Genomic DNA, 144,179 nt, shown 5'->3' on the forward strand with positions numbered 1-144,179 from the left:
ATCCCTGCTTAGCCATTTTGCACTTCATGTCGATCTCATTTTTGAGACATTTGTATTCCTTTTTGCCTGCTTCATTTACTGCATTTTTATATTTTTTCTTTGAATGAGTTAAATTCAATATCCCTTCTGTTAGCCAAGGATTTCTACCAAACCTCGTCTTTTTACCTACTTGATCCTCTGCTGCCTTCAGTATTTCATTGTGTTCTGAGACCACATCTGTCCCTGGAAATGTCTTACAATTTAGAACCTGGTTCCTAAATCTCTGTCTTGCCACAATATAATCTGTCTGAAACCTTCCAATGTCTCCAGGCCTCTTCCAAGTATACAACCCTCTTTCATGATTCTTAAACCAAGTGCTAGTTATGATTAAGTTATGCTCTGTGTAGAAGTCTACCAGATGGCTTCCTCTTTCATTCATTCCCCCATTCCATATTCACCTACTACATTTCCTTCTCTTGCTTTTCCTATTATCGAATTCCAGTCCCTCATGGCTTTTAAATTTTCGTCTCTCCTCACTATATGAAAGATTTCATTCATGTCATCATACAGTACTATAATCTCCCCTTATCATCTGCGGAGATAGTTGGCATATAAACTTGTACTACTGCGATAGGCGTAGGCTTCGTGTCTATCTTGGCTACAATATTGAGTTTGCTTTGCTGTTCGTAGTAGCTTACCCATGCTCCTATTTTTTTTACTCATTATTAAACCTACTCTTGCGTTACCCCTATTTGATTTTGTATTTATAACCCTTTATTCACCTGACCAAAAGTTTTGTTCCTCCTGCCACTGAACTTTACTAATTCCCACTATATCTAACTTTAACCTATCCGTTTCCCATATTAAATTTTCTAACCTACTTGTCCGATTAAGGGATCTGACATTCCACGCTCCGATCTGTAGAACGCCAGATTTCTTTCTCCTGATAACGACGTCCTCTTGAGTAGTCCCCGCCCGGAGATCCGAATGGGGGACTATTTTAACTCCAGAATATTTTACCCAAGAGGACGCCATCGTCATTTAACTATACAGTAAAGCAGCAAACCCCTGGGAAAAATTAGGGGTGTCGTTTCCCCTGCTTTCAGTTATTCGCAGTACCAGGCCGAACAATGATAAGAGGGTTGTGATATAAAAGGGAAACAGGAATTAAGAACACCATGTGCAAGATGGGCGGTTGGGAAGGTGGTGGGCGTAATTAAATCATCAGGATAATATTTAGACAAAGGCCATTTTTTGGCAAAATCATGTTAAAAAGGGGTCAAGTAGCCTGGCCTAGGGAGGCCAGAGTGTAGAGTTTGGCGATACATAAATGGTTCAAATGGTTCTGAGCACTATGGGACTTAACACCTGAGGTCATCAGTCCCCAAGAACTCAGAACTACTTAAACCTAACTAACCTAAGGACATCACACACATCTATGCCTGAGGCAGGATTCGAACCTGCGACCTTAGCGGTCGCGCGGTTCCAGACTGAAGCACCTAGATCCGCTTGGCTACACCGGCCGGTGGCGATACGTAGTTCGCGAGGCTAACGAAAGTTTGTGTGTGCCAATCGGGTAAGTTCGAGCAGCATGCCGGCTGCCACAGCACCAGGAAAAGTGGAAGATCTTCCCTGCTCCAGGGCACACGTCCAAGAGAGAGAGCCGTGGTGGCGAGCGGCCGGGTACATCCTTACGCAGACACGCGGCTTTCTCAATCCTGATTGGTCAGAAGTCGAGGAATCCGTGGGGGCAGCACGGAAATTTCCATAGCATGGCCTGGTCAGCGTCGCATAGACAGCATTACTTTGTCATCTCACGAGGGAGGCGCGTGATCGAGGTAGCTTTCCTTGGTGCTGACTTCCTGTTGCCAGACCACGGGGCGAGAAAATTTACAGGCAGCCGACACTGCCGGCAGAGACTTGGCCGTAACAGGAAAAATAAAGTTATCTTTTGAAAGCTAATAAAATAAGGTAAAATCCCTTACTGTCTGGCTCATCCTTACAAACACAACAACTCGAAAAAAACACCACATTACTAGACCAATACTACCATAATGTCCAGTGCCTATTCAGCAGAGAATGTGTTTACTAGAGATGTAATACAGAACGTGCTGTGACCAAGAAGTGGTTATGCATGTCACAATAGATTCAAAGAAATGGTTCAAATGGCTCTGAGCACTATAGGACTTAACTTCTGAGGTCATCAGTCCCCTAGAACTTTCAACTACTTAAACCTAACTACCCTAAGGACATCACACACATCCATGTCCGAGGCAGAATTCGAACCTGCAACCATAGCGGTCGCACGGTTCCAGACTTAAGCGCCTAGAACCGCTCGGCCACTCCGGCCGGCCGCCAGATACAAAGAATAAAAGCCACCGCTACAGCTTCGATAAAACGTACAGCAATGTAGTAACGTTCACAAATTTTCAAAACAGCCGAACGCGTAAGTACATTTAGGAAACAACGAAGAGACGAGCTACATTTGATCGAGTTCCACAAACCGCCAAAGTCCACTAAGTTATACAATTATTGAACTATAAAAATAATATGAATTGGCAAATTCTCATTTCAGCTACAGATTTACATCTGACCACTGACTGTTAGGGAATTGGCAGATACTTTATTTGAGCACACGTGTTTGAGAAGCTCAGGTGTACACAGTGGAGAAAATATCAGTTTACGAAAGAAAAATTCAGCAGTAATTTTGAAAATGTTTCGGACAAGACTCAGGCACTGGAGGGGCACGCGTATTCCGCAGAATAACAAGGAATAGGCTTAAATTCTACCATTGTTCACGTGGTAGTGCTAGTGCACAAAGCCACCGACTTCCAGTTCAGAAATATCGTGAACTACACTGCTGGCCACCGTAAATGCAACACCAAGAAAGACAAGAGGTAGCACAACAAAATTTATTTTGTAGATAACATGTTGACCAAGTATCAAATGATTACGTTTACAGACGTCTGTGACATGTGGTTCCTGTCAGAATCAGTAGCAAGAGTAGCCTCCAGTGTTGGAGATCACCGCTGCCACACGTCTCGGCATTGAGACAAAGAGACGTTGGATGTGTTCCTGGGGTACAGCAGCCCAAGCAGCTTCCACACGTTGCCAAAGATCATCTGGTGTGGCAGCTGGGGATGTAATCTGGGTCACTCGTTGAGCAACCAAGGACCACATGTTTTCTATCGGCGAAAGATCCGGAGAGCGAGCCGGCCAGGGAAGCAGTTCAATGTGGTTATTGACGAAGAACCTTTGGACAATGCGTGCCACGTGTGGTCGCGCATTATCCTGTTGAAATATGGCTGTGGCCGAGCCCTGAAGGTAAGGAAGGACAACTGGCTCCAGCACCTCGGATATGTAGCGCCGGCTATTTAAAGTACCGGCAATGCGTACTAGAGGCGTGCGAGAGTAATATCCAATACCGCCCCATACCATAATACCCGGTGCAAGACCAGTGTGGCGGTGCATAATGCAGCTGTCCAGCATCCTCTCTCCACGGTGTCTCCACGCTCGAATCCGACCATCGTGGTGCTGCAGACATAAGCGTGCCTCGTCAGTAAAGACAACGTCATTCCATTCTGCCGTCCACATCCGTCTGTCATCACACCATTGGCGACGGAGACGTCTGTGGTTCTGCGTCAATGCTAGACGAAGCAATGGACGTCTTGCGGACAGACCACTCTGCTGTAAACGGCGTCGAACGGTACGCGCAGACACTGAATGATGCATTACAGACGCAATGTATTGTGCTATGGTTCGGGATGTCACTGAGCGATCCGTCACTGCCATGCGCACAATTTGCCTATCAGCACGTGCAGTGGTGCAAGGAGGTGAATGCGATCGACCACGTCGGTCCGTCGTACCCTCCTGCATCCAACGGTCACATATCCGCATTACAGTTGTTTGGTTTCGTCCAACACGACTAGCGATTTCTCTGTATGGTAATCCACAATCTCGGTAAGCCACTATCCTTCCTCTGTCGAACTCGGATACTTGATCAAAAGATGTTCGCTGTTGTCTACGAGGCATAACTGATCGTCTTGTGAAACAACCACAAGGTAAACACACGTGTGGAACGTACACTCGTCGAAATCGCCAAGCCTTAAATGGCGCTATGAGGTGGCGCCACAGGCGCGCGTGATGTGCGTCTGCGCTGAAATTCTAATCACTTGCATATCTCATCGCTGCAAACTCATGGTGTAAATTTCACTTGATTCGGATGCTTCCTTCAGGGTGTTGCATTTACGGTGGCCAGCAGTGTATATAAAATTCGACTTTGTGGTTATCGTAATTACTCCTAATAAACTCATCCTACACATTGATAAAGATTCCACCACACTAGAGGTCTGGGAAAGTGAAGTCACTTTGAGCTACTTCACACGTGGAGTCTAACTCACCCACAAAGTATATATTACTTAAAATGCAAGAATAATGTCAAATTCTCTTACGGAGTTACTTTTATGGTACCTAGGACGATTAACCCTGATTATCAAAAAAACTGATTTACAGACGATTAAAATTCACACACCAAATTATTAAAATACCTCCATCCATGAGCTATCCACACAAATAATTGTACTGACCAGGCTGCAGCGGAACAAAGCTTTTACCTCAGCACAAAGCCGTACCGCTTCTGCTGCCACGTGGTGGAGTTAGCCACCAAAGATGTGACTGGAGGTTACGTGTCTACCTAACTCTTTATTATATATTACGTACCTGCTTCAAGGAAGGTGGTTCAAGTTAATTATTTTCATTAGTAGCCAAAAGTCTCCTGTAAATTTCTCTTATTTGCATGTTTCACTCGAGAGATGCAACCATGTTCAGAAGCGTCGAAACACAGCGTGTTACAGCATTACTTACAACGTAGAATGGCTACACATGAAATGTACCTGTCTGTTGAAAGCACGTGCCTTCATACGTAAAACAGAATAAGTCAACAAAAACATTCTGGCCAGGAACAGTCTTTGATGAAACAACAAGTCATATCATTTCTTGTTGAACGAGTCAGAGCCTCATCGATATACGCTTTGGCGGAAACTACCTCGCTGAGCTCGATGTAATACAAAGAATACATTAAATTGTATCAAATATCCGTCGTTTTACGGCCGTTTAAGATTCATAACTACTTATTATGAAACGTCCCCTTAGAACAATTATAGAAGACTGTCCTTAAACTGACACACAATATTTTTTTGCGCAACGCAATCTGACTTTCAAAAATCCCTACAAAAGAATGGCCCTGACTAACATTAACCTAAACGTTTCACAAATCACTTACCTAACAAAAATCTTGGTTCCTCGAACTACTGCAACACAGCGAGCGCCACTACTGCCAGCTAAATAGAAGATTGAAACTACTAGGCATAGTTAGCAAATGAAAGATTTTAATAGAGAACAAACAATGTATTTACCTTAATAGTGTTGAAAAATCATAATATACACAGCAGTTCATGACATCCAGTCATACAAATTTCAAAACTCCGCCGTTTCTCTCCCCACATCCACCACTGCTGGCGGCTCACCCCAACTGCGCAACGTTACGCGCTGTTCACATCCAGCTGCCGCTGCCCAACACTACAATGGCAGACAACAATGCAAACTAGCCACAGACTGCACACAGCACAGTCAGTGATTTTCATACAGAGCGCTACGTAACGTTGCCAATAAGAAAATATAAACAGCCTACTTACATAGCCCCCATGCTCCCCACAAAAAATTTTACTAATAGTTTTGGGCAGTGGCCAATAATGATTTGATAAAATTTTCATAATTACAATAACAAAGATAGCAAATGCACACACTTATTGATACAATGTTGGTCAAAAGCTAAAATTTTCTCACACTCCATAAAGACAGTCCTGATCATTCATCACAGTAAAATTGCATTTTTTTTTCTCAAAGTCTGAGCAGTAAAAGAAAATGCACACGGAAGTAGTGGATTTCCATGCTGCCTTGAAGAAGTAGTGTTGTCCTTCCAACGGAAAGACAGTGCTGACTCTTGAAGAATATTGGTAGGTAGGTCATCACAGAGCAGACCCACTGTAGTCCTGGTAGAGATTACGGTATTGGTGGGCCAGCAGAGGTGCAGACCCACTGCAGTACTTGTAGAAATAATGGTATTGGTAGGCCATCAAAGATGCAGACCCACTGCAGTCCTTGTAGAAATTGGTGGGCCATGAAAGATGCAGACCCACTGTAGACCTTGTAGAGACGGCCAACAGCCATCTGTTGCGACTGTGCAGGTGCACAATCACCATCGAAGAGTTTTGCGGACAATATAGCAAGTTTATAAACCACCATTTGTGTACTCACAAAACTTTTTGGAATGTCCTTAGAACTAGCAATGCTGTTATCCAGTCCCTTGCTGAATTATTAACACACGTGCAAACACTAACAGTCCATACTTCTCACATGTTGTCCATATACTATGACCAACAGAAACGTGTGCAGTGAAATTTAACTCACATGTTACTTAATTTGATGAACTGGTGTCAATTACAATTTTATAACATGAGAATACAATAACAAAGATACAGAAAACATCATTAAAACACAATAATACAGATAAATTTGTAGTAACACAGGCTTTACAAAAGATTAGAAGTAAACATATACATCAGTGTTACAAGAATTATGACATAAGTACATACATAAAGATCAGAATAACTTTTGAAACATCAACTTCACATATGAGCCACAAAACAGAACAGATAAATAATGTCTAAACATCTTTACAAAGTAAATAACATAGTATTAGAAAAGTTCTACAACATAACTCTCATCAGCTGAACACATAAAGACATGAAATACACAGGGGTACACAAACACATAGCAGAATAACACAAGAGGAAAGGGCAGGGTTTGTTTTCAGTGTAACATTTCGTACTGCAGTCGAACCCAAAACTTCATTCTGTAAATCTTTCTTCTTATTTCAACATTTTTTTCCACCAAAAAAATCCTATCCAAGCATGCTTTCTGTATTCTGTTCACATATTTCTTACCTCATTATTTATTTTCCATTATCTTACCTTTTTTTTTGGCCAAACCATTTTCTTATAGCTTCTCAATGCATTTCTTCCAATTCATCACAACTCGTTCTCTTATATAGCCTACCCCATCTTCAGCTAACTTGAAGCTACAGAGCTCATATGCTAAACTAAGGGACGAGGCAATGCAGCTGCACAAAACATTTAACACAAACAGCAATGACAAACAATTCAAATTGGCAAAGCAAGCAGCAATATTACAACTAATATAAGGCAATGTGCAGCAACAAGAAAAATAAATCAGTGGTAATACTGGTTTAACAGAGTAATACAAAGTGAAATTCAGTAACACTATGCCTGGCAAACAGCAGCAGCAAATGCTAAAACTTATACCTAAACATGACAAAGCTTGAGCAGAAAAATATTACAGTAAAATGGCCATGTTTAATACCTATGTCACATCTTAATACTAGAGTGATGTAGATCATACATTTCTTATTGACTGGATCTGTAGGCATAAAATAACTATATTACTACATCTATTAAATTTTATCTTAACCAATGCTGCAGTGCAGCTAGAAACTAAGTACTAAACAAATTGAGTAAATAAATAAATAAAGCAAGATATATGGCGTTTCTCTCAACTAGCAAGACAATAGCCATGAAATGTTTCTCATCGTTTCTTTAGGCATTTTAGTAAATATTATAAATCAAGAGCTCCACAGTATAATCATATGTTTTCAAGTTTGAGTATGCCATAATTGCGATGCTTTCTACAAAGGAATGTCAATAGCGAGGATAATGGCCTCCCTTTTTTTTCTCCACCTGTGCCTCTGAAAGGGACACACTAATGGTCTTTTTTCCAGGCGACTGTCACGCAGCTGGGTGTCCACGACGCATTACGTGCAGGTGGTCACTTAACTTTCTTACCAAAATATTTATGACAGCAGTTTGCGCTACAGTGACAGTATCATATAAAAATTTCACAGGTTAAGAATTTGCGTTACAGATGTGTAGAAACAAAATCCTATTAATATAACAGTGTCCAAAAAATTTTCGTTGGCATTGTAATACATTCACGCATTTACATACATTTCATAACTCTTAAAGTACGATTCTTGGTTTCCAACAACCTTTTCACAAACCAGAGTCCCTAACCACTACTCATTATTCCTTGCTTTATTACATGTATACATATGCGTAGACACTTCTTCAATATTTCATCATAATAAATACCTAGCATAATCAAATTCCTCATATAGCATCAGCTTATTGATCATAAACATACTGCAACAGCATAATACACATCGTCGTCGTAATAATAACATCATAACACCTCAGTCAAATCTCAAAAACGTGGTAGCTCCCTCCAATAATTTCAAAACCTAAAAAAATTCTCTGCTCATTTCAATAGTGTCATCTACCTCAAACGTACTTTAAAATCATGCTCCCTTACCAAATACATCATTCAAACCTCTCATAGTATCACAATGGTTCCAAAAAAATATAAACAGTTCACAAAGTACAGAGAAAATACAATTTCATAAGTGTGAAGTTACCCAACTGTGTAATTACGTAAACATGTGTCACTGATGTAGTAAAAAAAATGTTTATCTCTCCGTTAAATGATCAGATAGCTGTGTAATTTGTGTGTTAGAGAAATATGGTACCGATGTGTAAAGTTGTATAAGCAAATACCATATTAGCTAAGGCTCCTTGTGCTTGCCAAACACATGGTACACAAAGTAAGCGTATACCCCCCTGAGGATTAATGTATTTATACCCTCAGGTGTTACAGATTATTGCAATGGAATGAAATGTATCACAGAAAAACTTTGTATCATTGTACTTCAAATATCTTTAAAAATAAATGTTTTAAGTACAAAATTAATCACACAAATACGTGTACTGTAGCGCTAAACTGTGCGTCTTGTTGTAAGGTAATCTCTGTCGAAGTGTCGTAGTTATCGTCCTCCGAAAGCTAAGTTCTGCAGAAGTCAATGTACTTACCTCATCATAAACGAAAGTGAAATTCTTTGCGTATAGATGTCGTAGTTATTACGTACCTTACCGTGATCAAGAAAGTACTATAATGTAACGTATTGTTGTGCTACGGAAAAGGCTGTCTCATTGTAGCTATACCAGAAAATTTACTACTAAAACATGTTTTACTTTCCAGAATAATACAGAAAAACTGAGCAGATATAGAACAGAAACATTGAAAAAGCAACATTGTAAATTGTCACTCATTAGTAGCATCGTGATAAAATCGTGTAGCTGTCACATAAACTAACCACTGTGTCATCTGGTATCTCACAGAAAGTACTTTAAATCCAGAATGTATTTTCAAGTAAACCAAAATGTTGCATTAAAATCTCATTAGCAGTTCTGGTAAATGTTCTAAGTATGTGAGCCTTATAGTCATTATGTAATCGTGCAACTAACAAGCAAGAATGTACACACACAATAACACTGTGTCGTCTGTTCACAATAACAATGCATTCGTAATTTCTGTTTAAATAAGTTCTCTTGGTTCTTGACTGGATATTTAACTTCAAACATTGTTGCATATTAACAGATTCTAGGTCTGACATAGCATACTAGTATTGTAAAGTGAAAAGTTATATGGCAAAGACAAAGTTAAAAAGCAGATTATCTTTCAATAAACGTTTTACATGTGAAATGTGGTGTAAACCTTTACTCTTCCTAGTACGCAGAGTTTCAACTTCAACGCAATTATCGTGTGGTATACGTCGGATTCTGTAAGGTCCATTGTAAACTAGAAAGAATTTGTGACTCATGTGTTTCTTCTTCTGTGACAATGAATGAGCTTTAATGAGAACTTTCTGACCAATATATAATTTCTTTGCATTTACTTTACCGTGTAGTTTTCTCCTTTTGTCTGCTGCAGATTTTATATTTTTAATAGCCAAATCAATTATGTCTTTGTGTCGAAGTTTACGTGTATTCGGGAAAGGTACAAGCTCTCTGATTCTGTTCGGTGGTTCTTCATTCTTCAGTACAAGAGTAGGTGGTAAATCAGTGGAGTCATGAGGCATTTCATTCAGCACGTTTTGAAATAAGTGTAAATATCTGTCCCAATGCTGATGCTTTCTGTGACAATAAAGTCTGCAAAGCTTATTGATTTCTTTCATAATCCGTTCGGAGGGGTTACAATGTGGTGAGTACAATGAAACAAAAACAGGTTTGATTTTATGATTCCGAAGCATGCGTGACCAAACAGCAGATGTGTACTGCGGTCCGTTATCTGAAATGACTTTACTAACGTGTCCAACTTCACGTAACTGTGTGAAAGAAACAAATTTTGAAGTAAGTTCAACAGCGACTAGAACGTACGAAAATCCATTAGATGTTCTGACAAGCGGTCCCAAGAGATCAACAGCAGCAAATTCTTTTAATTTAGAAGGAATGATAGGAAACAGCGGAGCACGATGGGAGATAGTAGATGGTTTCGCCTTTTGACAAAGTTTACAAATAGACAAGACTCTTCGAATTCTCTGTTCCATATTGTTAAAATAGCATGTCGTTCGAAGAATATGATAACATTTTCGTGGGCCAAAATGTGCATAGCTGAAATCAATGTACCAAATGAGCTTATTAACAAAATCGTCAGGAATGCAAAGTACCCATAGCTTGTCATCAACAGTGCAGTGTTTGAAGAGTATATTGTTTCTAACCAGATAATAATGCCGAATCTGTGTGTGTGTCTTTTCATGCCATTTGCTTTTGATGTCTTTCCAAATCGGATCTTTATCTTGTTCATGAGCAATGCCCTTTAAAGATGTGGTGATGAACTTTTCAAAGGCAACTTGCTGAATGTAAAGAATAATGAAATTTTTTTCGAGGTTACCTTCTGTGTTACTTTTCTCAAGCGCAGCCGGTGCGCGTGACAGTGCGTACGCAACAATGTTCTCTTTGCCGAGAATGTAGACTATTGTGAAGTGGAATTCTTGAAGAAACAATGCCCAACGTTTTAACCTGTCATAATTTAATTTTGAAGACATAAGAAATCGTAATGCACGATGATCACTGTATACTTTTACGTGCTTACCAGAAAGAAGGAAACGGAATTTGTTAAATGCCCAAACGATAGCTAAAGCTTCTAATTCAGTAACGGAATAATTTTTTTCAGAGTTTGTTAGCACTCGGCTAGCAAAAGCAATGGTTTTCTGAACGGTAGTGTCATTTTCTATGGCTTCTTGAAATAAATGGGCACCAAGACAGACGTTAGAAGAATCAGTGCTAAGGCAGAAATCTTGTGGCAGATCTGGATGAGCTAGTATTGGCGCGTTAAGTATCGATTCTTTCAAAGTTTGGAATTCCAACTGTGCTTGTTCGTCCCAGTTCCCAATAGTATTTTTTCCAGTGAGAGAACAAAGTTTTGGTGTAACAAGAATTTGCATATTCAGAAAACGACGGTAAAAATTTACGAGACCTAGAAAACTGCGGACTCGTTTTTTTGTGGATGGAACTGGAATGGCTCTGATTGCTTCTAACTTTTCAGGATCCGGCTGAATGCCTTCAGAAGAAATAATATGTCCCAAAAACCTCACCTTTGACCTACCGAATTCAGACTTTTCGAAGTTAACTGTAATTCCAGATTCTGCAAAAATACGTAACAATATGTTGAGGATGCGATTATGTTGTTCCCATGAAGCTTCTACTATTAGAATATCGTCCACATATGAGGTGATGTGACGTTTTAAGAACTCAGGTAATATGGAATTTAGCCCGCGAATGAATGCTGCCGAAGAAATGTTCAAACCAAAAGGAAGTTTCCGAAACTAATAACAAACGCCGAAACAAAGGAAAGCTGTGTATTTTCTACATTCTGGATGAAGTCCGATCTCATAAAAGCTGGATCTGAGATCAATGGAAGACAACACTTTTACACCATTAAAATTTTGAAGAATTTCTTCCAACGTTTGCGGCCTGTCTGTTTCAGGAATAATGATAGTATTGATTTGTCTCGAATCTAACAGAAGCCTGATCGATCCATTTTTCTTCTCAACAACTCTTAATGGATTGTTGTATGAGCTTACTGCAGGCTCAATAATGCTCTCGTCAAGCATAGATTGTATTTCTGTACTAACATGGTCTCTATAATGTGCTGGAATTACGTATGGTCTAACACAAAATTTAGTATGCTCACGAACACGAAATTGGTATTGAAATCCCTTGATTGTTCCTGTTTTGTGACTAAAAACTGTAGAATGTACTTGTAAAATCTCAAAAAGGTCCTGCCTATCACTGTCATTACAATTACAATTACAATTACAATTGTTAGAATTTTATTCTGAATTAACTCATTAGTTACAAATATGCCGTCGATATCATCCCTGTCAGTACTTGCAGAGTGATTGTTAGTGTCTAGTTCCGTAGAAAATTCCGAACTGTTGTCTAACAGAAGGTAAAGCCGATTAATTTCCTCGTCATGGTTTGAGAGCCAATCTTCAAATTTCAAAACTATTGACTTACCATCTTTCTCTAAACTTATTTCAGCATCGTGAAAGTTTAAGATTGCTTTGTATTCATTCAAAACGTCTACGCCCAGTATAATTTCCGTCGACAATAATGGAACAATAAGAAAGTTCATAGAGAAGCTGTGGCTTTGACAAAAGGATTCTAAGTTGGTTTGTTGGCGTACATCTACACTTTTTCCAAAGATTGCACCTTGTAATTTAATCTTACGTAACGGAAGTGTGGGGAACCGATTTGTTACATTTGCTAAAGGCTGTTTCACTAATTACTGAAATGGGACTGCCAGAGTCAAGTACTGCCGTAAATTTTACGTCATTTACTGTAATGTGAATCATGTCCCTAATGTCTTCCATTTTTACGTAATTACTGGCTACGGCAGCTGCGTCGTGAGTTTCATACGTACGTTTCGTTGCTGCCAGCGGTATGAGTCATTGCCTATTGTCTCTTTGTTAGCGCGCGTCGTTATTGGGATTTGGAGACCTAACTTCTACAAATTCACCTTGTCGAGAGGGCCCTACTCTGTTTGAATCCCGTCAGTTCTGATGCAATTCAGGTCTGTCATTACGAACATATCGTCTGTCGTCATGTCGGTAGATTCCATAGTTACTTTCTTGTCGGTCACGTGGTGGAGAACTCCTCCCTGAATCGTAACTGCGCGCTGGTCCGTTGCATCTAAAGTTATTCTGTCTCCCTTGATAATATTTATTTTGGTTCCCATATTGTCTGTTTCTCTGTTTGTCTCTGTGATAGTCATTACCACGGAGAGGTGATCTTTCCCTGTAGTTATTACTACTCTGCCAATGGTTGTCATACGGGTGGTGTCTGTTTTGGTCACGATTTGTGTTGTGAGAATAGCCTTGTCGTGTCCAGTTATTATTTCTTTCATCGCGGAATTGCGACGGATGTGACCTGTAATTGTTGTGTTCCTGTTTTCGTGTTCCGCGATTATCAGTGTCAATTTCTAATTCTTGTAAGAGTTCCTGAAAAGCTTCAATGTTGTCTTTGCAACGTCCTGCCAAAATAATATGTCGTAAATGTTCAGATAATTTGATTAAGCAAATGCGGATGAGTTCTGAGGGGCTGTATGGGTTTGACAGGTACTGATTCTTGTGCAACATGTCTTCAAAATATTTCACAAGACTGGAGAATTCAGATTGTTCGAAATGTTTCATCATTATGGTGCTATGTTTTACTCGGTCTTGTGTAGTTTGAGACCAATATGCTGAGAGGAAGGCATGATAAAATTCTGCTTCACTGTGACAATCGTGAATGACCGATCGCATTCTTACAGCTGGTTCATTCTCTAAGTAGCCACACATAAATTCTAATCTATGCTCCAATGACCAGTTGGGAGGAAAACAATGAGAGAATTGATGAAGCCATGGTCGTGGATGAATGTCGTTGCCAGAATTCTTAAATGTTTTGAATTTACGTGTAGTAATGAACAGCTTATAGTCAAAATCATTGTGTCGGCGAGTCGCACATCGCTCATTGTTACTTCATTTCGGCGGTTCCATCTCAAAATTCAATGCGCCTTGCCAATTTCTTTCATAATTTCCGAAGTGTCCTGTGTTATTATTTTGTGGTTGCTCCGTATTTCTATGTGCCTCTTCCTGTACTGGAGCGCGAGTGTCCTCTGAAATATGTAATTCTTGTATTACTTGTGCCAACTGATCTTGTACTTGCCGGATTTCTCTTTTGTACTGTGTATTGATTTGATTTGGATTTTGTTTGAATTTTCTAATTAGTTCATACTCTTCAGTGTCAGTGAAAACTACAGGTCTTGTGTCATTCTGATCATCATCTACCTTTGTAGATAAGTTAGTGAACTGATTTGAAAGTTCGGCTACTTTATCTGATAGTGAAATTATTTCCTCTGTGTGTTTTTCTGAACCAAGTTTCAGAGTGTCCATTTGTGTTGAAATCGTATCTACTGTGCCCTTTAAGTTTTCCTGAGTTTTTGCAAGTTGCGTAACCGAATCGGTAGATGCAACTGAGTCAATTTTAGCTTGCAAGGTCTCATGATTTCATGAACAATGCTTTGCAGTTCTTTTATGGCTGCTTCGTGATTCTGTAATGCATTTTCATGCCGCGAAAAAATAGGTTGAAAATGCTCACAAATTTGTGTTTTTACGTCATTACAGGCTTTTTGACATTTCGATTCAATGTTATGTAACTCAGTAGTTAAATCTTCACGTGTTTGTTCAAGTCTGATGTCTAACTTTTGAAGCTTTTGTTACATTGTGTCTAACTTTTGAAGCTTTTGCTGTGTTTGTCTCTGATTTTGTTCCACTGTGTCTAACGTTTGAAGATTTTGTTCCATTATGTCTAACTTTTGAAACTTTTGCTGTGTTTGTCTCTGATTTTGTTCCATTTGTTGCATTAATTGCAATAATAATGTATTAGTGTCTGGAATGTGTTTCTCTATGCTTTTTGGCAGTGCATTTTCACCGGCAACATTCACGTTTTGACAAGCAGAAAATGTGTCTTGACTCATTTGAGAAAACGGTGAGGACCCAAAACCGGAGTCTACAGTATTTGCAATATTGTGTTCTGTCATTTCGGATTCCTGAGGCGAGCTGTTGCCGACCGATCAATCGATAATGCTTCCCTGTTCACTAATTGTTTCACTGCCTACACCATTGTTTGCAGCCCGCTCCATTTCCCTATGCACAATTACCAAATTACTACTTTGAACATTAGTTAATTCATTACTCAGCGGCGCTAACACACTGCTTTCGTCTTCACTGTCATTTCTCAGTTTACTTTGGAGCCTAGTATTACGTTTTTCACACGCCATTATTGTCACAATATTTCACACGACAACACAGAAAGGCACAGTTTGAAGAGAAAAATAACAAAACACATTAACATAGCATTGAAAATAATATCTAGTTAATTGCAAGAGCAGCTGCGAAATACTTGGTGCAAATTTACATGCATGCCACAACTGTTTTACTGTACAAGAATGAAAAACTACAACTACAAAGGAAATTCTCTCTACAATTACGCGCTAGCAATAAACTAAAGCTACACTAATTACACAAACTACAAGAACAAAATCAGAAGATTCCAGTGAGGTATCCTTGGCTAAGGGTCGACATATGGAACGTCCGCTTAGAAAAATTATACATGACTGTCCTTAAACTGACACAATATTTTTTGGCGCAACGCAACCTGACTTTCAAAAATCCCTACAAAAGAATGGCCCTGACCAACATTAACCTAAACGTTTCACAAATCACTTACCTCACAAAAATCTTGGTTACTCGAACTACTGCAATACAGCGAGCGCCACTACTGCCAGCTAAATAAAAGATTCAAACTACGGAAGGCACTAACTACTGATAGGCATAGATAGCAAATGAAAGATTTTAATAGAGAACAAACAATGTATTTACCTTAATAGTGTTGAAAAATCATAATATACATAGCAGTTCATGACATCCAGTCATACAAATTTCAAAACTCCGCCATTTCTCTCCCCACATCCACCACTGCTGGCGGCTCACCCCAACTGCGCAACGCTACGCGCTGTTCACATCCAGCTGCCGCTGCCCAACACTACAATGGCAGACAACAATGCAAACTAGCTACAGACTGCACACAGCACAGCCAGTGATTTTCATACAGAGCGCTACGTAACGTTGCCAATAAGAAAACATAAACAGCCTACTTACAATTAAAATAAATTTAATATTACACAGTAAAAATTAGACATTGAAGTTGTAATCGCCGCTTTCGCACATGTGCCATGTGTGTAACAGGTTAACAAATCCGTTAACAGCAAGCTATACTGTAAATAATCATGGGTTAAACGTACCAAACAGACACAGTGAAGTGATCTTTCTTACGTCTACGGTTCATAGAATACAACTATGGAAATGAAGATATTTACAATCTACATATATGGTACAAACTCATATTTTCGTATGTTTATTTTCGTAATAAATATCAAATTCCACAGACGTTTCATATTTAAGCAATACGACAGAACTGAATACCATTGGCGTTCGCAATGCTAACGTCATGAACAGGATACAGCGTCGCTGCTTTACGGTCATGAACATATATTCCTGAATTTTATAACCGATTTGAAATATCATTGTTAAAAAGTACAACTGCAATTGCCGTTTTTATAGGCGTCAAGAGGGCAAGTACTAAAAGAACCTATGGTAGTACTGACAAAGTCGTAACCGCCATTCTCTTTAGAAATGATCGGATGTGATTCAATATGATTATTGTGAGGTAATGGTTACACACACAGAATAATTACTTACCATTGGGTTACTGTGCGGCACAATGATTATGGAACATCAAATACTGTAACCCAGTAAACAACAATGACATGCTACAAGTATCGTTCTTAACGACTAGTTATCAGTAAACGCAAATGCCAAAAACAGTGGTGGGACAGACAGAGTAATAATCATCGCATTTCCACCATAAAACTGTTAAGGTGAAATGAATGGGAATAATTACTCAACTTAAACCGAGACTGCCATGAAACTATTATTGTTTAAGTACATAATGAAAAGGTACCACAGAACCGAACAGGTATTTTAAAGATGTCGTACACAGTACGTTGTTTAGACATCTTGTAACAATAGTTGCGTATAAACTTCAACCTTGAAAGATCAGACATACTTCAGATTAAGATCGTATAAATCATACATGTTCATGGATAGCAGGGCAGGCAGATGAAAGCTATCCATTGTGGAATGGTGCTACCTTTCATTCCTACAGACATTGTGTAACTACTTAAAGCTCTGTTTGATAATTGTTTAGCTAATAAATAGATGAGATCGGCTGTCTACAATATGTCATCGATGAACATGATGAATCGATTCATTCTGAAATCTTATGTTCGTCTGTTAACGCACGTAAAAAATGATTCAAATGGCTCTGAGCACTATGGGACTTAACATCTGAGGTCATCAGTCCCCTAGAACTTAGGACTACTTAAACCTAACTAACATAAGGACAACACACACAGTCATGCCAGAGGCAGTATTCGAACCTGCGACCGTAGCAATCGCGTGGTTCTTGACTGAAGACGGCTAGAACCGCTCGGCCACCGCGGCCGGCCTGCTCTTAGGAACCCTGACAGCAACGCCACCATGTTGAGTAATGCTGTTCGTGCAGCCACAGGACGTCGTGTTACGACTCAAACTGTGCGCAATAGGCTGCATGATGCGCTACTTCACTCCCGACGTCCATGGCGAGTTCCATCTTTGGAACCACGACACCACGAAACGCGGTACAGATGTGCCCAACAACATGAAGATTGAACCGCTCAGGATTGGAATCACGTTCTATTCACCGATGAGTGTCGCATATGCCTTCAACTAGACAATCGTCGGTGACGTTTTTGGAGGCAACCCGGTCAGTCCGAATGCCTTAAACACACTGCCCAGCGATTGCAGCAAGGTGGAGGTGGAGGTTCCCTGCTGTTTTGGGGTGGAATTATGTGGGGCCGACGTACGCCGCTGGCGGTCATGGAAGGCGCAGTAGCAGCTGTACGATACGTGAATGCCATCCTCCGACCGATAGTGCAACCATATCGGCAGCATATTGGCGAGGTATTCGTCTTCAGCGACGACAATTCACGCCCTCGTCGTGCACATCTTGTGGATGACTTCCTTCAGGCCGGCCGCTATGGCCGAGCTGTTGTAGGCTCTTCAGTCCGGAACCGCCGTGCTGCTACGGTCGCAGGTTAGAATCCTGCCTCGGGTATGGATGTGTGTGATGTCCTTAGATGAGTTAGGTTTAAGCAGTTCTAAGTTCTAGGGGACTGATGACCTCAGATGTTAAGTCCCATTGTGCTTAGAGGCATTTGAACCATTTGAACACCCTGCAGGATAACGACATCGCTCGACTAGAGTGGCGTGCATGTTTTCCAGACATGAACCCTATCAGACATTGCTGGGATAGATTGAAAAGGGCTGTTTATGGACGACGTGACACACCAACGACCCTGAGGGATCTACGCTCAATCGCCGTTAAGGAGTGAGAGAATCTGGACCAGTAGTGCCTTCATGAACTTGTGGATACTATGCTACGACGAATACAGGAATGCATCGATGCAAGAGCACGTGCTACTGAGTATTAGAGGTACTGGTGTGTACAAAAATCTAGACCACCACCTCTGAAGGTCTCGCTGTATGGTGGTACAACATGGAAAGTCTGGTTTTCATGAGCTATAAAAAGGGCGGAAATGATGTTTATGTTGATCTCTATTTCAGTTTTCTGTACAGGTTCCAGAACTCTCGGAATCGAGGTACTGCAATACTTTTCTTCATGCGTGTACTACTTAAGGTTTTGTATGACAATCGTCGAAAACGGAATCCTTGTAGGATCACTATTTTATGCGTATTTCTTTCTGTCTGTCACTCTGTCCGACAGATATAAACCCTTTTTATCACGAGCGGGTGGACTTATCAGGTCTAAATTGATGCCACACACTAAGGTCTACAGTCCCTTGGCGGTGTAAAAAGTTAAAGAATCCAAGCCAAAGCAATCAAAATGCTCTCAGTCGCATTGTAGCTAGAAGAAAGTACTTCTCTGGTCACTGTATCACTAACCCGGTGTCTTACTGCTTCGGTAGTCCCTCGTAGCACAGTAGTAGCGCTCAGACGCCAGGTTCATTGTAGGTTGTGATCCTGCTGAAGTGGAGTGTTTCAGGATGTCAGTTGTTAAATGTCAAAACGTTTTGTACTGTACTCGTTTTAATAAAGAAAATACTTTGAAACAAACTTCACAGAATTTCCAATACGGGGGCTCTTAGCTACGCCGTTATTCAACCCTTTACAACGCCTTAACACATTTCTCACTTTCCGTACTCGTGATATACATTGCCCACGACACGTGGCGTTCACTGATAACTAACCTTCAATTTATGGCTCATGTTTAACAGCTGGAATATTTGCTCGCGACCGTCCTCATGGAGCCTCCCCCGGTTACTCGACCGTTCGTTTTGAGTGGCGCCTCCCTACTAACTCCCCTTGTCTTCCCGAAGGAGATGAGAGACCCCACCATTCTCTCTCAGTCAATAAGGACACTTACTCGTCTGCTACACACACACACACACACACACACACACACACACACACACACATATATATATATATATATATATATATATATATATACTCCTGGAAATGGAAAAAAGAACACATTGACACCGGTGTGTCAGACCCACCATACTTGCTCCGGACACTGCGAGAGGGCTGTACAAGCAATGATCACACGCAAGGCACAGCGGACACACCAGGAACCACGGTTTTGGCCGTCGAATGGCTCTAGCTGCGCAGCATTTGTGCACCGCCGCCGTCAGTGTCAGCCAGTTTGCCGTGGCATACGGAGCTCCATCGCAGTCTTTAACACTGGTAGCATTCCGCGACAGCGTGGACGTGAACCGTATGTGCAGTTGACGGACTTTGAGCGAGGGCGTATAGTGGGCATGCGGGAGGCCGGGTGGACGTACCGCCGAATTGCTCAACACGTGGGGCGTGAGGTCTCCACAGTACATCGATGTTGTCGCCAGTGGTCGGCGGAAGGTGCACGTGCCCGTCGACCTGGGACCGGACCGCAGCGACGCACGGATGCACGCCAAGACCGTAGGATCCTACGCAGTGCCGTAGGGGACCGCAACGCCACTTCCCAGCAAATTAGGGGCACTGTTGCTCCTGGGGTATCGGCGAGGACCATTCGCAACCGTCTCCATGAAGCTGGGCTACGGTCCCGCACACCGTTAGGCCGTCTTCCGCTCACGCCCCAACATCGTGCAGCCCGCCTCCAGTGGTGTCGCGACAGGCGTGAATGGAGGGACGAATGGAGACGTGTCGTCTTCAGCGATGAGAGTCGCTTCTGCCTTGGTGCCAATGATGGTCGTATGCGTGTTTGGCGCCGTGCAGGTGAGCGCCACAATCAGGACTGCATACGACCGAGGCACACAGGGCCAACACCCGGCATCATGGTGTGGGGAGCGATCTCCTACACTGGCCGTACACCACTGGTGATCGTCGAGGGGACACTGAATAGTGCACGGTACATCCAAACCGTCATCGAACCGATCGTTCTACCATTCCTAGACCGGTAAGGGAACTTGCTGTTCCAACAGGACAATGCACGTCCGCATGTATCCCGTGCCACCCAACGTGCTCTAGAATGTGTAAGTCAACTACCCTGGCCAGCAAGATCTCCGGATCTGTCCCCCATTGAGCATGTTTGGGACTGGATGAAGCGTCGTCTCACGCGGTCTGCACGTCCAGCACGAACGCTGGTCCAACTGAGGCGCCAGGTGGAAATGGCATGGCAAGCCGTTCCACAGGACTACATCCAGCATCTCTACGATCGTCTCCATGGGAGAATAGCAGCCTGCATTGCTGCGAAAGGTGGATATACACTGTACTAGTGCCGACATTGTGCATGCTCTGTTGCCTGTGTCTATGTGCCTGTGGTTCTGTCAGTGTGATCATGTGATGTATCTGACCCCAGGAATGTGTCAATAAAGTTTCCCCTTCCTGGGACAATGAATTCACGGTGTTCTTATTTCAATTTCCAGGAGTGTATATATGGTGAGTCACCTAACGTTACCGCTGGATATATTTCGTAAACCACATCAAATACTGACGAACCTATTCCACAGACCGAACGTGAGGAGAGGGGCTAGTGTAATTGGTTAATACAAACCATAAAAAAATGCACGGAAGTATGTTTTTTAACACAAACCTACGTTTTTTTAAATGGAACCACGTTAGTTTTGTTAGCACATCTGAACATATAAACAAATACGTGATCAGTGCTGTTTGTTGCATTGTAAAATGGTAATTACATCCGGAGATATTGTAACCTAAAGTTGACGCTTGAGTACCACTCCTCCGCTGTTCGATCGTGTGTATCGGAGAGCACTGCAACACACATCGCGTTTCTACAGAATGATCTGCCAACGTTGCTCGAAAATGTCCCACTGGAAACGCGTCGACGTATGTGGTATCAGCATGATGGTGCATCTGCACATTTCGCAATTAACACTAGGCTGACCCTTGACAGGATGTACGACTGGCGTTTCATAGAACGTGGAGGACGCATGAATTGGCCAGCCCGTTCTCCTGATCTTACACCTATGGACTTTTTTCTGTGGGGTACGTTAAAGAAGAATGTGTACCGTGATGTGCCTACAACCCCAGAGGATATGAAACAACATATTGTGGCAGCCTGCGGTGACATTACACCAGATGTACTGCGGCGTGTACGATATTCATTACGCCAGAGATTGCAATTGTGTACAGCAAATGATGGCCACCACATTGAACATCTATTGACCTGACATGTCGGGACACACTCTATTCCACTCCGTAATTGAAAACGGAAACCACGTGTGTACGTGTACCTCACCCCTCATGGTAATGTACATGCGCGTCAGTGAAAAAGACCAATAAAAAGTGTTAGCATGTGGACGTAATGTGCTGTTCCAATCTCTTCTGTACCTAAGGTCCATCACCGTTCCCTTTGGATCCCTACGTAATTCGGTGCTCTCCGATACACAAGATCGAACAGCGAAGGAGTGGTACTCAAGCGTCAACTTTAGGTTACAATATCTCCGGATGTAATCAACATTTTACAATGCAACAAACGGCGCTGATTACGTATTTGTTTATATGTTCAGATGTGCTAACAAAACTAACGGGGTTCCATGTAATAAAACGTAAGTTTGTGTTAAAAAACTTACTTCCGTGCATTTTTTATGGTTTGTATTAACCAATTACACTAGCCCCTCTCCTCAAGTTCGGTCTGTGGAGTCGGTTCGTCAGTATTTGACGTGGTTTACGAAATATATCCAGCGGTAACGTTAGGTGACTCACCCTGTATATATCTCCAAACTTTCAGCTAATGGGCGTTCAGATCGCTGTTGCTAGGAGGATCTGACGTCACGTTTGCGGAAATTGTGACGGAAGTTTGTCCGAAAACACTGGCTCAGACGGTAAGATCCTATTCCCGAATAGTCTGATCTTGTCCCTACTAAGGTTGTACAACATTGCCTCCCATGATTTCATCACTAATGCTCCTTGTTGACGCTTGATTGTCAAAGGTAAATTTAGCCTTGCTGCTACTGAGCATTCCCGATCGCATAAATGTGCTACTTGGCTTAAACACGTATGCACGTATGTATTACATTATTTTGATACTCGCAAACTCACTCACGAATACTTACAGGATACTTCCTGTTGACCTAGGATAATGGAAGTTTCGAAGAAGCAAAGTTTCTCATTACAACCAAGGGAAAATTTCCGAAAATTGTGAATTAGTAATTCTAACACACGAGATTAATGTTTTGTCATTTGTTATCAATCTGTCTCTCTGTCCGTCTGTTAAGATCTTTTTTATCAGGAACGGTTAGATGTGTCGAGTTTAAATATATGCCACATACTGAGGTCTATAGTTCCGTGGTGGTGTAAAAATTTAAAGGCAGTGCAATTAAAAGATACAGCCATTTCTGTCCCATATTTTGATACACGCAAACTCATTCATTGAAAGCTCGTCTTAGGGACAGTGTATACAGGGGCTTGTGTATGTGTACTACTGAGGCTCTAACATGTACAGTACAGAGGCCTGTTCCTTGCTACAATAAAGTCGTAAAGTTATTAACTCAAACCGTTAGCCGCATGAAAACGCATTCTCTGTAACTTTCCCTAAATTGGCGTATATGATGTGCTAGATTCGGCTTGTAGAAGCACAGCTCTTCCAAAACCAGAACAGCATATGAGGCTCTGATTTCGTTTCCATAAAACGTTAGTGCCAAAGTATCCACCCGATCATCGTTAAGTTGCAGAAAATCAGTTCATAAAATTTCTGCGTGGTTTCTGATGTGGTCCCAGTTGGAATTACTTCAGGTAACAAAACACGATTATGTGCTTGTAGTAAGTTCAACACGCCCAAATATGTAGCCGCAGTTAGGGAGGGAAGACTGTGGCATTTTGGAAGTGTTAGCAGTGTACAGAATGTTTAACCCTTAAAGACTAGAGAAACCGTTTTATTACGTATTACCAATAGTAATTGTGATCGTATTCGTAATTGCATCGAAAGTTTATTTACTTTGAAAGTTAGGTTGCTTCGTTGGGTTTCATGTGCGTCGGAACTTGAATACACCTATCCTTTCCTTGTTGCTACTTGGAACAGAATACGTGTCATTGGAAAGTGGTGGGAAGCATTTCGTGTAAAAAACAGATCTATTCTGGTTGGCCGAAGAAAACTTTAAAGTGATATCATGCGCCCAAGGAGGTAAGGAAAAAGCAGTTGTATCTCTCTGGAGATATAAATATTTGCCAATGTAGTTTGATCGATTGGGGTATCACATCAGAAAAGACTGTTCCTGGGTAATTTGACTCATATTTCCCCTTGACGCGCAATAGTGAAGTTTGGCGAGGCTAATGATTTCACAGTAGAGGTACTTCAGACTTGAAATTAATATATATATATATATATATATATATATATATATATATATATATATATATATATATATATATATAAAATAATCAATTCAGTACAGAACACACAGAGTGCGAGTGCTACTCGCACTTGACCAGTTTTCTGTCTTACATTGGACTTAATGAGGTAGTTTCCCCCCACAGCGTGTATCGACAAGACTCTGACTCGCTCAAAATGAAATGATCCATCTCCCTATTTAATCTTAGACTGTATCTAACCAGAAACATAACGTAGACTGAACACAATCAACTTACTTCATATTATGTAAGAGGACGGTGCCATCCATAGCCAGGCATATTTAACACGTGTCCCTTGTACGTTGTAAGTTGAATCTGTCTGCGATTTTATTGCACTTTATGGTGGTGTAAGACATTGTATTTCCACATTTCGTAGAGTGAAACATGTCAATAAAGAAATTTATACAACGAAATTTTCACTCTGCAGCGGAGTGTGCGCTGATGTGAAACTTCCCTGCGGGTTAAAACTGTGTTCCTGGACTGAGTCGCGAACTTGAGACCTTTGGCACACCCCTCTACAGAGTGAAAACTTCGATCTGGGAACATCCCCATGCTGTGGCTGAGCCATGTCTCCGCAATATGTTTTCTTCCAGGAGTGCTAATTCTGCAAGGTTCGCAGGAGAGCTTCTGTGAAGTTTTGAAGGTAGTAGACGAGGTAGTGACACAATTAAGGCAGGGAGGAGAGATCGTGCGTCGCGCTTGGTTAGCTTCGTTGGCAGAGCACTTACTCTTGAAAGACAAAAGTGTCGAGTTCGAGTCTCGGTCCGACATATAGTTTTAACGAGCCAGAAAGTTTCAAAAGAAATTTGTGTGGGACTTGTGGCCCCTCTGCAGTTTTAATTTCTGTACAATTCTTGTTTACCGTATAATTTACTGTTTGAAATAGACGAACACTGATGAAAGATTGCCAGCCACGATGGCCGAGCGGTTCTAGGCTCTTCAGTCCGGAACCGCGCGACTGCTACGGTCGCAGGTTCGAATCCTGCCTCGGGCATGGATGTGTGTCATGTCTGTAGGTTAGTTAGGTTTAAGTACTTCTAAGTTCTAGGGAACTGATGACCTCAGTGCTCAGAGCCATTTGAACCATTTTGATGAAAGATTACCGTCAAACCTCCTTACCTAGGGACGCCAGATGAAAGTCGATGTCGTCAAGCCCTGAATGAAAATTGCGCAACGGATAACTGGGGAGGGGAGCTTAAGAGCGCTACCTAGAGAGAGTGTCCTTTCTGTGCGATACTAGGCAAGGGGCTGGAGGGCTCACATGCTGATGTGTGGGTCCCCGCATTCTGTATCTTTTATTTTAAATGAATTCCTTTAACTTGACTCCTATGTGATTTTTAGGGTCTGTTAAAGATTGATGACAATTTACTTTAAATATTATCACTCGACTTTACAGAGATTGCAGCAAATGTTCCAGTTTACAGATATTACAATTTTACAGCTTATAGCTCGGGCATATTATATACCAATCTTTCCCGCACATTTCTATGGGCAAGACGGAATTGCGTTGTCCAAATGTATACCACCAAAGGCTCCCAATATTTTACATGGGACATCCACTATGTAGGGGGGTAACGGGCAAACTGGGGACCAGATACATTAACACAGGAGGTCAAATTTCCGAAACTAAACGAGAACATTCTTTTCCTTACACAATCCGAAGCTGGAAAGAAAAGAATTAGTGCAAATATTCAAATACCTCATTTCCACGCGTGAACTTCGAGACAGACGCACTGAGGGCATGTCTGCTCACTTATCCGTCTTCTGTAACACTTCCAGAATATCGCGGGCACCCGGAGGTCTTCCTGGGCTCCGGTGGAGGGGATGGTCGAACCAATTGGCGGTGACTAACCTCTCCACCCCAGATCTTGTGACACTGGAACGTCTTTGACTTTGACCTGCCTGTGCTGTCTCTCTGATCCCCTATCCAGGAGTAAGGTTGGCACTACTATACTACAGAACTACTTCCCAAGTAAGATTTGGCACGTTTTATGGAAAGGTGTGAGGAGGATTAGGAAAGTTCATGTGCACATTCACATTCACGTACAACAAATGCATAAAATACGACACATATAAATATGTATTATGAAGCCTGACACATTTCTTTCCACCCGTCCACATGGGTTCTGTTGCACCCGCGGCCGGCCTCGTCGTGCAACAAAACTGGTGGCGGAGCCGCCTCCGCTTTTATTTCCTGGTGCGAGCGAGCAGCGAAACCTGCTGCTTATGGAGCGAAAATTACTGTACCGTTTGAGTCAGTATGTAATAAATTGCTGATAATGATTTCTTATATTATCTTTCAGCCAGTTTTTTAAATCGGGTGCACGAGTAGGTCACACTCAGTCAACAGGCATGATATTTCTGTACCATCAAGATACATTCTGTTCACTCGTCAACGATACAGTTGTGTAAGAAGAGCTATTAATAATTTTTCCCCCACAGTACAAGTAATGCTATCGAAAGTAAGGACGTGAATGGTATGAAAAGTATTTTAGTTAAAGATTCACCTCCTCAGGTATCTCGCACTTCTTCGTGAACTAACAGCAGTTTACTCACTCACTCGTGTGAAGAGTTACCGGTACCAGTTTCCATTGCGCCTTATGTGTACTTTGGCGATGTGCGCACGCGTTTTATCGTTACACCATAATAATTAGGTGTAGTTTGGTCGTATTCTAGGGAACAGCGGAGTTGCTACATCGGACCTCACATCAATGCTTGCCTTGCGCACGCTTCGCAGAAATCGACCCGTAAATAGAGACGACGGCGGCTGCCCTGTGTGAGCAGGTAGCAGCAGCAGCTGCAGCAGCAGCCTCCCCTAATTGCTGTGACACCGGCAGACTCGCCGTAAGGCGTTTGACAGTCGCGTCGCAGCGTGCATTTGGCTCTAGCCTCAGTACTAATTCCCCGTCTCACCTGCCGTTTCCCTAGAAGCCCGCGCTGTCACGGACATAACTGGCTGAAATTAACGCGGCTGTGAATTCAGGCCTGAAACTGGATGCGATCTATATCGAACCGCCGTCAGTGTTAGTTGCAAGGTGTCGGACAACTGAACGTATTGGAGGTTTCAGTTTCAAGATCTTTTTTTCAGTGCTTCCTTTCCCGATGCAGAAAGGGCGCTGAAGTAGCTGTCGGATACTGAGTAAACGGTGGTAAACGTTGAAGTTTCTTAGTAAACGCTGAAGTTTTCTGTCAGTACTTTGTCAAAAACTGACAACAGTGATACCATCTGGCGAGTAGCTTCCCTCCACAGAATCCTTTTCATTGTTGTGTGATTCAATAACGGAGGTACTTCCCTGTTTTCGAACTATGGAGTTTGAAATTGGAAGTTTGGTGACTTCTCGTAGAAACAGCGAACTAAAAGTTCCTGTCTTGAAGCTTTTCCTACTTAAAGTACCCTATTGCTTTATTGGTGTATTCAAAGAGGAACGGGCTAAGGCCTAAACAAAGGGGATTTGGTCAGGTGGTAGGAGGACGTAGGGAGATTAACTCGAAATTTGCCTGCATGCCATTCTACCTACTTATGCCTTGCAGTCACTATTAAGCTTTTTTAAATATAATCTTTTTTCGTTGTTAAAACTCATATGAAGCTGTTGTTCTCTTCCATGATGTAATGGCCGAACGGTTCTAGGCGCTACAGTCTGTAACCGGGCGACCGCTCCGGTCGCAGGTTCGAATCCTGCCACGGGCATGGATGTGTCTGATGTCCTTAGGTTAGTTAGGTTTAAGTAGTTCTAAGTTCTAGGGGACTAATGACCTCAGAAGTTAAGTCCCATAGTGCTCATAGCCATTTGAACCATGATGTAATCCTCTGAGCCATAGATTGTGTACCGAATTATTGCTTAACCACTCAAAGTTTCTTATCACCTTCCTTCTTTATTTTGTAATTCAATTCAATAAAATTAAACAGTATGGAAATTCTACTGAAAGTAGGAACTTTGAATACATACTGATATCTACGTGGTCACTGTGCGTTTCACACTTATCTGTTTGGCAGATCAGTTAGAAACTATTTCGCTGCGGCCCCAATTTCTAACAGCAGGTGGCATAAAAAAAAACACCCAAATCTTTCTGGTGACGTCTGATATCAATTTTTTTGTCGTGGAAGTAAATCCTGTTTATGTTATTGGAAGGCTTAAAATATTTTTACTTTAGAATAGAAAGCGTACAGAAATCGTAGGGAAGCTGTTTAAGAATTTTTGCAGATTTGCAGTTGTCTATAAGAAAATAACAACAACAGAAGGCCATATAGATCTGCAGAATGACCTAAAGAGGATTTATGAATTGTACATGTTCTTGTTGCTGACCTTGAATGTAAACAAATGCAACGTGCTGCGCAGACATAGGAAAAGAAATCTGCTACAGTACAATTACACTATTGATGACAAACTGCCCGAAACAGTGTCTGCCACAAAATGTTGAATTTCTACAAATATTGCAATATTGTTCGCTATCCTTTAAGAGAACCTGGCAACTATTTCGGTGGTCAGCCAGAAAGCGATGGAGGACGTACTGACCAAGTCTGAAAGTCCACATTCTTGTCCAGTCCACCGAAAGAAATGTTTCTATTCACTTTTTTGCTCAGCGGGATCAGGACTATGATTATAAATGAAGATTTTCAGTTCTAATTGATAGATATATTTGGTAAAGTTTCACACACTCTGCATTGTAATATTCATTATGTTAACACTGACAACAAATCTCTGTATCGTAAACAGCACTGTGAGTAGTTCAGGGGTGACCTCTACGGTAAGTTCCTACGAAATTGTCCCTGACTTCTGATAATCAAAATAATAGCTCGGTACAAAAGTAGAAAAATTTTGTCACCACTTGCCACGTGGATTTGTTCACATTACGGGCGACACACTACTTCTGCGAAATGTAAGAGCTCCAGAACGGTATACAGTCCTCGCGTGTACACTTTCCATTATTACTGAAAATATGACGTCATCCGAGGCAGCGCGCACTCCGACGTTTGACTGACGTGGACCGTACAGTGGCTGGGTGCGAAGTGATGCGTAGTCTTGCCTCTCGGGCTTTCTCGGACACAGTATTTTATAACACTGTTGTGTATTAATTTAGAATTTTCGTAATTTTGTATGCATGTAGGTAAGTTGGTTAAAATGACAGAAATAGTTTTAGCTCGCCTGCATTTAAACTTTCCTGTCTAGAATTTTCAGAATTTAACTGGCAGTAGAACCTGACCTCTGAACTGCAACTTTAAGAGACCTCATATCCAGGCCTTTAAACGTGTTATAGCTCTATTATTTAAGAGGTTTCATCATGACCTGTAACCAAAACTTTCTAGCATTAGTATAACAGATACTTAATCTACTTCAAACAAGGTTTTAGTTCGAAATTTAGGTTTCTGAAAATTGCTCGAAAACTATTAGAGGCGGCTCAATGGGGTTACATAATAAATGTTTTTACGTTGAACTGAAGCTTCATACAAATTTTCATATTTCCCAGTCTAATATTTAGCGCCTTCAGTTTTTCTTAAAAATGCAGATTCTAACGAAAATATTTTTTAAGCACCTTGAGACTTGTGCCAGTTAATTTTGACATACATCTGCAAATTATGACCAATTTTTGGGTTTCTAGCTTTATTATTTAGTGGCACTTATTTTTTTTGACGATTTATTTAGGGAAGATTATTGACCTGAACATTCTGAGATTTGACAGTTTACAAATTATTCTACTAAAGCACATGCTAACAAAGTTTGGAAAAGCTACTTTAACTTTTTATTCCATTCTTAAATTATGATGCAATGCTTGTGTGCTAGGCACAGATCCATTGTGGTGACGTGGCGCTACTAGCTGGGAAGTGGGGTAAATCCCGGCACACCCGCTCGCTTCTGTATCTCTCCATTGATAGAGCGCTTGTTTCACCACAAAAGCAGGTATCAGACTAAGATCCATAGGAATAACCTCAAAGAAATGTAATTCATCCACGAAACAAGTGGCTTGTAAGAATAGTTTTCGTCATTGTGGGACCCTTAACAAGTACGACTAAGAGCGGCGTGTTTCGTCACGGAATGGATTGGTCAGGGTGAGAAGATTGGAGAGATGCACAACAAAGTCCAGTGCACCGATAGCTGAGTGGTCAGCGTGGCGGATTGCCGTCGTACGGTTCCGGGTTCGATTACCGGCTGGGTCGGGGATTTTATTTTCTCCGCTCAGGGAATGCGTGTTGTGCTGACTTAATCATCATTTCATTCCCATCCGGCGCGTAGGTCGCCCAATGTGGTGTCGAATGTAATAAGACCTGCACCAAGGCGGCCGGATCTGCCCCGCAAGAGGCCTCCCGGCCAATGACGCCAAGCCGGCCAGAGTGGCCAAGCGGTTCTAGGCGCTACAGTCTGGAACCGCGCGACCGCTACGGTCGCAGGTTCGAATCCTGCCTCGGGCATGGATGTGTGTGATGTCCTTAGGTTAGTTAGGTTTAAGTAGTTCTAAGTTCTAGAGGACTTATGACCTCAGCAGCTGAGTCCCATAGTGCTCAGAGCCATTTGAACCACTTTGAACCAATGACGCCAAACGCTCATTTCCATTTCCATTGCCAGACTGCATAAGATAGGCCTTGTACCTCACGGAGAGGATTACAACTGAAATATCGAGAGTGTACTTTCCTGCGAGAGTCGGACAACATATTACATCGTCCCACATACATCTCGTGAAATGACAATGACGGGGAAATTGAATTAGTGCAAATACAGAGGCTTACGGATAGTCATTATTCTTACGCGCCATTCGTGAGTGCAACAGGGAAGAGGAACTTGTTAATGATACCAGAAGTACAATCCGCCACACACCGTCAGGTGGCTTGTGGAGTACTGACGTAGACGTAGATATAGACAGCAGTTGATTGAACTACTGTGAAAATATTTCACGGTAATGAAAAGCGGGTTTAGTCATTGCCATCCCATGTAGCTCTTCATACCGTGACACACTTTATCGTATTTTGTGATAAGACGCTGCAACGTAACAGATCCGTGTGTTCTATAAGAGGTACTCGAAATATTCCTACTCAAGTTACTGAACTAGAATACTTCTTCAGTTTCGTTTTAAGCAGGTGATGGTTTGTTTGTTATTGCTGTTGTAGTCTCTAGGCCGAAATCTACAGCCATTTGCCCTCTCCGCCCTACAATATCCCTCCAATAATAGACTGATGATCCCACGAAGTCTCCGAATGTGTTGTATCAACAGATCTTCTATCAACAGTTCTCTTCTTTTAGTCAAGCTCTTGCCAGAAACATTCGGTCTCTCAGATTCTATTCAGTAGGTCTACTTCGTCATTATTTACGCGATGTAGCAACCTACTCTTCCGCACACTTCTATAGCACCACATTTCGAAGGCTTCTGTTCTCTTATTGTCTAACAGTCTTACCTTCAGGAAAGACCTCCCAACACTTAAGTTTATATTCGATGTTAACAAATCCAACTTCATAAGAGACACTTTTCTTGTCATTGTCAGTCGACATTTGATATCCGCTCTACTCCGGCCATCATCAGTTGCTTCATGGCCTAAAATAGCAAAACTCGTCTACTACTTTTGGTGTCTCAATTCCTAATCTAATTCCATCAGCATCACCATATTAAATTCTACTAAATTCCATTATGCTTGTTTCGCCTCTATTGACGTATCTTTTCAAGATACTGTCTGTGTCTTTCCATGCTCTTCCAAGTCGTTTAAGTCTCTGACGAGATACTAGTGTCATATTCAAACCTGAAAGCTTTTGTTTTTCTCCGCGAACCTTAATTCCAACTTGTTCCCCTTTAGTGCTTGCTCAATGTAGTGATTGAATAGCATCTGGGATAGGCTACAATCCAGTCTCACTTCTTTCTCAACCACTGGCAACCATCCACATCCTTCGACTTTTATAACTGCCAGCCAGTTTCTGTACAAGTAGTCTGTAGCTTTTCGCTACTTCCTTTTACCCCTCCTAAAGTCAGAATGTCAAAGAGTGCATTGCCGTTATCACTGGTAAAAGCTTTCTCTGGCTATAGAAGCTGTAACCTAACTTCTAACGGAAGTCGTAGCGTCAATATTGCCTTACATGTTCCTACATTTCCGCAGAACTTTAAACTGATCTTTCCCGAGGCTATCTTCCAAAAGTTTTTGCATTATTTTGTAAATAACTCGGGTCAATATTTTGCAGCCAAGAGTTATTAAAATGATAGTTCGACCATTGTGACAAGCGTCGAAACCTTCCGCAAAGTTTTGATGTTTTTCGACTTCGTGCCTCTGTGGTGGAATCGCTGGTTGTATTAAACCTCTTTGCCAGAGAGGCTCGTGGTGCGAACGTGATCCGCGAGGCGGCGTATGGCGGTTTTTTCGTTTTTTTCTTCTTTTTACTGCGTAGTGTGGGCTGAAGAGATCATCCTTGATGACTTATTCTTCTAGGATGGGATGTAAGGATAAAAGGAAAACACTTTATTTATTACACATTCAGTTAGGCTTGGGCACTCAATGGGTCCTTTAGCCTGCTGTCATTGGTGATGTCTATCTGCTGTGGAGGGTGAAATGTGTCTAGGCTGTTATGTGTGACTGCTTCCTCGTGTTATCACAGATTGCCTATGGGGGGTTAGTGCCATGGTAGTGCCATCTTGCAGGGTTTACCGTTCCTACCGATTGTCGAACTTCGTCCCTAAGGGCATCGATTTTGTCAAAAACTCGTAGAGCCTTGCCATTGACATTCTCTTGCATAGTGGTCTCGTGGAGTGCGGTGCGGATGTCGACGTTTCTTGTCCACCATGGAGCTCCTGTGATCCTTCAATAGCAAATGTTTTGCAGCGCTTGGAGTTTGTTGTAGTTGGAGACGTACGTAGTTCCCCACGAGGTGGAGCGATATAACATTGTGGGTTCCACCGTTGTCTTATACAATTGGAGTTTAGTCTTAGCGTTAGTCTTAGCGTCGAGATCCTTACTCTTCTGGAACGGAATCAGTGACCTGGCCATCTTCTGGGCTGCCGTCTTCTTGTCGTCAATATGCTGCGTAAAGAGTAATTTTTTGTCAAGGTAGACAAAGAGGTACTTCACTCCCGGCGACCATGGGATAAATTTATCAGCTATTTGGAGTCTGTCGTTCAGAACTGGTTTCCTCCGTGTGAACAGAACGGCTGCCGTTTTCGTCGGGTTGATCGTTATCTTATTTCGCAGCGCCCAGCGTTCCATTACAGCAAGTTGCCGTTGTATCCTACCGATTAGCTGGTCCAAGTGTCGTCCAGATGTCAGAAAGGCCGTATCGTCCGCATAAAAACTCGCCGTAACAAGGGGGACTGTTGGGATGTCATTTATATATATGTTGAAAAGCAGAGGCGAAATGACAGAGCCCTGCGGAATTCCTGCGGAGATCAGTTTCATTTCGGAGTTCTTATCGTCGACTCGGACATACAGTTTCCTGTCCTGCAGAAAGCTGTCTATGAGTCCAATGTAACAATCCGCAATAGGGGTAGTGCGATGCAGTTTGACGATAAGGTTGGGCCGCCACACCTTATCGTAAGCTTTTACGATGTCAAGGAATACACCAATCGTGAAGTGCTGCTTGTTGTATCCTTCTTGTATCCGTTCGGTGATCCGTAGAAGTTGAAGTTCGGCAGATAAGTTGTCCTTGCCACCGAATTGTTCGGGTCGTATAACATCATGCGCTGTAAGCGTGTCATGGAGCCTCTTCAACAGCACTCTCTCGAGCACCTTACCAAGGGTCGGCAGTAGGCTAATTGGCCGGTAACTGTTGAGTTCTGCCGTGTCTTTACCTGGCTTGGGTATTGGAACTACTCGAGCCGTCTTCCATGCCGTAGGAAAATATCCCTGCAGATGACAGCTGTTGAGAATTCGGGTAAAGAGCACAGTTGGCTTCCTGGGCAACTGTTTCAAATCGGTGTTGCTTATGGAGTCGTTGCCTGGCACGTTATTCCGAGTCTTCCGGATAATTTTACGGATCTCTGCTGGTGTGGTGAGTTGTGGGTCGCTCTGCACAGGCGCAGTACGAAAAGCAGTCCATTCTGCTTTAACGACGGCTTCCTGTTCTTGCAGGCGGACGTCGTTCACGGGGGCCGCTAGTGTAGACATCTGCTCTTGGTAAGTCGTAGCATACAGCTCCGCCTGGGCGAGTTCGTCATAGATGAGGCCATCTGGTCCTCAGATGGCTCGTTTAGGTGGCCGCCATTCGTTCTTGGTTCGAAGTAAGAACTCATCCATCTTATCTTCCCAGACCTGCTGTCGCCACTCGGCCACTCTCCTGTGCAGTTCTCGTGTTAAGACGTGTGTGCGCAGCCAATGTCACCTGCTCCTGTTTCTCTGTGTCTTCAGTTCTTGGAGTAGAGGCGGGAACTCGTCGAAAGCTACTACAGGGTAGACCGTGTGAGTAGTTGCCCTCCGTTTGGCTACTTTTATCTTATGCGTCAAAGATGTACCGCGATGTCGATGGCTTCCGGTGTTGAAACGTCCTGCGTCGGGCAGATATTGTTGTCAAGATATGTCCGAAATTGACCCCAGTTCAGAGTTTGTGAGGTGGGGGGCGGAAGGTTGGCCGTTGCGTTTTCCACTATGCTGATAACCGGCGTGGTCAGATGAAAGATCGTCGACGGTGCGCAGCTGGAGGTTCGTCTCAATATTTTTGATGAGAACAATATCTAGGACGTCCGCTTCTTGCCGATCGACGTAAGGAATCCGTGTGGGCTCTCGTGGGCCATGGACTGTGATGCCCAGTTCTTCTACCATGGCAATCAAAGTTCGTCCACGAGGGTTCGTACGCCGGGAATTCCACGCGACGTGCTTGCTGTTAAGGTCACCTCCTAGGAAGATTTTGTCAAAATTGGTGGAATATTTTGTCAAAATTAATGGAGATACTCCGTAGGTCGTCTGGCACCAGGTTTTTACCGGGGCTGTTGTACGCCGCGATGAAAGTGATGTTGCCTGCCGCCGATCGAACCGTTACTGCTGTTGCCTCCAGATGTTGGAGGTGTGGTAGTGTTTCATAATGGTGCCGCAGTTCCCTTTTAAGCAGAACTGCGGTCCCTCCACCTCGTTGGCCTTGTCTGTCCGTTCTATAGACGTACATGTTACGAAATCTGAGCTCAGTTGTTGGACGAAGCCCGCATCTCGTGGTCGTGCGGTAGCGTTCTCGCTTCCCACGCCCGGGTTCCCGGGTTCGATTCCCGGCGGGGTCAGGGATTTTCTCTGCCTCGTGATGGCTGGGTGTTGTGTGATGTCCTTAGGTTAGTTAGGTTTAAGTAGTTCTAAGTTCTAGGGGACTGATGACCATCGATGTTAAGTCCCATAGTGCTCAGAGCCATTTGAACCATTTTTTTTGTTGGACGAAGGTCCGTCTAAGATACAAGTGCAATGTCGATTTTGTGACGTTGTAAAAATTCAGTGAATTCTGTTTGCTTGTGTTTCATTCCGTTAGCGTTCAATATACAGATTTTCAGGTTTCTCGTTGTCCCAGGGCGATCCATCTTAAGGTGTTCCAAAGGCCATCAACACACTTTCGATTAAAGAAAGTATCCCCACTAGTTCTTCCTGCACGGCGGTGAGAAGTTTGGCGACATCAGAGAGCGCTGGAGTTATGGATTCCATCAAATGAGCTGGTAAGACGTAGTTTCCGGTTCCGGTCGTCCTGGTGATGCTGCGTGGGCGTATGAATAATGCTGGCGGTGCTGTCGAGGTGGGCGTGCTTCAGGAGGAGGCTGTGTTACTGGCTGCCGTGTCGCCGTCGCCGCCGGCTGTTCTTGTGGTGTTTGCTGACGGTGTGGCGGCAGGTGTGTCGTCAGGTTGGAGTTGCGTATTACACGAGTCCTCCGTTGAGAGGGCTGCGGGGAAGACCGTTGTCTGTATTTCCTGAGAAGTTCCTGGTACTTCTGGCAGCCACGCCATGTGGCAGGATGGTCCTTTTCACAGTTAGCACATTTCGGAGGAGCCCCTCTGGTATGACTACATGCTGAAGATCTGTGTTGCCCACCACATCGAACACAGCGAGCAGGCAAGTTGCAAGAATTAGCCGTATGTTCGAGTCGCTGGCAGTGGCGACATTGAACAGGTCCTTCTTGTCTGTTGTAGGTTTCAATAACGACTTTAGTATATAGAAGTTATTTGATGTCGTAAATCTTGTAGTTTTCCTTTTGGGCCGGCAACGTGACAGAGTAAACAGCTTGAGGTCGTAGTTCCTTGGTGTTGAGTCTCGATTTTTAAACTGGTGGACGTTGATGGCAGGGAAACCCTTCTCTATCAGTGCGTCTTTCAATTCTTCCTCCGTAACGTCTGCAGGTTGACGTTTGACAACCACTTTGAGGTCCTTGTGTGTAAAAAAGTGGATGTCATCCGACACAAAGAAATTGGTGGCCCGTCGTTGATCTTCATTGGAGTCAAAGTCATATTTGATCCTGTCTCGTTGGTAGATGGCCTTAAGACTACCGTCAATACTCGCTTTCAGCGCCTTGTTGAGTTCCATGTAGTTCTTGGTATGGTAAACAGTCACGGGCGGGACTTTAGGTAGTAAGTTCCGGCCAGAGCCATATGTCCCCTCTTTATCTGCTTCGAGATTGACTTCATTCGTCTGGTCCATACGTTCCGGAGCATCCGTAGTATCTTCCGTCGCAATAGCCGCATAACGGTTGGAAGTTTTCAGTTCTTCTGGACGTTGTCGCTTCCGAGAGTTGTTCTGCTTAGGAGAAGCGTTGAGTCGTTTTCTTTGGCGAACTAGTGTAAAATCGCCCTCTTCGTCGGTGGGCTCCATGGTCCAAACTGCTTCAGAAGAGACTCCCTCCATTTCGTCGTCATCTTCACGTATGACGGGCAGCGACACGACTATTGAGTTAGCAGCAGCACGAGGAAGATGGCACGCGGGTTCCTGTGTTGGGAGTAGCCCCTGTATGTGCTGGATAACGTCTTGGTCGCGCCTGGGACTGATAGCGCGGCCTAGTTCTAGTTGAGAGCCATTGTTTGGAAAACTGTAATTAGGAAAGGCGCTCCCATTTTGCAAGCGAGAACACTTTATTAGCATTACTGGTGTTGACCGAAGGACATCGACAGTTAAAGCAACGGTTGGAGGTCTGTAAAGCTATTACTGAACTGTCGCTGCGCCGTGGTTGCATTTACACACGAGCACTGGTAAGTCCACGCTAAGCTGAGTAACTTTGTTATTGAGTACCTGCCCATCTGTGCGTTTCAGTTGTTCGTCTTGCAAACTTTTAATTGAGTCTGCCAATGTGGGGTCCAATTAGTTTCACAGTTTCGTGACTGGTCATTTGTTTGTTTTCACAGTTCACGTTACAAGGTTGTCATTACGTTTGCTCTGGTGGGTGGCCATGATATTGTATGTATCTGTGGGACCAGTGGTAAGTAACTAATTTATGTTTCAGATTTTATCACGACAATTTAGTGATGTGTGTAATGTATTGCCGGTATATGTGGGCAAGACTGATGTGTTAAATATAATAAGACTGGAAGATTACTACTCCGTAAACCCACTGAGGTAGCAGCGGATGAATTCTAATGCTGCATATTCGTTCTTCGATAAGTAATTACCGTGAGCAATTCATGTCCGTGAACCAACCGGTATAAAATCACAACTTGTCATAGTAGTAGCTTGTAACTTTATTAGAACTACTTGCTACAATCAAACAACAAGCAATCTGTAGGTAACTATATGATGTTTAAAGAAAATACGAGTTGTCTTGTCGATTTCACGCATCTCTTCCACGGTTACAGTTTCTAAAAATAACATGAGGTTATGCCATTTATTGCGATTGTATAAAGTCTTATTGAGATCAAACATATTGCACCTTATTTAAATTCATCACAATGGGCAAGAGTGGTTTACTTTTTGCACTCACATTTAACTTCTCACGTTATTCTACTCCCGTGTTACAATATATTATTTGCCCTCTTTTCCACGGTCTAAAACAAGGGAATAGAAAACATGTGCACAGAAACAGTCGGACACACAAAAATACACAGTTGAATAAGAGACCCGATAAAAGCCGTGATTCCACAGCTACAAAAACTTAACGCAAGATTTTTGCAATAATGATCTAAATAAACATATAGAGCCCATAACCATATATATATATATATATATATATATATATATATATATATATATATATATATATATATATTTCTACATTACATTTTTTGGTAAACAATGCGAAGGAGAGAAACCTATGGCTAGTCTAGTGTAGTATCTTACAAATCAGCCATGGAATAATGTAATGAGAATAAATTGCGATAACTGAAGTATAAGTTTAAACCTGGCAACAGTTTGTGATCTCGACAAAGTAACGTGTGTAGAAAACCAAAATAGTTACTATGGCTAGTAACGGTGCTATAATATATAACCAGAAGTATCTGATCTAAATAAAATATTATACAGTCACAGAACATGGCATAACATCTACTTTCTTTATAAAAAAGACAGTAATTAGATACATTTCTCACAAACTTCATACATTTTTCCTGAACAAACAATTTTTGGCAAAAATACGTGCCCCAGACTTCATTTTGAGGCACAGCTACAGACGATGATAAATCATTCTGAACACAACAATGTGCATTATTTGTATATTTTATTAAACATAACAAAAATTAAAGTGTCATCTTCAGTGTTAGTTGATGATATTAATTAAATTCTAGTTATATTGTTTCCTAAAATTAGTTCTCTGCAGCTAACTGCAGGACGCCACACCACCTCTTTTTATGTTCCCACCCGCTGTCTCTCCCGTAGAAGCGTCACAAAGCGAGAACTGCCAGTACGGTGTGTACCGAGATTGCCGTCGGGATTAAGTTGCAGCTGCGCGCGGTGAGCGCGTATTGCGGGCGAGTCGCTTATTAAGGCGCGTTCCTGCTCTCAGCCGGCCACCGCGCCGGTGGCACATAGGAGAGCAGCCGCTCTGGAGAGGCAATCCGGCCCACAATGGCCGCCGCCACTGCCGTCGCAGAAGTGGCAATCGCGCCGCCGGTGACCCCTGTCAGGCGACCGCAGCGCCCCCTCCACATCTCCAGCCTCTGGCCACTGCAGTCTCTCTGCCGATGCCTGACGTGCTCCTCGAATTTCTGGGTCCTTTCTTCAACACACCTACGACCTTTTAACTAGAGGAGAGAACTATCTTGACATGGTTGAATCTAAATGTGCTGCTATAATTGGGAATACCTCAAGGATCCATACTTGGTCCGTTTCTTTCTTGTGCGATTAAAACACTGGACGATTGTAAACGCACTGGGAGAAACTAGGATAATGTCGAAACAGGTGGAGTGTCGTACACTTCAGCATTAGTTGTAAAATGAAACAGGAAAATTATATTTGCCTTGAATTCTCTGAAGAGTCCTAAAAGTAAATATTTAAAACTTGCAGGCCGTTGTGACAGAGCGGTTCTAGGGGCTTCAGTCGGGAACCGCGCTGCGGCTACGGTCGCAGGTTCAAATCCTGCCTCAAGCATGGATGTTGTTGATGTCCTTAGGTTAGTTAGGTTCAAGTAGTTTCTACTGTATTACCATCTTTACGACGTTTCTCATCGAGCCATATACGTTATCTCGCATTTCTACCTGCTTCTCTCACACCAATAATGATAAAAATCCAGAAATTCTGGGTCGCCACCAGCCCAAGCCCTTCCTAACTATTTAAAAGAAACGGAGCTGGAAAATTATTAGTTTAATAATTTTAATAATTTAATTATAAGTGTGCAAATTTCTGTAAGTAGCCAGATAAATAGCACTCCATGTCGTGCATGAAGCAACTTGATTAATTCAGGATTGGAAATCGGAGTAAGTGGGTAAGATCAACACCACAGAATTTATTTTTCACTTAGATTATTTATTGTATCCAAGTATTTGGTTGCACATCCTAACTACACATAACTGGTGCCTGACTAGAAATATTTAAGTAAGAATTACGTGGGAATGTAACAGAGCACAATTTAACTACAGCAAGAAGAAACACAGAAAACGGGGGTGGGAGAGAATGACGCTATCATCTCCTTTGCATTCGTACCATAAAAATATCTCATTGAGATTCGCATTTCGATTCTACGCATGGGCTATTCTGGACAGAGATTTAACCAATGTACGAGGTTGTGCGATAATTATTCAACATACTAACTGCGTCTGGCGTTTGCAAACGGCCGAACTAGGGCACGTGGCGCATTCCGAATCAAACTGTTGTGCTGCTCTGTAGAAAGCGCACGAAAGAACAGATATTCTTACAGAAATTATAGCTTATTAAACAAGCAAACTGTTAAAATAAAGCCTATTGCGGTGCCGTCGTGGACCAGAAGGATCATTGATTACCAAACACGTGGCACAAAATCGACATACAAAAACAAAAGCAACTTCCACAAATATAAGATTAAAAATCATTAATAATCATCACACAGTATTACACTCACGTATGGTTGATGTGATCCTAACCAGCTTTTGATAATCAGATTTTCCGTTTGAAATTCTACTTCATCATTGTTTAAAATGAACAAAGTAAATTCCACACTTTTAACTCAAACACCCAAAAATCGCCTATTTAAATCAATATAATTATGGCATATTCGGAAAAATAACTTGCTTCACACGCTACAGTTAAGCTGAATTTCTTAAACCTGGTTCCTATAACCTGAAACCCCCCTTTAGAGCTACGATCCGTACTCAACAAGCGTTCACCGAAGAGTGCCGCTTTCTCTTTCTAGATTACCTACCTCCCCGTGCAGCGGAAGCTACCGGGGGGGTAGCCCTCCATCACCAACCTCACACACAAAAACAGCCTTCGACCAAGATGGATAAACCTCTCTGTTCAAGTATTGGAAACCTAAGTTGGTCATCCTGTGCTCTCCTTCGAACGAGAAGCAACATCGTCTGCTCCCAACAGAGACGTTTCAAGTTCTACGTCTAGGGTGATAGATGACCTAAGATGTTAAGTCCCATAGTGCTTAGAGCCATTTGAACCATTTAAAGCTCCTTGCTTTGGACAACAGAGGAACAACATGCAAGGCATTGAAACCATAAGACCGTAACAAGACTTTATGAAAGAATCGTATGCTGTTTGCAACAATACATATGTGTTTTTATTTTTTTCATTAAATGTATTTTGTGGAGGGTGACATTAGTTCCAGGTCTTAAATTAACTCAGACTGCGGTGCTGTGGAACACCCTTCTTGAGAACGCCTTACATTTTGGACGTTCTATGACTGTGTTGCCTCGCCATTGGAGTCAGTGGCAGAGGCAATGAGCAGAAGTTTACGGCAAGCCTGTAAGGTTCTCAGTGTATTGATATTTTGTCAAATTCCAGAGAGTGTTTCAAGTCTGAAACATCTATGACGTGCAAACTGAAGCGACGAATGAAAATGTGTAACAAGGCTGAGATTCGAATTTGGTTCTTTTTATTGGAAGAGCGCCTCATTATCGATCGAAAGGGGGGATCTTGCCCCAAACCCAAGCATAGATGCTTTAATCAAATGAAACCAAGTGATTACAATAGAACTGGAGAGCCTATTCTTTCTGAGTTTAGAAGAAATAGCAAGTGGTTTGGAATGTGACTCGGAATTTGTAATGAAGAGGGAAGCGTGCTAGCACAGTTCATGCAAATGTGGAAAGCCACTGCATCAGAGTTGCTTAGTGGTTAGCACATCTGCCTAGTGAACTGGAGACCCAAGTTTGAATCCTAGGTCTGGTACAAATTTTCATTCGCTGCTTCACTTTGCCTATAAACATTATTTATGCTGTGTTTGCTTTGAATGAGATAATACTCATTACCATATGCTGTAGAGTTCTGCAGCTGTTATGTTCTGCTGTACATAACTTTCGACTTGTGCTAATACAGCTGAAGTTTTACTGTCGATTATTGAGCATTTATGTACTTTATTTGCAGCCACTGTACTTGCTCCTATGTCTGTCATTTCGACTTCTGTTATTGCCTTTTTTTAAGGTGTCCATTCCTCTTCAATTGACCTGCCTCTTGTGGTATTAATGTGGGTTCAAACGCACACCATCGTATCTGAGTACTTTCGTATTCCACTTCTTCCCGCATTGACTCTGCCTCACATTTCTCTTAAACTTCAATCCACTCTTCATCACTAGTAAATTGTGGTCTGAGTCTATATCTGTTCATGTGTTCGTCCTTAGCACTGCGATGCAATGTCCAATGATTATATTTGATTATCATGTCCCTGAACGTACCCGGTTGCTGGTGCAGTACGAAAAAAATGGTTCAAATGGCTCTGAGCACTATGGGACTCAACTGTTGTGGTCATTAGTCCCCTAGAACTTAGAACTACTTAAACCTAACTAACCTAAGGACATCACAAACATCCATGCCCGAGGCAGGATTCGAACCTGCGACCGTAGCGGTCGCACGGTTCCGGACTGCGCGCCTAGAACCGCGAGACCACCGCGGCCGGCGCTGGTGCAGTACGCTCATATACTTTCTGTATCTCCTCTTTATCTGATTGTGACTTCGAAATGAATACCTGAATTACTTTTTTCGGTGTTAGTTTGATCCCAGTTCTGATGAGAACAACCCTGTCGCTGATTTGTTGAAAGAAAGTTGGTCTCTCACCTACAATGCTATTCATAACGAATCCTACTCACGTTATACCATTTTCTGTTGATATTATTTTTATTTCACTTTACTGCCTCTCACCCTCTCTATATTGAGCCTTTGCATTTCACTTTTCAGGTGTCCAGTCTTTGCAACCGCTATCCAACTTCCGACGTTTTACAAAACAACTCGGAGAATGTTACATTTTTGGTAGATATTCAATCTTTTTCTCACGGTCAACTTCCCCTTAGAAGCCCCTTCTCTGAAATACAAATTGGGGACTAATTCGAAATCTTTTCGCGACTGAGTGATCATCATGACGCTTTTTCTACTGCAGGTAACACGTCATGTGGAACTCATTTTGCGTCTTCAATTCAGTCGCTTCCATTGCCTTCTGCATCCTCATGTCTTTGATAATTGATGATTCTTCCGCCTTTGACGGGTAGTTTTACACCGCAAGGCCAAGAGGGTTCGCCAAATCTGTTTCCGCTCCTCCTCCGTCTTTGACATTCCTGTTAGATCTCTGTCACTGGAAGGCTTCGGCTGCGATTGCTGACACTTTTTTCTCAGAATTCAAGCACTGTCTTGGATCGAACCTGGGATCTATGTCATTTGATTACCTGTCATGGATGCTACCCTGTCTGACAGTGACACGCATATTTAGGTGATTTCTTGAGGAATTGTTCTTGTACATATTTATAATAATTGTTACACTCTAGTCAACCTTTTGGTGCTGTTTTTATTCAGCCGCCGACCGGAGTGGCCAAGCGGTTCTAGGCGCTACAGTCTGGAACCTCGGGAGCGCTACGGTCGCAGGTTCTAATCCTGCCTCGGGCTGGATGTGTGTGATGTCCTTGGGTTAGTTAGGTTTAAGTAGTTCTAAGTTCTAGGGGACTCATGACCTCAGCAGTTAAGTCCCATAGTGCTCAGAGCCATTTGAAACATTTTTTATTCAGCCAGTGTACTCTAGTTATCTGTAAATTAAAAAACGATAACAACTGTCTTTTCGCGAGGGTCAGTATGACGGACCTGTGTAGGGCACTTTAATTGTGTCAGATCTGACTGAACATGAATTCCTTTTTGAATAAAACCGTCTACATTACTTATTGAATCTTCCCTATTTATTTCGACGTTTTGAGTACTGACGTCATCAGATATCAGAAAGCTTAGAGTTTATAAAAGAAGGTTCTGTGTTGGTACTAAATAGTACACCTACTTGGGGTGTCAACTAACCTGCTAACGCCCCGACTAGACGCAAGTTTTACTACTGACACAGAACCTTATTTTATAAGTTTTAAGCTGTTTGGATAAGTGATGAAGGCAGTAACCAAAGGATGTTAGTATGTAAAGAAGTTTTAAAAAGCGATCTAGACGTTTTTATTCTCGGAAATATTGAGAGTTATCGCAGACTCTTAAAGAAAATTCATTTCTTTTGTTAATAAGATGGGCAAGAATTCACTTGCCAATTTGTCTCTGATTACTTTATGTACTATGCTGTCTGAACAAGCACTACATATTTAAAAATTCATTGAGTTACCTTGTTATGAAATATTGGCTTTTTGAATGGTCTGATGATTCCGTCGAATAGAAAAAATTCGGCCAGTGTGCTGTTTTGATACACGCTGAAAAAGAAAACAGGGAGCAGAAACAGACAGACAGAGAGAGAGAGAGAGAGAGAGAGCGAAAGAAAGAAACAGACAGAGAGAGAACTAGACATTAAATTGGATATTTCACTATATGCGACTTGCAGTGTAACAGAGCTGAGACGCAAATAATAGGATAACCCGTACCTAGAGCGAACAGTTGTATATTACCTTGGTACATGATCATATTCCTTTGTTCTTTAATCGCGTCAGGATTGCAGGAATAATATTAAGAGACAAGTTGCCAACGACTGCGGTAAGTGCTGTTTATGTGGTGATTATGTGGAGCGCAATTTATGTCGATGCAGTAACGATCGTTTCGGTTACTGCTCACATTACGCTTCCCACCAAACACAGCGGGTACGCCTACGTGGTATATGACGTAATAAACTTTTTTAGCTAGCAGCACGAGAGCAATAATCGTATGCATTTATTAGCTGGACAAAAAGCAACTAAAATAATTTATCGGTGACGATTATTTTCAATAAAATGCAAGCGATTCACCAGCGATGATTCATTTTTTTCCGCTTTTATAGGAGGACAATGAAATTCTGTTCAACGTTGCAACATGAATGGGTATGTACGCGATTGCGTGAACTCCTTGGTTTAGGTGCCAGTCACTGCAGTATGTTCTAGTTTTTTCCTTAATCACAGACTTTTCAATTATAAGGATGTGTTGTTTTTGTGGTGGTGGTGGTCTTCACTACGAAGACTGGCGTGATCCAGCTCTCCTGCCCAGTCTACGTTTTGCAAGTTGTGTAATCTATTGAAACCTACACCATGGACTCTGTGTTCCAGTCTTTGTACCGTCTGTACAATTTTTACCGTCACACTTCCCTCCACTACCAAACTGACTGTTCCTTACTGCCTCAGGAAGTGTCCTGTCAACAAATTTCTTCTTTTACGCCTGTTCCATAGCTTATTCTTTTCCCCAGTAAAATTCAGTGCCTCCCCTTTAGTTACTCGGTCTAGCCATGTAACGTTTTCTGTAACGATACACTCCTTCTATTTTTGTCGCCTATCTGAACTCTGTCTCGCCCACATTTCAGTTTGATTCAGCGCTGCAACACCAGGTAATAATGTTAAGCAACACTTCAATTTAAGCTTGTTTGCATTTTATAGCTTTCTACATCGCCCATCATCAGTTACTTTGCTGCACGTATGTCAGTACCATCGGAGTCTCATTTCCTAAGCCAATCCACTCAGCATTGTCTGATTTAATCTGACTACAATCCAATACTGTTGTTTAACTTTTGTTTATGTTCATTTATTAACCTCTTTTCAAGACATTATCAATACCATTAAACTTTTGTTCCAAGTCGTTTCCATCTCTGACAGAATTACAATTGGTTGGTTGATATGGTGGGAGGGGACCAAACAGCGAGGTAGTCGGTCCCATCGAATTATGGACGGGTGGGGAAGGACGTCGGCCGCTCTCTTTCAAAGGAACCATCCCGGAATTTGCCTGAAGTGATTTAGGAAAATCACGGAAAACCTAAATGAAGGTGACCGGACGTGGAACTGAACCGTCGCCCTCACGAATACGAGTCCGGTGTGCTAACCACTGCGCCACTTTGCTCGGTAGGATGACAGTGTCATGGGCAAAACTTAGAGCTTCTGTTACTTCTTCCTCAACTTCAATTCTCTTTTTCCAAACATATCCTTGATATTCATCGCTACTGATTCCCTTACACGTCGAATAACATCTGCAATAGCCTTTAAACTTGTCTCACTCCTTTATCTAGTACTGCTTCCGTTTCATATCCTTCGACTTTTAGTTTGGTTTCTGTACAATTTTTAAGGATCTTTTCCCTTTTTATATTTTACGCGGGCTAACTTAAGAATTTGAAAGAATATATTCCAATAAATGCTTCGAAAAGCATTTTAAGTGGACAATTCGTGTATTAGTAGATCTGTCTCTCTTAAAACTAAGATAAGGCCCAGGTCCAGCATTAACTCGCGTAAGCCAACATATCTCCAGAATCCTAGATGATTTTCTCCGAACTTGAACTTTATCAATTTCTTTTTCATTTTTCCTTAAAGAATCCGTGACAGTATTTTGCAACCGTAACTGATTACGCTGATGGTCAGGTAAAACCCGTCTCATATATCTTGAGAGGCACCCACATGCCTTGCTCATACTGTGGCATCAAGCAGTCAGGCCTGCAAGATGAGTGGTCTGCCAAGCGAGTGGATTCATTCTGATTTATCGAGTAACATGAACTCTAGTACTCACACTTAAGTTACAAGTTATCCTCCTATATGATTAATACGCAACGGAAACACGCATCTGACTATCAGTAATTTACAGAACTCTGACTGTACACTACACACTGGCAATACCACATTTACTTTTTCTTTTTTTATTTAACGGCTTTTGTCAACACGTGGCCACCGCACTGAATATGAATGGTGCACACATTATAAATTCGGGACATTATGACAACATACAATTCGAAGGAGAAGTCCACCAATCTTTTTCTTTTCACTATCTTATTTATTCCGATAAATTCTCTAACCTAAACACACAAATTCTATAACCTACAACAATAACACATGAGAAATTCGGCCCAGTGGGCATGGCTTTACAATGGTGAATATATTATGGTCTCGTAATTATTTAACGCTACAGTGCACTTTCTGGATAGGATGGTGGATCTTTTATTATTTCTCACACTTCGACTCTCACAATCATCATCACGAAACTATCCTCCAGACCGAGCAATACAGAAGGAACAAGCATAACCCAGTAATCTTTTGCAACTACCTTGCTACTCTCCCATGCAAACCACACATACCCAAATTACATGACATACACCACACTACAATATGAAATACTACACAGAGAATAGTCACAACATTATCACTTTCAGCTTTCCCACTTCAATTAATATTTATCCCAGTTTCACACGACACTGCCCCACTTCGTAATTCAACTTTCCTACTATGAACTCTGGAGATATATGCACGTCTTCCTGTGCAATGCAAGCCAAGTGGCGTTGCTGGATAGACGGCCGACTCACCTTGCGTCTCTCTCAGAGTTTGAATCTAGCGTCACACGAAATCATATCACGCAAAGTAATATTAAGAACGTATTCATCACACACGCGTGTCCTCAACTGATACCATGGACGAGTACTTCTCTTTATCTTTTGTCTCATACACAGTTTGAGACTCACACAGTACTCACCACGTGGAAGTACTCGTCTCTAATTTCAAGTCCTGCACACACCATTTCTTAAATATTTCAACTTATGTTACACACGCTATTTCTTAAATATTTCAACTTATTGTACACACGCTAATAATTCAGCTTAACTTAAGCACACAGAAGTATTTCGACTTATTGCTACACGTGGTTTCATTGTGACCGTTGGTCACTTCCAAAGATTACTACAATACCATTAATATTACCTGCCTGACACTTAATTCTCCCCACAAAAGTTCCTGAAATAGAGAAATTATTATTTCAAACTACTCTTAAATATTCCACATGCATACCATGTCTCCACTCTTTTGTCATTACGGAGCACAACTAAAAAAGGTCTTAACAGCACAAGATCCAGCGGCAGAGTGCTGAAACATGGCTGTTCTCCAGGTCCTCTCACACCTCTGTCGAAGTGGGGGAGCACCTTGCTACCGTATTGGTCAGCCACATTTCAGGCGCTCAAAGCTCTGGTAAATTTCATCTCTTTGGTCCCATCAAAGGTGGCCAAAGGATCGTCTCAAAGATGATCATATATTCACATTCACTATCTGCAGTTAGCAGACGACCATACATTCATTCATTTCACAGATCTCACCAAACTGGATGTAGGGATTTACTTTGTGGGAGTGCACATGTTTTCAATTAAATAAATAAATTGTCATTCTTTCCCACACTGGTATCCAGCTTCGCTGTATTAATTGAAATTGAGTTATTTTACAAAAAAATGTGTTGTTCTGACAAAAATAATTAAGTATGTTGTACCTATTTTCAATGTCGGGCAGTACTGTACCCTTTCAATCTCACACTCAATGTGGGATAGTTCTCACATTTATGGTTGATCCGAGGATCTAAAAAAGTGTGAGGTAGTATTCTCAACTTCAGGGACCCTGATTCGCATTAGGTCTTTCAGAGCACTGTTAAATTATTTTCGCACTGTCATATCGTCAATCTACTCCTCATTTACTTCCTGTTCCCCATCTGTAGCGTTGTCATACTGCTCGAAGCGGTGCAATGGTAGAACGATGAATTCGCTTCACGCATTATGGGCATTCAGATCTGTTTCTGGTTCTCCTTGCTGCTAAAGGAAAATGTAGGAATGATTCTACCTGAAATGACCTCGTCGCCCGCGGGGTGTTGTTCTGAAGTTCTCCAATAGAAAAATATCTGAAGAGTGGATGTGACTATATACTATGACAGCCGTAAACCTGCCTAAATGGCGTATGCTAAAGAGATACTCGAAGTGGGAACGTTCAGAGTAAGAGCATATAATATTGTCTACAATGAAAGTGTCTATCATAAATCTACCCTCTTTTCCAGTATAACTGTTTTTTGTATACACTAAGGCCTGAAGTCATGGGATGACGTTGGTTATGATGTCTACCTGTGCGGCGATTTACATGTGTGAAAATACTGCGATAATGCGTATCTAACCAAGACACTGGTTACCTATGAAAGGTGAATTCCTGTGTAATCTCCAATACACTATTATTAATATGCCTTTCATACTTATCACCACATTTACTACGTTCACCGCACACCAGTCGTAATAGAGAGCTTGAAAACTGTTAGTTGAAACCTGTATTCGAAATTATTTACTTTTACATCACTAAAGTAGTGAGCCGTTCTAGGCTCTAGTCTGGAGCCGCGCGACCGCTGCGGTCGCAGGTTCGAATCCTGCCTCGGGCATGGATGTGTGTGATGTCCTTAGGTTAGTTAGGTTTAAGTAGTTCTAAGTTCTAGGGGACTGATGACCTCAGAAGTTATGTCCCATAGTGCTCAGAACCATTTGAACCAACTAAAGTAGTGCAAATATATTGTGTACGCTGTGCTCGACTGTTATGCGTGGTACAGTCACCGGCTGCCTAGTAGAGACGTGTTTATACCCGATACCTTCGAAGGATCAGCATACTAATTGCGTATAAGCGAGTCAGAATTGGGAGGCAACGTGCCCACGTAAGCAGTTAGGCAAAAACATTGTTCCCTGCTTTCCAAGGTGAAGGTTCTTGTTTTTGGAGGAATTGGTGCCACATGTATCATGGGTACTCTACCTATACTAAGTCGATGTCCCATTCCGAAAGTGAACTCTATGCTTCGACATGTAAGAATTTACGGTGTGATTACTGCTATGAAAGTGCAGCTCGATGAAACAGTTTTTCGGCCAAGCTTTCAGCGTTACAGTTGTATAGAGATTGTAGATGTGTAGATGATATACATGAAGGGTTAAGGATGTAATTGTTATCCTGGCTTATTGTGCATTGTTAAAAGGTATCGATATTGTTCCATGTTCACGGAAAAACATCAGGTATTCTGTTTATCAGTAACATTAGAGTACGGAATTCATTACCTTCCCAGTATTCAGTGCTCGCTGGTGTGCCCGGCGTCGCTCAGGGAATTGATATGAGATTGTGTGGTAGTTGGAATAAAAGGATAAACTTTAAAGTAAGTACAAGCGGTAAAAAATATTGAAAACATATTCTACTTTCAATGCTTGTTAATGTATAATACGAAAAAAATTATGTTGAAAATATATTGTAACTATTTACTGTACTTGTTCATAAACAACATTTTTCATTTTGTTATCTGGGTACATATGTACAAATTTTTCAAATTTCCTACACGAGAGCAAGCTACATACAGTTGACTGTGAGTAAAGCAGCAGTCTTTGAGGTTGATGCCACCATGTTAATTGTAAATGTGTAGGCAAGTTTGATTCGAAATTGCAATCTCTTAAACTGGAATGGCAGTTCAGTAGAGATCAGGGGTATTCTATCAATAAATAGTGAGCGCGTTTGTACTTTCCAGTCATAAGTTCGGCTTCGATGATGTCATTCGATAGCTGTATGACGCACATCCTTGCTCTATTACATAGTTCTGTTGAGTTCAGATTTATGAGTAGTATGATCGGTAATCGAATTTTAAGTCGAAGGCAGCGTAATGGCATCCCTGCAAAGACTTTATAAATCCTGTAGGGAAGTTTCTTCAACGTTTACCATCGTGACTAACGATTTGTAGATTCTCTTTCACAGGGAATTTTCTTTTGAATATTAAACTGATATCGGTGACAATTTTATTTCTAGTTGCCAAAATTGCCTTTTTAAATAGTCAGTCCCATTGGTATAGCTGTGGACAATGTCTGGATAAATTTTCTGGATAAGTTCGTTTCCTGCTGTGGGTACGTGGGAGAAATCACTGTTGAGTTTAATGAGGCTGGATGTCTTGTCATTAGAATTTATATTCAGTCAATGTATCAGTTTGACTATTCACACTTTACTGTTTCTTTTTGTTCATTCACTGCATTACTTTTTCTCAATTCTTGATCTTTAAATCCTCTAATTTCGTCGTTGTTCGATTTCTCCGCTTTTCATGGTGCTTATTCTCGTTCGTTTGGAACTCAAACGTACTTCTTGCTCTTCGTTTGTTTCGAGTTTTCGCTGTTCTTTTTGTTTTCGCTGTTTTACTTCAGAACCTGGAAGATATGGTCCTGTTTTACCTTTGGGCATTGTCTAAAATATAAATCACATCAACTTGTTATTAACAACTACACTAAGTACATTTCACACACTTTTCATACTTGATTTTCGATTTATATTCAGCCACTGTATCACTTTGACTACTCACACTTCACTGTTTGTATTTATTCACTCAAAGCACTACGTTTTCGGTTCCTGCCTTCGTCACTGATAAGAAACTGACTTTCAAACCCATGATGGCTCCTGCTTTATCCGCAGTCCCACCAGTGGCGAAGTACAGAACATAACAAAAAGGCTTAGAATGGTCCACAATGTTCCAGAACTTCCACAATATTCGAGAGTGTTCTGGAATGTTTCAGAATGATCTGGAATGCTCCAGGATGTTCCCAAACATTCTGGAATCTTCTCGAAGTTCCAGACTGTTTCTGAACGTTACGGCTCATTGTGGAATATTCCCGAATATTCTGCAATGTTGTGGAATGCCCTCCAGTACTCTTGAATGTTCTGGAATGTTCTCGAATCCTGTCGAATGTTCTGGGATGTTCTTTAAATTTCTAGAGGGCGAAATTTCCTACCAGTTACATCTTGGAAAGCACATCCATTAGGTAGAAACAGGATAGATGGACGGTGGTAGGGGGCTACCACACCTTATAACTCCCTTGATCGGACCGGGTCTAGTTTCTGAGTTTTAGCGGCACGCACATTCTTTATATATTATGGAATTCTACACCACATGGTCCTTTATAGGGCAAATGTAATTTTGTTATTGCAACTATTCATTGGATTAATGAATAATCTCACGCACTTCCCCTAAATTGCTTTAGGTTTTTTTCTCGTCCGACAGTCATCTATGAAACATGCAACGATTTTGAGGATGTTTCCACGTGCTGTAGTTGAAATTCGTTCTGCCTACTATGAAATCAGTATTCAAAACAAGCTGTCATCCGCTGAATGAGTTCTTTGCACGCATATAACACCCAGTAAGGTAGCTTTACGTTGGTGGGAACTTTCGGCCTTTTTGGTAATCTTAAATACTTTCGACGTGACTTCTGTACTTTTGGACATTTGTAAATAGGCCCCAGGCTTACACAATGAAGTCTTACATCCTCATTTCACATGATCTGCGTACAAGGGAAATTTTGCGGATAATGTTGAATTTTTTTCAAACTTTCTTTCAAATTCCAGTTGCATTGTTCGTTGCGCGACTAAATACGCAGTTAACTATTTATCCAGGCTTGCCAGAGTGTGATAATAAATTATAGCTTAATACTGTGACAAATACTACGACGTGAGGGAATAGAATGATGGAAACAAAGTGTAAAACCAGTGAAGGTAACTACAACAACGCTGAAAGAATATATATGCTGAGAGATGTGTGCAACAGCATTAGAATATTTCGAATGCAGTTCATATTTCTTAATTATATTTGTATGTAACGACGATATTAACAGGAAATTAGTACATTTTATGTTTATCTGTGAAACTGAGAGCGAATTACTAACTGCAGAAGATTAAGGCTGAAAAAAGCGAGAGTTCTACACTCCTTGAAACCCAATTACAGAACCTCTTGACTATTACACAATTACAGTTATTCGTTTAACCATACAATAGGCAGTTTGTCAATATAACATTAAGGGGAGCCGCAGGTGCCTATGCTGCCCATGTTAAAATCACTAAGTTTGAGGAACATTTATGAATGAACTACCAAACAGAAAAATTTGATTTTTTTTTTACATATAGAGTGGTGTAGTATTGCAGTTATGACAGAGGGATTTTGGAGTATCTTTTCTAATTTCCTTCCAATAATTTTTTTTATTAATGACCCAAATTTTTTTACAAATAATTGCTTTATAATTAAACTGAAATGAAACTACTGAACATATTGCCAAATGGCTGTGTTACAATGTACGTTTGACCACTAGTAGCGCTGTATAAAAATTTCATTTCTCTAGCTTGAGTGGATTTTGAGAAAATGTTCCTTATATTCGAAAAATTCTAATTTACGGGAAATGGCTATCAAAGTTTCTCAATACATTCCTGCACTTTAGGATGGATTATCAGGGTCTTCTTCTTCATCCTCCAAAGGCTTCCTCTTCTGACGTCTTTTCTGGCCTGTTGTTCCATCATACTTCATATGCCTTTCTCTTCTTTCTGCTCCTCTTATCCTTTCTCTGTCAATATTTCTTAGTGCTCGTACAGTGTTCACCCCAGCTGCAAATCCTAATGCCTTCAGAACTTCACACTTCACACTGTTCCCTTGGTTGTAGGTTGCTATTGTATCATAAATGTCAAAGTGCAGTGTTTTTAGGCTTACAAACACCATTTTAGGAATCACTTTCCAAATCAAATTGTTTACGCTCTCATTAGGATTCTGCGTCTTTCCGTGTAGACATTTGTGTAACAATTCTGGCTGTGCTAAGTCATGAAAAATTGGTTTTATTGTTCCCTCCTGATTCTTGTACATACTGCATATTACCCGCTTTACACAAGAAGTATAATACTACCAACAACAGGCGCAACACTGAACTAATTCGAAACGGTAAACACCAAAGAGAAGATGTTCCGCGCTCTTATTCATTGTAGTATCGCAACTTGGTATTAGTGTTAATTTTCTTTTCCCTACGTCCTTCCTCTTCTTATATACACGGTTACTAAAACGTGGCATCGTAACCAGAACAAAAGTGTACGACAATATTAAATGGAGCAAGATGTTCGAAATTCTGAGGAAAATACGAGTAAGCTGTAAGGAAATACGGGTAATATTTGTCACAGAAAACAATGTAGCCAACCCTTGCACACTCGCTGTATGCGTAACATAAGGCGCTGTATGCGTAACAGGCCGAGAAAATCCCAAGCAGTTCGCCAGGAAGTCACGAGAGGGTGTTAGATGCATTCAGCGGCCCCCCATTTCCTCTGCAGGCGTGGGGGAAAATGGTAATAACTCCACTTCTAGGGCGAGTAGAACAATAATTCAAAGTTTAAATTAAAGAGGAATGTTCCAATTAATTTTCGGTAGCAAAAAAAATTCGTAATTTTTTGGATTTGACCACCTTCGGCTCCCCTTAAATCTTTTTTAGTATAATGACGCTGCAGAGTGCTAGTCAAAAGTGGTAAACAAACCTACATTAAATAACACATGCGACATTAGTAACGGCACAGACATAAATAAAAAAGATAATACTTCTGCATACATTTAGAATGCTACTGCTACTGTTTATGGCGGTGCTAAGCTGTCTTGAAAAGGAGATCATTGGTTTCGTTGCCCATACTACCTTACTACCAGTATCACATAACGGCCTTGATTAGAGGAAGCAATTTTTGAGAATATAGTTTTGGAGCACAGCACGTTGATGATTCGTGGACAGCTAAAAAGCCGGGAAAAGAAGAGAACCTTAGCGTCTGATACCAGGTACTGCGAAGGAATGTTGAAAATTAGGTGGCATAATAAGACAAAAAATCGGGAGGTTTTTAGCCGAATAGAAAAGAAATAAAACAAATGAGAACACTGCCAAGAAAAGTAACTGGAAGGAGATGTAAAGGGTAAAATCTGTGGTTGAAGTCGGAGACTGGAATACATCTGAAAAAGAATTTGAGGTTAATGGCCATGTTAATCAGCAGATATTTACTACTGAGGTGACAAAACTCTAAAATTGTCATTTCTTTAATGTACCTAATTCGGAAAGTTCGGGAACTTGTCATGCCACAGGCACTAATACTGACTGGATGTATTCAAAAATTATTCTATCTCTAGCTATTGACAGCTATACACTTTCTACATTTCAGGTAAATTACATTGATAACCAAACGGTACTTGAACAGCCCACTCGCGGCATCTCTTTTCATATTATTGGTACTCTGAAACTATAGTCTTATTTGATTTAACTCGGGATATGCAAGTTATTAAATGTAGTTAGAAAATTAATTCTTGTTCCGACAATATAAGTTTGAAACTGAAAATTAAGAAAGCTAAAATCTGGAACATAATCATTGAGATAATCTTGTTGAATGTCAACGAACGTACACAAAAAAGTACCACATTAATGATCCTGAAAGTAGGTACTGAGTAGACTTTAAAAGACGCTTATTCAAGGTAGATTATCTTTTTTCGATACAGATGTTCAGAGATGATTGTGTTAGTGAATTTATTGCGTTAGTTTCAAGATTTATATTTTAATGTACATCGGCAGAAGTTAAATTAAACAACATGTGTCTTGTGAGATACTTTTTTTGGGTTGATTGGGTAAAATGAAAATTAGTGGCATTATACAATTACGTAAATATCTTTACAGTTTGTCACATTACAGGGCAGGTATGCCATCTGAATTGCAGAATTTGTAGCGCTATGACTACATGCAGCTGCGTTTAACAGAGTTCAAGAAGCTCAAAATTGCTGAAGAGGATATCTTGTAGACCTTGATGTTTGACGGATTCTTTCTCTTCCCCCAGCGTATAAAATCGTATTTTCCTTTGTCTGCTGACGTATTGTCCAGAGACTAAGTATAGATGAACACACCGACAGCGTAGAACGGACATTTTCTTCATAGGCCACAATAACTCTATCTTCTGAAACAATGTAGAATCAGCAATCCAACAAGTATCTTGTATATCCGCAAAGAAACAGTAAGCTCCTGTCGTGATACTATTGTGCATCAAACGATTGAGGAGGGGAGGGGGGCGATGCACAGTATTGGGAATCGTAGACGGATAAGAAGCCTTTATGCTGCTTGAATTTCGAAGTTGCGCTGGGAGCTGGCGTTGATATCCCCATTCCAGTGTCTTGGCTGAGATGGTCTCTTTCTGCAACTCGACAAGGGCTATGCGTGGAAAGGACAGCGGAAAAGATTGAGAACACTGTTTTTCTACTGTTGTGTAAAGATCCGCATCCATCGTGATTACAGAGGAGCTCCGCAACGCCTGCGGCATCAACTAATCAGCAAAATTTCACGTGCCCTTTAGGAAAACAGTGGTTGCTAAAATCTCAGTTCCTCCTTCCCAATTGGCAGTGTTAAATCTGTAGCTTATTAGATTCACAGACAATCACAGCTACAAATGCATGAGAACTCTGTTATGAACAAAAAATCTATGCCCTAATATCAGCCCCCCCCCCCTCAATCCTCCTCCTTCCCTCTCACCACGTCTCCCTTCTTACGACGTCGGGACGCCTATGACTTTCGGTATAGATGCTGCTTAGACAATGAGACGCCTCGCTAAAGAATGACCGCTATTGGTTGATACTGAATGACGTTTTACTAATTCTTAGTTCTGTTCTGATGATGGCAGTAGCAGGGAAGTGTTTTACCTTGGAACACTTTCCAAACTTTTGCCTCTACCCAGATCTGTAATAAAAGTTTAATATACTTCTCGTTTTATTTTTAAACGATGGCATTCACTTTCTATCTGGTGCAGTCTTTTTCTACAATTACAAAAATTACTCCGTAAAAATAAGTTTTTTTTCCAAATATTAAACCATATCGCTAGGTACAACATGGTCATGTACCTAGGAAAAAATATTTTACCCAATTTTAAAAGTGTTGCAGTCAAGAGAACTCTTATTAATACACTATTTAATCAGATAGCTTTTACATTACTACTCTACCACACGCCAATAATCAGCAAGCGATATCCAACAAAGCAGAAGTTATATCAAAAACCAGTTGCACGTTAAACACACGTTGAAACAGAAACGGTTGGAAACCAAAACAAATTTCAGTTTTCAATACTGGTAAGACTGCTTGGGCATTAACGAAACCCACTTAATTTGGAAATATGATACAGTCTATGGTAAAGGACCTTCTTCTATACCGAGGTAGAGGACGGATAACAGTCCAAGCGTTATATAACAAATGATAAAAATGTATAGAATTGTATTCGCCATAAGAGTCTGTAGCTGAAGTGTTAACAGTAATATTCCAAATAATCTATATTTTACTGCAATTAAATGTGTAAAGCTCAAAATATTTACAAATTCTGCACAAAATACAACCTTATGTCTAATAACAGTAAATGAAGAAAATGGCGGAAATGTGTACGGCGGTTTCTAGAGTGCATTCCTTCCAGCGATACTAAAATCTGTCCATAGAATGCGGCATAAAGAAATCAGGCTTTAAAGGTACATTATTCTCTACGTACACCACTATCTGCTATATTAAGCGACCTGCACGGCTTTATTGATAAAACAGGAGAATAAATCGAGACAGGTCGTATCAGACCGGTTAGACGAGTGATGCCCAACACAATGGGTTATCGAAAAGGTCTAAATCAAGTTACCTATCCCTCAAATTCAGAACTAAAACACTATCCAACTGATTGGGAGCTGGAAAGCGCAGAGATTCATAAAGGATTATTAGAAGATAGAAAAGTTTGTAAGACAAGAAGGAATTAGGAGCTGTACCGTAGAACATACAAAATATCTTTTATGCTCGGTTGCGAAATACTGCGATCTAGTCTGGTTAAACAGTCACCACGTTATCATTCGTATGGCATATACATGCAGTACGTTTATGATTCTTCAAAAGACAACTTTTTTTTATGTAAGTTTACAAGGTTGATGACTGAACAACAAAAGAAAGATAACAATAACGGTGCCAGTAAAAGTCTCCTAATTGAGTCAAACAAAAGTCCACTTCAAATTTTGCACAAAGTTTCGTGGTAACAAACACACACTAGTAAAAGTCCAATTCAGAGACGAAGACGTAATCTTCAGCGGTCGAAGACCACGAGGTCGGCATCTGGAGTGAACTGAACTTTGGGGCTGGTCCTAGCCCCTAAATAGCTGTCTTCAGCAAATCAGGTTTTGGCGTGGAGACACTTCCTGCAGGCCGTGGTTCGAGCTCCTCCTGCAGGAACATAACCAGAACATAGCCCACAGGAAATAGCCAGTGTTTACCATGGTGCTTTTGGTACGCTTTAGACATATACAACCCTATCCTCTGGGGTGTAATATGGGTTGCCGGCCCTCAGGGGCTACCTTGGCTCCGGCATAACAATATGTATTGAATGTCGTTGTGTAAAATACAAATAAATCGATTAAATATTAATATCTAAGTCTCCAATCCATTTCACCACTGTGGTATTTGCATTCATAAAGGCACACTGTTGCCTTATATGTCTGATAGATTGCTCCAGTGCACCACGGTCACCATTAGGAGACTCTAAATTACCCTATTTATAGATTGAGACAGAGCACCGACCACATCCACTGCAGAATCTTCTTAATTTGACAAATAGTCTCCTGTCAAATTCGGCATCAGCAGTATCATAGCTATATTTCCACAACCGTTCCTGTTCTTGGTAATTCCGATGGGTTTGCAGCTCTTGTTTCAGCGATCTCTAAGTTTCGTCTTAGTTTTAGCTATCTGTTCAGCGTACAGTGGTACGTCGTGATGAATGGGTATTTCCTTATTCTCTTATATCTTGTGATAATGTCCAAGCAGGGCGTATATAAACCTAACTCAAGTCTACAGAAAAATACTGTACGGGCACCGTGAGTAACGCTAAATGAGCTAGAGCGGCTCGGCAACCAGACCTTTTTTGGATTTCCTGGCTAGAAGCATGAAGTCTTGGGCACCACATGAGGAAAAGTGACATCAAACTCAGTGAGACCACGAGAATGATAAGTCACTGTATAAAAAGCGCTCCCCTTCCTCAACTACCTGTTTTGAGATGTATTGCCCCTTCTCATATTCGCAGAGTTGAAAGGTTAGTTAGGAATACAACAAAAATTTAGCCAATCTGCGCCTTCCGTTGACACAGCACAGTGGCCTGGCTAAAGTTACTCCGCAGAGGTGAAGAAGTACAACCCATCCGAAAATTGTTGCAGATTTCAGTGCTGAGCCATCAAAAAGTATCGGCGTGCGAAACTTTCAACGAAACATCATCGATATGGGCATTTCTGTGCCGAAGGTCCAGTCATGTAACCTTGATGACTGCAGGACATAAAGCTTTACGCCTCGCCTGGGGTCGTCAACACCGGACTGTTGATGACTGAAAACATGCTGCCTACTCTGTCGAGTCTCGTTTCAAATTGTATCGAGGATGGACGTGTACAGTTATGAAGACAACCTCATAAATCCATGGACCCTGCATGTCATTAGCGGACTATTCAAGTTGGTGGAGGTCTGTAATGGTGTGGAACGTGTGTACGTCTAGATATGACTCTGATCGGTGACACGTATGTAAGCATCCTGGGTGATGATCTGCATCCATTTATGTGCCTTGTGACTAGAAATTCCAGCAAGACAATGCGACACCCAACACGTCCATAATTGCCACAGAATGGCTCTAGGAACACTCATCTGGGTTTGAAAACCGACCACCAAACTCCCCAGATGAGAAAATTATTGAGCATATCTAGGATGCTGTGCAACGTGCTGTTCAGAAGAGAGCTCCAGCCCCTCGTACTCTTACAGGTTTATGGACAGGCCTGCAGGATTCATGATGTCAACTCCCTCCAGCACTACTTCAGATATTAGTCGAATCCATACCACGGTAGAGCCAACAAGAAATCAGGAATAACCTGGACAGGACGAAGAAAATATCGGTAGAAGGTGAAGGAGTGTAAGAAAAATAAAAAAAACCTGAAAGAGAGAAGGATTATTAAGTTTAAATACACCGAGAAACCATATAGCACAATGGGCTAGAGACGATGAGCATGAGAGTAAAATGGGGCATATTATACGGAGGAACTGTTTGAGTCTGAAGTAGTGCTACAGATTCCTGTTTATTATTTGTCAGGGCTTCGATTAATATCTTTTGTTTTGCCTGTCACAGGCTGCCGTTGTTGCCATAGTGACAGCCCTCCGCAGTCGTATTTCGAAGCGCGTCCTCCAGTTTGACGGCGTCCATACGTCACTCAGCGGCCGGTCATCAATACACCGCGGACGAGCACGTCACGGGCGCAGGGTCACTTCCCACTGTCACTACCTGTGACGCCACTCTGGCGACTCCACACACACACACACACACACACACACACACACGTGCACGCAGGTCCAGGTGTAGCGGATGCTATCAGTCTCTCGAGTATATTGCGCCCTGTAGAAGGGGGAATTCAATCAGGATAAATACTCGCCGATACGGCGGAGTCCATTAAGTGCCACTCGCCGGTGTTCCGACGGCGGCTACATATTAAAAGTTAACGAGAAGCCGGGGCGGAATCGCTTTTATCCGGAAGTGAGAGATCACCGGCCGTGGACTGTATGCCCAGAACATTGCACTCAGAGGTGAACGCTGACAGTCAAGAGAAACGTGGTTCCTATTCCGGGTTTCCTCCGGCTCCCCGTGCACTGCGAAACATATTCTGCGATACGCATCCCTTTCCTCTTCACAGGGAAAAAGTTGACCAGAGCAAAAATTTTAATGGAAAACAAAACTGTAGAATAGGCGAGCAGCGTTAACTGTGCTTTGTAGACAATTCCTAACCAAGAATGCGATAGCATGTCAACATATTTGGTTTAAAAAGCAGTACCTAAATTACGAAATAACGCCAAGATAAGCAACCATTAAGTTCAAACAAATCTCAGCTTCCACAAGACATGTGAAGAAGGCAAAGACGAACTACAGATCAAACAAGAAATGTGGTATTGGTAGTGAGTTCCTGATAATGTGAGCATGCAACTGAAATTAGTATATATGCAGCTTACTCGCTTGCTGCATCCATATGAATTTATGTGGCTGGACACTATTGTTAGGGAGACAGCTTCAGACATCATTTACAATAACTTTCTGTGTCAAAAGAAGAACAGTTATCAGTGAAGGAGAGAACCTTAACCTCAAAAATGCCGATCCACGTTACAGATACAATTGGAAATTTATCAACATTAACCCTCTCAGAATCAGAAGAAAAGTTATTATCAAAAGGTCAGAAATATGCTCCAGACATGACAACAAAACCTCAAGTGTTATATCATCTTAAGGTAGATCTGGAACTAGCCCTACAGAAAGACAGAGTAACGAAAGTGGAGTGCCTAGAAGAAATCAAGCAGGCACAGAAACAACAACAACAATCACAATATCGAAAGAACGAGTTAGTGGTCATAAAGGGACTGAAAGCAGTAATGTGATTGTGAATAGAGCAGATAAAGGAGGGACTGTTGTACTGTTAAATAAAACAGATTGTACAAGTGAAGTAGATTTTTTCCAGTCAGTGCAGCTACAAATACTACTGAAGATCCAACAGCTAATTACAAAGATCAGACTAAGCACCTAGTAAACAGGTGCTCCGCCATCTTTTCTGAATATGCCTATAAGAGCATTCTGCAAATGAATCGTACGGCACCACAACTGTATGGTTTCCTGAAGCTTCAAAAATCAGAAGTTCCAATCCGGAGAGTGGTTTCTGCAATACAAGCTCCAGTACCCAAGATTGCCAGTGGGATCAACACCATCTTGAAGAAGAAACTGAACTTCAAAGGGAAATACAGCATTAGGAACAGTTTAGATTTATTAACAAGTTAACAGATGTTAAGGTTCCAACAAATGCAAAATTAGTCTCTTTTGATACGCATAGCTTGTTCGCAAGTATTCCGGTGAAAGACTGTGTGGATACCGTGTCACAATATTTGTGGCCACACAACATTAATCCAGAAGAGCAGCTAAGAATTGTTAGTACAGTGGAATGTTGTTTAAATCAAAATTATTTGTGTTTTCGATGGAGCTATTATCAGCAAGCAGATGGTCTAGCAATGCGCTTTCCTTTATCCCCCTTACTAACACAAATGTTCATGGGCAACTGAGAGGCTGGTTTTCTTAAGAGGGAACCACTGACAATTGGTACAGATGTGTTGTTGATATTCTTTGTGTATGGAAAGGTTCCAACAGACAGCTCCACAAATCTGTGGAAAACATGAACCAGTGGCATACTAACATATAGATCAGCATGGAGTTCGGTAGGCCCAGCATAAATTTCCTGGACATTAGCTTAAAGAAAGGAGACAGCAACCATAAATTAAAAAAAAAATATTGAAGAGACTCCGTCACTGACACATTCGTCCCGGCTCCCTCCCAACATTCTACAGCCGATAAACATGCAGAATTCCACCACATTTCGGAACATCAGGACTTTGGCAGTCTACCAGAAGTCAGGGAAGTGTTGGTGTTTTAAGATGGCATTCGTTATGAGTGCAAGGTATCCTGGAAAACCGTGTTCCCCAGGAGTTCACGGACTGAGCTGTAGAATATCTTGCACACATAATGAATGCCGTATTAAAACACCAACACTTCTCTGACTTATGGAAGGTGGCCAAGGTCCTAATGGTCAGGAATCCAGGGATAGGTCACTCGCTCCCACAAAATTACCGAACTAACAGTCTGCTGCGTTCGCTCAGCAAGATTGTTGAGAAGGTAATACTAAAATGATCAATAGGAACTGCGTTGCCAGTGGTACCATAGTACCGGAGAAATTCGGCTTTCGGAATCACCAGTCCACCACAGAACTCCTCCGCGTAGTCGGACATATAACACACAGCTACAACACGAACAAAGCCACAGAGGCCGTGTTATTGGACACCGAATAAGCCTTCGACCGTCTGTGGCACAACGGCCTTATACACAACTAAGGGATGCTGTTTACCCCGACGGACTCGTACGTCTCATACGTTCATATCTCACGAACACATGTTTCAACGCTGACGTGCGGGACAAACAATCGACACAACATGGTATCAAAGTTGGAGTGCCCCAGGGAAGCATTGTGGGGCCCATCTTGTTCATCTTCTACATTAATGTCTTGCCAGCAACACAAAACAGGACGTTAGCCAACCACGCGGATGACACACCCATCCTTGCGCAAGACTGGAAACCGTCAAACATAAATTCACGAATACAGACGGCATGAATACAGACGGCACTCAGAACTGCCGAGACTTGGTTGGGACGATGCCGCATTAAAGTAAACGTCGACAGGTGCGAAGCAGATCAGTTCACACGCAGGGCGAAGCTACTGTACAAACATGATCACTGTAGACAGGTAACACTACATGCACGATTCCGAGAGAAAGTCAAATACCTCGTTGTCTGGCTGGACCGGAAATTCACATGCGGGGACCACACAGAGTAATTTGCCAACAGAGCGCATGCGAGACTCTAACAACTCTACCCAGTGCTCAACAGGGTAAGTACACTGAATATTTGAGGGTGTCGAAATACACATACATGACACTGATTAGACCTCTGATGACGTGCACAGGTCCCGTTTGAGGATACGCATCTCCTACACGCCTGCGCTGCCTGCAGATCATACAGAACAAAGTGCTACACATCATTAGCAATGCTCCATGCTACAACCGCACCGTGGATCTTCACAATGAATATAGCCTTCAAACCTTCAAGGAGTATAAAGAAAACTCGCCACACGACCATACAGGATCTCGAGACATTTGAATAATGCATTATTCCTTACTCTGGGAAACTATGATCACAACCATAGGTGGAAGTATAAGTGGCCAAAGACACTACTAGCTAGGACATAACCACCTATAGCGAGCTAACACACAATCACAAGAGACAACATCAGCAAGACCCTGCAAATCATCAACAATGGCTGGATTTGTCAGCTGCTATTACAGTCGACCAACAGGCTACAGCAAGGATGCCAGATAGCTCGCACACCAACGCACAAAAACAAACCTCCAACACTACCCTACACGGTGAATCGGATGTATGACCTATCGGATACTAAACGATGATAAACCCAACTGTTATAGGCATGCTTATGTTGACCGAGAAGCCAAAAATGGTACCCAGCACCAGCCGCAGAGTAGTACCACTCTATAACGTCAAAAATATCCGCCTGCATGATGCCCCCTACTAACAAAGCCTGCATTTGCATGACCTGTCACATGCAGCAAGAAAACCGCTGCTACTCTTACAACCCGACCCAACTATAACGGAGGTTTTTTCCCTTGGCTCTTGCCTTGGTACTTTTTTCCCTCTGCCCCTCGAACGACTAATCTTCGTTCAACTTTCGACCCAGTCTATCTCGAGATGAACGCGTAGTAATGGTTCATCATTACCAGACATAGGCAAACATCGCAGTACCCATATCCTCCGAGACCTCACTTGACAAATACTAACCAGTATGCAGAGATGCAGAGATAGCAGTAGACTTTTTGTTCAGGATCAAGCGGGCTTTGTGGGGCTCCACCCAAAATATAAAAAAATACACTCCTGGAAATTGAAATAAGAGCACCGTGAATTCATTGTCCCAGGAAGGGGAAACTTTATTGACACATTCCTGGGGTCAGATACATCACATGATCACACTGACAGAACCACAGGCACATAGACACAGGCAACAGAGCATGCAGAATGTCGGCACTAGTACAGTGTATATCCACCTTTCGCAGCAATGCAAGCTGCTACTCTCCCATGGAGACGATCGTAGAGATGCTGGATGTAGTCCTGTGGAACGGCTTGCCATGCCATTTCCACCTGGCGCCTCAGTTGGACCAGCGTTCGTGCTGGACGTGCAGACCGCGTGAGACGACGCTTCATCCAGTCCCAAACATGCTCAATGGGGGACAGATCCGGAGATCTTGCTGGCCAGGGTAGTAGACTTACACCTTCTAGAGCACGTTGGGTGGCACGGGATACATGCGGACGTGCATTGTCCTGTTGGAACAGCAAGTTCCCTTGCCGGTCTAGGAATGGTAGAACGTTGGGTTCGATGACGGTTTGGATGTACCGTGCACTATTCAGTGTCCCCTCGACGATCACCAGTGGTGTACGGCCAGTGTAGGAGATCGCTCCCCACACCATGATGCCGGGTGTTGGCCCTGTGTGCCTCGGTCGTATGCAGTCCTGATTGTGGCGCACACCAGCACGGCGCCAAACACGCATACGACCATCATTGGCACCAAGGCAGAAGCGACTCTCATCGCTGAAGACGACACGTCTCCATTCGTCCCTCCATTCACGCCTGTCGCGACACCACTGGAGGCGGGCTGCACGATGTTGGGGCGTGAGCGGAAGACGGCCTAACGGTGTGCGGGACCGTAGCCCAGCTTCATGGAGACGGTTGCGAATGGTCCTTGCCGATACCCCAGGAGCAACAGTGTCCCTAATTTGCTGGGAAGTGGCGGTGCGGTCCCCTACGACACTGCGTAGGATCCTACGGTCTTGGCGTGCATCCGTGCGTCGCTGCGGTCCGGTCCCAGGTCGACGGGCACGTGCACCTTCCGCCGACCACTGGCGACAACATCGATGTACTGTGGAGACCTCACGCCCCACGTGTTGAGCAATTCGGCGGTATGTCCACCCGGCCTCCCGCATGCCCACTATACGCCCTCGCTCAAAGTCCGTCAACTGCACATACGGTTCACGTCCACGCTGTCGCGGCATGCTACCAGTGTTAAAGACTGCGATGGAGCTCCGTATGCCATGGCAAACGCTGACACTGACGGCGGCGGTGCACAAATGCTGCGCAGTTAGCGCCATTCGACGGCCAACACCGCGGTTCCTGGTGTGTCCGCTGTGCCGTGCGTGTGATCATTGCTTGTACAGCCCTCTCGCAGTGTCCGGAGCAAGTATGGTGGGTCTGACACACCGGTGTCAATGTGTTCTTTTTTCCATTTCCAGGAGTGTAGAAAAAAAAACACATGATCCACTGTCTCCTTTCAATCCCTATGTCCCAAGAAGGCTTTGACCGGGAATTTAATACAATAAAAACAATAGCCACAAGTAATGAATTTGACCCCAACATCGTTGATAAAGTTCTAGGTAAACAGATGAAGAAGCGAGCCAGGTCCATACTCTCCCCAATGAAAAACACAGACCAACTGGAAAAGAAATGGTGCACATTGCCTATTGTAGGGGAAAACGTCAAACATTTTGAAGGCAAAGTGTTTCTCTGTGTTATTTTATATCCCTCAGAAAGTAGGTAGTTGCTTGTTCAGTGCAAAAGACAAACAACGTACTATAACAAAAAGTGGGGTTTATAAAATCATATGCCGCAAGTGTCAGTCTGGCTATATTGGACAGACGAAGTGGTCAACGTACTCGAGGTTTAAAGAAAATCATAGAAAGTAGTGACTGAAGAAGCCTGATTTAGCATCTGAGAAACATTGCCTTAACAATAACCACAACTACATAATAGATGTACAAGTCTTACACACTCAGACATGTACGAGGCCTGTTCAGAAAGTAAGCTCCGATTGATTGCCAAATTGAAACCACAGTGAACATCAGAAATGTTTTACTTGTAACAATTAGCTACACCTTTCAGCTACTTCTCTACGTAGTCGCCGTTCTGACTTAGACTTTTGTCATAGCGTTGTACTAACTTTTCAATAGCCTCATCATAGAAAGCAGCCGCCAGTGCTTTCCGCCAATTCTCCACGCTGGCCTACACCTCGTTGTCTGTGTCAAAATGTTGTCGTCAAAGACAGCGGTTCATGTGACCAGAGATGAAACTCAGGGGGAGACAATTGCGGACTGTATTGTGGGTAATCTAACATTTCCATTTGAAAACGATGCAGGAGCATCTTCATTGCCCCTGCAGAATGCGGCTGAGAATTGTCTTGAAGACGAAACAGCACGACAGTTATGTAATGTTAGCTGCATAGCTTCAGGCGAAATTTCTCACCAGGCCCTCGTACTTGGCGGCAGACACTATTTTCTAGACATCTTTACGCACTCACTGCGAGCTCAGAAATGAGAAGAGCGACGTGATGCTAACTGGGGTTATACTAGAGACACTACCCAACACATCTGTGCAAAGCTTTATCGGATTTTCATAGTCGTTTCCATTTCGCGACAGATCGGAGCTTACTTTCTGAACTCCCCTCGTATATCACTGCTACGCCGTCGCCAAGGTTGCCCCTGCGATCCTGCGGGCCGGCAACACATCTAACACCACATCGGACCGCGGTTGCCTACGACCAAGGCGTAACCAATTGTAAACATCGGCTGTTTTGGAAACGGGACATTCCGCGTACTACTTTCTGCAAAGGGAGTTGGAGATGGCCTGCAGGAAGTATTACTACACCTACATCTGATTGGCTGGCCAATACTATTTAAAGGCTAGAACCAGCGCCGGACGTCAGTTCACGCCGAATACCGACCTCAAGGACGTCTTCATGGAAGACTACGTCCTCGCCATCGGAATGGGACTTGGAATTAAGTGTATGTGTGTTACCATAGACTCTTATGGGAAACTTAGATGCTATCTTTTGTTGCCTCTAGTAGGAAATTCTTACTGGCTTTGTGATTGTGACTTTCCGTTGTTATTCAGTCATTTCCATGTAGACTCACGTAAATAAAAATTGTGTTATAAAAACTTTCAAATTGTCAGTTACATCAATGAACACACCTATTATTAAACGAGCAAATCAGATTAAATTATTCACGTCTTTTAGATGATATGACAGCTACAGGATAGAAGTAAAATTTTGGTCCTCAGTCCACCAGTAGATAAAAAGGTGATGCATAACTTTATTCCTAAGTATGATTTTAGTGTAATTCCACATATAATTTGTGAAAAATCGTCATTGAGGTAACTTTACGTTAAGCCAAGTTTCGATACATTAAAAAATTGAGATGGCTATCTTTGTCTTGTCATCATGTTTATCTTTGCATTATCATCTTTGGAATCAGTAATGTACTTGAAAATGGGTTTATAACCCCAAACCTAGGTTGTGTGGTAACAATACTAAAATTTGTGAAACAAGTCAAAAACAGTGTTTGTTAAGTCAGAATGTTTTACAAGGAACCCACACTTCATTCAACTGAAATGATTAAGTCTTTCTTTTTCAGTTTAGATACTTAGACAGCATAGCCACTGTTGGGTCAATAATGAAGTTTTAGAGACTCACAGCAGTCGCTACAGCCCTTTCTGAAACAGAGTGCTGGATTCTAAAAGCAAAATAGTGACGGAGAATGCAGGTGGCAGACATTCAGATTAGATTCAAGGAGTACGAGGTATGTGAGAAAAGCTCTGAGGCTGACAACGCTGCGAGCGATCTAGCAACGCTGTGTCGTTCTACTTATGTAGACCAGTGTGTTCATCCCTTTCAGATTCTCTGTCGCAGTCTCAGCTTCGTACAGCTATCCATGATTTTTGAGAGTGCTGTCAGTGAAGTGCCGTTTTTAATGTGTGTTATGAAAACAGACCAGCGGAATATGGAGCAACGTTATGCAATCAAGATTTGTGTTAAACTGCGGGTTTCCGTGAGCACGATCTTAGAAAAGTTGAAACAGACAATGGTTCAATGGCTCTGAGCACTATGGGACAAAACATCTGAGGTCATCAGTCCCCTAGAACTTAGAACTACTTAAACCTAACTAACCTAAGGACATCACACACATCCATGCCCGAGGCACGATTCGAACCTGCGACCGTAGTCGTCGCGCGGCTGAAACAGACATATGGGTAACATTCCTTATCAAGAGCACAAGTTTTCCGCTAGCATAAACCATTTTTTGAACGCCCAATACCGCTTGCAGAGCTCGTAGTTACTTAGAATAAGCTAGTTTAAGAAGTGTTTAAGTCTAGGGACCAATAAACTCAGCAGTTTGGTCCCTTACGAATTCACACATATGAACATTTGAAGGATTATGACTAGAAAAATAGCGTAAAACACCTCATACTGAAAGTTAATGTCCTCCATTTTGTTATAGCATTTCGAGGTTGCTAGCGTCATCCGCACACTTATTCACACCAGAGACGTGCAATATACCAGAGTAAAACGTAAGTCAAATACCTTGGATAATGTGTTTGTACTAACAAATTTACAGTCTCCTTCCAGTCATGAGGTTAATTAGTGGCCATTACATTAATATTAGTTACGTAGATAAACTGCAGATGTTTAATAAAACTGACATGCTACATCTATACTATGATGATATCCATCTTATGTGTTGGTAACCTGATGGTCTTGACAGTATGTTTGTACTCTACTTTAATAACTACAAACGAATTTGCAGAGAAATGTCCAAATCGATTATGGTATCGTAAAATGAAGAATATGTACTTGTAATATTAAACAATTTCCATTTTTTCCCTATTTTATCATATAACCCATTACGCCATGGTCGATGGAAAGTTTAAATACTAGCTTTCTGACTTTTCTTCCACGCTCGTACTCTTCACGTCAAAGATAAGTTGAAATTATTGTCAGAAGGGATGTAGTTTATCATATGCACGAATACAGTGTAGCCTATACCATTAGTGAAAGATTTCGAAAACTTGAGCACAAAGTAACCTCATTAGAATCATCAGGCCTAATTTAATATTGAGAAAGTCATTGATAAAGTAACAGTAACTTTTTTCGCTGAGATCAAACCATTTGTGCTTCTCGAGAACGTTAACGGTAGCGCAATACGGAATGTTCAAAGAACTTCCAACTACGAGATAAGACGGCGAATGGAGTATGGGCGACGAAACAATGAAGCCAGCGAACCGCGGTCACCCTTTGAGGACATTAATCTGGATTTAGCAGCCGCGAGAGCGTCTCTGTCCAAGTGCTAGACAAACTTCTCCAACAAATGAAACTTCCAAGATCGGTCTGCGCTGGCTCTGCTGGCGAGATTTTCGCCCCCGCGGAATGCAATACAGTCCAGGGCGCGGACTTTTTACAACGCAAGAATTTAATAACATATAGCCCCTCTTAAATTTAATGTGAAATATGGTTTGGCGCGCGGACCGACAAGACGCAATAAACATGGCTCCGCTGCGGGGAGGACATAACTCCGAGTTTGGCTGTAGCGGTCGGCGGCTCTGCGCCACTTCCGGCCACCGCCGCCAGCGCCGCCTGGCGCTAATATCGAGAAACTGCAAACAAGAGACGTTCGCGCGCTCGGGGTTGTTCCGCGCCGTTCCGCTGGCGTCACAGTCGTTCTGTCATGAATAATCGCGCGTGCGGTAAATATCGCTCCCTGCTCGACTCTGCTAACGCTGTAAAGTGGCCACATCAGCTTTTATACTACTGCTTATAGAGCGATGCTCTTTATACTGTACACTTTCGTCTCCTATCATGAGCTATAGGAAAGAATAATGTGCGGTCAAAATGCTCGGTGAACGGCCCTTCTTTTTAAAGGTGTTGTAAATTTTATGTAACGTGTCGAATGTCTGTTTTATCCCCATAAAAACTTCTATATTTCCACATTTCTCTCTGACGTACAGCAGAGCTATGTTTCACAAGCATATCTATGTTACTGAATCACTGTTCCCGTTCATGTCACCCGAGAGCAATTGAATGTTCCCTATCTAACGGTTTTCAGGGATGACATAAATTTAATTTTTCAGATCTTCTTTAATTATTCACCGAATTTAAAAATCTTAATTGCTGCCATAATCTACTTATTATGTTAAAGGTTTAACACACCAGGAAAAATATTATAGACAGGAGTTGTATATGTCCTTGGGCAGCGTCAACTCACAGCGTGCAAATACCGAGAATACATTCATCCAGTATTTGAAAATGAGAGCACTTAGAAAGTTGCAACGAACCTTAACACAATGTCATAATTATACGAAACTTGATAGTAAATAAATGTGTCCATTAGGTATTACATTTTCATTCTTCATGTAGTAAAACAGACACGTCAGACACGAAGTTTTAATTTATTACTTCTTTACTGTTAACTATTCGCAATGCGTTTTGCTGACGATATCCTCGTATACCATCGAATAAAGCTGCAAAATACCATTGCACTACTAATTGTTCCGGTGATACGACTTTGAAATGGCCGAAAAATTGGCTTTTGCGGAAAACGGAACGCAAATTGCTGAGACTATACCTATCAATTGCTTGATATTGACTGCAGTTAGCGACTTACAACAATCTTTAAACATAACTGCAAACTTTATCTAAACTTTTTCTCACTTGTTTGCTTAATGTTAAATACACCAGACAATACCTTATTTGTAATGTAACTAGATGTTTGAAACTGTTTCATATAAGGGAATTTGATTCTCTAAAGAATCTGGGGTTTCCCAATTTTAGCTATTGCACTGTTCATGTATTTTCTTATGAAAATCAAACAGTGGGTGTAAACAAACGATAATTTCTGTTCCTTATGCTTAAAAAAATATGAAAAAGGTCGTAGTAACTCTTGAAAGGATTGTGAATGAAACAATAAACGTTGCTTACAGAACGGGAACAATAATTAATAATAAATAATGGCTGTTCTAAAAGAAGTAACTAAAGGAGTAAACAAATTCCCATTCGCATTTTATAAGTAGAATTTATTAGAAGGAAGCAAGGACTCAGAACACCGATCTAATCCACTGTAGTCAGAGGAGAGCAATGCAGTCCTAATGTAAGATATAACATAGAAGAGGTCGGAATAAACAGTAGTGCCTTGGGAAATATTACTTTAAAATTTTAAGAAAATTTAAAAATGGCATCAACAGATGAATAAATCCATACTGAACAACACTGTGATGTTTAAGATGACGATGTATACCTCAGTTACGTTGCAACAAGAATGTACTTAACTATGTAAACTACTGCACCACCTAAAAGTAAACCTGATTTACTACCTAAAGTTACTCCTTCTTGGCAACTTATTCTATCTCAGACAAAGGTTCATATGTTTACAACTACTGAGTGCCTGAAGTACAGATGGGTCAGTTGGTAAAACAATGTACTAGCATAATAGAGTATAGCGGTTCGAACCTCCTAGCAGGCATTCTTAAGCTTTCCATGACTTTCCTAAATGCTATAAAATATTTTGTCATGCTATGCACCAAATGAATTAGTGTCCATTCTCCTGCAATTTCAACGTCAGTTACACGTTACACTGTTACTATTGTGTGTAATATTTACTTATTAACTGTAAATGGGTAGCATGTCCCCGTATGCAAATACGAAAAATGCCAAACACCATCTTGAAGGTCACAACAAGATGTAGAAATTATTTATGAAACATTTAACCAACTCACAAAAAATACAGATTTCCGTTTTTTTATGCACTGAAGAGCGTTCCACTGTAAAACGACGCAGCTAATGTGTTCTCAAGTGCTAGAAGCTGTTCATACATTCATCTACGTCCCGTGCTTTGCAGCAACCAATTATTTATTAATGTAACCATTAAACTTTTACCGACATGTATATGAGATTTTCGGACGAAGGACATCTCGATGAAAAATTAGGGATTATGGGCTGTTGTAATTTTTATGTTAAGCATTGCAGCCTGAACAATTAGTAAAACAATGAAAATAATAAAAAATGAAAAGAGATTTCTGTAAATTTTGGTGAGTTCTAAAACAATGAATACTGGTGATGGAAAACAGGAGTTTTGAGATATTGCATTTTAACGTTTCACATAATCATCATTGTTTAATTTGACGACATATTTTAGAAATGAAATGAAATGTCGTGTGGCTAAGGCCCCCCCCGTCGGGTAGACCGTTCGCCTGGTGCAGGTCTTTCGAATTGACGCCACTTCAGCGACCTGCGCGTCGATGGGGATGAAATGTTGCCCTTAAAAAGTTCTTCGTTAAATTGTACTCATTTTTTTTAAAATTAACATTACACAGCAATTATTTAATCCCTTCAGGCCAGTTAACACACTACAGTGTAAAAAAAGTAAAACGGAATAAACTTACCTCAACCTACAAAAAAAATTTGGGTCCGATGCTCAGATTTTCTTTCGGAAAAATTTGGGTGTTTTAATTCTATGTTATGGCAGCTTATGGACTAAATTTTGATTTTGAAGCGTTTAACGGCCTCAAAACTACCTAAAAGTTTCAATTCACAAAATCCCCAAAAACTGATTACAAAGGTCCCGAATTTTATAGTGGTAAAAGTATTTGCTTTCATATTTCTCAGGTACTTGTGTCTGAAGGGGTTCAAGATCTTTCACAAATAGTATTCCCGTCACTTATTCTTGGGTTCTGAAGTATATGGCTGGTAAGGTTTTTCCTCACATCTCCATTGTCACTGACTTGAGGTCCTGGTTCAAGTTCTGGTTCTACTTCAGGATACAGACTCTCTTTTTACTCCTCTTTGAATCAGTTCCTGACGTTTTTAAAAAGATGACCTTCTCGTTGTCAACCACCAAGAAACCCATCAGTTCAGAGTACAAATTCATTTCTAGAAATGTCGATTTGGCAGTATACGCTGTCTTTGTAGCTAAGGTGAACTGAAAGTGGATGTATTTAGTTGTGTGAGGTACTTTGTCAGCATTAGCTATTTAGCCAGTCATATGTATTCAGAGGCATTTCAACTTTTTTTTTTATTTCTAGCAGCAACTACAGAGTTAACATGAGTTGTAGGTGTAGACATTAGTTCCTAGAGTAACATCAGCTTGCAGCTGGCGTTTTAGCGCTGTCAACTGCAAATTGTTAAAATCTCTAAGCATGTATAATACGTACAAGAAATGTACCAGTTGTCATGTTTGGCACTATTGTGTGTACAATAGAATCATTGTAGTAAGGTTCTGGTTCCGAGACACGGATAATTATACTGCTGAAAGATGACATCGCTGTCGGGCAAGACATCAAGCTTGAAGGGATGCAGGTGGTTCGCAGCAGTCAGTGCGTCTTCGGTTACTACCACAGGTCACATGCAAGCGCAAGAGAATGTCTCCCATAGCATAATAACGCCCTGTAATCGTGGGGCGATGCACGTTTCGAGCAGCCGTTGGCCTCGATGACGACGTTTGTGGAGATTACCATCTACCTTGTGGAGCAAAAATGTGATTCACTCAAAGAGACGATACGTTTCAATCAATCGACTGTCGAATCCCGATGGTCAAGCGCCCACTGGGATCGTAATTGACGATGTCGTTTGGTGATCCCGTGAATAGGTAGGGGTGGTCTACTGAGGAGCTCCATGTGCAAAAATGTACGATGAATGGTGTGCTCCGAAACACTTGTGCGTGCACCAACGTTTTGCTCTTTTGGCAGAGATGCCTACTTCACAGAGAAGTCATGTCTCCGAAACCAGCGTTCTGTGAAGTGTTGTGGACTTCCATCCATTTAGTGCCTAGTGGGAGTTTCACTGTCCTCCTACATCTTTTCGTAGCTGCTCGCGACAGTGGCACGTGAACATTCGACCAGCTTCACCATTTTCGCTGACAGGCTCTGCACAATAATAATCTGTCCTTTGTCAGAGTCGCTTATGTCAATGAATTTTCGCATTTTCAGCCCATATCTTCGCTAGGGTGGTCGTTGTAACTCACGGCACGTTCTCAGTTGTAATGTTTACACTGTGATTCCGTTGGCTAACTGTTAGCCGAAGCTCTGTGATGGAACTTACGTCGATTAGCTGGCTGTCGCCTGTCTGCACCAGGTAGATAATGACTGACAGCTAAGGAATCGGGAAACTGTCCCCAATAATTGTTAATGTGGTTGCATACAATAGGCCATAGTAGCACACTTCCGCTGTTTAAGAATTGCCAGATCTTCATTTGCTTGAAGCTGGGGTCGTGATAAGGGTAATGCATTGACCAGAGGTCTTTCGGGAGACGGACTGCTCTGAGCAGTGAAGTATCGGAAACACACAGTTTTAGATCTGGTCGAACTTCCGTTTTGATAGTAGTCAAAGGTCAGTAGAAGTACAAATCAGAGGACAGGAAAAGACGATTGAGTACAGAAGCGTAGTCTAACGGAGACGATTAAAATGGCTCTGAGTACTTCGGACTTAACATCTGAGGTCATCAGTACCCTAGAACTTAGAAGTACTTACACCTAACTAACCTAAGGACATCACACACATCCATGCCCGAGGTACGACTCGAACCTGCGACCGTAGCGGTCGCACGATTCCAGACTGATGCGCCTAGAACCGCTCGGCCACATCGGCCGGCGGAGACGATTAAGATTCACGCTATCTGGAGTAATTATTCGCACCAATCATATATTTGCCTCAACGTACTCCACCCGTACTAACATCATTTATGATTTTCATTGAGACTATTAGAAACACCATCTGACCAAGTTTATTAGCAGTACGATTATAACTGTTGGACTCCTACAATTAACGTTATTAGGAAACACAAGACCTTCAATAACTATAAATTAAAACTCTTTACTAATTATTGGACAAATACTACCTTCAATGTTCGCAGCTCGTCGTCTCGCGGTGGCGTTCTCGCTTCTCGAGCACGGGGCCCCGGGTTCGATTCCCGGCGGGGTCAGGCATTTTCACCTGCCCCGAGATGACTGGATGTTGTTGTCGTCTTCATCATCATCATTCATCCCCATTACGGTCGGAGGAAAGCAATGACAAACCACCTGCACTAGGCCCTTGCCTACTACAGCGGTGCGGGTCTTCCGCATCACTCCCCTACGCTCCGTCAAGGAGTATGAGACTTCATCATCATCATCATCACTACCTTGAGTGTAACAAGTGATACTGAATGTTGTGATTGTTGGTATAAATATCGCTGTAAAGCGGGATGTGGATGTGTGGTAAAGGAAACAGTAATTAATGGATTCGGTGATAGTAATATAACGAGAATTTATGAACGAAATGAGTGGGAAGATTAATGATCAAGTTTAATAGTCACGCACGCATTACGAGAAGTACTGAAATAAAACCATCGTGTGGTATGACTGAGCGGGAGACATCATCTGGGGTTGTTCGGCCGTTGACCGGAACTTCGTGGGAAGTATTCCCGAAAATCAGTATGAAAGCAGTGCTGTAAGAAAATCACTAGTGTGAGTACGATCTGAACTACTGTACTTAAAATTTTTTGTCTGATATAAAGTGATGTTGAAACGACGTGCAGAATCAAAACGGTGTGTCTGACCGGTGCGGAGTAACAAATCCATCAGGGGCAATTCAACTCTACTAAAGTTGTTCAAGTCCACTGTTGGTTATGTGTTGTAAAATGCAGACGTGAAGGAACAACCACTACTAAACCAACATCAGGCCGACCGAATGTCCTGACGCATACGCACTCTTGAGCATTGCGGAAGGCGGCATTAAAATAGAAAATCACATGAACTCAGCGGAAGGAATTCGTAGTGAGTCTTAAGGCGCTACCGGCAGTCAATCTGGAACAATGACTGTACATAGGGAGCTGAATTGTGTACAACAGTCGAGCAGCTCCACATGAACCACACATTTTTGGCATCAATGCTAAGCGACGCCATGGGAAAGTTGATCAATGAAAACTAGTTATTTGAAGTGATGAATCACTCGACACCCTGTGGTAATCGAATGGAACGATTTGGGTTTGTCCAGTGACTGCTGACCGTTCCTATCATCATGTGCCGTTCCAATTGTGCAGCAGGGAGGAGGTTCTTGAAGCGCCTACTTTTTCTTGTTTCCCAGTAGCTCATCGTACCCGTGGTCTAGCGTCTTTGATTCATAATCAAAACGTCTTCGGTCCCGGGTTCGATCCCTGCCACTGCCTAAATTTTGATAAATAATCAGCATTGGCGGCGGAAGACTTCCGGCATAAGAAGTCAGCCTCATTCTGCCAACGGCCTTGTCAAAGATGGCGGAGGATCGGATAGTTCAGGGCACTCTCTTGTCCTAGGGGTGGGAAATTGCCCCTAAAGGCGGAACAATCAGCAATGATCAACGACATGAGGATGCAGAAGGCAATGGAAACCACTGCATTAAAGACACGTAACCTGTATCCATAGGACATGTGGCCTGTAATTGAAGAAGTGTCATGATGATCTCTCCAGTGGCAAAAGATTCCGGAATAGTCCCCCATTCGGATCTCTGGGAGGGGACTGCCAAGGGGTACGTTACCATGAGAAAAAGATTGAATAATCAACGAAAGGATCACGTTCTACGAGTCAGGGCGTGGAATGTCAGAAGCTTGAACGTGGTAGGGAAACTAGAAAATCTGAAAAGGGAAATGCAAAGGCTCAATCTAGATATAGTAGGGGTCAGTGAAGTGAAGTGGAAGGAAGACAAGAATTTCTGGTCAGATGAGTATCGGGTAATATAAACAGCAGCCGAAAATGGTATAACAGATGTAGGATTCGTTATGAATAGGAAGGTAGGCAGAGGGTGTGTTATTGTGAACAGTTCAGCGACCGGGTTGTTCCAATAAGAATCGACAGCAGACCAACACCGACAACGATAGTTCAGGTATACATGTCGACGTCGCAAGCTGAAGATGAACAGATAGAGAAAGTGTATGAGGATATTGAAAGGGTAATGCAGTATGTAAAGGGAGACGAAAATCTAATAGTCATTGGCGACTGGAATGCAGTTGTAGGGGAAGGAGTAGAAGAAAAGGTTACAGGAGAATATGGGCTTGGGACAAGGAATGAAAGAGGAGAAAGGCTAATTGAGTTCTGTAACAAGTTTCAGCTAGTAATAGCGAATACCCTGTTCAAGAATCACAAGAGGAGGAGGTATACTTGGAAAAGGCCGGGAGATACGGGAAGATTTCAATTAGATTACATCATGGTCAGACAGAGATTCCGAAATCAGATACTGGATTGTAAGGCGTACCCAGGAGCAGATATAGACTCAGATCACAATATAGTAGTGATGAAGAGTAGGCTGAAGTTCAAGACATTAGTCAGGAAGAATCAATACGCAAAGAAGTGGGATACGGAAGTACTAAGGAATGACGAGATACGTTTGGAGTTCTCTAACGCTATAGATACAGAAATAAGGAATAGCGCAGTGGGCAGTACAATTGAAGAGGAATGGACATCTCTAAAAAGGGCCATCACAGAAGTTGGGAAGGAAAACATAGGTACAAAGAAGGTAGCTGCGAAGAAACCATGGGTAACAGAAGAAATACTTCAGTTGATTGATGAAAGGAGGAAGTACGAACATGTTCCGGGAAAATGAGGAATACAGAAATACAAGTCGCTGAGGAATGAAATAAATGGGAAGTGCAGGGAAGCTAAGACGAAATGGCTGCAGGAAAAATGTGAAGACATCGAAAAAGATATGATTGTCGGAAGGACAGACTCAGCATACAGGAAAGTCAAAACAACCTTTGGTGACATTAAAAGCAACGGTGGTAACATTAAGAGTGCAATGGGAATTCCACTGATAATGCAGAGGAGAGAGCAGATAGGTGGAAAGAATACATTGAAAGCCTCTATGAGGGTGAAGATTTGTCTGATGTGATAGAAGAAGAAACAGGAGTCGATTTATAAGAGATAGGGGATCCAGTATTAGAATCGGAATTTAAAAGAGCTTTGGAGGACTTACGGTCAAATAAGGCAGAACGGATAGATAACATTCCATCAGAATTTCTTAAATCATTGGGGGAAGTGGCAACAAAACGGCTATTCACGTTGGTGTGTAGAATATATGAGTCTGGCGACATACCATCTGACTTTCGGAAAAGCATCATCACACAATTCCGAAGACGGCAAGAGCTGACAAGTGCGAGAATTATCGCACAATCAGCTTAACAGCTCATGCATCGAAGCTGCTTACAAGAATAATATACAGAAGAATGGAAAAGAAAATTGAGAATGCGCTAGGTGACGATCAGTTTGGCTTTAGGAAAAGTAAAGGGACGAGAGAGGCAATTCTGACGTTACGGCTAATAATGGAAGCAAGGCTACAGAAAAATTAAGACACTTTCATAGGATTTGTCGACCTGGAAAAAGCGTTCGACAATATGAAATGGTGCAAGCTGTTCGAGATTCTGAAAAATGTACGGGAAGCTATAGGGAGAGACAGGTCATATACAATACGTACAACAACCAAGAGGGAATAATAAGAGTGGACGATCAAGAACGAAGTGCTCGTATTAAGAAGGGTGTAAGACAAGGCTGTAGCCTTTCGCCCCTACTCTTCTATCTGTACATCGAGGAAGCAATGATGGAAATAAAAGAAAGGTTCAGGAGTGGAATTAAAATACAAGGTGAAAGGATATCAATGATACGATTCGCTGATGACATTGCTATCCTGAGTGAAAGTGAAGAAGAATTAAATGATCTGCTGAATGGAATGAACAGTCTAATGAGTACACAGTATGGTTTGAGAGTAAATCGGAGAAAGACGAAGGTAATGAGAAGTAGTAGAAATGAGAACAGCGAGAAACTTAACATCAGGAATGATGGTCACGAAGTCAATGAAGTTAAGGAATTATGCTACCTAGGCAGTAAAATAACCAATGACGGACAGTGCAAGGAGGACATCAAAAGCAGACTCGCTATGGCAAAAAAGGCATTTCTGGCCAAGAGAAGTCTACTAATATCAAATACCGGCCTTAATTTGAGGAACAAATTTCTGAGGATGTACGTCTGGAGTACAGCATTGTATGGTAGTGAATCATGGACTGTGGAAAACACTGATAAGGAGAAGGGACAGGATGATAGGACATCTGCTAAGACATGAGGGATTGACTTCCATGGTACTAGAGGGAGCTGTAGAGGGCAAAAACTGTAGAGGAAGACAGAGATTGGAATACGTCAAGCAAATAATTGAGGACGTAGGTTGCAAGTGGTACTCTGAGATGAAGAGGTTAGCACCGGAAAGGAATTCGTGGCGGGCCGCAACAAACCAGTCAGTAGACTGATGACCAAAATAAAAAAAATAAAAAAAGCTGCTCACCGAAAAATATTAACACAAACTTCAAAAAAAATTAATTCTAGCATTACTGAGGATGAGGACCCAGGGAATATGAATCACCCACAAGCTTCACTCTAATTTTGCATTTATTGCAACACAACCAGTTAAAACACCGACAATACCAGCTATACTGACAACAATTTACACAAAACAGATTAAGGCTTGCAAATTTAGAAATTTTAAATTCCACGAAAATTAGGGAATAAACAGTTAAACTGGAGAACACCTCGGTTCAGATTTCACTGGTGTACATTATAGCACTGAAACACTTTTCGACGAGATAAATCGTAGAAGACGGAGAACTAAACAAATTCAAGTGTTACAGGAAGCTGGAGCAGTTAGTTTACTTTGAGAGTGATATTTTAGTGGGCTTACTAAACCACTAAATAAGACAGGATAAATCTATCACCATTAAAAGGGCATATATATTAAATAATGGAAACAGCACAATAAATTGAAAGATATCATAAAAATATACAAGCAGGCTTCTAACACAACTCTGTTTCACCCTGAACAATTCAGCATATAAAAGGGGCTACAAATTATTCTTAAAACCATCATTTTGAGATCACCTTGGCTATGTAAAACCAACTTAATAAACTCGACCACAATAAGTTACTCTCTAGAGCTATATAAAACTATCATAAGGTCAAAGGAGTCCTAACGGACCAGCACTGGCTTAAAGCTAGTTTGAGGGATTAAACCTCTCCCTAAGGCTGAGGCAGGTAAAGCAAGGGTATGATTGATCCCCACAAAGTGATAAACTCATTAATTGAAGGGATTGGCTGAAGAACAAACAGGTGACGATAGAAATCGTAACAGCCACCAGGATCCGGGCAACTGTAACGGCGCATAGGAAGAGATCCAAGAATAAATCTTTGCAGATTACAGGCATTCACACTTCCAGAATAAGGATAGAAAATACAAGACCTTGTAGTCACTGAAGAAATGAGAGGACTGGAATGAACCGAATAAAATTACTATTAATTAACCTAAGCAGCGAATTATATGTACCCCATATGACTGTAGCGAGTGCTGAGGCGCGTAACATTAAGATGACATAATGTGGACTTGACCAGAACCCAAAAAGGAGAGAGCATTGCATGTCAACCCCCTATTTCACGGGCAGAAAAAGTTTTTCATAATTTAAAGTATAAAATATTTATTTGACTAATTACATAAAATCTCATAGAAAACTGGATAAACAAGTTACATAAATGCAGAATTGATATCAGATTTATCTTGCTTGCCTGACCATCGTGATTGGTATGGGATGCCCTGATTATCTATTCAAAGAAACCCAGGACTCAACCACAAGACAACAAAAATTCATTTCTAACACATTGGGCCGAATATTAATGCTGAAATGAACCCAACAGCACACAGCGGAAGAGACGGAAGACAATACTAAAGTGTCTGATAGGAACAGTCAACATTAGTCATGACTAATTCTTTCTTTCTTTCTTTCTTTCTTTCTCGGGGCCTTTGTCCCGCTTCAACGCGTGGTCGGCTTTGTTATGACGGATTTGGCAGTGTTAATTGCAGAGGGTGGCCGGATGCCCTTCCTGCCGCCACCCCAAACCCCCCAGGACAAAAGTACTGTACCCCAGCTGTCTGTGTCTAGTGGAAGTCATGAAATAGTGCGAACGTTTTCAAATGTCTGTGAGTCGTGCAACTGAGGCCCAACTTGGGGACCAGCCCAGTATTCACCTAGCGGGATGTGGAAAACCGCCTAAAAACCACATCCAGGCTGGCTGGCATTCCGACCCTCGTCGTTCGATCCGTGGCCAGCCGCGCCTACCCAAGTCCAGGAAGCACCGCATTCGCGCTCTCGGCTACCCTGGGAGATAACAGTAGTCACGACGAATAACTTCGGCAATATGGCCGGGTTACTGAATCAACGTTTCAGCAGAATGTGAATGTCAACCACCGCTAAACAAAGGTGTATGATAGGTCTTACTTTGATTGATGCACACTCCGACGAATAGCTACCTGTACCGGGACATAGTCTTGCTTCCACACCGGAAACGTAGAGGGAACAGAACTGATAGAATATCCATAACGTCTTGAATCAGAGTCCACTGTTAAGTCCAGACGCCAGTAACATTATCGAGGCCACGTCCACACTAGGCATCGAGCGTTGACAACGGTCGCACTACTTACGACCACTCCCCACTGCCGCTCTTCCTGTCACCCCTTCCTGCGTGCAGCGAGGAACCGCTCAACGCAGATCACACAGCGCCCCCTTCAAATCGCTAATAAATAAAAGATGGCGCGTGGCGGGAATTGAAATTAACGATGGAAGCGACATTAAGCGCGAGAGGAATCGAACTATGAGGAACACACAGTTCAGTTCTATTACGTACATTTTCGTGGTTTGGTTGTCGTCCCCTTTACTGCGCTAAGAATATGCTAAATGCTGAATGTTATGAACACATGTTACAGTATTGCGTACTGCGTAGAGGACTGCAGTTGTGAGCGGTGATTGTTGTATCAGCATGACAATGCACCTTGGTATAAAGCAGTGTATGTGAAGCAATAGTTTGTTGACAGTAACATTCCTGTTATGATCTGGCATACACAGGATCTCAACTTTAACCCAACGGATCGCTTTTGAGTTGTTACAACGCTGACGTCTCTCCAGACCCTAACGTGTATCACTACCATCTCTCTTTTTGGTTCTTCAGAAAGAATGGGTTGTCATTCCTCCAGAGGCATTGACAACCTTCATTGACAGTGTCCACAGAGGAGTTCGAGTCGCAGTAAAATTGAAAGGCGAACACGCCCCTTATTGATGTTCACTAACGGGTGTCCGTATACTTGTAAAGAGGTAATGTGTGTAGAACAACTGTAAAGTTTGTAAGCTAGATGAGGTACTGGCGAAAGCAAAGCTTTGAAGGTGACCCGTGATGCGTGTGCGGACAGTTCAGTCGATAGAACACTTGGCTGCGAAAGTGAAATACCCAGGTTCCAATCATGTTGAGGTACATTGTTTTAATCCTTAGCTTCCGAGATCATTTTCTTTGCTGACAAACAGCTGTGTTCAAATAGCCATAAAAATTGGGTTCACCAATTTCAGTGAAGCAGTTCAGTTTTTTATATAAAACGTTATTAATAACACATAAAAAATAGATTCTAAGGTTCATTTTTCCGAAAAAAAACGCATTTAAACAAAACGCTGCACAAAATGAACGTAATATTACGTGGTAATGTTAATGCTATGAAAACTCAAATACCCTGGAAATTACAGTAGTGCTTTTCAAGTGTTTAGTATTCTTCTCGGAGGTTTTCAACTCGTTGGCAACTTCTGTAGATAAATCAAGCTTGACTGGCTTCTTGCAACAATGACAAATATAAGACGTCTTTCTTTTATATTTTGGGTCACAGGTGAAGCATGTTTTGCGTTTTTCCAACCGTTCTAAAACGATCTCTACACTTGGTTCTGCTACACCCAAAACACGATGAAGGGATACACGATTTTTCACGGGTAAAATCATAATTGTTGACTCGCTTTTTATGTGTGGTGCGAGCTTCTTCAAAAAATTAAACCGGCTCACCTGAGTATCATTTATGTAAGAACTGTGAAGGACAAGCGCCTTAACACCACTTGAGTCCAACACGCAGAAAAAATAATGCAGTCGGCCATTGTTGGAAGAGTCATGATGGCCACTAATATTTGTTTCAGCTAAATATTTTCTAGCAGAACCCTTAGCTAAAGAATAAGTCTCTACATTTCTGTCTTCATCACTTTGATCACTTGTTTCATTCAAGCATTTCACAGGTGGCAAAATAAATTCGTCTCCACTTTCACATTGTTGTTATTCTGAACTATGTTCACTTCCAATTTATTTGTCACTCCCTAATCCAGCATCAGTTCCTAAACTGTCCTCAAATCATTTTAAAGGAGTATCCTCAAAGTCAGAGTCTACAACGAAAATAGCAGAAGAAGACTAGGCAGCTGAATCCACAACACAAAGTCTTAGGTGTGGTCTCGAAGACTGCTAACACGAAAGAAGTAGTAATAGTACAGTCCCTCTCGATGATCCAGATCAGCAGCAAGAATACATTGCGCAAAATGTTCCCACAGGCCCTGTAGTGGAGACATATCTTTCAGGAGACGGAATGGAGCAACCTTTTACAAGCAGTGACAATGATGAAGGTACAGCTATTCAACATCGTTAGGCTAGAGCACTGCGCAAGGAACGAAGTGTTCTTTTGCATACTGGGCAGTTGTCCATTAATGCTAGTGGGAAGGAAGTACGTGCCACAAAGATGAAACCTCTTAAACTGTGCAAAAAAAATGGTTTCTCGTTCTGGAAAATGATATCCGTAAACCCATGTTTTCGGAATATTGGAGACTCGGCATTCATAATAGAAGAGTTGCGTTTATAGCAAAGCATGTCACTACTAAACATGTGGCAACCAGGAGACCCAGAAATGAAACAGTTTCTAGAAACAAGAATGTTTACCCATGATTACTGTTTTGAAAACAATGGTTAAAGGAAACCTGTATGCATGGAAACACTGTTTCCTCAGCACACTAGATGAGCATGAGAAATTTGTTAGACACGCCATTAAAAATGAAAGAGGAAGCACTACTGAAACACTTCTGCAGTGATGGGCGTGGGAAACATATTCCGAAACATGAGAAGACTCAGGAAGAATTGAATGACGTAAGAGCTCATTTATTGTCTTTCTCTTCGTATGAAAGTCATTACACCAGAAGGAGCAATGACAAGATATATCTCCCTTCTCAGCTGAATTGGCAAATTATGTACCAGTTATACACAGAGAACAAATCAAAACCTGTATCCAGATTTATTTACTAAAGGGAATTTCATGCCTTGATACATGCCACAAATGTCATGTCTAACATATGAAAAAGCAAGATGCAAAAGGAAAAAAAAAAACGGTAACGCAGCAGATCTACAAAATTGCTCAGCCGAACAAAAACTACATCAACAGGCAGCTGACTCTGATTACTTATCAAAAGCAAAAGACAAAGATACGTGTAAGAAAGATGATTCTAAAAAATGTTTCAGCTTTGAGCCGCAGCAATGCGTTCCTACACAATGCCGTGCTTCTTCTGTAGCTTTCTACAAACGTCAGCTGTGGACATTTAATTTGACAGAACATGACAATGGCACAGGACAATCCACGAACTATATATGGCACGAAGCTGTAGCTGGTAGAGGAGCAAACGGAATAGCTTCGTCCTTATACATGCATTTGTCTAATATGACCATAAATATTTCGGAAATAACCTTTTATTTTGATACATGTGGGGAACAAAATAAATACTCCCATATTACAGTAATGTTCATTAAGCCTTTGGGAGACTTCCCTCACATCAAGTTCATCAATCATAAATTCTTAGTTGCTGGACACATGGACATGGAATGCGACATCAACTTCTCCATGAGAGAGATACAGAGGAAACAATGCAAGGCTCCAATTTCCCATCCTAATGATTGGTACCAGCTGGTGAGGATCCCTGGTAAAAAACAACGATTTAATGTGGTTGAATTAAACCAAATATGTTTATGACTTCGCTGAAATGCTCATATCTAATTTGATTTCTAGGAAAAAAACACACACACAGATGGAAGACATTACTCATGGAATGCTGTTCAATGGCTCCAGTATACTAACAATGAAGGAATGGTCAACTACAAGAATTCCATGGGTGACGATCCTTTCAAGACGTTAGGTTTCAGAAGAAGGGGCAGACCATCAATGTACCAAGTGGAGAGGAAATACAAATCACTCATGCCTTTATCCAACGAAAAGAAGGATTTACTTGACCTGCTGCCTCTTATACAAACAGTGTTTCGTGACTTTTACAAGAGTCTTCCTATAGATCCTAATGCAATTGCACAACATCAGGCTGATTTCTGGAATAACTGAATGCACAATATTGTTCTTGTTCATAATGTTTGAGCGATGGCGCTATTTAGTTAATAAACTGTTCTGTCAGCTACCACTAACTCAATAGTAGTAGCCGGCCGAAGTGGCCGTGCGGTTAAAGGCGCTGCAGTCTGGAACCGCAAGACCGCTACAGTCGCAGGTTCGAATCCTGCCTCGGGCATGGATGTTTGTGATGTCCTTAGGTTAGTTAGGTTTAACTAGTTCTAAGTTCTAGGGGACTAATAACCTCAGCAGTTGAGTCCCATAGTGCTCAGAGCCATTTTTTTCAATAGTAGTATCGACTATCCCTCTTGCCAAAATCTATGAGGATGAGTTGTTATCTGTGGGTTGTGTCTCCAGAAGCTCTTTTGGTTGCTCATATATACAGGTTCGCTGGCCCGAGTGAGTCCATCTCCTCAACCAGTATGGCTTCTGTCCCTCCTTCTTCACTGAAGACCAACTCCTTAATCTTGACCACCTTCTCTCCCTCCAACTTAACTCCCGTCACCCCGCCATTTCTGTTTCCCTCGACCTCCAAAATGCCTATGACCGCATATGGCATCCCCATTCCTCTTTAAATTCCAAACCTACGCCCTGCCTATCAATTTGGTCTGTCTGGTAGCATACTTCCTCCCACACCATCCTTCCTAGGTCACCCTCCATGACACTAGCTCCCGTATCTTTTATCCCATTGCTGGCATCCCCCAGGGCACTGTCCTCTCCCCTCTCCTCTATCTCCTGTTCACCTCAAATATGCCCAGGCCACCCCCAGCTGTCCACCTCCTCCAATATGCTGATGAGACCGCCTTCCTGGCTCTCTATCCTACCCTTCAACTGTCCCAGTGCACCCTCCAAACCCACCTTGACCAGTTCACCACTTGGTGTAACCAGTGGTTCCTTCATATCAATCCCTCCAACAACCAGATAATCATCATAGGTCGTACGACCCGCTCCTTCCATCTCCATTATTTCTACCTAATCATTTATGGTCATCCTGTACAGCTCAACCCCACCCTGAGCTACCTTGGTCTCACCCTCGACCGTTAGGTCACCTGGACCCCTCATCTCCTGACCAGCCAGTAGAAGGCGCATTTCAACTCTGCCTCCTGAAACTCAGGTCTGGATAGACATGGGGCTTGCTGCCTCTCACAATCCTCCACACTTCATATCCCTCATTTGTCCTATCCTCTGTTATACCAGCATTGCCTGGATCGCCGCCCGCCCCCTCCCCCGCTTTTATAAGTCCCTCCAAATCCTAGAATGACACATGCTTCGCCTTGCCTTCCTTCCCCCACACGACTCCTGTATGACCTCATCCCCCACCTCCTCCTTTTCCTCCAACATCTCCAATTCTTTTGCACTGTCTGCAGGGTTGATCACCCCACCCCCTGGTTTCCTCCTTCCTCTCCAGCCCCACGTGTTGCCACACCTCTATCGCTGTATCCTCCATCTCTCCAGCTTCATACCCTCCATCTCCTTCATCAGAGCTATTTCTAGCACCTCCCCCTCCTGGATGTTGATCTTCACTGTGACATCTAGCCTTTCTACCAAGTGTAGCCTGGTCTTTATACCCTCCCTCTCCCCAGGGACCCCTGTTTTCCTTTCCTCTCCTTGTCCCAGAGTGGGTATTCCTCCTTCCTCTAAGTCTTTGTGCCCCAACCTTTACTTTTTCCCTCCCACATCCTTCACTCACCTGCCCCCTTCGATGTGCCCCCCCACCTGTATCCCCCCTCTCCTCACCACAACCTCCCTTCTGCCCTTCTCCCTCATCTCCATCCCCGTGGCAGATCCTCTCACCTTGTTCATCGTCATCAGTATGCTACGTCAGTGTTGTGTTTGGTGCCGTTCACCCATGCAGTAAAGAAGTGTGATTTTAATTGTGTGCTGGGCTTTATATAGTGTTACTGCCAGTGATTGTTACGTGCTACGCCATCCACCGCTACTTTTATGCTCCAGTCATGCTTCGCCTTGTGTTTCTTATAATCGTCACAGTGTATGGATTTTGTGTATAGTTTCTCGCTTTTTATCACCATTTTACAAAGTCTTCAAATGGCTCTGAGCACTATGGTACTTAACTGCTGTGGTCATCAGTCACCTAGAACTTAGAACTACTTAAACCTAATTAACCTAAGGAGATCACATACATCCATGCCCGAGGCAGGATTCGAACCTGCGACTGTAGCAGTCACGCGGTTCCAGACTGTAGCGCCTAGAACCGCTCGGCTACTACAGCCGGCGGCCATTTTACAGTCACTCCCTTTTTTTACGCTCTCTTCCATTATGTTTCCTCCCTTTTGTATGTCTGTTTAGACATATTTCCTCCTCTCTGTTGTTTTTTAAATTTCTCCATGTTCTGCTCACAATGTATGTCTCCCATCTGAAGAGCGGCGCCTATGCTGCTGCCAGCCCGCCTCATATGGGGCATTGAAATACAATAAAGAAAAAAAAGAAAAAAAAACAAGTGATGTGGCATCAAGTTTGGGGATTGGCGGTAGCGTCGCGTCAAAAGGCACTTACGAGGTCTGAGAGGCTGAAGCCACGAGATACGCAAGGAGGGCCTGAACAGAGTAAAGATACCGGAGTACTTCACTGGGGTCAGCATCGACTACAAGTACCAGGCCGACATCCCATCAGTTGGTTGGCAACATTCGTGTTGGACGACCGCTCGTGGCCTGGCTGCCCCCTTCTACCTTGCTGTCATTGGCACCACTCAGTAACTGCCGCAGCGCACCGTGGATCCATGAAGCTGCTTGCTGATACAGGGGGGTATAATCCTGTAATCCTCGTGGTGATTGGTGTCATTGTTTACCCGACCTGCTAATTATTTTCTTGCTTGTACCTGACTCTCAAAGCTTTACTCGGTTGGCTCGGCATTGCAGTCATGGACTGTGCGGCTGGTCCCGGTGGAGGTTCGAGTCCTCCCTCGGGCATGGGTGTGTGTGTGTTTGTCCTTAGCATAATTTAGGTTAAATAGAGTGTAAGCTAAGGGACTGATGACCTTAGCAGTTAAGTCCCATAAGATTACACACACATTTGAACATTTTTGAACGGTTGGCTCGTTGTTCGTAAATATAGGATGTAGTATTGTACTAAGTCACTGGTTGTCGTTTAAAAATTTGCTCGGCTACTATATTGCCTTTATTATTTTCTGGTTTATATCCGACCTCCAGAGTTTTACTCGGTCGGCTCTTTGGTGGTAAATATAGACCGTAGTATTGTACTAGACACCAGTTGTCGTTTGAATATTTGTTCTGATATTATATTGCCCCTCCTTTCTAGTTTATACCAGATCATTAATGTTTTAATGAATCAGCTCCTGGTCGGAAATACAGTCGGAACAATTGTACCAAAGCACAGGTCCCCATTAAACCAACAGGGGTCTTGTGGTTAGATTTAGATGTTTATAGGTTCAATTCCATGATTGTAACTGCATTTGGGATAATGTGAACTACGTGTTGTACTAAGCTGTGCGTTCCTGTCTATGAAAGACCGGGTCATTATTGTTGCATTTTTAACTGGATCTTGTGGTTCTGCAGAGTAACGTCTCTTGTAAGAAGTGCTCGTGCACAATGTTTCACAATGTTCCTTCAGAGCGGCCTTCATAACTGAGAAGCAATTTAATTTTTTTCCTATCAACAGCCAACTGTCACCAGGGCTGTAGTAAGAATAGGATTGTCAAAAGGAATGGGTTGGGATCCAATGACACCTTGGTTGCTGATTGAAATGAAAAGGTTACTAGCTATTAAGCAAGCCTTATCATTGTCATAATTGTCTAGCGATTTCTTTAACCATTATGCATAGGTGCGCATCTTAACCCCCAACCTTTCGACATACAGTTTCCAAATGACTGTTTGAGTAATTGAAACACTCTTGTCACCAATATTATTTATATGTTTTCATGTGTTGCAGAAGGGCTTTTAGCAAGAGAAACTGTGTCCAGCGCGCTAGTAAACACCGCTGTTTCACCCGATAACGGGCGGTCTCCAGATCCCGGCCCTTGGAATATTGTCATGTTGTTCTTGTTTTGATTTCTTTTGTAAAAGCTTATTCATTTCACAAAGTTGTTAATTTGTAAAGAAAACAAATTTATGGTTATATATTGTAAATGAACAGGTTGTGTGAAAAGAAAGTTACATTGGTGGGTCCTCCCTTCCACGTTTTCATCAATACCAGTAAATACCACCTCTCAACATTCGTCACGTGTTGTTATAGAAATAATTGCACAGTATGTACTTTCTTGTTTAATATTTAGTACAGCTCACATAATGTTGTCCGAATGTGGTAATTATTTGCAAATAAAGTTGTTGCATGTCACATTCATTAAGGTCATAAAATTATTATGCGTATGGCCTGCAGCACATAGCTAAATTTACCGGATGAAAAGGGGGGTAAAAATAACCTTAAGAGCCCAAGAAAATTTGGGCCACAAAATAGGGGGTATTTACTATCTAATAATATGCTATTAGTTTAAATATATACATATTTGGATTTTAGAGAAAATTGTGGACTTTGTTGTGGCTCTCCTCAAAAAGTCATAGTTTTGACTTAAACCTCTTTGACCATGTCCCAAAGATCTATCAGTTAATTTCGGTTGTGACCGCAAAATAAACATTTCAAACAGAGCGAGTGTGGGAATAATCTTACAAGCTGTAAAGTACAGCCAGATAAAAACTCCATTAAGAAAATCATGTCAGTCTGATGCCACAAAAAGGAAAAAGTTCCTGTGTAAATAAATACTTGACACCACTCGTTTACACATTACACATAGCTTCATTCTAGATGACCATTTCGGGTACAGCAAGCCGGTTCCGGTTATTCGAGGATGCGAAGCTCATAAAACTCTATCTTCATTATGTTTCCAGATCAGTAATTCAGGGGATTCTAAATTTTGTTCACAATAATTCTTTTTCACTATTAAAATTAATGAACCTCGTCGCAGCTACGTAGGCGTTGTTAATTGTGTTTTGCAGCACTTGGTTATAATGGGGGGAGATTATACGTGTCCTTATAGAAAAGTTACTGAAGTGTACATGCCTTCTGACGAAATCTCTAGCTTCACTAGAAAAAACATACGGTTCATAGTCACCATTATCAGAATATTTGAATGAATAATGCAAAGAAATTGCTGCTTTACACACAGTGTGACTTCATCTAGTTCCATTTTTTTTCTTTGCCATTTACTTCGGGTAACCGACCTCTACAAGTTCCTCAGCACCCCTGACACAGTTTGTTGGCTGCAATATGTCTTAAATGAAGCCCTCTTCCTATTGAACTCAATCTATGATATGTTAAACACATTTTTTTTAAAAAATAACGCGCTGTACTTCTTCCAAAATGGGGACGATCCTCCTCTGTATTCAGCAGGTTTGCGGGACGAAATTAAATTTTGATTCATATCTAGGAGTAGGGAGCAGCTGTGCAAACTACTGAATTTCAAACGTGCTGTGGAATTCCGCATTCGAACGAGATAGACACACAGAATGAATTGCAGATTAGGTTCATCTTTATCGCAAAAACACAGTTACTGGCAGCGTGAGTTACGTCACTGAAACACAGAGTCATATACAGTGCTAGATAGCATCGCGAAATAGCTACAGCGGCGCTGTTGTTTGACTCTACAAGCAACTAGAAACTGTGGCATGTTGATTACGTAGATCGCTCGTTTCGCTGTATACTCAATGCCGGGACCTTTCGACATCGCAATGCTATCAAGCTGTATCTTTCCACAGAACACTTATTAGTCTAGACGAAAGTAACCAAGGACTCACGGATTACAAAGTTACATGATGTCAATACTGAAACTACTTTCTAAAAGATTTTTGCTCGTGTAACTTAAAGAAAATTTCGATCATCATTAACCGATATGAATCCATAAATTTAACGGAGCAAAAATTTAATTTTGTTTAATTACAATTGAGCCAGTACACTCTGATTCTTTAAAGAATATAAATCCTCTCCTAAACAGTGTGTCATACAATGATCATTGATATAATCTGTAGATAAATTCAGTGGTACCACGTTAATTCTATCTGCAAAATGTTGTGAACAGAATTAATAGTAAGGAACTTATAAATTAAAATGCCATGCCTGATAGAGCAGTTTTACTACCTGAACTGAGGAAATGCAGTACGAGATAAAATTTCTCCCTTGCATTATTTTCTTAATGCTCTCAGCGAGAAAGGTATGATGATGATGATGATGTTTGGTTTGTGGGGCGCTCAACTGTTCGATTATCAGCGCCCGTACAAAGTCCGAACCTTTGCTCAGTCCAGTCTCGCCACTTTAATGAATGATGATGAAAATATGAGGACAACACAAACACCAAAAATTAACCCGGGACCCCGCGCTCGGGAAGCGAGAACGCTACCGCGAGACCACGAGCTGCGGACTAGAGAGGTTAGAAACTGTGATTCAAGTTTGGTGCAAGTCACTACGTGCTCAAATTGTGTAATAGTGGATACATACTGTGTGTGTCTTTGCGCGTGGTGACTTACGTCGGCTCAAGATAGATACAGTTTCTAGCACTTCCCTTATAGTGTTAAACCTGTGTCATAAGAATATAACTCTATAATGACTAGGTTATGACAGCAGTTTGAATTTTTTAATTCGGTCAACAATTGCATGAGAAGAGTCTTCAGACCTCCATCCTGGGACCTTTATTTTTAGCGGGCAAGTCCTCTGTCGATTGAACTACACAAGCATCTCTCAGGATCTCTCCTCAGAGTTTTACTTCCGTCAGTACCTCATATCCTACCTTCCAAATTTCACAGAAGTCCATCAGCTGCAGAGTGAAAACTCATTCTGGAACACCCCCTCCCCTCCCCCTCAAATGTGTGGCTAAGCCACGTCACCGTAATATCCTTTCTTCTAGGAGTGCTAGACTTTTAAGTAGTTCTGGGAAGCTTGGAAGGCAGGCGGAGGTGCAGCTGTGAGGACGGGTGGTTCTTTGGTAGCCTCGTCGGTAGAGCACTTGCTCACGAAAGGCAAAGGTCGTCGTGTCGTATCGTAGTGCGGCACACAGAATTATTCTCCGAGGAATTTTCATATATGCGTACACTCAGCTGCAAAGTGAAAATTCATTATGAAACTATATGAAGTTTTCAAAATCATGTTCTTGTTATCTTTGTGACCGGTTCCAAGACCCGGGTTAGCTGTTCAGTAACACAGGTAGCAAAATGCAACATTTAGGGAAGGAGCACAAGGATGCAAGTGGCAAGGATGGGAAAATAAATCAGCCACGCCTTTTCCAAAGTCACCATCCCGACATTCAATTCTGCACATTTAGAGAAATTTCAGAAAACTTAAGCCAGAATGGCAGCACTCGGGGATTAAGCCGTCTCTCTCCAAATACGAGTTCTGAGCGCTAAAAGCAATGCGCCGTCTTGCACGGTGTGTTTGTTGGAAGGGGATCGCTTAAACAGATCTCACCGAAAGTAAGGTGCTCTCTATAAAACGCGTGTAAACTTATTATGGACACCGAAGGAATCACGCGTCTCTTATGTTAATATTTACTATTAACGGCTTTCTTGAGGAACCGAACATGGATCATTTTGAAATCGATTAAACAGTCACCATGTGAATTGTAATCCCTTTGTGGCCGAGCGGTTGTAGGCGCTTCAGTCTGTAACCGCACTGCTGCGACGGTCGCAGGTTCGAATCCTGCCTCGGGCATGGATGTGTGTGGCGTCCTTAGGTTAGTTAGGTTTAAGTAGTTCTAAGTCTAGAGGACTGATGACCTTAGATGTCAAATCCCATAGTGCTTAGAGCCATTTCGTTTTGTAATCCTTTTCATAATAAATTGCAAAAAGAACGTAATTACATTTCAAAACTGTGTGTCAGTAAAAACTTTGATTTTGACTGTACTCGGCGTTCTTCACTGGTAGCGCAAGTTAAACAAAATAAAACAATAAGGTTAATAGAAATGCAGACGTTCACGCTGCAGAGCACGCTAAAACGCGTATTTGCGACGAGAGGCCTTAAAGGAGTGCAGCTTTCCTCAACATTAACACTGTTTCCATGTTACTCGTTGTCGTCACCAGAGGTACCCCTTATCTTACTGCCTGTCCTTTAACATCTGATAGCCTGACGGGTCGTTGACATGTGATACATTAGCGGTAATGATACAGACTACAAAGAGTAAATTTGAGTGACCCGGAAATAGCAATAATTAGAATGAAATAAGCTAAAATAACCTGTGAGAAAAGCATACTTATATACTAGAAAAGTTTCTCTTCTGTGGTGGAATTTATGACAAGTAAGTTCTTACATTTACATGAAAAATAAAATTAAATTGCTTAATAAAGCCTGGTACGTTAGGTGTGAGGGTAAGGACCACTCTCGTTTCAGACTCTACAAATATTCTGATGAGTAATCTTACGAGAACGTCTTTTCAACCGAAATATGTCTCTGATGTACAAGTTATTTCATTTACTTTGGTAACTCAGATAGAAGACACGGTTGTGGAGATAATTCCCGATTCGCTGACCTAAAAATATTATTCACCATGCCTAACTTACTATTTACATGGATTCGAAATAAGATTCCTTAGTCTGTCGTTTTTTAAAAGAACTGAGGTTTGCTCCTAGAAAGGGTGTTGAGGCAGTGCATGCCTTCACAAAGAGCAGCATTATCTCAGAAAAATTCATTGTTGTTCCATTAGAACGATTCTCATGTTCAAGGTCAACTGCAGGAGCCTGCACAATTCGTAAACTCCCTTTAGGTCATTCTGCTAATCGATACAATCTTCTGCCGTTGCTGCTTTCTTATAGATACCTGCATCATATGCTAAGAGTCTTAAACACCTTCCGATGCATTCTAGTCGATCATTTACATACATTGTTAACAAACGGAGAGAGGTGTATTGTTACATGGAGTCAAACGCCAGAAAACAGTAAAAGGCTCAGATGGATGAAAGTAGTAGTAATTATGCATAGGTGATTAAAATTGGACAGAACAGACGTTGCATAGGTGGTTGTACCAAACCAATCTTCCACTGAAAGCCACAGAAACAACTTCGCAACGTTCACATTAACTTTTATTTTTATGCTTCATGTCACCCACTGAGCATATTCACATTTGCTTTTACATCATCTCCGCCGAATCAAAACCAAACGGTGCCGCAGGAATTGTATCTCGCTTCGCCAAGACGGCTAGGCCCCTACCAGTAACATTCGTTGTTTCATCCGTTATTTTTTAAACCACTCACCCACAATAATATCATTATGAATAAATGTGTCCCATCACCAGATGAAAGGTTCTTCATGAGCATGTACGAACAATGAATGATATGAAATGTTCATTCAGATTTGCCAGACACTGTTCAGAGTGTGCCCTGTATTATGTGCTTTGTTTGAAGAAGAATGCTGCCTTCTTGAAAAGGGCACCGCGTAACTCAGTAGAGCGGCATTCTTCGCTGCTAAGCCCAAGTTTTCCGCACAGAAGGAGAATGCCTTGCCCGGCTTTTGTGTGATAAACCATTGGGGGTATTACAATACGTAATTAACTTCCTGTAAATAAGTTAATAAGAAGGTACCTAACAAAATGTTAAGAATGTATTTTGGTCATTCTCTCACGTTGTTCTACCCCTGTGAGTATTCTCGGGTAACAAGGTATATCTGATAAGCACTAATATGTTGCATCGCTTCTAATGCAACAATTAGGAGACTAAATTTACTACAAATGATCAAAATTGTGCCAGACTTCCTGTTCCACATCCTATGGAGAATAGAGAGTTGTTTACAAATTGGATCACATTAAGTAGTACAAATGTGGAGTCGTTTACACAAGATCATAGGCTGTATCGATTTTTGCTAAAAGTTCTCTACAACTTTCTGCATGGCATATAAATGCTAATATTGCCTTCCAGCAGTTCAGCAGCTCACGCTCGAACTTACAGACGACAATAATATATCGAAGAAAGAAAGAAGACTGTGGATCCGTTAGACGACGATAATCTGAGCTTTAGGAAAGTTAAAGCTACCAGAGAGGCAGTTCTGACACTGTACTAAATAACAGAGACAAGAGTTAAGCAATATCACAATACTTTACAGAATTTGTCGTGTTACATAGAAAAGCAGGCAATAAAGTAAATGACATGGAAGGTGTGGTGTTGACTGACTGTAGGGATATACAAGAGAACTGAGACAAAATTTCTAGTTGGTCTGATGAACGGCTGCTTGCTCTAAATATTGAGAAATGTAAATTGAAGCAGATTAGTATGAAAAACAATCTCGAAATTTTCGAATACAGCATCAGTAGTACACTGCTTTACACCGTCACGTCGATTAAACACCTAGGCGTAACGTCCGCAGCTCATGGAATCGCGGTCACGTTCTCGCTTCCCGAGAACGGGGTGCCGAGTTCGATTCCCGGCGGGGTCAGGGATTTTGACCAGCCTCCAGGTGACTGGCTGTTTGTGTCATCCTCATAATTTCATTATCATTCATGCAAGTGGCGAGATTGGACTGAGTAAAGGTTGAGAATTTATACATGCGCTGATAACCGCGCAGTTCAGAGCCCCACAATCCAAACATCATCAGTATCATCTAGACGTAACGCTAAAAGTGATATGGAATGTAATAGTTGAGAGCCCCACAATCCAAACATCATCATCTAGGCATAACACTAAGAGTGATATGGATTGTAACAAGCACTTAAGATGACCGTAGGGAAAACGATTGGTCAATTATGTTTTGATTCAAGAATTTTAGAAAAGTGTAGCTCAGCTATGAAAGAGACCGCGTATAGAACACTAGTACCACGCATTCTTGTGTATTACTCGAGTGTTTGGGACACCACAATGTCGGACTAAGTGGAGACATCGAGCAATACAGAGGCATGCTTCTACACTCACGCTAATAAATTAAGGATAATGCTGATACATGGTGAAACAACGCTCTGGTGGGCGGTTTAGGGGTTCAAATCACCTCGGGGTATGACCATGCGGTGCATTTGACCTGCGGTCGTTGCACGGTGGCGCTGGCAGCAGTCCATATACGCAGGGGTGTGTTGGTGCATGTTAGAGTACTGTGCAGCGAGTAAGTGTGCAGTCGTTTTCAGACGTGCTAATGGTGACTGTGTGTTGAAAATGTTTCAAAGAATACATATTGATGACGTTATGAGGGGTAGAATACTAGGGCGACTGGAGGCTGGTCAGACACAGCAGGTCGTAGCACGGACCCACCGTGTGCCACAAAGAGTGATCTCAAGTTTATGGCAACGATTCCAGTAGACAGGAAACGTGTCCAGGCGCTACAGTACGGGACGTCCAAAAGAAGACCGATATCTTTCATCAGTGCCTACAGACGGCCATGGAGTACTGCAGGTAGCCTTGCTCTGGACCTTACCCCAGTAACTGGAACAGTTGTCTCCAGACACACAGTCTACAGACACCTGAACAGGCATGTTTTATTCGCCTGGAGACCTGCAAGGTACATTCCACTGACCCCTGGTCAGATGAGAGCCCATAAAGCCTGATGGCAAGAACGCAGTACATGGTAATTGGAACAGTGGTTCAAGATTATGTTCACGGACGAGTCCAGGTATAGACTGAACAGTGAATCTCGCCTGGGTTTCATCTGGCGCGAACCAGGAACCAGTTACCAACCCCTTAATGACCTTGAATGGTCGTGGTTTGATGGTGTCGGGTGGGATTATGACTGGTGCATGTACACCCCTGCATGTCTTTGACAGAGGAACTGTAAGACGTCAGGCGTATCGGAACGTCATTTTATCCGCCTCTTCAGAGGTGCAGTGGGACCCACCTGCCTCCTGATGTATGATAAGGCACGACCCCTCCGTGCTGCCATCGTGGAGCAGTACCTTGAAACAGAAGATATCAGGCGAATGGAGTGGCCTGCCTGTTCTCCAGACCTACACCCCATCGAGCAAGTTTGGGAAGTTCTCGGCCGACGTATCGCTGCACATCTTCAAACCCCTAGGACACTTCAGGAGCTCCGACAGGCATTGGTGCAAGAATGGGAGGCTATACCCCAGCAGCTGCTCGACCACCTGATTCAGAGTACGCCAACCCGTTGTGCGGCCTGTGTACGTGTACATGGTGATCATATCCCACATTGATGTCGGGATACATCCGCAGGAAACTGTGGCGTTTTGTAGCACATGTGTTTCGGGACGGTTTTATCAACTTATCAACAATACCATGGACTTACAGATCTGTGTCGTGCGTGTTCCCTATGTACCTATGCTATTAGCGCCAGTTTTGTGTAGTGTCACATTGTGTGGCACCACATTCTGCAATTATTCTTAATTTATGAGCATGGGTGTAGATTTGTTACCTGTAGGTCCGATCTACACGCGAATATTACGGAGATGCTTCGTGAACTCAAATGGGAATTCTGGAGGGACGTGCTTTCGCAGAGCAAGGAAATTTAGAGAACCGGCGTTTGTCGCTGAATGAAAAACGACTTACTGCCACTACGCATATAGATAGTCACTTTTTCTCACTCTATTTGTGAGTGTAACAAAAAAGGAAATGACTAGTAGTGGTACAAAGTACCCTACGCCATGCACCACACAGTAGCTTGCGGAGTATGTATGTTGGTATGGATGTTTATGTATGCTTAAAATGTTTGAAACTATCAGATAAAACACGTATGTAATGTAGGAAATAACGAGTAATATATACGAGAATCAAGAGGGAATAATGACAACCAATTACGAAGGGAGAAGGGCTCGGATTTGAAAAGGTACTACGCAGGACTGTAGTGTTTCAACTGTTCTGTCAACCAACACATCAAAGAAGCAGTATCTGGAACAAATGAAAATTTCAGGACTTGAATAAAAATGCAGGGTGAGCGGATGTTAAGGACAAGATTTGCTAGTGGCATTGATGTCCGTAGTGAATATGGGTGAAGTATTACAAGACCTGTTGAACATAATTAACAGTCTAATGAGCTAAGAATGCGGATTAGAGTAAATTAATGAAAGATTAAAATAATTAGGAGGGGCAGACAAGAGAATAGCAATAAGCAATAAAATAATTTCAGACCTCCTAACAGGTTTAAAGTGTGTGCAGAACCGAGAATCAGATCTGGAACCGTACCTTTCGCCGCCAAGTGCTCTAGAGACTGAGCTACCCAAGCACGACTTGGGATCCACCCTCACAGGTGTGCTTTCGCCATGATCACGTCTCCTCCCTCGAAAATTCTACAGAAGTTCTCCTGCGTTTATTACGGGACCAACACACTTGGAAGGAAGGATACTGAGGATACATGGCTTAGCTACATGCTAGGAGTTTGTTTCCAAATTCAATAGGTATGTAGCAGAACTTCTGTAAAGTTTGAAATGTAGGAGATGTACTGGCGGAAGTAAAGTTATAAGAGTGGGTCGTGAGTTGCACTTTGATAGCTCAGTCGGAAGAGCAACTGGCCGCAAAAGGCAAAGTTCCCTGTAACAACAACATCGGTAAGGGTACATTTAGTACACAGTATATGGGCTTTCAGAGATGCCAATATAATGTTCAGTAATTTCTTTATTAACTTCTCGTGTAATGCGAGCTGTTCTAAAGGAAATGTGTGGCATGAGAACAGTAAGAATCAAATCTAGAGAAGTTGAGTTACTCCAAGCATTGCTTGATATAATTTGGTTAACAGATGACATAAAAGGAAATGTACAAATATAGACATGGATGCGTACATAGCGTTAACAGTTCGGCAGGAAAATTGTTTCTCTGTTGGACGGAAGGAACAACACTAGGATATGCCGAGAGGATTATGAATGTACAAATATAGACATGGATGCATACATAGTGATAACACTTGGGCAGAAAAACAGTTCTCTGTTGGACGCAAGGAACAACACTAGGATATACCGAGAGGAAATCAACGCAAGCGATAATGGCTAAGGCCTCAGTCTCGGAGTGATATTTGAAATGACGCTGATTACTGGGTGGTGTTTTAGATAATCGTATGGGTAAAAAGGAGAAGATCTACAAAACTTCAATGTTATGCACTGATACAGCCGTTTAGTAAGAATCGTAAATATAACGACGTGGTAGCTATGTGCAAATTCTGTCCAGACCAAACATCAGGCTGATTTGAACACGGTTGTGCTTTACCAGGCGTGGCCCTGTTGATGCTGATCTGAATTTCTTTCCACGAACCGGTTACTGACTATACTGGCTAGCTACACTTCGATCGTCAGTTCCAATTGAACTTCGAATCACAATTATACTTGACATTTTTAGACATTAAGAAATTATTGCCAGAGATGAAAGAGAGGACAAGTGCCACAAAAATCCTAGAAATGACCGAGGACTAAACCCTGGATCTTTGGGTTTGTAGCATGATATCCATTTACTCATCGAGTCACACGGCTGTCCACTTGTTTAGTTTATCAACTCCATGGAATATTTTACAGAATTATACAACTCCAACGATTGTTAGCTATTCGCTTCATCTCACAAAACTGTTGTTTCTACATCATCGAGCGTCTGATTAGCACTCTTAAATCTCGATATGAGACTGTGTGGTAGGATAGGTGTTAAGATAGGATAGGTGTTAAGACATCAAGGAATAACTTTCATTGTACTTGGTGGAGCTGCAGAAGATAAAATGTCTAGTGAATAAAAGAGATAATGGAAAATAATCTGTGTGAGTGACACGCTGATAAAAACGAGACTCGCACAGGAATTAATTCGTGAATGGTTACATTAAACAAATCAGAAGACCGATTACACAGAAAATAAAATATATAAAGACATAAAGCCACTGTGCTTTGTAGTTCTTTCCTTCCAGTAACACTCTAACTAAAGTTTTCAGTAACACTCCTCTACCTCACATGCATCCAAACATACTTTCGCTACCTTCCATAACTCGTTCATCACGTACAGGGTCTTCGGAAATTTCCGATACAAACTTCCCGGACTTGTAGAAGTGAGTGAATACGTAATATTCTAAATAGGAGCAAATGTCCGGAAACGGACCGTTTCCGTTCTATGACGGTTTCAATTCAAATGTTTAACTTGCCCGCTTCCGCTTGAGGAACTGAGCTAGTCATGACGCAATACAATTATTAGATAACAGTTAGAGAGGAAGCATTTATAATTCAATTTGCTCAGAGGCTACGCTTGACTTGCTTACAGCATTTGCATTTATCTTTTCTTAGAATTTTCCAGCAATCCAGGTAAGGTGATGCCGATGCAGATTCTGGAGTTACACGCCGGTAGAGATTGCGTCATTGCTTCCAATACACTCCACTTTCAGATTATTAAAGACTGTAAGCAACAGATGACAAATAGATAACACAGATGACAGTTTTTCGCGGCTATTTTCATGAAACAATGCTACATGGAGTTATTGCCCAGACATGTATGTCAACTTCGAGATTTCGACAGGTTCCTCCATCGTCATCGTCAGGACATTAGATTTAACTAGGTCGTTAGGCAATTTAGTTGACCGAATTATGTCATGGAGACGCCACGAAGTCCAGAAATATCAACATGCAGCCAGAGATTATGTTGATGTCGGTGACTGAAGAACATTGGCAGTGATGCTGGTTTCGTTACATGGTGGAAGGAAGCATCACCTGTTTTCTCTTTCGTCTTTTCAGCATCAAGCTCCCATTTCCGTGTCTCAGGTTAAGTTGTTGTTACACATTCTGATTTCAACGGCTTCTTTGATGACAGAATTCATTAGGTTAATGTATGGGACAATATTTTTGTTTTATCAAACATAACCGTGCGTTGGTTCAATAAACTGTATTCGGCAGTCGGAGATTTATCGGAGTCGCGTTATCTGAAATTATATTTATGGCCCATCCAGCCTTCTGAAATTGTTCTTATTGTACGACCAGCGTAACTGATACCACATTCACGACGCATATTATAAATTCCAGGAACACCGAGGCCAAGGCTGCATTTACTCGGTGCACTATCTCTTTAATTTTCCTTGGGTTGGCGGAAAATCGATTGAATATCGTGTTTCCGGAATTTATGGAACAGCGGATGGACTTGGAATGTCATGAATTTACTCTGTACTGTGCAGATAGCTCGGTGACACCATCATGTGAAGGAGGCTCTTTCTTAATGTGGCCTCTGTGCTGCAGGTTGATACCCACATAAATAAGGGTCTACGAATTCAGTGTCTTAAATCGTCAATTTGGATACTTACTCACGGCACCTATCTGGAGATGGAGTAGCTTTTTCTACTTGTCTCCATCTCAACCTGTAATGAGTCTGCAGGTCTCCTTAGCGTGCATCTACATGACACCTGTGAGTAGGTCTGCACCAAGACAGGCCATGCAGATTCAACAGCTGCACCACAAAGAATTGTAATTGAAGTTACTAAGATGAGACGGTTCTCCCCCCCCCCCCCCCTCCCAAGTTGTTCCGCATAATTTTCTGACAATATTGTTCCTTGCTGACACCATCTTTTTGGTGTTCAAGCAGTGTGTTCTGTAGGTGAGTTCTCGGTCGATAGTTGTTCACAGATATTTTGGAGTGAAGCAGTATTCTAGTTTCATACCTTACCAAACCACGTGCAAATGTCTTGCTGTTTTTGAGATGCAAGGGCCAAACTTGTGCTTTCGATGAGTTTTGTGTCACTTGGTTATCTTGATAGTAACTGCCTAGAGTTTATAGAGCGTGGGAGAGCCTGTCTTCAGCATATTTAAAAATTGCCTGTTAAGATGCCAGGGTGACATCAGGTGCATAAATAAAGCTCTTTGATCCATGCTGTTATTAACCTGTATAGGAGCTAGAACACTTTCCTGTGAACGAGCATTTTTTTGATAGCTGTACTTGTATCACTGGCCTTGACAATCAAAATTCCAGGAACATTCAATATCAGTTGTAATATTGATCTATTCCTATTTACTTACCGTACAGGGAGTTCACAAAAGTCATGGTATAGCGATGTGCACATATACAAATGGCAGTAGTTTCGGGTACAAAAGTGATAAAAGGGGAGTGCACTGACGAAGTTGTCGTTTGTATTCAAGTGATTCACGTGAAAAAGTTTCCGACGTGATTGTGGCCTGCACGGAGTAAATTAACAAAATCTGAACTAGGAATGGTAGTTGGAGCTGGACGCAGCGTCAACAGTGAGCCGAGAATGCCAAATGTCAGGCATTACCTCTCACAAAGGACAACAAAGTTGCCAACGACTTTCACTTAATGACCAGCAGCAGTGGCGTTTACGTAGGGTTGTTGTCAATGCTAACAGACATGCATAAATCGATGTGGGACATACGACGAACGTATCGCTTAGTGCTGTAACTGACAATTTGAAAGTTTTTACAACACAACTTTTACTTACGTGAGTCTACATGGAAATGACTGAATAACAACGAAAAGTCACAATTACAAAGCCAGTAAGAATTTCCTACGAGAGGCAACAAAAGATAACTTCTACGTTTCCCACAAGAGTCCTTGGTAACACACATACAGTTCATTCCAAGTCTTATTCCGATGGGGAAAACGTAGTCTTCTGTGGAGACGACCGTGAGGTCGGTATTCGGCGTGAAATGACGTCCGGTGCTGGTTCTAGCCTTTAAATAGTGTTGGTCAGCCAATCAGGTGTAGGTGTAGTATTACTTCCTGCAGGCCACCTCGAACTCCCTCTGCAGGAAGTAGTACGCGGAATGTCTGTTTCCATAACAGATTATGTGTACCACTGCTTACGTCTTGGGCATAGGCAACCTCGGTCCTGTGTGGTGGTAGATGTGTTGCCGGCCCGCAGGGGCTACCTTGGCGATGGTGTAACACTTACAAGAGAACCTCCCCATCGCACCCCCCTCAGATTTAGCTATAAGTTGGCACAGTGGATAGGCTTTGAAAAACTGAACACAGATCAATCGAGAAAACAGGAAGAAGTTGTGTGGAACTACGAAAAAAATAAGCAAAATATTCAAACTGAGTAGTCCATATGCAAGTAGGCAACATTAAAGATAGCCTGAGCTCAGGAACGCCGTGATCCCGTGGTTAGGGTGAGCAGCTGCAGAACGAGAGGTCCTTGGTTCAAGTCTTCCCTCGGGTGAAAAGCTAACTTCCTTTATTTTCGCAAAGTTATAATCTGTCCGTTCGTTCATTGACATCTCTGTTCACTGTAATAAGTTTAGTGTCTGAGTTTTGCGACCGCACCGCATAACCGTGCCATTAGTAGACGACAGGACGTGTCTCACTAGTGGGAACCGAAAACATCTAATCGCAAGGTCATAGGTCAATGCATTCCTCCACAGGAAAACAGGGCTGATACATTCTATACGACTCTGGTGACGGCATGTGCGTCACATGACAGGAATATGTTGTCGACCCACCTAGCTTGTACACTTGGCGAATGGGTAAAAAGATTCTTCTACCTTGCCCGATTTAGGTTTTCTTGTGGCTGTGATAATCACTCCCAAAAAAGTTATCGCATCGGACGGACGGACGGATAGATAATAATTGCCTGAAAATAAAAAATTAAACTTTCCACTCGAGGGAAGACTTGAACCAAGAATCTCTCGTTCCGCAGCTGCTCGCGCTAACCACGGGACCACGGCGCTCCCGAGCACATCCACCCCATGATCTGACGTATCTTGCACATGGACTACTCAGTTTGTATATTTTGCTTATTTTTTTCATAGTTCCACACAACTTCTTCCTGTTTTCTCGATTGACCTGTGTTCAGTTTTTCAAGGCCTATCCACTGTGCCAACTTATAGCTAAATCTGAGGGGGGTGCGATGGGGAGGTTTCCTTGTTAGAACAGAGGGGCGAAATTTGGTATTAACGGGCTTTGGCATCAGATGACAGACGGGCGTGCCATTACTGACAGGGCTCGTGACCATGTCGGTTGGACCCCAGATGACTGGAAAACCGTGACCATGTCTGATGAGTCCCAAGTTCAGCTGGTATGAGCAGATGGTAGGGTTCGAGTGTGTTGCAGACCACACGAAGCCAAGGACCGAAGTTGTCAACAAGACACTGTTCAAGCTGACGCTGGCTCGAGAATGGCGTAGGCTGTGTTTACAAGGAATGGGCTGGGTCCTCTACTTATATTCGTCTACGATCATTTGCAGCTGTACATGGCCTTCATGTTCCAAAACAACGACGGAGTTTTTTATGGACGACAATCGGACATGTTGCCGGGCCACAGTTGTTCACGATTCTGGACAACTCGAGTGAATGATTTGGCCACCCAGATTGCTCAACATGAATCCAATCGAACATTTATGGTACATAATCGAGACATCAGTTAGCGAACAATATCCTGTGCCGGCGACGCTTTCGCAGTTATGGGAGGCTACAGTACCAGCATTGCTCAATGTTTCTCCCGGGGACTTCTAAAGACTTGTTGTGTCAATGCCACGTCGAGTTGCTGCTCTACACCGGCCGAGAGGAGGTTCGACACGATATCAAAAGGAATCCCATGACTTTTGTGATCTCAGTGTGCAAAACAATTTCTACAGAAAGGTGTACAAAACAATTTCTACTGAAAGGTAAGAAAAGAAAATATCAACTTAATCAGTTTTAATACTACAAAAAGATAATATGCACCTAATAATTAACGAACTTTCTAAAACGAAATACAGAGTTACGCATGAAACTCGTCAACGAGCCTTTTTGAGGCACCAGTTATAAAGGAGCTAGTTTCTTCCGCGTCACTGAACTAACGGGAATACACTTGTTCGGAAACTAGCTTTCGACGTAATGATGCATCTGCGACTTATCAGTTGCAACTTGGAGTCGATGCAGGGGGCAAGTTGGCGAGTCCGCAACTTCCCGGGGCCGCGATCGTTGAAAGATACCCGGAGCGTGTCGCGAACTTCGCGGAAACCTGCCCGTCCGCACTGGCGCCCCTCCTAGCTTATTAAGGTGCATTTACCTGGCTCCTCCCGGCCGCGTTCAGGTAACATTCGCTGCAGCCAGGGCACAGAGCTCCACTACGAAAAAGTTTTCGCATATTTCGACGGAGCTTCAGTCAGTCTCGCAAAGTGTACTTCCGTCATTTCTCGCATCCAACTTTAACAAAAGCGTAAGTTAAAGGAGGACGATAACGAGCTCTGCGAGTAATTTGACAATTTGGCCGGAATAACGAATCTATGACAAAGCAAAATTAATTAAACATGCAAATATAACAGGATTATTCCACTGTGCCACTTTTGAAGACTGTGAATTTGAATTTCATCTAGGCATGTTCAGGGTTTTCTAAACTAGTTGGTACTAGAGAAGCCTTGATTTTCACTCCAATGAACGACACTTCACATACAATAATATCGCATGCTGCTGCGTAATATGGATATTTACAAACTCCAGGAACTAGCGAGCCTACACCTATGTTAATCTTCGTAATCAAAGGTACATATAGTTTTATTCATCAGTGGATCATGTAACCTCCGCGTGACAGTACTCGTTAAGGCCTGTGCTAAGATAAGTGAGCGGGGCTCACCTTATGAGAAAGGATTTTCGTATAGATATCGACCGCGTGTACCTGAATGGTGGCAAATCAGACTTACATCCACTCTGTAATAACAATGATACGTCAAGTAAGTTCGAAATGCAACTAAACGTCAGGATGGACCAAAAGCAACCGAGAAGATGTTACCAAAGTGACAATAATACGGTCGCCAGCCTAATTAGGCATTAACTGAGTTTCTTCCCTGTACAAGTTGGTATACAGGGCTATTACAAATGATTGAAGCGATTTCATAAATTCACTGTAGCTCCATTCATTGACATATGGTCACGACACACTACAGATACGTAGAAAAACTCATAAAGTTTTGTTCGGCTGAAGCCGCACTTCAGGTTTCTGCCGTCAGAGCGCTCGAGAGCGCAGTGAGACAAAATGGCGACAGGAGCCGAGAAAGCGTATGTCGTGCTTCAAATGCACTCACATCAGTCAGTCACAACAGTGCAACGACACTTCAGGACCAAGTTCAACAAAGATCCACCAACTGCTAACTCCATTCGGCGATGGTATGCGCAGTTTAAAGCTTCTGGATGCCTCTGTAAGGGGAAATCAACAGGTCGGCCTGCAGTGAGCGAAGAAACGGTTGCACGCGTGTGGGCAAGTTTCACGCGTAGTCCGCGGAAGTCGACGAATAAAGCAAGCAGGGAGCTAAACGTACCACAGCCGACGGTTTGGAAAATGTTACGGAAAAGGCTAAAGCAGAAGCCTTACCGTTAACAATTGCTACAAGCCCTGACAATGTCAAACGCTTTGAATTTTCGGCGCGGTTGCAACAGCTCATGGAAGAGGATGCGTTCAGTGCGAAACTTGTTTTCAGTGATGAAGCAACATGTTTTCTTAATGGTGAAGTGAACAGACACAATGTGCGAATCTGGGCGGTACAGAATCCTTACGCATTCGTGCAGCAAATTCGCAACTCACCAAAAGTTAACGTGTTTTGTGCAATCTCACGGTTTAAAGTTTGCGGCCCCTTTTTCTTCTGCGAAAAAAACGATACAGGACACGTGTATCTGGACATGCTGGAAAATTGGCTCATGCCACAACTGGAGACCGACAGCGCCGACTTCATCTTTCAACAGTATAGTGCTCCACCGCACTTCCATCATGATGTTCGGCATTTCTTAAACAGGAGATTGGAAAACCGATGGATCGGTCGTGGTGGAGATCATGATCAGAAATTCATGTCATGGCCTCCTCGCTCTCCCGACTTAACCCCATGCGATTTCTTTCTGTGGGGTTATGTGAAAGATTCAGTGCTTAAACCTCCTCTACCAAGAAACGTGTCAGAACTGCGAGCTCGCATCAACGATGCTTTCGAACTCATTGATGGGGACATGCTGCGCCGGGTGTGGGAGGAACTTGATTATCGGCTTGATGTCTGCCGAATCACTAAAGGGGGACATATCGAACATTTGTGAATGCCTAAAAATCTTTTTGAGTTTTTGTATGTGTGTGCAAAGCATTGTGAAAATATCTCAAATAATAAAGTTATTGTAGAGCTGTGAAATCGCTTCAATCATTTGTAATAACCCTGTATATTCATGCAAAACAACAAGTAGTTACACTGCATGATATAGTAGAATTTTAGAACCAGAAAATCTATTGAACTGATAGTTTCACGTTCTGTACTGATATGGAAAAACCATGAATACATAACACTACACTATAATGTATACTACAAAACTTTATACTGTCTATTAATCTGATTAAAATCGGGCATAGGTTACCCTAGAAATAGCACTTTCGTTCCACACACAAAATGTCAATTTTGATAAAGATAAAACACTGATAAATTTTGACTTTTATATTGACTTTAACTTTTGCTGGTCAAACCAATTTAGAACACTTCAGAATTCAAATGTATTAAGAGTGGTGGGAGGGGGGGGGGGGGGGACCCTGAAACTGTTATGATCGCTGTATTAAAAAAAATGATTCCTGAATTCATTATGCGTTCAAAATTTCCAGTATATAAGTTACTGCTCTTTTCATCTTATTTAAAATAACGAAATCCTTTACTGTATCAATATTAAAATTATCTTTTAACTTCGTTAGACTTTCGTTATTCATTTACTGGTTCATTAACGAAACATTTCTTTAAACACCATTTTAACATAGCTATGTCTGCAAATAATTATTATTAACACCAATTTTAAATTTTCATTTCGGGACACTCGGATTGCACAATATTTGGAAAGGACCCTGTCTAGGTTAGTTGTGAGGATAATTAAATGATGGGAAAGTGCTGGTAAAATTTAGGTTATTATTGCACAGTTCACTCTCTGATCCATACGAATACAGTACTAAAAGTTTCAATCTGCTGGTATCGATGCGGCGGTTGGCGGGCGGCGAGATGACGAGGCACAGAGCACACATACAACCACAGCTATGGCTCTTGTCGTATCGGCACTTTAATTCTTCTTAGCGTCGCAATACTTTTCCATTAGTGCCTATGGAATTTTGCCGTACTGTGTCGGCATTGGAACGGCATACCCGAGGCTCAGTGAAGCTACGTCTTCCAGGAGAGCCTCCTCGCCAGAAGGTGTTGCTCAAACCAGTGCCAAACTCCAACTACTGCTGAGCCCGTTGTGCCGTGCAGTGCCCGCGTGCATTTTTCCGCGCTCGCCTGCCATCCACCTTTTACCGCTCCCTTACAGACAGGGTATTCACCCGAGGTTTTGCATTCTACATATCCTAACACGTTGCCTACGTATGAACCAGACGCACAGTTACAATTTTAAACATCTTACAACAGTTTCAACATTTGTTACATTTCAGTTCTATTACAATATCGCTTGACATATGACATAAACATTAATATTCACATTGAAACTTATTTACAGTTTTCTTAACACAGTGGCATGAAACAAAATAAAGGAAATGAAATCAGAACATCAGTTACACAAGTTTATCGAAAAATCAGAAGAAAAAACATTATTTATATGTACAATAGTACAGCGTCGCTTTTGTTACAATCACTTTTACATGGATTTTAAATGGTCATGATATTATAGTTTAAGATTTTTAAAATTATATTCCTTCTTTCTTGCTGCTATGTCCACATTAGCCTTTTATGAAGATTTGAGAGGAGCGAAGATTGCAACAAAGTTTCTCATTTACTTCGCTTTTCACCTAGAGTTAGCTACAGTTTTTCTTGTCTACGGGTCTGATTCTTGAAATTCTCACATTTTAGATCCTCGTGATTGAACTGATCTTAATAAATTTTAAAATCGTTGTAGCAGAATTTTTTTTGTTACGTTAATATATTTTCTCACATTTTAGTGTATCATACAGTCTTTTGATTTTTCACATTACCAAAGCCGAAATTACATTCTTTGCACAAAACACAAAAGTACGTCCGATCACATTAGAGGCATGCTCACTACTGTCTCACTCAGCGGAAATAACAATATTCCAAAGAGCTTACAATTTTTCTTCACAATTGCGTTTCTGTTAATTTCGATTATTATTTCAAAAATAAATCCAGAAATAAACATAGTAAACAGTACCAGATTCCTTAATTATTAAGTGATTTCCCTAAATCACTCCAGGCAAATGCCGGGATGGTTCCTCTGAAAGGGCACGGCCGAATTCCTTCCCCATCCTTCCCTAATCCGATGAGACCGATGACCTCGGTGTCTGGTCTCCTTCCCCGAAACCAACCAACCAACCAACCTTAATTATTAATAGAAATTTTAAGTGCGTCAAATAATTCGTAATTTCAAATGTTTCTAAAAATTAATTCTAACAGTACATTCAGAACTAGTACTTATCAGTCATAACAGCCAAAATAAAGTAATTCCTTTTCATAAATTTTAACTTGAAATGTACTGTGCATAAAATTAAATGAAAGTTTTCAGTAAAGCAGCTGAGATAAAACCTGTCCAAAATGCAATAAATAATACTGGCATCGACAACTACTGTTGAGAAAAAATAATGCTAGAGGAGGATGTCCCGTTACAACTTGCAGTTGTAGTTTGACAAGGCTGCCAGCAACAGCAGGAGCTACGGTGGGTTTTGCCGCAAGTAATTTTATGAAACCGTGGAAAACATAAATAAGGATAGCCAGATGGAAATTGTAGCCGAATGTAAAACGAATCTGTTTAAAATAGCGCTCGCTCATTCTGTTTGTTCCTAATGCACAGTAATTTTTTGCAAGGAGTTAATTTAGTAATTTGGAATACTCCTGCTATACTGCTGATTCAAATCCAAAAAATTATAACAACACACTCTACACGTACTCACATATCTTATGTTAAAATGCAACAGTACACATACTGTCAGCTGACATCAGTATTGTGGCTGTCATGTTTGGTTTCCGTCTGTGTACCGAAACTTCCCATCTGTTTGCCTAAACATTCATTCATACTGAGTGAGTTGTTGGATTCGGAAAGAGGATAAGATGTTGGAATTCTACATTAAAGAACTTTGGAGTAAGAGTTCCTCCAAAAGGAGAAAAACGGACATTCTAATGTGAAAGTATGTCTAAAGTTTTCATATACTCGTATTTTCTGGTACTGTAAATAATTCACCTTCACTTGTTCACGTGTACTGGGACAACGATGAATGACCGCACTCCACGAGTAGCGAATAACATCCTTGACTATAGATGTATTTTTGTCTGCCGTTCATTTGCTAGTCAGTCAGTTGTGTAGCGGTGGGGCATTCTTATTTCAGACATAGTAACAAGCAGTCGAGGTTTTCAGAGAACGAGATGTGTCATTTGTTAATCTCGGAGAAACCATCTGAAACACTTTATTATGGAGATGAAAACCTGTTTATAAAAAAATTTGTTCTTTGCATTAATGGAGACGATTTTTGTAGGAATTTTAAAACGTAACGTAAGCTTACGAAAGAATAGGATGCTGTTTGTCAGAACTATTAATTGAAGGGAATCTTTGTTCCTCACATAATTAATAGTATTTATGATTACTGTTAATTTGATCTCTTAGTTTCCACTATGTCGCAAATTACGCAGTTGGTTGAGGTGACTGTAATTTCTGTAATGAGAGAATTTCGCACTTGTTAGAGTCTTCTCATGTTGTACAGTCCTTTCTATCAATAATCAGTTGTTTTTAAGAACAATTTTCTTCAATGTAAAACCCACCTCCATCATTCTTAGTAAATTTTTGAATATTTTGTCTTGTGTGCATTGCACCTTACGACACACGCAGCAACAGATTGTTTCTGACAAAAATAAGGGTAGAGTAGGTTACATTTCTTTAGCCGCTGCATCTGCTGATTTGTATTTGCTTTCGAGAACTCCAGTACATTAGCCACGAAATAACATGCTGAGCAAGAGGTAAGTCAGATATTTCAGGACAGATCTCACCTTAAATTTTTGTGAGGGAACATTACGTAATGAGAATTATCAGGTATTGTGCTAAGCAAGCAGACTAACTTTACGTGAGCAGTACTGGTCATTTCATACAGATATTGTTTTCTGAGTACAGTAGTAATTTATTTTTGTGGTTATTCCATGTCAAACACTGCGCTTCATAGCACGCAACTTTCATAATTTGCGTCGGTATTGAGTTTCAGTTACATAGATTTCACTGAGCACATAGTTTCTTTTGCCAGTTAATTAGTTTCATTTTCATTATTTCAAATGTCTCTATGTCATTAAGTTTAAAGTTTTGATTTACGAAACTGCTTGTAACCTCCCCATTCCTAATCATCTTATTCGATTGCGATATAAATGATTGTGATCGCTTATGCCTAGTGAAGTGTTTCAATGAGTAAGGTTATCGTTACCGAAGGATAATACAGTAATATCGATTAGTACGAGGAAAGTGTACAACTGGTCCTTCTGAAGAAATAATCTATTCTAAATCTAGTCTAAATACTGATGATAATTTTGAAATGGGTGGAATTTAGTGCAATCAACACGAACCACGCAGTGGGAGGAAGGGTACCACGTGATATTTAAAACAAAAAATACTTATTAGCAATGAAGGAATAATTAAAAGGTCGCCAGATCACTAGAGCAATAAATATCCAGAATTCTAAGAAAGGCAATGGCAAAGAAAATCAAGCAAATAATCACTGGCTTGCAGTTATTTATTCACAGATATTAAATTTTGAAACCAAAGTTAAATGACCTTGTTGCTTAAATAAATGACTAACTCTAACTCAGACTTTATTACGTGAAATGTAACTTTCAGTAATCTCAGCATAACGTAATGCAAAATTTGGAAAAAGCCAAGCAGTTTACCTTTGATTATTGAAACACTAAATTCAATTTACTTTATGCGAACGAGGAACTGATTACTTTTAACATAAGAACAATAAAATACGTACCAAGCCAGCAGAAATCACTCGCTAAGCTAAATACAGAATAAATGAAATTGCACGCTTTTAATTTGTGCTGTATCTTGAGTTATTAGTTTTCCCAGTGAAATTTTACGTTAGTTTCAGTGAGTGAAGTTAACACTAAAAATTGCAAGTTAGTTGAACCTCTGTTATGCAACACAAGAATTAACAGTTAATAACAAGTGAGACAGCAAAATTTAGACTGAAACTGGCCTTCAGCAAACAAACAAAACTGTCGGTAAATAGTTAATCAGTTTTCACATTTTTGCGACACTTGGTGATTGCATAGAAATGAAATGGACCTTACTTGCTAATATTGTCTTAGGACAATGACAACACAGGTACCCTACAAGTTTTAACTATTGCAGGTTATTATTCAAGAAAGTTAGTCATTAAATTTTGTTAAAGAAGCGTCACTGGATAATGCCTGTACAATATTAGTTATACTCTGTCAGTTACTTTGTTACGAGGTTGTAGTTGTTATTTTAGCCGACGACAGTGTTGACCTGCCGCTTCTGCTGCTGTTGCTTGAGAACCACGTCTCCAGAGCCGTGGATAATTCTGGGGCATGCCATAGAATTCCAGCTTCTTCTGCCTGTCCACTCCAACCGTGCTCTCAGTACTACCTGGTTAATAAAGTAAGTGCGCCTACATTGGCGCAATCATGACTGCTCAGCGCTCCTGCGGGAGCGCCCTACAAACATCGCCGCACTCTTCCGTGACTCAAGCTGGTGTGTTTCATCTCTGCTCGCAGTGTGACAAAGACTCTCTATAGTCGTTGCTATCGATACATTCAAATAAAGTTCCCTTGGCGATTACCCAGCAATTTACAATATTTACGTTATAACTGCAATCAATTATATATGTTCACAAATAAATACGTTATTGCATCAATTGCATATCAAATATAGTGTCTGTAATAAAGCTTACATATTCAGAATTAACAGTACATTACAATTAATCAACGGAAATTAAACGGCGTAAAATTCTGGATAGTGTAGAGCGTACACCGCCAACAAACAGCCAGTTTTGCTCACATCATTTCGCCCTCTTTATTGCTCATGAAAACCACACATTTCATGTTGTACCACCATACAGCGAGACCTTCAGAGGTGGTGTTCCAGACTGCTGTACACATCGGTACCTCTTATACCAAGCAGCACGTCCTCTTGCATTGATGCATGCCTATATTCGTCGTGGCATACTATCCACAAGTTCATCAAGGCACTGTTGGTCCAGATTGTCCCACTCCTCAACGGCGATTCGGCGTAGACCCAATGGTTGGTGGGTCACGTCGTCCATAAACAGCCCTTCTCAACCTATCCCAGGCATTTTCGATAGGGTTCCTGTCTGGAGAACATGCTGCCACTCTAGTCGAGCGATCTCGTTATCCTAAAGAAAGTCATTCACAAGTTGTGCACGATGGGGGTCCGAAATGTCGTCCTTGAAGACGAATGCCTAGAATGGTTGCACTATCGGTCGGAGGATGGCATTCACGTATCGTACAGCCGCTACAGCGCCTTCCATGACCACCAGTGCGGTTCGTTGGCCCCACATAATGCCACCCAAAAACAGCAGGGAACCTTCACCTTGCTGCACTCGCTGGACAGTGTGTCTAAGGCGTTCAGACTGACCGGGCTGCCTCCTCACACGTCTCCGACGATTGTCTGGTTAAAGGCATATGCGGCACTCATTGGTGAAGAGAACGTGATGCCAGTCCTGGGCGGTCCATTCGATATGTTGTTGGGCCCATCTGTACCGCACTGCATGGTGTCGTGGTTGCAAAGATGGACCTCGCTATGGACGTCGGAAGTGAAGTTGAGCATCATGCACCCTATTGCACACAGTTTGAGTCGTAACACGACGTCCTGTGGCTGCACGAAAAGCGCTATTCAACATGGTGGCGTTGTTGTCAAGATTCTTCGGAGCCATAATCCGTAGGTAGTGGTCATCAACTGCAGTAATAGCCCTGCGCCGACCAGAACGAGGCATGTCATTGACAATTACTGTCTCTCTGTATCTGTTCCATGTCTCAACAACATCGCTTTGGTTCACTGCGAGACGCCTGGACATGTCCCTTCTTGAATGCGTTTCCTGGTACAAAGTAAGAATGTGTACGTGATCGAACCGCGGTATTGACCGTCTAGGCACGTTTGAACTACAGACAACACGAGCTGTGTACCTCCTTCCTGGTGGAAGACTGGAACTGATTGGCTGTCGAACCCCCTCCGTCTAATAGACACTGCTCATGCATTGTTGTTTACATCTTTGGGTGAGTTTAGTGACATCTCTGAAGAGTCAAAGGGACTGCGTCTGTGATACAATATCCACAGTCAACATCTAACTTCAGGATTTCTGGGAACTATGGTGATGGAAAACTTTTTTTTTGATCTGTGTAGATTAATCATACATGAGTATCTAATATCATGATGCCAGAGTGATCTAGGATCTATAAATATGCACTAATTCACTACAGTTAGTTCCTTTTGCACACCAGCAATGGGAACTGCCTGTATGAACGTGCCGTGAAGATCCCAATACCTTATAGCACAAAGCGCTTTGGTGTAGTTGAGCGCACCAACGACATATATTTCACAAATCATATATCTTTATAATTCAAAAGCTAGGCATTTCCTCAATAAGGAACTCCACCATCACTGCAATCAGTTACATGTAACGAGTCCAGTACGTATGTTTCACCCAGGCATTTTTAGTAACCCTGCACTGTATATAATGTACTACTTGAAAAGGGCTTTTTAACTACTATTTTGTAGCAAACTCTTTAGTAATCTTGGTTAAGTTCAGTTTAGATCTTGTGCCATGGTCGTGGACAGAGTTCAAAAAAATGGTTCAAATGGCTCTGAGCACTATGGGACTCAACTGCTGAGGTCATTAGTCCCCTAGAACTTAGAACTAATTAAACCTAACTAACCTAAGGACATCACAAACATCCATGCCCGAGGCAGGATTCGAACCTGCGACCGTAGCGGTCCTGCGGTTCCAGACTGCAGCGCCTTTAACCGCACGGCCACTTCGGCCGGCTACAGAGTTCTTTATGTGGGAATTAGCGAAGTTATTATTGACACGCGTAACTGATTGATACCATCTGCAGTATATTTAACAGTGTTTTTCTCCTACGGGTATAATTCACTACACGTACATGTTTCAGCACTCTCCGTGACGAATACACTATCTGAGTAAACGTATCTGGACACCTACTAGTGGATGGTACTATGGGGTTTGTCAACCTTTCGCCTGTGTGACTGCTTAAATACTGGAGACGCTTTCGCTAATATGTGTGAATGTGCGTGGGGTTAATGGCAGCATGTTATTCCTCAAGAGACGAAACCAGAACTAGTAGTGATGTTTGGCGATGGAGTTTGAAGTGAAATCGACTTCCTAACTTATCGCAAAGGTGTTCCACTGCATTCAGGTTTGGACTCTAGACAGAGCAGTCCATTTCAGGAAAGTTCTTGTGAAGTAGCGCGTCTGTTCTCTTGCCCTGTTTGGTCTCAGCGCCCAGAAATCGATCGTTGAAGGGAAATCTGTTCGCTTAACCCATTGTACATTATTTCTGTCACATTCAGTCCCGATGTCGCCCAGTGGCGGGGGACTGATCGGTTGTAAAAGGGCTATATGCCGAGTAATGACTGCCACAATTTCTTCTTTGTCAAATGCTAAACCGCAGAGACCACCTGCAGGTAAGATTCGCTCGTGTTTCCTAACTGAGCATGTACTGAGGCCCTGTATTAGTCTTTCTCTTATACTCTGGTGCTTCCTTTCCCCAAGTACTTTGAGAAATTTTGTCTTCGGCTGTTGGAAAATTGACCAAGTCTCCCTGTGGACTTCTCACCAAAGCTTACCCTTGGCCTCTAAATAATGGCCAACACTGCTCAAATACTGCAGCACATTAAGTCCCACTGAGTCTGACAACTCAATTAAAGTTTCTCCCCTCCCCCCCCCCCCCCCCCCCCCCCGTGTACGGAACGCTGCCCCCTCCCCGCCTGGCCCCCGACAACGAAATATCTTCCAGTCTGTAGCTGCATATAATGACCGCCAACAATAATGTTCTGGGCGCTTGGGTCCAGGTGATGGCGCATAGCTTACATTAGGGCTTACATTCCCCAGACAACTGGTTGCTGATGCAGAGATAAGGTGTCCAGCATCTCCCTGCACCGGTGCGCGCTTGCGCGCCTGGAACGTGGGCGACATTTCTCCCTGTCGAGTGAATGAGTTGACTGGTATGGCTCCCCTGATGACAGAGCTGTTTGAAAGATTCACAATGGAAGCAACTGACGTGCTCTAGCGCTCGGCCCTAGGTTGTACGAATTCATCTACGCTGGACGAAGCCCCAGGTACGGAAACCTGCCCTCCACCAAACTTCTCATTCACAACAAACCGACATTTCCAGTCATTCATCTCTGATGCTAGCCAATCTGCTACTGTGACACACTGAAAGTAGGATATGACGATATGACGCTCCCTGCTGTTTCTGTCTGTGTTGTAACCAAATCAGAGTGTCTGCCAAGCTTGGTCACCATAGCGATCGCCACTTAGAATAATGATGCACTGCTGACGAAGTGGAGCTCATCTCATTTTGCATACCTACCACTTGTCACTAGTATTTAGAACAACTACTTCTTTCATCGATTGACGATCAGTTACCTCAAGCAACTATTCGTCAAGCACTTCGCCGTTACCGTCAAGTTCTGTGTTAGCATAACACGCCAAATCTGGAACAGTAGATCGCATCTCTTTGTGCAGATAGTCCGTGTCTATTTTATGGCTCTATACGTGCTGACACAGGGAGTTGCATATTGCTTCAAGAAGAGTGTTTAAATCTTTCAGCTCCGTGATGTGTCGGTCAGCTTTTGCGGTCACCTCAGCCTATAGAATGTTAAATATGTTAAATTCAGCTCTATGACTTGCAAGACTGGCCGGCCGCTGTGGCCGAACGGTTCTAGACGTTTCAGTCCGGAACCGCGCTGCTGCTACGGTCGCAGGTTCGAATCCTACCTCGGGCATGAATGTGTGTGATGTCCTTAGGTTAGTTAGGGTTCAGTAGTTCTAAGGGACTGATGACCTCAGATGTTAAGTCCAGTAGTGCTCAGAGCCATTTGAACCACTTTGAACTTGCGAGACTAGCGTTCAGAGCGGGAACCTGTGAACGGTTGTCTTGCAGTATGACGATAACATCCATCAAACTAGACCCATCCGGACATTGGCTGTTTAACACTGGTCTTTTGCGCTGCCTGTGAGAACGGAACGGCAGCGAGATGGAGGCAATAGTGTCGGTGGCGGTGGTTGCAGCAGCGGAGTAAAGGCGAAAGGTTGACAGACCCCCACATTGATATCCACTAGATACCTCTGCTCGGATAATGTTTTCTTAACGGATTATGATAAAACACGTACGTGTATTCTACGTCTACCTGGATACTCAGCAAGTCACACTTAAGTGTCTGGCAGAGGGTTCATCGAACCAGCTTCACAACAATTCTCTATTATTTCACTCACCAACAGAGCACGGAAGAAAACGAATACCTGTATCCTTCCGTGCGAGCTCTGACTTCCCTTATTTTATTATGAAGATCGTTTCTCCGTATGTAGGTTCGCGTTGCCAAAATATTTTCGCATTTGGAGGAGAAAGTTGGTGATTGAAATTTCGTGAGAAGATCCCGTCGCAACGAGAAACGCCTTTCTCTTAATGATGTCTACCCCAAATCCTGTATCATGTCTGTGACACTGTCTCTTCAGTTTCTTGGTAGTACAAAACATGCTGCTCTTCTTTGAACTCTCTCGTGGTACTCCGTTAATCATATCTGGTAAGGAGCACAAGCACTCCAAAAGGGGACTGACGAACGTAGTGGAGTCCTTGTGCATACTATGAAAGAATCAGCACCAGTACAGTTAAGCACCCAGAAAATAAATCTTCAGTAGGTTCCAGTGCTGTTTGGTGAAAAAAATAGTGTACGAGATTAGAAAATACCTGGTGTTTCTAACCGTCTTCATAGACTATTATGTTTAATGTTAACGTTGTCTCTATAGGTCTGTTCGAAACGTGGGGGCTTTTAACTACACCACGGGAGTACATTTTCCGAGCAGTTGAGCACATTAAAATTAATTTCGCTAGTTACTAAAAAGACAGCTCTGTCCATGAGCATGGTACAAGACTTTGGCTGAACTTACCAAAGCCTAGTAAAGAGTTTCCTAAAATGAACGTCTTGAAAGTAGTAGTTAAAAAGCACTTTTCAATCAATACATTACCTACAGTGAAGGGTTACTTACAAGGTATGTGTTTCAACTGTATGAGTCGTGTTTGGGTGAAACAGTACTGGGATCTTTTAAGTAACGCTGGTTACAGTGGTACTGGAGTTCCTTATTGAGAAAAGACCTAATTTTTGAATTAAGAAAATGTATGGTTTGTAAAATATAGATGTCCTTGGTGCTACATGGTATTATGAGATGGGGCCTTCACGGTACGTTCATTCAGGCAATTCCCACTGCTGATGTGCAGATGGAACTAACCGTAATGCACTAGTGCGTATTTATACCTCGTGGACCATTCTGGCTGCATGCTGTTAAATATTCGGGTATGATTAACGATCATACTGTTAGCTCATTTATTCTTCTATACACCGAAGAAGAACGATCGAAATAAAAGAGAAATTCAAGTGCGGGATTAAAATTCAGGGTAAAAATATATTATTGATACGATGCGGTGATGACATTACATTCATCGGTGAAAGTGAAGAAGTATCACAGGAACTGCTGAATGAAATGATCAGTCTGATGGGTACAGAATATGGATTGAGAGCAAATCTAAAGAAAGACGACAGCAATGAGGTGTAGCAGAAATGAGGAGAGAAACTTATTATCAGAATTGGGAATCAAGAGGTAGACGAAGTCGAGGAATTACGCTGAGACATTGGCGTGGACGTCAACGTCTGTTGTGGTTTCGGTGACTGTCTCTGAGCTGGCAGCGCATTCTCTTGGCAGATAATCCAGTGGCAAGTTGTCCTTCGCCCGCAACGCCAACAGTGGAAGTAGCATAAGAGGTACGTTGGCAGTTGCTGTGGGCTGGACGCAGCCGCTTCGCCCGCTTACCTCGACCGATCACGTAATGCGATTTTGTTATTATCTCTCTGACAACGCCTTGATACTGCCGCAGCTCCATAGATGACCACGATTTCCGCATATAGTCGTTTATGCTACGCAGCTGAAAGCTTGCAACAGCGCTGCCAACTGTCCGAGATCTTCTTACTCCGTCTCGAATACCGCAGCGTGCCCTCAGTGGGTTTGATCCGCGAACCTAGGATGAAAATGGCGGATGTGCGTCTTCCGTTCGCTGTTCTTGCTCTAGGTGTCTGTTTCATGTCTCGCCATGCTAAGCGCCTGATTTCGTTATTATCCACTTGCACTTACTTCCAGCATCAGTTTTTAAATTCATGTACGAACTGGTGCGGAATTTCTCTGTCGTGGTCGTTACCCATAGCTCTCCTAAACACCGGTTTCTTTGGACTGCATGTAGCCCCTTACATCCAAAACGGAAGATAGAGTATTTGTCGTCGAAAGGAACCGGAAGTGTGTTCTCGGAATTAGCCAGACACTTTGCTGTGTGTGTAGGGTTTCACACACATCCATGCCCGAGGCAGGATTCCAACCTGCGACCGAAGCAGCCGCACAGCTGCGATAATTTCTGTCTCCTTGGTTCCTTAGGGGTTAGAGAACCTGCCTAGTAAGCCGGAGATCCTCGGTTCGGCATACATTTTCAACTCTCCCAGCTGATTCTGTGTTCAAGCGTCTCTCCGCTTTAACCATACTATGAAAGTTCCGTCGACGTACCTCCAAAAGCAGGTAGGTTTCAAAAACGCCGTCGTCGGCACAATGTCTTCAAACCTTCCATAAATAAATTGGCTATTTTGGGGTCGCTCCGTCAGCTTGTTCAAAAAACTTGTCACTCAATAAAAAGTCAGCACATGGTGACAAAACGTGGTCGTTTCCTCGTCCAGTTTTTCACCAATTAACTGCAAGAATTGATCAAGGGGAATCTACATCTACATCTACATCTACATCCATACTCCGCAAGCCGCCTGACGGTGTGTGGCGGAGGGTACCCTGAGTACCTCTATCGGTTCTCCCTTCTATTCCAGTCTCGTATCCTTCGTGGATAGAAGGATTGTCGGTATGCTTCTGCGTGGGCTCTAATCTCTCTGATTTTATCCTCATGGTCTCTTCGCGAGATATACGTAGGAGGGAGGAATATACTGCTTGACTCTTCAGTGAAGGTATGTTCTCGAAACTTTAACAAAAGCCCGTACCGAGCTACTGAACGTCTCTCCCGCAGAGTCTTCCACTGGAGTTTATCTATCATTTCCGTAACGCTGTCGCGATTACTAAATGATCCTGTAACGAAGCGCGCTGCTCTCCGTTGGATCTTCTCTATCTTTTTCTATCAACCCTAGCTGGTACGGATCCCACACTGCTGAGCAGTATTCAAGCAGTGGGCGAACAAGCGTACTGTAACCTACTTCCTTTGTTTTCGGATTGCATTTCCTTAGGATTCTTCCAATGAATCTCAGTGTGGCACCTGCTTTACCGACGATCAACTGTATATGATCATTCCATTTTAAATCACTCCTAATGCGTACTCCCAGATAATTTATGGAATTAACTGCTTCCAGTTGCTGACCTGCTATTTTGTAGCTAAATGATAAGGGATCTATCTTTCTATGTATTCGCAGCACATTACACTTGTCTACATTGAGATTCAATTGCCATTCCCTGCACCATGCATCAATTCGCTGCAGATCCTCCTGCATTTCAGTACAATTTTCCATTGTTACAACCTCTCGATACACCACAGCATCATCTGCAAAAAGCCTCAGTGAAATTCCGATGTCATCCACAAGGTCATTTATGTATATTGTGAATAGCAACGGTCCTATGACACTACCCTGCGGCACACCTGAAATCACTCTTACTTCGGAAGACTTCTCTCCATTGAGAATGACATGCTGCGTTCTGTTATCTAGGAACTCTTCAATCCAATCACACAATTGGTCTGATAGCCCATATGCTCTTCTTTGTTCATTAAACGACTGTGGAGAACTGTATCGAACGCCTTGCGGAAGTCAAGAAACACAGCATCTACCTGTGAACCCGTGTCAATGGCCCTCTGAGTCTCGTGGACGAATAGCGCGAGCTGGGTTTCGCACGACCGTCTTTTTCGAAACCCATGCTGATTCCTACAGAGTAGATTTATAGTATTCAAAACAGTCATTATACTAGAACATAATACGTGTTCCAAAATTCTACAACTGATCGACGTTAGAGATATAGGTCTATAGTTCTGCACATCTGTTCGACGTCCCTTCTTGAAAACGGGGATGACCTGTGCCCTTTTCCAATCCTTTGGAACGCTACGCTCTTCTAGAGACCTACGGTACACCGCTGCAAGAAGGAGGGCAAGTCCCTTCGCGTACTCTGTGTAAAATCGAACTGGTATCCCATCGGGTCCAGCGGCCTTTCCTCTTTTGAGCGATTTTAATTGTTTCTCTATCCCTCTGTCGTCTATTTCGATATCTACCATTTTGTCATCTGTGCGACAATCTAGAGAAGGAACTACAGTGCACTCTTCCTCTGTGAAACATCTTTGGAAAAAGACATTTAGTATTTCGGCCTTTAGTCTGTCATCCACTGTTTCAGTACCATTTTGGTCACAGAATCCGGGGAAAAAGTGACACCGTATCGAAACTAGTAAGCAGATCCGTCGGAACAAGACGCAGAGACTTCGTCCGTTGTTTAAAAACAATACAATTGGAAATACGATGTTTACAATTTCGGATATGAGAGCCATGACCAGACGCTACATACTTGTCCAAGTTGTACGTGGGAGTACCCAGATTACTCACAATCACCTGAAGTGGAACTCCTTGCTCATGTAACTCGTGTAGACCGTTATAATCCCGGCGGAACCGCAGCACTAGGACGACGTTTCTTAAACATATTGTCAGGAAATTAATTCTTTTGCTGAAATGAAAGCGTCTTTCCTTTTTATATGTCCAATTTGGTCGTTTTGCCATCTTTGGTATGGTGAGTCGTCAAGTAAATGATCTATTTTCCCAGATAATTGCCGGCCACTGTGGCCGAGCGGTTCTAGGCGCTTCAGTCCGGAACCGCGCTGCTATTACGGTCGCAGGTTCGAATCCTCCCTCGGGCATGGAAGTGTGTGATTTCTTTAGGTTAGTTAGGTTTAAGTAGTTCTAAATCTAGGGGACTGATGATCTCAGATGTTAAGTCCCATAGTGCTTAGAGGCATTTGAACCATTTGAACCAACCCAGATAATCGTCCCGTGAAGGAAGAAATGTGGCTTTGCTTTTGTCTGCTGGTAGAAATGTCAACTCTTCCTTAAGAGACCAGACTGCTGCCTTTTAGAGAAAGGAGATATAACTCGTGGCGGCGGCTCCAGATACAATGCTTGTGAGACCTCTTGCGTAATTTCTTCTGGTCGGAAGTCAGGGATGTTCGACAGCGTTTGCTCAACCGCGAGGATGAATTCAGAGAAGGGAACATTCCTCGATGTGGCCGCAAAATTTAGGTCTCTGTGCGCAACAGCGCGGAGTCATCGAGTTCTTTACTTGTGAGGTTAATCACAGTCCGTCGACGTGTGTCGTCATTCGATATCGTGGGTCGAGAATAAAGCCGTTGGAACTTTGAAGACTGCTTACTGACTACACTCCTGTGTACCGAGACCTATAGTGCCCAAGAAGATCTATCCACCCAGTCCTAAGATTCTGTCGACAGTCGTTACGATATCTCCAAGTGCAAGTAAAATAAATCACTGGACGTGCGATCCAGTTGTCTGTGGGTAAAACGTATGCGCCCCCTTACTAAGGCAAAACTAGCATGCTTCTTAATGTTGTCGACCGTTTTCCTATCAATATAATGAACAAGTCTTGCAAATTTAGCTACAATAACTTCACAGCGGAATCTTAGCAAGAAAGCGAGGGCACTCAGCAGCTCCCCTTCTCTTTACGATATTCATCAAACTTCTTTAGTTCAACCAACTCCTCCCCGTAGAGATTAACGTGACCATGTGATAAGCCATGAAAATGTGACATGCTAGTACATTAATAAGCGCTGTCAGAATGTTAAATTCAAGCCTGCAAACGTACATTCATTGTTTTGTACAAGTGATGGATTTCAGTTTGTGGGATGGAGTTGCATGCCGTTGCACTAGGTTGGTCAATAAAACGACGCTTAGTGCTGCTGGTGGATGATGCTGGTCATCCGATGGTGTCCAATACTCACTCGGAGACAGATGTGGTGATCGAGCAGGCAAAGGCAATACGTCAACACCATACAGAGCATGTTGTGTCAAAACAGCGGTATATGGGCGAGAGTTATCCTGCAGTCCATACGAAATCTCACCCACACCATAACGTCAGTCGTAGGTCCAGTATGTTCAGCACGCAGACAGGTTGGTTACAGGCCCTCAATTGGCCCACTTCTAGCCAACACACGGCCGTCACGGCCACCGAGGCAGAAATAACTTTCATCAGATAACAGTTATCTGTGTCCTACAGGTTACCCATATGCGAATAAGTCTCCTCAGCAGACGCTGCACCTCTGTAAGAATGAGACTGCTCCTACTAAAGGACGGCTCCAAATCTGGCGGTCACTAGTTGTCAGTGACGGCGACTGCGGGTGCACAGTGGCATTGGCCCTGACTTGTTCATTCTTACTTACGACGTTGCGTCTCGCGGGGGAGGGAGCGGCACAGAGGCTGCGCGAGGAGAGCTGAGCAGGTCTCCCCAATAAATAACCCCTCCCCCCACCCAGCACAGTCCAACTCCCTCCTCCAAGGCGCCCTGCAGATGGGTCGCCCTCCGACATCCCTCGGGAACACTTAATGGGTGCAGTTTGAGTACACAATAGCACTCACGGCCTTATCTCTTCTGTCTCCCTCCTCCCACCACTACTTCTTTCTGGAACTCGTAGCAGCAGGCCTTTTTCCTGGTCTCTCTCCCCCCCCCCTTTCTCTCTCTCTCTGTTCCTGTCTGCTTCCCTCTCATGCGATGCGCGCGTTTCTAAAGTTCCATTCCGTTTCCGCCTTCGTTTCCCTCCCTCCACCTCCCCCCACCCCCACCATTTTTCCTCTCCCGACCTCTCCTATTTTCTTTTCTTTTTCGGACTCCTACTTGCCGCGAATCTGGTTCCTTCCGGCGCTTCCCCCGCCCCCGGCATATACCTTATTTATAGGGCGCTGCGCCTAACATAATGTGCCGAGGAATTTGATTCCCGGAGGAGCAAGTGGGTTGCAGATTAAATCTGGAAACGGCGACCGGCACGGGATAAAAGATGGCGCAGCTCCTGTCCCGGACGTTATGGCCTGTGATGGGCGCCACCGACCATGTGTCACGTGCCGACTTTCCCCTCCCGAACCCTTCACCCCCTTCTCGCGGTCCCAGTCCGCAACATCTCCTACGACTTCCCTTTCCGAAGAAGTAACGTATTCCCTATCCAAAGCGTGCCGCTAGCTGCACCCTTCCTTAGGATCCGTTTTCTTTCAGGCGCCCACTTTCCTTAATTTCTCATCTCATCCCGCAGATGGTAAGCCAAAAAATCCCGTCTTTAGTTAATGGCATCTATTGCCTTTTAATGTCCCAATAACATGATACCCCACCACGAATCGCTCCAGATGGAGAAACTTTATTCCTTTCAGTACAAGTTAACAAACTTACAGCTTACAGTTCCTTATATTACACAGTTTTAGGCCTCAAATAAAAGTTTCGAAACATTGAAATCGTTGCTTATTCCACTGATAACACAAACGTGTCTTTCGTCCCCACATACGGTTTTTCTTTCGTCCAGGTCTTTGTAGATAACGAACTTCTTGACCTTCTCGGTGAATTATTCCACTCTGAAATGTGTAACAAGTGCTCAATTTCCCGAAATTTCTTAGTATACCAGTGACTTAGTTACGTACATACTCTCGACTGCAAATGTCATGAACGCTTCTTTTATAGTACCCACCGCTTACTTTGTTGTATAAACTTGTAGTAAATGAATTATTTATGTTTGTGTTGAGCGTGATGGTCTGGCAGTGAAGCGCGTGACTGGAAATCTGGAGATCCCTCGATCGAATATCTGTTGGCTCATGGATTTTGCAGTCTTCGTTTTAACCTAGCTTTCACAACATAACGATGCGAGGAGTCAGCCACAAATATGTGGTTCGAATTGTACTGACGGAGGACATCGAAAGGGTGCAAAAAAGGACAGCTCGTTTTGTATTGTCACGTAATAGGACAGAGAATGTGGCAGATACGATACGCGAGTTGGGATGGAAGTCATTAAAGCAAAGACGTTTTTCGTCCCGGCGAGATCTATTTACGAAATTTCAGTCACCAACTTTCTCTTCCGAATGCGAAAATATTTTGTTGAGCCCAGCCTACATAGGTAGGAATGATCATCAAAATAAAATAAGAGAAATCAGAGCTCGAACAGAAAGGTTTAGGTGTTCGTTTTTCCCGCGCGGTGTTCTGGAGTGGAATGGTAGGGAGATAGTATGATTGTGGTTCTATGAACCCTCTGCCAAGCACTTAAATGTGAATTGCAGAGTAATCATGTAGATGTAGATGTAGATGTATACCTTACAGACTTTAAGAGGGACGATACAATAATGAGCTTATAAAGTCTATTGGAATTTATATAAGTAACGACCATTTGTTTCGGTATGCACAGGTAGGTTCAACCAATGTCTTGTTTCTCAAAGCTGGTAACATAGATTTCGTTGAAACTGAGTACAAATATTTCTCAAAATCTATGCATCCCAGGGGAAGTAGGCATTTATATTCATTAACCCCTCCTACAATTTTGATCAAGACTTGCAAACGTTTTATTCTGCTATATTTACCTCTGAGGATAGTTGATTACTTGTTCCTGACAAAATTTTACCGGTTTACGGATCTTATTAAATGTGGTGGACACCATGTGACTTCCTTCCTTTGTGTTCTTCATTCTGACATTGTTCCCAAATCGTCTCATCATATTTTCTCTGTATGTACCCTATATTTTTTGAAGACGTATCGATTTTTTTATAATATGGCGCATTTTCTATCATATTCCATTATCACGTCTTTTTAATACATGTCTCGACCATTTGAGATTTTATATTAATTTGCTCGCTTAGAATTTTTTTCTCTTTACCAAAATGTTTTCTTTAAATTATTTCCTCGTTTTCTATGTCGGCGTAAACTTAATTTTATAAGATGCTGAAATTTTGCTCAGTTTAGCTGCGTATACCTCCTTGAAGCTTGTCATAATGTATATTTGTACCTTCTTGATTCATGAGTATGATTTTTCTAGTTTTATGTACACCTTTCCTCCGTATCTTCTAAGTGTTCGATCTGTTTACGTAAAAATTTTTACTGGTTAGATTGCACATTAGCGTGTTCTAATAATTGTCTCCTGGAAGCAAGTATTAAATAAAAGGCATGTTTAAGCTGCCGGCAAGTTCTACCAATATACAGCCTCTGTCATCACGTCCCGAAAAAAAGTTTCCGCGAAAAGATAAATCCAAAGGTTTATTCTGCTTTTGACAGAAATTCCTAAAAATGTCTGGTCTTATATTAAATCTAAGCCATGTGTCCAGACACACTATGCTCATAATGGCACTGAAACAGAGAACGTCACAGGAAATGCTGAAATAGTAAACGTATTTTTCAAAATCTCTTTTACCCGTTAAGTTGTGGCATAACAAAATGACAGAAATGTAAATAATAGACCAAGGGATGGAAAATAAACTGAAATCGCCGAACGGAGGAAGAGCCACTGGACGTGACGGGTTAGTATCTAAAATCTATACAAAGTATGCGAAATAACTTGCTCTTCTTATGGAAGCACTGTACGGTAGGTCTCTCGAGGAGCAAACAGCTTCTACTAATTGGAAAAAAAAATCACTAATCAGCCACGTCTTCAAGAAGAGTTTTTGAACAGTCGCACAAAACTATTGGCCTCTATCTGTGACGCCGGTCTGTTGTAGAATTTTCGAACGTGTTTTATTCTCGCGTTCTATGCCATCTCTCGATACCGAAAATCTCCGCTGTAAGAAGCAACAAGGGTGCCGGAAAGAACGGTCGTGTGAAACCCAGCTCTCTCTCTGTTCGTCCACGAGACACTGAAAGCAGTAGGTGGAAGTTCCCAGGTGGATATTGTGTTCCTTGATTTCCGAAAGGCATTCGATAGAATTCCGAACTGCCGCCTACTGAATAAAATACGAGCACGTGGAATAGCCGACTAACTATATGACTGAACTGAAGAGTTTCTGCAAACAAAACACAGCATGTCATTCTGAACGGAGAGAAGTCAACAGACATAAAAGTAAATTCGTTCACGGGAGAGTGTTATAAGACCTTCACTTTTGAGAATATGTGTAAAGGATGTAATAGATAAGGTAGGAAATTCCACGAACCTTTCCAGGGATAATGCTGTTGTATAGAGAGAAGTCGCGATGCTAGAAAACTGTAGCGAAATGCGGGAAGACCTGCAGAGTATCGACACTTACTACAATGGTAGTAACCGACCCTCAACATAAGGAAACGTAACGTATTGGGAATCCATGACAGATGACCTTTGTTGTATGATTATAGAATTGCAGAAAAATCACTGAAAGCAGTTAATTCTACAACATTTCTAGCAGTATGCGATTGGAGTGACCTGAAGTGGAAGGACCGCACAAAATTAATGTGAGTAAAGCAGATGCCAGAGTGAGATTCATTGGAAAAATCATCTAGAAATGTAGTCCATTAAAGAAAGTAGCTTATAAAACCCTCGTTTGACCATTAAATTATTGTTGCTCGTCAGTATTGGATCCGTACGTGATTGGACTGATAGAGGAAGTAGAGAAGATCTAAAGAATAGCCACACGTTTAGTTATAGGTTCATTTAGCAAGGGCAAATGCGTCACAGAGATACTCAGCTAACGCCAGTGGCAGACACTGCAGGGGAGGCGTTATGCATCACGTTATCATAGACTGTTATAGTTCTGAGAGATGCAATCCTAAAACAGTTCACTAATATATTGCTTCCTCCTGCGTATATCTCGCGAAAAGACTATAAAGATGATATTAGATATGAAGACATACCCGGAAAAACGGGCTAATCCTCTAATGTAAAAATTTAGAGATAAGTGTTGCCATCTGTTGCCGGGTACAGGAACTATCAAAATTGTTATTGGTCTCACACTTAACAGATATGTAGGCGTGAGACCAATGCCAATTTTGATAGTGCCCATGCCCAGCAACAGGTGGCTACAATTATCTCTAATCTCTTACATTTGAGGGTTAGCCCTTTTTCCGCGCTTGTCTCCTTATATCCGATCCCACACGGAGGGTTACCAGCAGTCGTTCTTCCTGCGAAACATAGGCGACTGGAACAGTGGAAGGGGAAAGTAATAATGGCGCACTAAGTACCTCCGCCACTCATCATAAGGTGGCTTGCGGATTATGAATGTAGATATTGCTGTAAATGAACACTTCCTTTCCCAAGGTGGCTTCCGTCGACTCCCCCTCCCAGATGATGACCTCTCTCCCTCCATTCATCCATCCTATCTGCTCTCATCCTTACCTCCCTGTCCCTTCCTATGTCCTTTTCCCAGGCTCCCTCTCCCTCTCCCTCTCCCCATCTCCCCCCCCCCCCCACCTTTCCACTTTCCATCCCTTTCTTTCCCACCTAACGTCTCTGTGACTCCCTTCTTCTTTTGCACTCTCCTCCACTGCCTTTCCCACTACTTATCGTGTCTGCCCACCACCCCCCTTTTCTATGTCCCCTCCCCCCATCGGCTCCTCCTTTTTTCTTTTCCTCACCTCACCCCCCCCTTTTCCCCATCATCGGTCCGAGTTCCCCCCCCCCCCCCCCCCCGTCCCATCTGCTATCATATCACCAGTAAAGTGATGTTTTAAGCGAGTGTTCAGTGTTGTCGTCCCATGTCAGTGTTGTGAACAGCCACCATATTGTCAATAGTTGTGTTTTTTATCTCTTGCGAACAGAAACCAGACTGTCGCCTTGTTTTTTTTTCATTATGACTGTCTACTTATTGTGTGTCTTCATCTGTATCGTCACCACAGTGTTTTTATATTTTAAATTCCACAACCTTCAACCATTTTACAATTTTTTATAATGTCACCGTTTTATCGACATTTTTCTGAAGAAGGCCGTTGCAATTCGGCCGAAACGTCGGTTTTAGTTTATTATTGATGTTAGTTTTCAGCAAATGACGCGGCATAATACTCAGAAGAATTTTAATCACTATGACACCGGCCGCGGAAGCCTACGTTCTTATATCATTTTCATGTTTGTTTATAGTCTCGTTGTGTTTTTTAACTTTTCTGTGGACTGTAGAGCAGCATATTACGCTGCTGCCAGCCCCCCCCCCCCCCTTTGGGAGAGGGGGGGGGGGCGGATCGAAATGGAATAAAGGAAAAAAAAGTAGATCAACACTGCGATTCCCTACAACGTCCTAAGAGTGTGATTTGGTGGAATATACCACACTTTCTTTGGATGTAGTAGGATTTTCTTCATGTTCGTCGCAATCGGAGTTTCTTAGTACACACAGTCTGTATTGCTATCTTGTCTAAGATTCGATCTGTGCCTGTAAACTACCTTTAACTCCCTCTTGTTTTAAAAAAAATCAAACATTTGAACTTTATTCCCGCTTTGCTACTCTGTAACGAAACAAATGACCCAAACTTAATTCTCTTTACTGTTCATTTCTTCGTCGCACTTCTTTTAACTCTCGCCCATTCATATGTGTTTCTGTTCCTCGTCAAACTCCACTATCCTGTCCTTCTGCAATTAAGTGTTCCTAAACAAAATTTACTACAGACATTATTATTTTAAGAACCTAGATGCTCTCTGTTTACTTCGTGTAACAAGCTGTTGGAGCAAGAGTTTTTGGGTGTGGTCCATGGCTTGTAGCCACTTTCTAAATTCTCTCAGTCCACTATTCCACTATTCTTCGTTCCATGCCAAAAAATCGACGTCCCATTACTCGACATGTCAACAGGCTCTCATGTAAACGTAACAGGTGATCCAGCTCTTTGCTAGGGTCAGAAGATTTGGTGTTTCCGAATGATGAATAAGACCAGTTAGCATGTTTATGGCATCCGAACAGTGCCCTCAAGTCTCCAATCAATTCCACCCCGTTACAGTCATCTACCTATCGTGTGACTCGTAATACATTTTGTTTATGTACCATGGTAACAGAATTTGCCTCCATTGCGAATTAATTAGCTCTTCATCCATGTTTGTTCACAATTAAGCGAGCCAGCAAGGTTTCCATTTTTCGGGTTGCAACAGCTGCAACTCATTGAACATAACTGTGTATTGAATCTAACCTTTTTGGTTTCCGCAAATAGCACCAAACATAATTAGTACTACGCTCTCTTCTTCCAAATTTCTTCTCTTGATAGAAATACCCCTGGCAGTCCTAAACCAAATAAGATTATGACTATAAAATCATGGTTCTACAGTTTAGTTCATATTAGATACACTATTCATTCCACAGTAGCATGGCGGGGAGAATCTCTAAAATGACAAATATATTGAAATCGTATTCGTCCTTACGGTGTAGGAATGGAGAAAGAAAGATCTTTGTTTCACGTTCTATCCGAAAATCTTCCTGAAACATTAAAATAATATACTAGTAATGCATCACAACCGGATGTGGTACATGTAAAGTTATACAGAGCTTATACGAAAGAACTCATTCTCTTTCTAGCAGCAGTCCATCGTTGGAGCAAAGAAGGGTACCTAGCGATTGGAAAAAATCGAACAGCGTTACCGCTTTCAAGAAGGGTTGTAGGAGAGATCCACGTAAGTATAGGCCTATAACCTTGTCATCCGTCTCTTGTAGAATTATAAAACATGTTTTGTGCTCATGTATTACAACGTTTTTGGAGAACGAAAATCTCGGTAATATTGGTACCACTCCGTGCTGACTGTCTGAGGGACCAACTGGGTGTGAATAATTTTAAAATTAAAACAGAAAGTCTTAACGGAACCAAAAACGACAGTTGTAAAGGTAATTCTGGGACTAGCCCGAGAAAGTGTGGAAAGTGTGATGTGACTGCTACTGTTTACAATATATATAAACTAGAATGCGCTGGAAGCTCGTAAAGAATGTTCGTAGATGGTGGGATTATCTATAAGAAGGTGGCAACGCAGGAAGACAGTAACGAATTGCAGAAGGACTTGCAGAAGACTGATGAGTGATCAGGGACTGGCAGCTGATCTTGAACGTAAATAAATATAACATATCGCGCACACTTACGAAAAGAAACACACTACTGAACAACTACATGGCTGATGACAAATTTCTGGAAACAGGAATTACTGTAATATACCTAGGAATACTTATCCGGAGCGTTCTTAAATAAACTCATGCTCATAAATTAATTGCAGAATGTGGCGCCACACAACGTGGCACAACGCAAAACTGGCGCTAATAGCATAGGCACATAGGGAACACAAACGACACAGATCTGTAAGTTCACAGTATTGGTGATAAGTTGTGAAAACCGTCCCGAAACACATGTGCTACAAAACGCCACTGTTTCCTACGCATGTACCCCGACATCAATATGGGATGTGATCACCATGTACACATATACAGGCCGCACAATGGGTTGGCATACTCTGGATCAGGTAGTCGAGCTGCTGCTGGGGTATAGCCTTCCATTCTTGCACCAGTGGCTGTCGGAGCTTCTCAAGTGTCCTAGGGGTTTGAAGACGCGCAGCGATGCGTCGACCGAGAACATCCCAGACGTGCTCGATGGGGTTTAGGTCTGGAGAACAGGCAGGCCACTCCATTCTGTTTCGAGGCACACTCCTCCACGATGGCTACTCGGTGTCGCCGTGCGTTATCATTCATTAGGAGGAAGGTAGGACCCACTGCATCTCTGAAAAGGAGGACATACTGGTGCAAATTGACTGTTACAGTTCCTCTCTCAAAGGCATGCAGGGGTGTACGTGCATCAATCATAAGCCCACCCCACACCATCAAACCATGACAACCATATAGGTCCCTTTTAAGGATATTAGGGGTTGGTATCTGGTTCCTGGTTCACGCCAGATGAAAACCCGGCGAGAAGCACTGTTCAGACTACACCTGGACTCGTTTGTGAAGATAACCTGGGACCACTGTTCCAATGACCATGTACTTTCTTCTTGACACCATGCTTTACGGGCTCTCCTGTGACCAGGGGTCAATGGAACGCACCTTGCAGGTCTGCGGGCGAATAAAGCATGTCTGTTCAGTCGTCTGTAGACAGTGTGTCTGGAGACAACTGTTTCAGTGACTGGGGTAAGGTCCCGAGCTAAGCTACCTGCAGTACTCCGTGGCCGTCTGCGGGCACTGATGGTGAGATGTCGGTCTTTTTGTGGTGTTGTACACTGTGGATGAATCGTACTGTAGCGTCTGGACACGTTGCGGGTCACCTGGAATCGTTGCCATAATCATGAGATCACACTTTGTGGCACACGGAGGGCCCGTGCTACCACCTGCTGTGTTTGACCAGCCTCCAGTCGCCCTAGTATTCTACCCCTCATAACGTCATAAATATGTGTTCTTTGAGCCATTTTCAAAACAAAGTCACCATTAGCACGTGTAAAAACGTCTGCACACTTACTCTCTGCACCGTACTCTGACATGCACCAGCGCACCTCTGCGTATGTGGACTGCTGCCAGCGCCACCGTGTGACGACCGCGGGTCAAATGCACCGCATGACCATACCCCGAGGTGATTTAAACCCGCAAACCGCCCACCAGAGCGTTGTTTCACCATGTATCAGTATTATCGTTAATTTATGAGCGTGAGTGTAGAATGACCGCATAAAATCATGTGTAGGAAAAGCAGATGCCACACTGAGGTTCAAAGGAAGAGTCCAAATGACAAGTAATTCATCCACTAATAAGTTGCTTAGAAGACGCATGTTCGAATGATTATTGAGTAACGTTCACCAATTTGAGGCTCTTACTAGGTAGGACTGATAGGACAGAGAGAGAAGGTCCAATGAAGAACGGTGAGTTTCGTGATGGGCTCGTTTAGTCCACCCGAGAGCGTTACAAAAATTCTCAACAAATTCCAGTGGGAGACGCTGCAAGAGAGGCTTTGTGCTTCGCTTCGCTAGTGATATTTCGAGAGAGTACTTTCCAGGAAGAGTCGGACAACATATTACTTTCTCCCACGTACGTCTCACGAAAGGAACTCAACGAGAAAATTCGACAAAGCAGAGTTAATAGAGAGACTTCACACACGTCATTCACGACTAGAACAGGGTAGTATGAGAAGAACATTTCGCCTTACAACGTCAAGTGGTTTGCAGAGTACTGATGTAGATGTACTAAGTATACAAGAGTGTACCAGTGGCACTGTAGCGAAGCGATGTCATAAACTTAAGAAAGGGCTGCAATACTTAGTTGCACCCTTGAACTGCTGCTGTGAACCTACATAAAAGTTCTGTATCACATAGCGACAATGTTTTGACCTACAGTCTGAATACTACAAGTACCATCATCTCTGCGGAACTACTGCTACCGACAGGGATTTGAATCAGCTATCTATAGCCCAGTCGTGGAACCCCTCTAGTTTTTACCACGTCCTCCACTGCCGAATTCACGATTCCTTGACGTCGCACGATTCTTCTTAACGATGTATCCCTTGTTTGAGTCAAGTTGTATTTTCTCCTATAATTCGATTCTTCGTCTCTTCAATAGGTACCCGAACTTTCCATCTAATCTCTTGCATTATTCTCCACATGTGCTGCGAATACATAGAAAGATAGATCCCTTATCATTTAGCTACAATATAGCAGGTCAGCAACTGGAAGCAGTTAATTCCATAAATTATCTGGGAGTACGCATTAGGAGTGATTTAAAATGGAATGATCATATAAAGTTGATCGTCGGCAAAGCAGATGCCAGACTGAGATTCATTGGAAGAATCCTAAGGAAATGCAATCTGAAAACAAAGGAAGTAGGTTACAGTACGCTTATTCGCCCACTGCTTGAATACTGCTTAGCAGTGTGGAATCCGTACCAGCTAGGGTTGATAGAAGAGATAGAGAAGATCCAACGGAGAGCAGCGCGCTTCGTTACAGGATCATTTAGTAATCGCGAAAGCGTTACGGGGATGATAGATAAACTCCAATGGAAGACTCTGCGGGAGAGACGCTCAGTAGCTCGGTACGGGCTTTTGTTAAAGTTTCGAGAACATACCTTCACCGAAGAGTCAAGCAGTATATTGCTCCCTCCTACGTACATCTCACGAAGAGACCATGAGGATAAAATCAGAGAGATTAGAGCCCACACAGAAGCATACCGACAATCCTTCTTTCCACGAACAAAAGGAGACTGGAATAGAAGGGAGAACCGATAGAGGTACTCAGGGTACCCTCCGCCACACACCGTCAGGTGGCTTGCGGAGTATGGATGTAGATGTAGATGTAGATTTCTAAAGCTTTTATTTTCTGCCTGCCTTAGTCGTTTATTTTCCACGTGTAACTTACATACGAGGCGACCTTCCAGACAGATACCTTCCGAAAGGACCTCTTACATTTATATTCGGTGTTCACAAATTTAACTTTGTCTCAGAACCACTTTTCTTGCTATTGCAATTCTACATTTTGTATCCTACGTAATTTATCAGTGATTGCTCCACCAAAATAAGAAAATTCATCTTATACTTTTTATGTCTCGTTTCATCTTCTAATTTCCTGAGACTCGGCTGATTTAATCACACTATATTCCTTTACTTTTATTTTACATTTGTTTACATTTATCTCATAATTTACGGACTGTGGTAGAATTATATTGTCACCAGAAAATTTTAGCTTTTCTTTTCCACTCCGAACTACTGCAGCCAAGCTATTGATAGCGTTTATTTCTGAATTATAACCTTTTCTGGATCTAACCGATTAACTCTAAGTCTTTATGATGAATTTTTTCTTATTTCGTGGGCTGTTTTCTGTGGACTGATCTGTTGGTTCGCGAGACAACTGTATTATTCAAAATTCATTAAAGAATAAGTACACTGAAAAGATGTAGGCAGTATATCCAGTTCTTCAAACAGACTTGCAAAAGTATCCTTCGTGTTACACACTATTGAATTTCTGCAGTACTTGTAGCGAGCAAGTGTAGCTCGTGTAACAATAAAACATTAACGACCAATTTACGTCTCGATTTTGTGATATTTTGTGGTTTCAGCATCAGTAGTGTGTTCATACTGTGGTGTCGACCGCAGAACGAGGTCTCAGCAAAATCTGGTACCTCACGGAGGCACCTCAAGTAAAAGAGTCGCCGCCAGACGCAGCAACGAATAGGAAACGTTGACGTAGCTCCCCCCGATATGTTTCCTCACGTCGCCACTGCCGGGAAGTTATGTACGAGTATGTCCGAGCGCAGTGCCGCTCAACCCACTCTCCTTGCAATCAGCGACCTCTTGTAATCATCTCTTACGACGACAATATCGTGTAGCGCAGGTCCGCCTGCGCGCTAATTGAACAACAATTCAGAACTTTATATCAAATTATAGCTGTGTTCTGATATGTCACTAACATTCTGCAATGAACGAAGTCCTAAACGGAATAAATGTCAGCGGTAGTATCAAATTCATGTAATCTGTGAGGGCAGTAACTGTTTCCAAAGTCATTTGCCATGCTCAGGGCCGGCCGATGCGGCCAAGCGGTTCTAGGCGCTTCAGTCCGGATCCGCGCTGCTGCTACGGTCGCAGGTTCGAATCCTGCCTCGGGCATGGATGTGGGTTATGTCCTTAGGTTAGTTAGCCCTAAGTACTTCTAAGTCTAGGGGACTGATGATCTGACATGTTAAGTCCTATAGCGCTTAGAGCCATTTTTGCCATGCTCGGGTTTTAATAAATTACTAATAATTTGTGTGTGAATTTTAGTATCTGCTCGACCTCCTTCTGAAGTAATCTAAAGGTGCTAAAGTACGCCACACATACGTTTAACACTGAAGTGTCCGTAACATAAGGAAACGTCTGTAAATACTAAATTACACCAAATGAAATTCAAGAAAGTATTGGGGGATTTTATTGCTAAATTAGAACAAAAATTAAGAGAGAACTAATTAGTGGATGAACGACTACATCTTAGTACAATTTGGCACAAGGTACAACATGATTTTTCCTTCAATTTTTTCCATAATGAAAAATTCTCCTAGTTCCGAAGTTATGCTTTAGATTCTCGATCCTTAGAGAGTTTTTATGAATAATGGGGTGCTGGCCCATTGATCAAACCCCCAACCTAGAGGACCAGGATTTGATATCAGGGTTTACTGCTCTACGAGAATGGCTTCACTACACCTAAGGAGACCCCCCTTCCCTATGATTAGACTAGAGAACACACCCTCGGGCCTCGCAGGCTAATACAGTCTGGCTCGAAAGAGCAAGAGTTCGCCAAAACAAGCCGACAAGAAAGAAGACAGAAGAAGTCTGACACAAGTAGGGGGAAATAATGTCAAACTTAGCTACGAGCGCATGTGGTTGCTACCCACATACTCCCAAGAAGGGAACACCATGGGGGGACCACCCTTCGTCTAGTCTCTCACCCGCAGACCAATTTGTCATGGGTGGCCCTACCAGGAGTATGCATAGCTCTGTGGATCACTGAGACACACAAACCTCCACACCACGGTAACGTGGTAGTCAGTTAGAAAATGCTCCTCTCGAATGAAGGCAGATGAAACACTGAGAGACAGAACCGAAAGAAAATCTCTAAAGTGATGTGGACATCTGTTGAGAATGCCAGATCGTCGATGGTCAATGAAAAGTTTTGATTGGAAACCAGCTGTCAGAGGTAAAAGTGGGAGATCACGACATTCTTGGAATGACCACGTCGACGGAACAATGGTGCATTGTGGGCTACGCAAGGTGGGTACACTAAGTAGAGAGGCTTGGCAGAAGATAACAGGAATACAAGAAAATCTTGTTATTTAGTGATCTCTACAGTATTTAATTCTTTAATAACAATAATAGAAGTCCTCCGACCGTAGCCCAAAAAAAGACGAATATTTCCTAGTCAGAATTAGAGATGTAAGGCAAGGGTACTAATATTTCGACTTATCTGGGAGCTTCAAGGACAATTGAATCAAAACATCTTGGCATGTTCGCGCTTTTCTTACTTGTTAGCATTAGTATTCATCTCAAGTAGTATAATTCATGGCGTCAAATAAAGTAACATGATACATGACATTACATCGTATAACGCAAACATCCCACCACGTCATCCAATATGATATTTGCCATGTCGTGCAATAGTACTCTAGGTGCCGTTAAAGTTCAGGATGCATGCATCGACACTCTAGGACAGCTCCTGTCATACAAGGTGCCTCTAATAACACTCGTCAGGCGCATTGTCTCTGGTGTTTGGGCAGATATTTGTAACGTTTAGCTAGAGTCAGACCAGACTAACCCTACTCATCATGTCTTTTATAAGACGCCCAGCGTCGACGAAGCGCGTCGCTTTGTTACCCACTACAAACAAAATTATCTTTAAAGTCAGTTTTAAGTGACCATCCGATAGAGCGATCCTAAATTAGCACAGTACGTTATTCGTTTTATCAGTTTGTAATAACAAGAACAGTAAAACACTAAGAATAAACAGAAATCCAGCAGCGACTGAGGAGCGCTGCTGCATGATGGGAACAGTCAGCGCTGGCCACGTAGTGCTGCCGCTGCTGCAGCACTGGTACTCCTTCTTGTATTGGTCTACCCGACGGGACGTCCTCGTCACACTGTCCCTGTTAATTCGCATCGATAAAAGGAATATCGCGCTAAAGTAACTTGGGGCTGTCCTGTCGAATGCTAATGTAAAATTAGACTTTAAAAATAAGTTTGTTTGCTATGGGAAACAATCTGACGTTTTCCGTCGATGCTGGGCGTGGCATCAAAGACGTGACTTACTCCAGGTACACGTTGCAAGAAGGAAATTTCGGATAGCTGCTAAAACACGAGACAAAATGGGACTGACGAGTCTTACGAGAGACACCCTGTAGACGAACCCCCATTCGGATAGTTCCTATTGCAGTTGCTCTACAGCTACATAAATTTGTGTCCATTTTTTCTTACACCTTTCACCATACGTGTAATAGAGGGCGGGGCTAAGAGAGCTCGCTGCGCTGGGGAAGAAGAGTTAACTGGTAAAAAAGGGCACAGATGTCAAGATGTTTTGATTTAAATGCCTTTCAAGATGTCAGAAAAGTCGAAAAGTTTCTACCATTACTTTACATCCCTAACTCTGTCCACGACATATTCGCCTTTCTATGTGCTGCGATAACAGCACTTTTCCTTCTGATTCCCAACTTCTACTGCACCGCAGTTTAGTCATTACTCCGGCATAGCTTGGCAATCAATGTAGATTTTTATTGATGCGGGAGACAAATGATCCAATATTTTGAGTTGCGTATGGTAGTAACCATCAGCTGTATAAGGAAATGACGACAATGGAAATTTGTGCCACGCCGGGACTCGAACCTGAATTTCCTGCGTTACGCTTGCTGTCGCCTTAACCACTATGACTATCCATGCACGACTTTAATGATCCTTAGGACACGTATACATGCACGCATTTTTGCATTGTTCTTCTTAACGACACAGGCACTGCAACAGCGAATTGATCCAGTACACATTTCTTTACTGTCTTCTAGACCATGATGCTATATCGAGGCAACGCATAGAGCTTTCACAAAACAACAGGACGACGAATAGTTAATGTATATTTCCACCTTTCTACAAAATTTGAACCGATTCATACAATTCTGAAAAATAGAAGCGGCGCTCGTAAGAAAATCTCATAGACACGTTTCTTTTGCAAAAAAAAAATAAAAAGAAAAAAAAAATTAAACAATAAAGTAAATAAATCCAAATGAATTTATATTAAAAGCGACTTTTACCTTTATCGGAAGGATGTTTTTCCTATTTGTTTGATTTACATTAAAACATTTCCGTGCGTTTCACGTAAGAATGAATTTTATTTCCTACATTCAGTTCGAATTTAAACCATCGTATCTCGACAACGCATGAAGATTTCATTTCGACTCTATCCATTTATCAACCTTCGTGCAAAGTTTGAACCGATTCGTATAAGTGTGAAGTACAAAAGCGGTGCGCTTCAAAACCCTCCCAGAAAAACGTGCTGAAACTTAGATTAAGGACCGATAAACTGGTGGAACACATTTGAACCATCAATGTTGCTCCAGTCGAGTTATTTAAAGGTTACAACTTTAGCACGTAAAATGAGAACGATGGTATCAGGTTTTGCACGTAAAATCCGAACGATGGAAAAACAAATGGTGCCATTAGCTGAACATTAATTTCAGCCCCATTGAAATCTTTTATGAAAATGCGGTGACCGCCTCTTCATGTCATATCCTGACACGAGAAGCCAGACAGTTCTAGTAGTGGCAGCACCATGTCCTGCTGTGGCTATCTCGGTGGATGCACGAAAGAGCCGGGAAGGTCCTAAGCAAGAAAAATATATCGCACGTCACAACTAATGACACTGAACATACAAAACATCTGCAAAACCCCAATAACTTAAATCTTACAACCAAGTTTTAACTGCCGGCCGGAGTGGCCGTGCGGTTCTAGGCGCTACAGTCTGGAGCCGAGCGACAGCTACGGTCGCAGGTTCGAATCCTGCCTCGGGCATGGATGTGTGTGATGTCCTTAGGTTAGTTAGGTTTAATTAGTTCTAAGTTCTAGGCGACTGATGACCTCAGAAATTAAGTCGCATAGTGCTCAGAGCCAGCCAAGTTTAAACTCTGTGACAGTTATCAAAGGGAATCTCCCCAAATCGCTTTGCGAGTCGGGGGGGACAGTCAACAACAGGAGACTGAACCGAGTGCAATATAGAAGCAAAACGACACAAACACCAGAAGGAAGGGAACCAGTCCCAGTTATCTTGCTCACAGCGAGTAGGAAGGTCAATCTTCACGAATGCCGCGTGGCCTCGGCACTGAAGCAACGAACTAAAAGTAGCTCACCGAGCGAACAAACCCGCTGTGGATGACAAGCAGTGGAAAAACGTGGACGACCCATCGCCCGCTTTCAGACCTGGTCGACCAAAGGGGAGTGGAGTAATGTGTCCACTCCAATTTTCTGGTGCACATCCCTCGCGTTCGGAAGATAGCCAGAACAGTTTGGAAGTCACAAGGGCGGTAGAACACGCAGCCTGCTCATTGCCCCCCATACTCCTGCTTCATTGTCTGGCTCTACCTGGAAAACAATCTTAATGACTCCTAGCAAACGTGCCACGGCCACATCACGCCAGAGAACTGGCGCGAGCTATCCACCGCCAACGGTTCAACACGTGACGCACTTCCTAACCTCTCATTATGGCGTACCAGCACTGCAGCATCCTATATATCAACATCTGCTCTCTACCTACCAACACGTCACACAACATCCATACGTTCATACTCAATGGAATGTTCCTCCACCCACACCACTCTACATCCTCTACTTCACTGATAACCCCTCCCCCTGGCGAGAGGTGAAGTAGCAGGACCACCTCCGTTTGGACACACCCTTACCCAATAATCCAATTCAATACCTTATCCTTAGCCTCTTCTTCAAAACCGTAGCTGTTACCTGTGTTACTATCTACATCTGACTTAATAATTCCATTCCCTATGATTTCCTCACCCACATCGATTGTACCTTTTCCACCTATATTATTGCCACTGACATCAACATCGATAGAAGATCACCTACAGAACTCTAGCGATGGCGTCAGTTTACATACTCTGTCGAAGGGGAAATTTTCCTCATCCCACAACACATTTAGCCTGTAGTCATCACCTCCCACATGGTACTCTAACATCTCCCAAACTTCTTGGATGCCTCACAGCAGAGATCCTGGATCCAAATGGAACTGACCACCTATCTGTTCTCCTTAACGTATCATACACTACCCTGTCCTCATGCACCCTATTCAAGTTTCCATCCAAAAGTTGTCCACGACTAATGCTGCTCAAGCTAAAATGCCTACCGGGAATCCAAAGGCACCCAGATAGAAAGCCACCCCAGTCTTCCTAAAACCTGCTGATATGCCCTACTCCACAACGTCCTGCAACAGACCTTATCAAATGCTATCTCCGCCCATATCTTTACCAAAGCCATATATCCTTATCGCTCAACTCTCACACCACAAGCCCTACTATTCCTCTGTGAAACTCTTCGCTTATATCGCTGCTTGCCAAGGACTCGTGGCCGGGATACATTCACACGTAACCAGCAAATATAGCAACACGTTAGAAATTTACTCTATGCCAAAAAACGCAGGAACTGACGCCAGACATACACCAGACTAAGAGCTGCAATCCCAGTTCACTCTTCCAAGTACTGGAAAACATTCCACAGATGGCATAGAGCTCTTCAGCAGTTAGTGCTGTGTGCCAGCCATTAGTAATGTATTCTTGCTAGACTGTTTGATGAGTCATTACTGGTATCCATCCCACACCTCACTAACCGATCCTTCACAATGAAGATTCCTTACCTGATAACCTGAGCAAAGCCCATCACTTTGCATCCATTCTCTCTGACATATTCTCAATCACTGACGGTCCTCACTTTGACTGCTTCCAATTTCCTACCGTCCACAAACAGGCAGTTCCCACAGTCTCATCCCAGGTCGCCATTTTCTGGTACTGGAACAACATGTCAGAACCACAATTCAGCACCCCAGTCACAGCACAGGACATAAAATCAGTACTTCACACAAAACCTATCGACATATTAAAGATTGCACTGTGTCCTTTCTCATCACCCTTGCAACCCTTTACACTACTCGCTGTGATCTCCACAGAATACTATCCTGACTTCAGGAAAATTTCCAAAACCCTACTTTTCCTCAAACTAAACAGATCTCCCTCTGATATCTCCATGTAAGCGCCATCTGCTTAACCCCAGTGTTAAGAAAGGTATTTGAATCAATCCTCTCCCGACGCATCCACCATTGGCTTCCTGTTAATCAGTTTCGCTTCCATCTTTCCTTCTCTGCTCTTCATAAGCTCCTGAAGCTTACTCATCTCCTACTCCAACAGCTCAACAACCGTAGATCCGTCAACTTCGTCTACCTTGAACCAGAGGGAGCACATGTGCCATTCTGGCCTCCTTTTCAAACTGTAGACTTATGCTCACCCATTCAACTATATCTGCCTTATTGCAGCCTTCCTATCTAATCACCCATTCTGAGTTACTGTTAACAACATCAACTCTCCTCCCTTCCACCCCACTGCAGAAGTGCCCCAAGGTTCTGTTCTCTCTCCTCTCCTTTGCCTCTTATGGACTGCAGATATTCCTGAGACATTTGGCGAGGTTAATACCCCATACGCAGCGAACATGAGCACAATCTGTTGGTATCTGGTGGAGGGACAGTGGAGATGGTTGGGCCAAGGGTTGGAGGAGGGGGGGAGGTGTCTTGGAGAGGAGCATGAGGCCAAACACCTTGTTTTGGGGTAGCATGGCTAGCTTTCCCAGTGTGCACACATTCCAGCAGCAGGCCTTGTGTATTGACACTGATGGTACAGGGCTCTACATCAGTTACTGGATAGGTGGTTGGTTGGATGTATGGCTAAAGGGACCAAACTACTAGGTCATCAGTCCCTTTTTCCATGAACAGGCAGGTCTATATGACTATAGATCAGAGGGGGCCTACTGTGTAAAATCCAGGAGAAGAAATATAACAAGCTCTACCAGTGTCAGCGAAACTGAAGTAAGAGACAAAAAAAAAAGAGAGACAGAAGAAGAAAGGCAAGCAAGGTACCCTATCGAGGAAGTAGCCAGAAGCCTCAAAAAGAAGAATGTAGTGAGGGGACATACACCCTCAGCCTCTGCCACTTGCTGGAGGTGATATGCTCTAAGATTGCGTTGGGAAGACTAACAACACAGGTGAAGAGAAGCAAAAGTAGGGTGAGGATCAGCAGGCTGGACTGCCAAGCCCATATAGCTGCAGCCTGGTCAAAGCAGAGGAGGCAATGGACCAATAAGGTTAGGTGACTTTCCCATAAAGAGAGTGGCAAAAGAACACTTCATGAATAAAATGTAAAACTAAGTCAGGCGCTGGGGCGTCATATACTAACGCCAGGGGTAGCGAGTTAGGGAATTAAAAGTGTGCCACACGCCAGCTGGGATGGGGCAGCCCAGCGAAATGTGGACCACTGTCAAATGGGAGCCAGTATGGTAGCGGGGTTAGTCCTCACTACAGAAGAGAGGACCATGCATAGCTGGCAAAGGATGATAGAGACCTTGCCTCCACAGATTTGTTGTCACCATGGTGCCACCCACTCTGAATAGGGCGTCTGCCCCTGGGCGCCACCCAGCCTCAGCAACATCTCCTTGGCCATATAATCCGTTGCTCAGATTCTCTGTGCGCCAATCACAACAGCTACATACTCCTCGTCGTAAATGAGTTTTCAGCGCATGCACCAACAATGCAATAGTTATGTGGTTAGAGGGCTACCACATTGCACGTCCTTGTTGAATCCCCCACATTGGGATGGCTACAAAACTGGGTTAAACTGTGTTAAAGGGAAGAGTGCACAGGTGGAAAGCCACAATGATGGAGCATGTACCGCATTGGGCGACCTTCACTGGACGATCTGCCCTTCTGGAGAATTCTGAAAACTGATGGCAGGTGAAACCCAACTATGGGGACCATGTGTTTATTTAATGAAAAATTGTACAGTACGCCAGAGGTGGAAACTCGAGGTCCAGGCCTAAGGAGGGTCAGCACCAAGAAAACCATCCGACGGAGAGGTTGAGGAGGAAAGGAATAGTGGAAGTATAAGCATGCAGCACTGAAATGATGTAATACTGCAAAGGCTGGGGCCCAAGCACGTACTCACAGAAGAGTTATGAGACCCCTGGGTTGGCGGGGGGGGGGGGGGGAGGTGCAGCAGTTATGGTGTTATGTTGGAGTGTCAGCCAATAGTAGCGTAATCTGGATGGACTGTTTGATAATTAGTTTGAGTGAACATATGGTCAGCTTGCTTGCCATGCTTGGTCGAAGATGGAACATGGGATTTTTCCGCTACCTATTTTAGTGGTGAGTGTTCTTTGACAATTCTTTGACATTCGTTCCGGCCAGTGGCTCTTGTTTCTGCTGCACTGAATCTGTGGTTATTGATTGCTTGCTGCTCAACTGTCCGCTGGCTATTTTGCGGTCCTCTTTTCGTAAAGCCTATTTCTGAAATT

This window comes from Schistocerca nitens, chromosome 1, assembly GCF_023898315.1.
Source record: "Schistocerca nitens isolate TAMUIC-IGC-003100 chromosome 1, iqSchNite1.1, whole genome shotgun sequence".
Classification (NCBI taxonomy): Eukaryota; Metazoa; Arthropoda; class Insecta; order Orthoptera; family Acrididae; genus Schistocerca; species Schistocerca nitens.